We start from the raw sequence: 144,179 nt of genomic DNA on the forward strand, positions 1-144,179 counted from the left end.
CTTGCACCAATAGTAATATGCATTCCTCTTATGCCCCCAAAATCCTTTGGATATTTCAAGGTCCTAATAATGAAGAAAGTGACATTATGGTAGTAACATCCATCTGGAAAGATAAGCACATATAAATAGCAACTCAGAGAAGAATAAATACATATAAAAAGTGCTCACCTTCATCCAACAGTTAGAAAAAAAGTAAACACGTGTAAATTGGTGTTACTGTTTTGGAGAGCAATATGGCAATATTTATCAGAATTTAAGAAGTTTGGGAGGACTCAAAATTCTGCCATGCCTGTTGAAATATCTTACTATGAGGGGAGGGAGATGTACTGCTTGTTTTTAGTGACTCAATATGTGATCAATTTTGAAGTCTCATGAACATTTTAAAAAGACATATTTGACATTCACGGATTCCTAATTCCCTGATACACACGCTGCCTCAGGGTTGCTCCTGACATTGACACCCTGGGCTTGTTGGTCATGCTTGGCCCCATTAGCAGGCTCTTTTCGAGCTGTGCTTGCAACCAAACAGTTCAGGAGTTTGGAAGCTGGAACCCCATCAAGATCATGTGTTCCAGGTTGGATGGGCACCAGGGAGGGAGGGGTATGAAGAAGTGGGGTAGTCCCTAGGTCATCCCCCAATTTTTGTCATGAGTGTGACCTCTTCTTCATAACCACAGTATCTCCTCATCAACCATTCAAAGTGGGTCTGCATGCTCTGAGATGGTGGTGGTGGGGTGTTGGGGGAACACTGAGGTATGGCTTGGTTGACACAACTGTCCATTTTTGAGACCCAGGACCCCTGACTGGATGCAAACAAGGAAGTGTAGTTTCTTAGCAGGATCCGGAGTGTATTTGGGGAGCATTGTAACCAGGAGCAGGGAACCCTGGCTTTCACAGTCCTTGGGAACTCACTCCAATGAATGTGGGCTCCGCGGGAATAGAACTCGGTCTTGTCCAATACTGGTCCCAGCACTTGGAGTAATGCTTGGTGCAAAGTAGGTGCTTAATCAACATTTGTAGAATGAATGGATTCTGTTCGTCAGGAATCAAACTTGGGCAGGCAGTGCTGGTCATACTTAGAGCAAATCCAGTCCCCCCAAGTCTGAATCACTGTATTGAGTTACAACCCTGTGAGTTTTTGATTTTGATGCCTGAAGGGTAGCCACCATTGCCTCCCTCCTTTTTCTTCCTTACGGTGAGAATTTGGGAGGTCTCCTTAGGTTTCTTTAAAAGGTTGAGTTTCTCCAGTATTGTTTTTGCGCTGAATTGCTCCCAACCAAACTGGATTGCTCCAAATCTCACTCCATAGTACCTTGTAGACAGTTTCATGTAGAAGTCTCCAAAATTTTCTTTTCATGTGTGATCAGATCTTGACATATAAGCCCTAGCCACTTGTGTGATTACCACACACCCACTTGAGGACATCTGCCTTTGTCGTATTTGTCTCTTTCAAAAATGCTTACTCACTAGCAAATGATCATACTTTAGATTTAACCAAATTATCAGCATTATTGTTCACCACTTACATATCTTCTGCTTTCTTGAGATGTCCATATTGATTCCATTATTGCTTCTCTGGGTTATTTGTAGCTTTAAAAAAAAAGAGAGAGAATAATTTACTTTCTAAATGCCTATGTGTCAGAAGTCATATTTTGCTTGAACGTCTGACGGCTCATTTGGCTCCACTGGCTTCTATCATTCAGTATTTCAGTAAGTCTGATGTCAGTTCTGATTTTCTTTCAAATTGTAAGTATCCGGGACCTATATTTTTTGTTTTTGTTTTTCATTTACTCTCATAATTCCCCATATTTTCTTAAGTAAGATTGTGGCTTGACCAAAGCCTCCTAGAATTTCTAAAATATTGTTCCATATATTTTGCTGCTAGGTGTGAAAATGTTCAGTCCACTTTCCTTGAATTGGTGGAACAGACCTTTTTTGGTAATCCTCTCTAACACGTGTTGATCTCATGTGTTGGATCTTCCTTCAGCTCGGGGGGGGGGGGAATTCTCATAGTATTTTGGGAGTACTGTTTTCCCAACGCTCAATCCCCACTTTTTTCTCTCCTTCCGGATGCCTGAGTATTGGCTTTCCTGAAACTATAGTGGTTAAGGGCGCAGGCCCTGGGGTCAAATAACCTGGTTTAAATCCCTCCACTTCCAAGTCACCAGCTCTTCGAGCCTTGGTTTCTTCATATAAAATGAAGATAGCGGGAAGTACTGACAAGAGAAGCAAAGACACGTGGTTTTCGTTTTCTTCCCAGAATTTGAAATTTGAAGGCAAAGCATGAGACTTTTAAGAGATTTCTTCTTGTGGCCCTGCACCTGGTAAGCAACGCCTCTCCCAGTAAGTGGCGCATCTCCCAACCAGGGCTGGCTCAGCTGGGGAAATTCAGCCACCTGAAAGCAAAAGGAGCTCCGGGCTGTGTGAGGAGACCCCAGGGCCCTGCATGGTCTACCTGCGTGGCCCCAGAGCTAGTCTGTAAAGGCGACGGGAGAACTTCCAAGGTCTGCTTTAGTTTTGGAGTTTGATTTTGATTTTATTTTTTTAAGGACAAACTCCCTGCTGAGCCTGGAGCCCCAACCCAGGCTCGATCTCATGACCCATGAGATCATGACCTCAGCAGAAACCGAGTTGATTTTCGCAGTCTGTGTTGAGTAAGCAAATAAATAGGTTCCCCTTCAGTGGGTTCTTGGTCAGTGGTCTAATTGTGAAGGAAAAAAGGCAAATTAAAGTTTAAATAAGATCGAAGGAGATTTCAGAGAATTTCTGTTACGAGAACTTATCACAGTACTTGATGAAATACGACCTTAAGAACCCCACCTACTGATGCCTGTTACCTAGTCACTCAGCTTCCAGAAATTTTAAACAGAGCAAAAGATTCCATGGTTAGAGCTTTTGAAGTCCAAATTTATAAGAATTCGAGTTCTCACAGTTTCTTAGTTTTGGTCCTTTGTAGTGAAAGCATTTAGAGTGGTTTACTTCTGAAGAAATCATACGCTATTCTGGAATTTGCTTGTTTTGGTGCAAAAGGGCAGAACAAAACAGAAGTGTGATCACATAATCTTTAGTGTATCAAATAAACTTTTCTATAGAACAAAGGTAACCCAAGTGATAAAATTATTACTTACAAAATTTCCTAGGGTCATATTTTGAAAGAGTCTTTCATTTAAAGAAACGTGTCCTGATTACCAAGACAGTTGACTATCCTTCAGCCAACAAATAAGTGTAATTTGCCATGGGCAGGGAACTGTGTGAACAGGGTTTTGCCCTCAAGTACTTAGAAGAGCTAAAAAAGGGTAAACAGAAGGGGGAATGAACCATGAGAGACTGTGGACTCTGGGAAACAAACTGAGGGCTTCAGAGGGGAGGGGGGTGGGGCATTGGGATAGGCCAGTGATGGGTATTAAGGAGGGCACATATTGCATGGTGCACTGGGTGTTATACACAAATAATGAATCAAGGAACATTACATCAAAAACTAAGGATATACTGTATGGTGGCTAACAAAATAAAAATTATTATTAAAAAAAGAGCTAAAAAAATATACACATCCTTGAGGAGATCTCATATGCTGTAATAAATGTTCAGAGGGGAAATAAGCTACCTTTCAGTGGGTGAGACCAGAGAAGGTATGGAATGGAAAAGCCACCATTAAAAAAGGGGGTGGAAGATGGTGAGATTTTGGCATGTGGATTCATAAGCAGGAGCAGAGAAAGGAAGCATTCCAGGGACAAGTGTAGACAAATGGATGAATAAGCACAGGGAACAGTGAATTAACTTCACATGAAAATCAGAGAAAGAAGAAGAGGAGGCAATGGGCAGACTGCTAAGAATGGACGAGAATTTTCAGGGTCCCTCGGATCACTGACTGGTACTAACTTGATCTCTTAGTCAAGGAAATTTAGAAGTAAATATGGAAATATATGAAAGCATTGACAACAGAAAATATAACAGTAGGTAGCACTTTACTCCGGCAAGGTAACTGAATTTAGAAAATGGGATGAATTGAACTCATCTGCCTGAAATCTTTGAGTATGGTCTTTGAGACCTTTAAAAGGGAGTGTATCTGTGACAGCCATTGAGCACCACTAATTCTGGGGTGGGAAAAGCTGACATACCTTGAAATCTTAAATAGGGCATGGCTTAGGCTATTAACCTACTTACACAATGAACGTTCCCAAGGCATGAAAATCTGGTTACAGGAGCCTTCTTAGAAATGTCATCCGGGGTGTCTGAATGCTAATAACAGATCAATTATGTATTTTTAGAAGCAGGGCAGTTTACCAACATCATTCCAATAAGACTACCAAATGCACAAACAACACTTTGAAAGGGCCCCTCCACTCCCTGGCCATAAAAAGATTAAAGTTCTCTAATTACAAATAGAATAAACCCAAAAGTTAAATCTTTGCAACAATTCTATCATAAAACAGAAAATTCCGTAGCTTATGTGAGGATCCATTATACTTCTGACTTTCATCCCCTCAGAACCCCAAGTCATAAGTGGTATTATTATAAATGGACTGCCTGTTTTCAAAAAAGATTCAATTTACAAACATTTCCACATGTGCATGTATAATAAATGTTGGTCTACATTTCAAGTATGCTTCTACCGAGTAAAGCAAGATTAGCCTGTTCTCATTTTTTAAAAACTTGCTCATTAGTAGAAAACCCTTTTCATCTGCAACAATGGCAGCCAAAATAATGGTACAGAAAAGGAGATTCTGAGGACTCCTTTATGGACACAATCTCCATTGAGTACTGTGCTCTTTTGTGTGTGTGTTTCTTTTTTAAAGCAGTCAGAACCTGGGAGTTTACGTTTTCTGGCATAACAGTGTATCAGAGGAAAATATTTCTATTTCTTTCAAGGTAAGACCAGCACAACTAAAGAATGACAGTTGAAACTGGTCGTATTAAATAGGGTTCTCCAGAGAAACCAAACCAATGGGATGTGTGTATAAGTATATAAATGTGTGTGTGTATATTAAGAAATTGGCTCAGGTAATCATGGAGGTTGACCAAATCCAAAATCTGCAGGGCAGGCCAGCACGCTGAGATCCAGAGAAGAGTTGATGTTGCAGCCTGAGCCCAAAGACAGTCTGGGGGCAGAATTCCGCTTTGCTGGGGAACCTCAGTCTTTTCTTCTTAAGGCCTTCAACTGATTGGATAAGGCCCACCCACACTATGGAGGGTAGTGTTTTAAAGATTTATTTATTTATTTGAGAAAGAGAGAGTGGGGGTAGGGGCAGAGGGTGAGAATTTCCAAGCAGACTCCCCGCTGAGCCTGGAGCCCCAACCCAGGCTCGATCTCATGACCCATGAGATCATGACCTGAGCTGAAACCAAGAGTTGGACACTTAACCGACCGAGGCACCCAGGCGTCCCATAAAGTCAACTGATTATCAATCACATCTAAAAAAATGCCTCCGCAGCAACATCTAGTCTGGCTACCCCGGCCCAGCCAAGTTGACGCATAAAATTAACCATCAAACTAGCCAAACATCTTCAGAGTAGAAAAATTTATTATTGACCTCTGTGTTGAATAGAATGCAGGTGAAGTCAAGACATTCTGGGTTTTGTTTTGTTTTAGTTTTAGGCTGAAACTGCCAGTATTTGACCATTTTTGATCTGCAAAAAAAGGGTAACTGAGTATGGTTCAATACAATATTTAGGCTTTCCAGCAGTTGCAATGACGCGGCCATCGTCACACGAATGCCTGATCAGAAAACAACCTTCTTTTTATAAAGCTGATTTCTTTGGAAATACCCCTAGGACTTAGCACAAAGTGATGCCTTTTGCTGAAGAAATGTCTGATTAAGGAAAAGTGACAGGAAAACTCAAGCGATCTAAAGCCAGACTTGAAATTCCATCTCCCCTCCATGGTAAGCCATTGGTATGAACTTTTTCATTTAACAGGGTCACATATGAAGTTTTTCAGCCCCGTTGGGTCTATGATGCAATAAACAAACTGCATTTCGAATTACTTTTCCATAAGGGAGATTATACTTTAAGTGAATTAATCCCAAACGTTCTTTTTCAAAGTATCGTAACTAAGCATCATGTTTTGATAAGCAGTCCTTGGAATATTTCATACGTATGAATTTAAATAAAAATGTATTTAGTGTTAAGAATTCACAAAGGCATGCTTTTCGATTTTCTGGAAGTAAGCAGGTGAAGAGGGACTGCCGACACTACAAATCGCTGTTCAGTCTTTCTCTCTCTCAAAGTGGGAGAGCCTTAAAACAGGAAAGTCAAAGGTAAAGAAGGAATTTTCCTATCACCGTGAAAGAGGTGCTAGGAGATCCATAAAACATGATTTCTACAATTGATTCCTGCTCAGATTATTAACTGAATCTTCAGACAATGTTGCTGTCTGCATTGCTGTTGCACTGATGAGTTTTGGACGAAGTGGTGTGTGTGTTTTGGTCCAGATAACTGTCAAGGGAGGGTTTTCAGCAAAATTTTAGACCAAGAGCCCAAAGGGAACCTCTCAAAGGATCACAGTACTGGCAGACAGCAAGCGTTAAAGGAATGCTTAATGCCAATCTTCTCTCACACGAACAAGAGACGTTATTGATTTATACATACTAATGGCCTTTCTGGAATTCTTTTTTGGATGCTCACCTGGATTACAGTTTTGATGCAGGATCTTTCAACTTTTTTTTTTTATTTACAGTTTCTATCTTTCCTTTAAAGGTACAAAAGTTTTAAAACAAAACAAAAGAAACCCTGGAACTTTACATTTCGTTTCAACAACAAAGTATTGTCCTCGAGTCAGCTATTAGAATCGTATATTTACCCAATGAGAAAATATTTAAAAATTCAAAGTGAAAAGAAAAAGTTATACCAAATAGAAGTGTATCATCTATTAAAATTTCCGGAAGATCTACATTATCTAAAGCCATTCTATAATTTTATTCGTATAGCTTGTGGAGTTCACATATCTTTTCTTACAGCAAACGTAACACTGGAGGCCACAAGAAGCTGCAGTACTATTGTTTCATTAGCAGCAAAGTAATATTTTATATCCGGGTAACTGGACAATAAATAGCCTGCCTCTTTGGATGTGGGTGATTAAAATGTTGTATCACTGCAGCCTCATAATGTGAGTGCTATCTTACAGAGCTTATACACACACAAAATACGATCTTTGTCTATATTTTATACAAATACAACAGTAGTTTGTGAATACATTTTAAGTACATGATATACAGGATAAGCCACTGGATTTTCCAATATCACAGAATAGCGATTTTAAATGCAATAAAAATATACAAAATTCGGCCTGGAATGCAGATTTTTCTTTTCTATTTTGACTCAAAACTTTATCATTAGAACATTTTTAGAGTACTAGTCCAAACACTTTTCCGTCTGCTAAAAATACAATTTCAGCAGTCCAGCTTATGTTCAGGCGTGATGCAATCCATTTCCTAATGGATTCCCAGTTTTTGTTCAATTCAAAGGGCTGTTAGTAACATACTGCATGTTCTTCACTCCACACCATATTATAAAGCCCACGTTTCATTCTAAGTTATAGTCACCTTGTGGACAAAAGCTGGGTTTGTTCTGATAACATTTGCACGTCCAAGATTTCCTTTTGCAAGTGCACGTGAATACATTGTGGTGGGTGGTGTAAAAGTCTGTTAATGACAGATCAAGTCACAGTATAAAAATATATTGTACACCTTTACGCCTAATGGAGTCCTTTTTTTCCTATGGCTAAAAAAATATGACTGAACGAGACAGCGACGTTTGTAGCACCATGAAGAGTTGTATCCCAAGTTACATTAGCAGCATGATCCAACATAATATTGAAGGAGTGTTTCTGAGAAGATAAACATTCATTCTGGTTCATCTGTACCACTGAAGCTTATACAAGGAAGTGTTTTATACATTAGCAATAGTTCTGTCATTTCTAGAGCTAGATAAACTTATCAAAAGACACTGCCTTTCCATCCTCAAAGGGCTGGTAACGGAGAAGGGCCAAGGGTGATGATCTCAGTGTGCCTTTACCAGTGTAGGTGGTATCAGTTTGTTTCATGTAATCCAAAAGGCGCTCTGTATGGGTTTCTAGCACAAAACTACATCAGGCGACTCCTGGGGATCTATGGAATCACGACGGACTGTGTTGTAGACACGGCTGCTGACACAGTGTGAGAAAAGTAAGACATAAAGTCAACTTAGGCACTATATGTCAGAGATAACAGTCCGCTATTGCTAATGAAGAACAGTCGACATTTAAAGGACCTCCTCCAATGTCACATGGATCTCAGTAGGCTAGAAGCAACTTGGGCGAACTGGTATTTTTTAATTTACATACTGGGAAGACAGTGTGTTTTGAAACACGTAAACCTTGTAAAAAAATAAACCATTGTAAAACCTTATGAAAAGACACACACTGATTCTGTGCAATATAGCAAATTGATAAGAAAACACTGTAAAAATGTACCTGTTTAAAATACCATCTACCATTTTTGAACACAAAGCATTATATATCAAAGGCCTACATATATATCATCTAATGGCACTTGAAACAAATTATAATAAGTCTTAAAATAAAAGGCATAACCTATAAGAAAGTTTCTGTAAAGGTTTAGATTCGTTTTGAAAGTGCTATATCTTGTAATATGTGTAGTATAGAGGTTGACCAAGCTCTATTTTTTAAAAAAATATTGGCCTATATATGTGTATTGCTTACTAGATGAACGATCCTGAAATATGTACTCTTTAACATTCATTATTAGCTTAATAAAGCAATCAGCTCTGGCTCATGTTTCAGTCAGTATATGGTTTTTAAAAACCGCTACTGTCCAAATTAACACAATATATCACTATCTTCCACAAATGACTAAGAATAATAAAGCACAAGTAACAAATAGGCAAAATACATAGCTTGGGAGAAACACTAAGTGAAATTAAAAAGCTGCACAAAGAGTGGTGTGTGATCAGCCAGGACAACTGAAGTTTTTGAAAACTGCACTTGGTAGTACGATTTTAAAATGCGAAATTTAACAGTGACCAATAACTATAAAGATATTTGCATACATCAGTGGATAATATTGCTTACAGTGCCGAGACCCTTCCACACTCATGCTTTTGTGTCTGGTGATTAAATTTGTACACACATGTGGAAGTTCAAACTGAATGAGGTTCAATATCTTGTCTGAGGTCCAAATTCTAAACTGAAATATTTTTACTTAATGATAATCCCATTTTTTTTTTAAACCAAGCAAAGGCACTACTAGAAATTTCAAGGATGATGATTCTGGCCACGGGGAGAATAGAAACAGCATTGGCAATAATTATTTTTAATCACATCCAGTTAACGTAAAAAAAAAATGTCAATTTTTTTTCTAGAAAAAACGAGCCAGTTCTGGGTTACATCCTTGTTAGACCATTGTGCAATTAAATGAGTCTGCCTCATGTTTAACAGAAATTCTCTTGAAAAGGGTTTAGTGACCAGTAGAGTCAATTTGAAAAACACATGAGCTGAATTCCCTCTTCCTTGTAAGTGTTATTTCAAGTCTATGAGGTGGCAACAGGCAAAGAGGTGTTCACATGAAAATTAAGACTCTAGATTTTAACCCTGGTGCCCTGAAAGATGTGCCTCCACGTGTCTGAATTCCATGCAGGGTGAGAATAAGGCTAAAAATATACATACATATATGGCGCCATTCCCCATTTCCAAAATGCTTTATTGAATAAATCCTGGTACTCCCTTTTTAATTGTTTATTAGAGGTGAAATACAGCCTGCTAAGGCCAACGTCTCAGGTCATTAATTTGACTTCTCCTTAAGCAAATTTTAGACAAAGTAAAGTAGTGCTTCCACACTTGTATTTGTGACTTCTACGTAAAAATAGGTTTTCTATTTATTTGTGCTCTGTCACCAATTTCTTTTTCCTTTTTTTTAAATGGTGATTAAAGCAATATTGAACACTAATCATTCAACTAAAGATTTAAGTAAGCAATCTGTTTCATAGAAACTAAAGGAAGCAGTAATAAAGCAGAGCTAAAAGCCTACTTTCAGAGCAAATATTCTCCTAATCAAAAGCTTAGGAGCAGTTTGAAAAATTTTAAATGTATTTCCTTATTAAAACATATATAATTTTAATGCCTTTGGAACACACTTTTTTTTTATAAAATGTAATTTTTTATAATAAAATTTAAATACATAAGTATAAAAACTACTGCTCCTAGAATTAAAAAAAAAATAGGAGCATGATAAAATATCAGGAGCCAAAGCTCCCTTAAGAGAGCAACTCTGATTCTATGAAGTGCGATACGTGTGTGTGTGTGTACGTGTGTATAATATATATAGTGAAACCCCCATTTACATTATTACAATTTACATTTCTCCACAAATTATACTACTCCCAAATATTTTAAATAATGTACTATATTCAGTAATCTGCACTCATTTTTAGAAATTCTTGGTAAACATCGCAATCTGCAGTGATAATTGGCCCTATAAATGAAAAAAGCTTCCGTATAGGGCTAATGAGTGCTCAGAAATATTTTTTTTTTAAGAGATATATACTCTTCTATAAACCTTCCCCTTCATACCCACCCCAACAGACAGGGTCCCAAAATAAGGTGTTAACAAGTGCTTAATAGATATGCTTTGTAGGCTGATGCCCCAACCAATATTTAGAAAAGTATAATTGGACCTTCAAAACAGTTATGGTGGTTGTCTAATATGAGGAAAGCCCACAAAAACTATTTTATTTAGTGAACACAATATTCTTGACTGTTACTTTCACATTAACTAAGATAGTGCTTGTTTTGCTTTAGTTTTTCCCCCTCTACAAATTCAACTGATCTGCAACTCTCCCCCAATTTCCCAGAGACGTGTAAAAGTGGGGTTTTACTGTATATATTTTCAGTTGCTTAAAACTTTGTGGTCATTCCTCAAATAGTTTTCTAATGCATTTAATTTTAAAGTCTCCATCCGAAAATAGCAAGGAAAGATAAATCAACACTGAATAAGAAAGATAGCATGGGGGTAGGGCTGTTTTGTTTTCTGCTTTTGGTTCTTATGGGAAAGAAAACTGTATTAAATTCAGCAAGAAGTGATGTGAGCGATATGCTTTTCCTTTACTCCTAATGAGTCTAGTTTCCAACCCTGGCAACAAGGAACAGGATCCCTAGACAAGTGCCCCAAGCTGAACCAAGTGCTTCACATCTAACTTTCTTTTTAGGAGACTAACACGCCACAGAAGAAGAGACAGTCCACTCAGGGATAAACACCCCTAACATCTGCCGTTCCACAATGGCTCTCGATTCTGGACTAACTGGGGGCTGACAATTAAAACAGAATTGCTGGCTGCACTTGACCCACCCTTTGGCCATGAAAGGTGGGAAAGATTAAAGAGATCTAGGCATACACTGACTGTGAAGACTCTGATGCCGTAACACGATGAGTACTATTAAACTGGAAAGAGAGCAACTTTGCAACATGGAAAAATGTCCTGCGTACTAGTTTAAGGCCAACTACTGAGTAACATGGAATGCCGTGTCACCTCATCAGGAGTCTCTTTTTGCTATAAATACTGGTGCTTTGTAGTTAGGTTTTGTTTTCCTTATGTGTGCATAATATAGACGGCAAATATTTGAGCCAGACAATAGCAAAGTCTTCAAAATATACTGACCTGAAATTACGGTGCATCTAAGAAACATCTATTACCTCCCCAAAGTGGATTCTGAATTCATCTGAAAACATTTGCTTATGAATCCATTTAGAGACTAGTAAAAATTTAAAAACTCTCAAGTTATTCATATACATTTTAGAAAATGTACATTCTATTGCAAAAATCATTTTTAATGAGCCAAATGTCAAAAGGTAGAGCCACTGGTATTGGACAGAACTGATAATTTTAAGATCTCGAAACAATTTGAATGTGGAACTCGTAAGACTTTACTGCTAATAATGGCTTTCCTAGAGGAAAAATCATCTTAAAATACGACAATTGGCAGTGAGTGTGGACAAAATACCCAGGTAAACATAACTGAACGCAAATGGTTCCAAAGCTCATTTATAAAGCTTGGTTCTATTTCATACTGGCTTAACGAAAATTGATACTGTACAAAAGCAGAAGTTTTTATGCTGTTTTAAAGTAGGCACTAAAATAAAAATGGTCATCTAAGGCAGGGCTACACATAGATTTCTGTAATGAATCCACGTCTTGGACTCCTACTGAAAAGCTTGATGGAAACGTGGCAGTGTGGTGCTCGTGCTGAAGCTACTGGTGAACGCTGCTGACAGGGAGTGCAGGGAACCGAGACCTAGAGCGTTTGCAGGATCCTGAAGATCCTGTGTCTGGGGGGGCAGCTGAGACACAGAAGAATGTGCTTCTTCTTGGGAATAGCTCATTCCAAGGCTCCCCACTGAGATAGGATTATAGGGAGGGCCATTGAGGGGTATGAAATTAAACAACTGGGAAAAATCCAAGGCGGGTGTGTTTAGGGGGTCACTGATAGAAATAGAGCTTTTTGACAGGGAGAGGTCCCCTGCACCATCATCGAGGGACCCGACCGGAGGATCCAACCCTAGTTTAGATGATGATGCCTGGGAATCTTGGGATGAGGAGGGCACGCCACCTTGCAGCTCCATCAGATAACTCTCAATCTCCCCCTTTAGTGGCTGTTCTTTTTCAGGAATAGAAATGGCGTATGAGGTAGAACTGAATGGGTATTTGAAAGAAAGGTGGTGAGAAGGATGGACAGCATCCATATCTATCGGGCACGTCATTCCCAAAGGTAAAGTTGTGATCATTTGGTGGGCAGGTCCCGAGCTCTGCATGGACTGAAACGGAGTGTTATAGAGGTTTAACTGCAGAGTGTTTGTGAATGGCTTTGACAACAGTTCGCTGGAAGGTAAGGACATCACCGGAAGGAGCTCATCTTTTATAGGCACAGAAACATTGCAGGTGAACGGATCCAGAAAGTCCACCGGTTCTGTTTTGACCTTCAGAAGTTCTTGATTGTGACTCTTCTTCATGTGTCGAGTCAGGTGATCCTTCCGCCCAAATCTCTGTGCACAGTACTGACAGAGGAAGTCCTTCCTTCCCGTGTGCACCACCATGTGTCTCCGGACGTCCTTCCGGGTGTAGAAGCGGCGATCGCAGTGCTCGCACTGGTGCTTTTTCTCTTTCACCCCGCCAGACGACTTGCCGGCGTGCGACTTAAGGTGCTCCAGCAGCACTCCCGTGCTCTCGAAAGTCTGCAGACAGACCTTGCAGGTGAGGTCGCCGCTCGTAGCGGCATGCAAGGCCAGGTGACGCTTGAACCCGAGCTTGGTGTTGTAGTTCTTGCCACACTCTTCACACTTAAACGTCTCTTTGTTGGGGTCATGCGTATGGAGGTGATTCTTCAGGTGATCTTTCCGGTGAAACATTTTCTCACAATAATTACACTTGTGGGTTTTCTCAGGAGAATGAGTAGCCATGTGCCTTGAAACACAGACATATTCTGTCAGTATCACGACACAAGTGGCATGGAGTCACTTTTCAAATGGAAACTAAACTGCTATGCTAAAACAGAGGCTCCCTGCTACTGGACACGCTTTAACTTAACATGCGCTACAAGGACAGTCAACACCCCTAAACACTGCAGAACTCGAGCCGCTGAAGTTGCCACTTCAGGATTCGCTGGTTCGTAGCTATTACTACAAAAGCCAATGAGCGAGACTGAATATACTCACGTAAACGTCCATACCCTCTCTTTGTAATCTCTTTGTACAAATGGAAATTCTACTCTCATTAAGCATTGCATTTAAAAAAAATCCAAAGATACTAACACATCAAAGTATGTGACTTAGAATACTAAAGCTAGCCAACGTCTAATCTACGTTAACATTTCCTCTCTGCAAAGCAGCTCAAGAATGTGTATACAAATAAATATACGTTTACAACGGCTTCACATGGCCAACATAATAGAAAATATAAGCTGAAAGACAAATAGAGTTTAATACCTTTGTAATTTGTACTTAGAAACAAAGGCCTTGGTGCAGTCTTGTTGTATGCACTTGTAGGGCCTCTCTCCTGTGTGAGAGTAGGAGTGAACCTTTAATTTCTCAACACTGTTAAAGGCCTTGTCACACAGTTGGCAAGGAAAGTTTTTTCTTGGTTTGGTTTCACCACGCTTACGTTTCCCTGAAGGGACTTTCTGGGTATCTCTTACTTCTGACAAATCACCAGGAATGACAGTGGCCATCGCAGCCTAAAGCAGGCCTTCTTGTTGGACACTTGGGAACTGCCCAACTCCACTAAATGATTTAGCTTTAGGTGGCTTCTCAAGTTTCATGTGGTCGTAAAAGAAAGCAAAAAGGGACTGGAAAAAAAAATAAGAAACAACTAGTTTGTAACTAAATTTTTTTAAAAATTTTTATTTGTTATGTGATGCTTTTGAATTCAAAAAGAAACCATAAAATGGATTCAGCTGGTCTAATGTAATATCTGTAGGTTTCTTTACATTTGCCAAAATACATATTAATGCATTGCTCAGAATGAACAGTTCACACACCCCCAGAAACTCCACCTGACAAATGTCGTATGTAGGGAAAGCAGTAGTGATTTCAGGAACTCTCAGGAAGCGTCAAAACATGACACTCAAAGTGGCATTATGAAGCTTCAATTTTGACAAGGGATTAGACAACAGAAATCTGACTAAGAACAGAAAAATGTTTCTGCAAATATTTTAAGGTCGAAAAGCATCTTAAGTTGTGTAAGTCAGACTCAAGTCAGACTCTGTGTTATAGAGAAATGCAGGTAAGTGACTGGAAACTCTTTTAGGCACCCTGTGAACCATTTAGTTAATGGAAGAAGTGCTTAATGCACACACGGGGGGCCTGAAAGAGTTGAAGGCACCACCCAGAGTGGAAATTTGCTCTCGGTACCAGTGTCATCACACGCAGAGGGATTTCCGAGTCAAGAGTGGAAATGACTTCTCTTTGTAACAAATACACATTCTTGAAATGGTAACACCCTGTGAAGTTATTTGAGGTGAGGATCATGGCTCCTTATCATTTGGGGGGAAAAAGATTTGGTCCAGGTAAGTTCCCTCACCTTTTCTCACACCACAGAAAATGACTCTCATTGGGCACACTGAGGTTAGTGGATGAGCCAGAGTCCTCAGCCTCCCCAAGAGCTGAGGGGATCAGTCTTGGGCACACCTGAAACCCATGTGTGGTACACCAGTGCGACTTTTGGCTTGGAGCACAACACCTGTGCAAGGACACATCATTATGGAGGTGTTTCAGGTAAAAGGTGTATCAGTTTCAATTCAATATGGGTGCTGTGAGGAAGAATGACATGTACAGATCATACGGCAAAGAGTATGTCTAGTTAAACAAAAATTTTTAAATTGATTGGAAACTTTGAAAATTCATGGACAAGAGACAGTAAATATTATCAACTGTATTTCTCAGAGTAAAAAAACAAGTCCCCGAAGATCCACCTGATATAAAAGAGTTAAAGGGACTCGAGTTTTATGACTGCCAGTCTGGCAATGTACTTTTAAGAGACACAGAAATGAGGAGACCTACAGCCTCTCTTTAAAAAGATCTGCTTTTTGAAGTGAAAACTGCACATGGCTAAATGACTATTAATCAAACACTACTCGATTGGATTTTTCATCCTATTATGTATTTAGACACAAACAAAAACCAGTTTCTTTACAGCCCTTGTTTTAGCATCAGACTGACCCTAGTTTGCCTTTATGAGCTAGATATGTCCTACTGAGTCCTGCAGATTCCAGTTACACTTTTGCAGGGGCTCTAAATTTAACCTAATTTCTCTAAGACTACGTGTATATTACAGTAGATCCCACTGTGTTTTAATGTAGAGGCTGTCATTAAACAGGCAAAATAGGGCAGTTATCCGCTCACTTGATTAAAATGTAAGGCCCATGTCTGCTTTGTGTACCCTTTCTTCATCAGTAGGTAGATACAGACAAGGCCTTCCCTTCAAGCTGTGCAAATTGTCTAAATCTCCCCTGCAGTTGGAAAGTGATGTTAATATAGTTAACACAACTGACATCACTAATATGCTAACACAATATGCTCCCCTGGTTTGAGATTTCCTGAATGTCAGGGACTTGTTCTTTCCCTGTTTTATTCTCATTCAAGAGACAGCTTCTCTAGGTCCACAAACTATCTACACAGCTATTCTGCTGTGACCGGCAGTGACACTGTAAATTGGTAGAAAGCACTTTGCCAAGGCAGGAAAAAAACACAGTAATTCTGACTCTTTGATTTCCTAACATGAGGCTTTTATGCACCTATTTAGAGCACTGTGGGAAACAAGTTGATAAATCTGTCAACTGAAAAATCAACACGGAATGTAAAGTATCTAAGTCCCTGTATATAACTAGTATCTGAAACTATTTCAAAAACTGGTCATATCTGTCATTGTTGTGTTAAGAGTTCCAACCATAAGGGGCAGAGCATTCCAGTCGAGAAAAAAAATGATAACTTCTAAGTCAATGAATAAAAAGTATTGAAAGTACACCATGAAACAATACATAAATATTTGATTATATTAAATTTGGTGATACTCAATATGGAGTTAACAAGTGAATTCTGTTATCTTTGGATGTACATACTGAGCAATGAAGAACAACAGACTTCAAATATTACACTTTTCTAAGACCAGCTGAAATTTTTTCATGGCTAATAATATCTTTTCATCTCAATATATTACAAAACTCAAATTAGTTATAGGTGCATTTAAAACTATAGGATAATATAAGGTTGTGAGCTCAACATTGAATAAAAGTCCACATTCATAATATGCGTTATTAAATACTTTAAAGATACATGCACAGAACTGTAGTGATTCTTGTTCAATGCATACCTGATGACAGATGGAAAAAGCCTCAGACCTTGATCTTAGCCAGTCCCATTGACTCTTCGTGGAAGAGAGCGGAATCCAGTCCTTCCCATTTTGGCCAATCTGTGAAACAAAAAATAAGAATGGACTATACTCTAAATGGAATCAGTACGTAAATGATGGAAAATAAAGGATAAAAGAATTGCAATTTCATGGCACATGCTTACATTCCATACTCTGCTGACGAGTCATGCATTAATTTTCACCAGTTGCAAATTTTTATTAGTTCTAAGCACACTTACATGACCAAATAAAGGCAGAAACGAAAAGTAAAGTAGTATTACCTATATAAATGGCATTTTGTGATGCTGAATGACTCCCCACTTCTTTCCCAAATTCAATTTTTAATTTTTTTTTAAATCTAACTTGCCTACTGAGAGGAATGGATATTAGGGTTACTACCCGTAGACCAAACTGATCAAAATTTCATTAAGCTTAATAATATTATGGAAGAGACAAACTCAGTGCATCTGGAACCTCACCAAAGAAGAGCAGCCTCTGGAAGAAATCACCTCATCTGCCCACAGCGCACACACACTTGTGCAAGGCGGGCCTCTCTGAGCTGCACTTTTGTCACCTGCAACACCTGCCGATTTATTTCTCAGAAAGCTGCAAGGATTGCTAAACGTAGCAATAACTCTGTGCTCTTTCGATTTCAAAAGCATGCAAGGGAAGTTATATAGGGGTTTGCTGCAGAGGTATCACGAAAAAAGCATCATTGGGTTTAAAAGAATCGGGTTTTAAAAGAAAAATCTTAAAATATCTGTAAAAAATGCCTACTGGCATGATCTCCAATAAACTAAGAACATGCATAGAGAAAAAATCTGTTAACAATTCTTGATTGTACAAGTAAACGTGGAAAGAATGGTCAAAAGTCAGAAAAAACAACTAGGATTATCTATTGTAGAGACTACAGGGCACAAAGAAATTAATAAGCTCTGAATATTTTAAAGATGAACGTTCAGAAATCATGATTGTAAGAACATGAGGGGGATAACGTAAATCAAATTGTTAAAATACAATAATAAAAGGATTCACCAAGGACAAGCTAAATGGAAACAATTTTATGTAACGTTCCAAACACAAATCTAATTAAATTCTCCTGATATAAAATTTTCACATACTTTTAAGAATTTGATGTGTAAATATATTTGCTAGAGAACATTCAAGCATCATTACAAAAATAATAAAGGTATATTTGAAAGCATTATTCTCATAGTTTTAAAAAAAGAAAAATAAAAATTCAGACTAATAAAAGATATTTAAACAGTTAAAGCAAAAGCTCCATTCTTTTGTAAAGCACAGGACATGCATAAATGGAAGAACTGAATTCCGCACATCAAAATTGCAAAATAATAAAATTAACTTTGTAAATACTTACTTGCCCAGGGCACATACTGAGGTTTGGTAGGGTAGTTAAGAACAGGGAAGCCTGTTTTGTGTATTGTGTTATTTAATAATATAAATACCTTGCAAGTGTAGAGTGTTTTCATCTCTATGACCTCCCTGGAAAATTCAATGGACCCGAGAGGTGGATGCACTTATCATCACTGCCATTTTAAGGTGAGAGGCTCACAGAAGCTGAATATGCTGACAGCATGTATGTGGTCAAGAAGGGGCATAAACCTTAAAATTCCTTTTTCACTCTTATATGGCTGCATTCTAGGAGAAGCGTAGGTTGACAAACCAATATGCACGTGGATAAATCCCATCATTACATTTAAAAAACTAGAACAGGGAATAGTGCCTATTTTCTCTATCAGAGCTGCCAATATGATCCCCAAAAGGAAACAAATGTTAAGACTTCACTTCTTTTAATAAAGGCAGTTTGCAAAGTAAATTTTAAGTAATTTACATAACAGTTAAAATAACAACTAGCATACGTATCTGAGTGGACAGTGACTTGGGTAGAAAATGTAAAAGTTGACTAGTAAACAATAAATTTTTGTATTTTTCCTGACTGATATAAATTTTATTATACCTCAAATACATTCATAAAAATTTCATTGATGCTTACTCTTCAATGGCACTTATAATAAAAACTTTAGAGTTGAAGTATTTCAATATAGTTTAAAATTTCGATATTGATGTGAAATATTACTATAATCTACAAATTACCTATTACATATTTTAGCCTGAAATAAAATAATAAATAAAGCCATCATTTTCATTCATTTTATCACAAAACATAATTCCAAAGTCACAGTTAATTTCCCTAACTTCAATCTAACTATTTTGAGTTCTTATGAATGACCCAATAATTTCAAAGGGCTGCTAATTATTTCCCCAAACAAAGGAAACCAGGAGCCAGTTAGAGTTCATTATTATTTGGCTTGATAAAATAAACATTGAAAAATATACCGTTTGCATTTATGTAATCCTAACTAAAATGTCAACTGAAATTATCTGTGGTCTTTTTTTTCAAAAATAAGACAGACTTTTAAAAAGTATTGTTAACTACAATTCTGAAAAGTCTACAACAAAATGTGTACTCCTATCTTTCTTTTTTAATGTGTCAAAGAGCAGTTATTTTGCTTTTCAAAGGATTAAAATTCTTCTTTGCCTTGATTTAAGAATTGTGAAGCAATATACCCATAACAGCCATTTCAACACGCCCTGAGAAAATAACACTTCAGGATGCCCTTCCAGTTTTTGCTGGTACGAGAACACACATTTACGTTCTAGGGCAACTTTGCATACATAAAAACAGTACGTAAACGGAACACTGTGTGTGCGTGCACACACACATGTTCATCGTCCTATGTTTTACATTCTAACCAGTGACTCACACAGAAACATAACAAGCAAAAATGAATCATACATCAGAGGGTCTACTAAAACAAATTCCTATGAGGATGCCGGCATAAGAACAGCCCTGTATTGGAAACTGTTTCTATACTTGCAATTCCACAGCTCTGATTGTCATTTGTCTAACAGCTGTGAATTTTTACAACACTTACCTGCATCAATAATTCTTTCATATTTGAGTTAAAAGTCAAACATACACTTTGATGATTAAAGGCAAATGCCATCGATAATCAACGCTTCATTTATGCTCCCATATGCTAATCATAAAACACCATGAGTAAACAATGCAGAAAAACATTTGCTTAAATCATGTTTTTCATATAAATAGGTAGCTTACAAAAGGAAACTTACCAATAGTTAGTACTTTAATTCACATGTACAAAACACAACAGAGCTTCGAATAATGTGAAAGAAATTAACAAGATAACAAAACTGCGGACCAGTACTGAAGTAAGGGCAAAGGCAGAGTTAGCACATTTTTTTGATCATGAATGTTATGTGGAAATTTTTACAGCATTCAATTTCTGTAGGTCTGTAAAATCCCTTATTAAGGGATAATAAAAGGAGAAGTATATCTTGCAAGACTATTAAAAATAGACTGTAGGCAGCATTGAGGTAGGAGCTGTGTCACTTTTATTTATTCACTGCTGTTTCCCATAAAAGGAAAGATTTTTTTGTACGAATGAATGAAAATAATTAAAGAAGGACAAGTGCTTTCCAGCATCAAAATGAACTATAGGCTTGCTCAATCACCATAACAGACACAGGACAGAATATACATATCTATGTTCAAGTAAAAAATAATATGGTGTGGATACAATTTGGTCCAACAAACTAAGCCACTAGAAAGGTATTTTTGAAACTTACCAGCTATTTGTAAAGTCTTAGATTAAAACAATAGCAATTGTCGTAAAATCTAAAATATTTGTTTTGTTTCAGAAAACAAGCCTTCTCGGATTGATCCATTGTTAAGGAATCAGTACAAGTAGAGAGTATCGATCCAGTTCCCATTCCTAATAAAAACTGCTAAAGTGAAACTATGCCTGGAATCTGCACCCATGCCTGGCACAGAGCAGGATGGCTGGATGGCTACATGGTTAGATGGGGATCAAGTGGACAGAAAGAAGCAGGAGACAGGGCAAAGAGCTGGAATTGTGCTTGACCCACCCAAGCTGTAAGTAGGTACCTGATTAACATATTTTGTACCCCAAATACTGAAAACTACAGTGCTTGTTTTCCTAAAGAAGTTATAGTAAAACTAGTAAAAATAAGGCTGCCTGTTTTGAATGACTGTACTTGATGTTTTCAACTTTTGAGCAGCTCATTAAAATGTAGTTTTAGCACAAGCCTTTTGAAACTTAGCAGAAAATTAAGTCTTACTCATATGTAGAAAGCCTTATTATGTTTAATATACAAAGAATAAAAACCAACAGACAAGTGAAGGGAAAAAGCAGACCTATTTGTTTTTAAGAACCAACAGGAGAAAGTGAACAGATTCCAAAGTGGAACGAACAAATCCCAACATCAGTTCTCTCTCTAAAATTAGGATGTTCCTTTTGGGCCACCTTGAACGTGGGTATGGCTGTTTTATTACATTTTCTAGAGTACCCAGAGAGAAGGAAGAGACAATAAAATTTTATCTTCCAATTCTGAAATATTTTCATTGGTTATTTATTTTATAGAACATAAATGTCATGTTAAAATTTTTTCCTTCTCTCTTAAAAACTCTCTTTCAATGATCCATAACTTAGAAAGTCAGCGTTTCCTTTTAACAACTACCTGGAGGATTCTTCCCCTAAGACTGTATAGTCTCATCAAAATAAAAAGCTAAAAAAATACACATGGGTGGTATACCAGGTATTTCCATTTTTGTCACATGGGGCAATTTTAGTCCGTATTTAAAAATAGGATGTGCGAGGGGAGCTGTGCACCAGGGAAGCAATGGTGCTTGGGAGAGAACAAAGTACCAAGTACCAAATAAGACTGCTCAATCAAAACTTTAACTCTTTTTAGAGGTTTTCCTGGCTTTGTTTTTTGGCACGAAACATTTCCAAAATATCCGTGCTCTGGCTAGGTATAAAGTAGGTGACTCACAGGTCAGCCCAATCTGAAAATTGCCTATTTCCCAAATTGTGAGGGGCTGTTTTTATGACTACTGACTCCTTATATTCCCGAGGTGACAACAAAAATGCCTGCCATCAACTCTAAAAATGTTTACACGGATGGACCCCAAACACCTGGAGAACAAGCCTCCATTCATCTAGGGTTAACTGCCTGATACTACTAAAATGATGAACACAGCATCATCTAGGTTCCATGTTTGAACACTCTAAGCACTCCTAATGAATCTGCCTACAAATCCACATGGGAAGGCAGAAACAGTACATATTCAAACAAAAGTGATGAGGAGAGAAAGTTTTGTGTGGTTACAAAAGCTCATGCAGAGAATTAGTTTGAAGCACCTCAAAGTAAAGTGTGCTTGAAATACAGGCTAGCGCTGTGGTATACGAGGAGATACAAATGTTAAGTGTGTGTGTGTGTGTGTGTGTGTGCGCAAAATCTTGAGCAGCAGTAAACTGTATCATGAAAAAGAGCCCAATCCAGGGAAGGCTCTATATGTGCCATTACTCTGTCCTTAAATTATGCCCATGTGACTGTCCAGATCACAAACACTTCTGGAAACCACCACCTCTATATATTCCTATACAGTTGAGTAAATAGGATCAGTTCTACGCAAAAACGTCAAGTCGGGGCGGCCACTCCCTCCTCCACCTCCAGAGGACATGTACACCGCTCAGGCATCACAAACAAGAAATTTTATAATTACATTCCTTGACTGACTTTTACTTGAACGAGAAAGAACTTCACAACTTTACCCCTCGGGGCACCTTTTACCTCTAATACAGACTGGAGCTCTCCTTGAAATGACCTGTCTCCCCTACCCCCGGCGATTCTAAATTCATCTGCAGGGAGACTATTATTCATCCTTCTATGCTCAGCACCTGGTCAGTGTCCTGGCATGAGTAGACATTTGGTAAATACTTGTTGAACATAACTATAGTCTTGATAAGGGATTTCAGATATCAAAACAGCAGGTAAACATGTTTTGGTGTTTCTGCAATTTCGAATCAGCATAAAGCAAGCTCAGAAGACAAACCCTGTAGGATGAGGCTGTTAGTTTGCTTTGGCGGAAGAAGAGGAACTTAGGGGAGCATCGCAACCACCTGGGGGACTCTCCTGTTTCTGTCAGGGGATGCTGAAAGCTAGGAACACGTGGGCATGTACTACTCAGAGGCCCACAGGTGACCCGACAGGTAGGGAGGCAGAGGCGGGGTGCACCCAGTCGCCCTGGATTTTCAGAACATGTCTGGTTTCAAATGTTCTATTCCACAGCTCCTTAAGTGCATGAAGCCTGCATCCATTACAACTTATTGTTTGGAAATACCAATGAAGTTTTATAGGAAAGAAAAAGGAACAAAGTAACATTCAAAATCTTGAAAGAGGACGTTCTTCATGGGAAATTAAAATGTGAGGATGACGCTGAAAATATCAGAGAAAATGTCTGAGGGATTACTGATACAAGAGAAATTAAAAAGGAGAAAATCTATATAAATGTAGTTGGCGCCATAAAAGGAATGAAAGGCTTTTTTCTTTTTTCCAGCTGCTAAAACAGTTTCATCAAAAAGTAGTTCAAAAACGACAATGAAGTAGAAAAGGAAAAAAATCCATAATCCATAACACTGGAAAACCATTAACATCTTTTAAAAATTGACTACACAAATATGCAAATGATTATAAATTTACGCTAACTAGATTTTAATGCTTAATCTTCAGAGAATACTGCAATTAGGAATTTTAGCCAGATAAGTTTATGTACCTTCTGTTTGATTATAAAGCTCTGTTCATGTATACTGTGGGACCCTGCCTGCCTCTCAGCCTCTGTCCTCCTTTCCCCAGGGCTGGGCCCCTGACTGACCTCAGTGGAATTTATGACCTTAAGCCCATCCTCTGGCAATTGGCACAGCCATCTTTGTTCATACCATTCTGTCTTCCCTAGGGCTGAGGGTCCTGGCCTCTAAACCTCGGTCCTGCGTGTGAAGTCCTGCTGACAGACTTACCTGGTCCCACATCCATGGGTGCCTGGACTTCCAAGTATCGCTACATCTCAATTCTGTGCCACTGAGCTGCACCTACAGTCTGGGAAGTCCAGATGCTGGAGTGTGTCCCCTATCCAACAAGGCTAGCAAACTGCTCTTGTCCCACAGAGCTCCTTATCCTAGCATCTGCCCCATCCCAGCAAGCAGAGCGAGCAGCCCTCCCCACCTGCCCACAGTTCATCAGATCCCTCCCAGTAGACAGGAAGAAGACATAGCAGTAACATGGGATAGTCTGTCACTCTGAGCAAAATTCGGAGAAAGAGCTTAAGAGTTCATCTGTGGGCTATTTGGGGAAAATGAACAAATAAGCTTTTATGGCAGCTATGCATTTTGTCCCCAAAGTAAGGAAGACTGCTCACTGCCAGTATTTCAATCCTTCCATTAGATTATAACTATTAATAAAGTCCTGCTGAACACAATCCATATTGATAGACCTTAAAATAGTAAGTGGCATGCTTATTATGTGGCATGCTTTTCAAAGCTTTTAATATGATATCTTAAATTATTCAGAAGCTGAAATAATGGATCACTTTGAAAGCCATGCCATATAATGATAAAAGCCACCTACCTGAGGCCCTGCTCCAAACTCTACAAGGTAACCTTATTAATAGACCATCACAGAATGAAGCATTCTGGGTGCCAAATACGGCCAATGCAGCACCAAGAGGCAACCTAAAAAGAAAAGAAGAGTTAGTTTGAAATTCCAAAAGTGCAACCCAATCTGGTTAATGGCATATGAGCCAAATTGGTTTTTATTCATTATCATATTTTCATACTTTATCGGAAAATCTATCTCAATTCCCATTAGAAACAAATGTGAAACACAATATTTACAGTACACTGAAAAGTGAAAAGTAAATAAATCGATATCCCTAGATTTATATATTTCCCCCCTTAATCACAACTAATCTAGATTTTTCATATTTTTATTCAAATATTACTCCCAGTTTATTGTCATTCCTCAAAATTGCCGCTTATTTCCTTCATTTATATTTGAAACACATCCACTATTTTCTCTATATAACAGTTTTTGGAAAAACCTTTTGAGGTGTAGATCTTGTTCTAAACAAAAGCCTGGAGAAACCCTACAGGGTTAGTGTTTCCCTGTGATCATGTGTTCACAGGCGAGGGTGCGAACCAGAAATGGCCCAAAGTAGAGGCAGAGTAAGCAGACAGACAACTGCTCAGCTCCTGAGTGTGTCATTATGATGAGACTATTATTCATTTTAAAGTGAGTTCACAGGAGGCAAGTCCATCTTCAGCAATGCACAAAGAAACACCAACATGTACTCCGAAGTACTCAAGGTTTTGGATTATCCACAGCTTCGTTCTGTTGGTACAGGTAAGGAAGACCTGCTACCATGCATATTAATCAAGACAGAAAAGGGATTGCCGAGAGTTCTCTGCAGAAGTCATCTGCTTCATTTCCCCAGACCAGAGTCAACGCTCGATTGCATGTGGCACCCGCTCTATTAAGATAAGTAGCTGACACCGATGTAATAAATATTACCAACACCTATTACATATGGCACCAATCTGAAATTACTGGGGATGCAAACAGGCATGGCCCCTGTTTTCTAGGAGTGTCCAAGACAGCTGCGGCCATGGGATAGATACCCTATGTCAACTGAAGTGATACACCTGTTAATTAAAATAAAAGTTGCCCTCATAAGGTAATATTAGAAGAACAAATCAACAGTAAAGAATACTATTATATGGTATAAATAAATGAGTACCTTAGAAGGTCAGAAAAGGAAAAGAATACAATGGAGTTTGGTGATTTTTACCTTGAAGAAAGTACAATAAAGCAAGGGTGGGCATGGGGGTGTGGGGGGGGCACTCCAGTTAGCCAGAAGAACTCAGAGATGAGCACCACGGATGATTACAGATTCTAAGATGATGCTCTGGCTGGGGTGCCGTGTAGTTTATAGACATAGTAAAGATTCAAATGAGAAAAGTGCACTGAATCCCAAGTGGCTGGGACGTTGTATACTCAGGTACTAATGACAAGAAGTGGGGCAATTATGAAGCACTGAGAACACGCACTTAGGGCAGTGGGAGGGGGCGGGAGGAGGGAAGAAGGTATAGGGCGTGCTTGTTTGAATGAGATACAGAAGTTGGGTGCTGAAGTAGTCTAAAGCAGAGAGCTGAAAACCAGCAAAAATGGGCATTTCCTAGAGGAAAGTGGACAGGTCCTTAAGTGCATGACCACAGTGACAAAGGAGATGAGGAAGAAGGTAGACAGAGCTGTGCGGCTCACTCTTATACAGACAGACTCAAACCAAGTTACTGGTTAACTCAAGTTGGTGTCTAGTGACAGCGACTCTAATTTAAAGAGGGGATGGGCAGAGACAGAGCTTCAAAGAGAAGGAAGAAAAAGATGGTGAGCCCCACAAAAAGACAAAGCTACTATGAATTCTAGAACTACCCTGAAATTCTTGCCTAGAGATTACCACTTAGGCATGAAGACACCACACTTCAGCAAGAAAGACTGTGGGGTGGGGTGGGAGGGAGGGCAAGAATGGGGAAGGAGGAGGAGGGAGAAACACTCCCATGTGAATTGTCAGTTGAGCAAGAAGGAAGTGACTTCCAACAAAAGGATGCTTTCTTCTGAAGAGCTTTGCACTGGAAGAGAAGAAAAAGACAGGCTGGTAGCTGAGGGGGAACTCAGGATGCCAGGTGGGGAATACCTGGGATGGCTTCTGTGCTAAGTGAGGGTAAAGAGGCAGGGAAGAAAAATGGAGCATTCTGAGAAACAGGGCACAATGGGAGCCTGAGAAAAGGGAGAACTTTTCATCTTAGATGAGAAAAGGGGCTTCTTTACTGACCTGGGAGAAATGTATGTTCGACCCATAAATGTTTTGGCAAAAGAGGCAAGATATGCAAGGAGTTTGCTTAACTTTGCCAGTGCCAAGTAGAAGGGTCATATGAGGAGAATGAGGGGGAGCAAGGCACTTGGCCAGAGTGAAGGTTAGAAAGATGCTGTGGAGAACAAGACAGGGTGTCCCCGAGCATCCCTAATGCTTTAAACAACAACAACAACAACAAAATTTGCCATAAGAATTAAAGTTTGTTAGTAGTTGCTGGTGGGAGTGTAAACTGTTAAAACTTTCTGGACTCAATTGTGGAAATATGTAATCAAAGCGTTTTAAATGTTCATGAATGTTGGCCTGATAAATTTCTAAATGTAAGCAAAAAAAAAAAAGGTGAAAAACAAAGATTTAAGTATAAGCATGTTCAAAGTATATTTTAAGAATAAAAACTGGTAATGTCTAATAAAAGGGGTAAAGTATATGTCTATATGACAGAATAACTATGTAGCCATTAAAAACCATGCATTTAAAGAATATTAAATCAGACAGGAAAACACTGATATAATGCTAAAATTTTTAAGAGACAGAATATACTATAATTCCAATTTTGTAAAGTACACACTTAGAACTGCTCCTATAATACCCTTAAATATATCTAGGTAAGTTATTTTTAAAGATCACCAAGATGTAGACTTTATATTCTGTATTTTACAAATGTCCTACTTCTATATTAAAAAAAATTTTACCAATAAGAAAGGTTTTTCAAATAATGTAAGAGTTTGTTGTCCATTAACAACAACAAAAATAACTTGAATCCATACCTCACACAATATACGTATTTAACTCCAAATGGATCAGAGACACAAATATAAAACCTAAAACTATAAAAATTCTAGAAGAAAACAGACAAAAATCTTGTGACATTCAGTTAGTCAAAAATTCCCTGGCTACAACATTGAAAGCACAACCCATAAAATAACAAACTGATAAACTGGATTTCATCAAAACTGAAAACTGCTCTTCAAAGGACCATGTTTAAAAAACGAAAAGACAAGCCACTAGAAGGAAATCTTTGCAAACCATAGATTTGATAAAGAACTTGTACCTAGAATATATTAAGAACTTCCAAAACTCAACTGTAAGAAAACAACTCAGTTGAAAAATGGGAAAATATCTGAATAGACACTTTGCCAATGAAGATATACGGATGGCAAATAAGCACATTAAAAGATGCTCAACATCATAGGTCATTACAGAAATGCAGATGAATACCACAGTGAGATACCGCCATCTACCTACTAGAACGACTAAAATGAAAAACACTGGCCAATCTGACTGGATCAAGTACTGGTGAGGATGTAAAGCAAATGGAACTCCTACCACTGGCAAGAAGGTAAAAATAATAACATCACTTTTTAAAAGTCTGGCAGTTTCTTAAAACATTAAGCATGTGTATACCATATGACACAGCCATTTCACACCTATGTTTACCCAGGAGATATGAACACACGTATCTATACAAAGGCTTGTACATGAATATTCATGCCAGCTTTATTTGTAATAGTAAGAAAATCAGACACAACCCAAATGCCCCTCAATATGTGAATGGGTAAACAAGTTGTAGTAGATTCATGTAATGGACTACTAATCAGCAGTAAAAAGGAATGAACTGTTCACACACAGCAACATGGAAGAACCTCGAAATAATTACTCTGAATTAAAGAAGTCAGACAGAAAAAGAGTAAATATTAAATGATTCCATTTATATAGAATTCTAGGAAATGCAAACTAATCTATAGTGACAGGAAGCAGTTCAGTGGTTATCTGGGGACGGGAAGGGGGTATTGGGAAGGACAGCTCACCAAAGGACATGAGTAAACTTCTGGGAATGATGGTTATGTTCACTATGTTGGTTGTGGTGAAGGTTTTAGGGATGTGGACATATGTCACAACTTGGCAAATTATACCCTTTAAATGTCTGCAGTTTATTAAGTATCAATCGTACCTCAATAAAGCTAGGGGAAAAAAGTCCAAGTTTTCATATTGAGAAAAACAAAATTAATGATGATGACAAATCTTCATACGAATTTCCTGAAGTGTGCCAAAAAACAAAAACAAACCAAAACGAAAAACCCAAACCACTTTCTGTGAACTGATAAACTAAAATCCTTTAAAAGGGCAATGACTCAAAATGACTAAAATCTTTCCTTCACATTCACAGGGGGGAAAAAAAAGAAAAAGAGGAATATTGGCTTAAATGCAAGAGTCACATTCAGTGCTTACTAGAAAGGCTCTGTCTAGGCAGTTTTCAGAGTCACATTCTCAGCTGTTGCCCCTGGAGGAAGCCAGTGCAGCTCACCTGTTGCTTTATAGACTGGCTCCTCACACTAGATGATGTAAAGGCTCCAGGAATACACTCTAGCTGGAACTGAGACCTACAAATAATACAGAGTTCTGGGATAAGTTCCATTTATCAAATACCAAAGGAAGCACCCACTGTAGGGATTCAATGAAGCCTCTGTATGGACCTTTTAAATATGTTAATTAGTAGTAGCCTTAAAAAGAAAGAAGTGCCATGTTAATTGGTAGGTCTGCCTTTGAAAAAATTGAAAAAAAAATAAATGAAGTTACACTACAGCCAAGATAACAAAAGAACAAGTACTAGCCAACCTTGGGCAGGTAGTGGGAGTCAGAAATTGTAGAGTGGGTCGGGGTAACTTGAGGCAATTCGTTATTTTTGGAGCCAGAGCGAAAGACAGACTGCAGCTAAGAGACTGGCGACGGGTGGAGGGGCCTTATATGAGTCATGTTACCAAGGGCTGAAAAATTTTAAATTATACTGATAATTTACAAATTATCCTAAATGTAGGTACCTGTACAATTTGCTCCCCCTACTCCCATCCCCAGCCATGTTTTGAGATAATTCAGAAAACCACCAATCTTTGTGTGCTTTTGTTGCTTTCTGAAACATAATTAAGTGGAGATTCTCCTTTCAGTTTTTATTTAGGGTAATTTTTTTTCACCGAAATTTTACCTTCCGGAATTATAAACTCATTTAGTCCTTTGCAGTGTTTGCTGACAGGTAATTAACAAAAGGGGGTTTAAATCTGTCACTGTGAGGCCTCAGGGTCCTCTTTCTTGAAGCCTCAACCAGAACCTGGCGCAGCCCCTTCTTTACTGCAGGCCACACCCCTGCTAGCTCCCCCTGCCCCACTCTGAGAGGGACACAAATTACAGAAAGGCTGCCGGCCCATAATCCTAACCGGTCCATAATCCTATCCCGTATAGTTCTGGCAACTGTCTTTACACTGCTCCTGTGCGACTCGGACTTGGAGAGGGCCTCACTACACAAACACACCAAATCACAGAGCCTAGAGCACTACAGGTAACAACAATGTGTGGAGGCAAGGCTTGCTTTTTGGGAATCAGAACAGTGTTTGAATCCCGCCTGAGCCTTACCATGAGCGCAACTTTGGTCAATTTAATCCCTGTTCAGCATCCGTGAGCGCAACTTTGGTCAATTTAATCTCTGTTCAGCATCTTGCCCTGCAAGATGGGAATAGATACTTAGCTTGTGGTGAAAAGTAAATGGGGTCATGTATATCCAGTCTCTGGCAGAGTTCTGAGGATTCAAATGCAAAGCTATTATACTCAGTGTGTTACTCAGGCCACCCCCCCCCCACAATGGCCTGATGTCCACTTAAAAATAAGGGGTTTGGACTTTTTTTCCCCTGGCCCAGGCTCCTATAGAATCACACCCAAGAGAATCTTTGAAGGACAAACAATGGCAATATTCCACGTAGAGAAGGCGGTGTGCACGTGTGATACAAGAGGAAGAGGAAGAGTGACGCTTGGTAAGTACTGTACTTTTGATTCTCTCATCTCTGAGACATAGGTGGTGTGTGCACCTTAAATTTTATGGTGGTCAGAGTCACAGATAACCCCAACTCACAGCTAAAACAAAACCCATCCATGTGGAGCCAACAGTCATTTTGTGTGCTGAACTGAATGGTAATTTGGTAATATGTGATTATGACCATCCAGGGATGGACTGACCCCTGCCTACGGCTTAACTGTGGGAGGAGATTATATTGCGCTTCCAAAAATATTAACAATACTAAAAATCAGAGAAAACAGCTATACATTAGGGAAAACATGTACTCCGTTGAAGTACACGAAACGTAAACCAAAATTCCATGCCATGGGCATGTCTTTCACATGGCATCTCGGATTAATCCCCTACCCCATCCTCCTGAAACTAAAGCAAGGGTTGGCAAGAAGAGCATGAAAATGAATCACGTCTTGCAGAGCCAGGCTGGTGGGGGATCAGGTACACAGGGAGGCGATGGAGATCCAATACTGGGAAAAAAATCAGTGCTCAACCACGACACATCACAAACGAGGCTGCTGCAGTACGCAGTACTTCTCACAGTTTTAAAACAAGCAGTGTGTGATTTCTGAGATTTCCAAATGATCATACTTGTATTACTTTTACACTCTTGTTTTCCTCTTGCAGAAGAAATGTTTCTAAACACTAGATGCAATTTGAACTAAATAAATTTACATTGGGTCCACCTTGGCAAACATTTACCTTTGGCAACGACACAGTTTATGTCAAATTTATCTATAGGCACCTGCCATAATACTGGACTTGCTTGTTTTCTCTTGAAGAATTTGACTGGTATTGATCTTGATCATGAGGTAATGAATGATACAGAGACATGAGTATGTATTTTTCCACGTATTTATCCATGCAATATGCATGTTTTGACCTTCCGGAGCCTCAGTATTTCTAACTGCAAAGAGAACACAGTCAATTCTTGATTAACTGGGATACCTTAATCAAGATAGAAGGGCACAGAAAATCATGGCCAAAACCAAACTGGTCACAACAATACACTGACTGGTGGTACTTTTGCATTTTAAACTGAAACTCATTTGGATAACACAAAGCTACAGATCAATCCATGCCACACAAGAGGGGGAAAAGTGATGTCAGGAATAACAAAAAACCAAAAACAAAAACAGCAAGGAAACTCTTGGATCTGTCTCTAATATCGTCCACTGAATCTCAGTGAAGACTACAGAATCAGCTGCATCACAGTGGAGATCTTCCTTTTTACTGTCCATTTCTGTGTCCCTAATATCTAGAACAGTGGTTGCACACAGAGGCACTCAGTTATTTGTTGAAGGAATAGGAGGAGAAAGAGTAAAGAGGGAGGGAGGGAAGGTTTCCATTCTATTGGCCGAATGGATCTGGGGAAGAAAACAGTTGCCCAACCTACTTGATTACCTTTGTGAATGATTAGGAATTGACTGAATACTTTAAATTTGAAAATTCTCCTGGGTTTCCCTTGAGTATCCGGCAATCAAGAACACCTTTTTTTCTTTCCTCTCTTGGCCCACCCTCAACAGATACCAGGACACTGCAGTCACTGTGCCATCTTGTGGTCATGTCTAGCAAGTTCGTCTTCCTCAATATACCATTACGGTCTCCCCACCTGAGCACAGAGGCTCTTGGAATGGGCTCTAAAAATAAATTTTGGATAAATAGCTTTCCATTATTTAATTCAGCTATAATGGAAAACAAAAAGGTGAATCAGACACTGGTCCTACCACCAAAAAGCGTGTAATCTAGAAGGGGAGATATCTCAAAAGAATCTTCACAATTACTGGTAACACAAAATAGAAGGTAGAAAATGCTCTAAAATAAGTGTAGATTAAGAATAATGGGAATTCCTAGAGATGAAAGATTCATTCAAGCTTTGGAGGTGAAAAGTTTGGGAAGGAAGAGCCAAGTAAATGGTGAGTGGAGAGACAGAAGCCATGGTGGTGGGGGGGGGTTGGGGAGGTGAGGTGCAGCCCCCTGAGGAGGAACAGGGATGAGGGCAGGGCTTGTGGAGCATGTGGACTGTGGCAGGTGCAGTTATTTCTTCCTCACCTGGAGCCGATAATGGCTTCAGGAAGGGAGTGGGAAATGAGGTTGCAGAAAGGCAGGCTGAGGGGGAAGGAGGCTGAAGGAAGCAGAGCACCAAGGGAAAAGGCACTTTTGTGGGCGAGGTCAGACTCACTTGCGCCTGTGGAATCAATCCTGTCTGGGGGTTAGGGGGACAAGTGGGCCAGCTGCGATGCTGTGCCTAAGAAATGACTGACCTTTTTGCAGCCTCAGTTTCCTCAGCTGAAAAGGGAGATCATCAAACCCTAGAGGTTGCTACAAGGGATAGATGGCATCTGCTATCACATGCAAAGCACATGCCACAGCCAGTGGCACTCAAGAGTTCTACTAATGTTGAGGAACGCCAATAACACGAAGACCCTGGCAGCGTCTTTAACAGACTAGGGAAAACCAGCACAGGCTTTGAAGAACAGGGGAAGGATGACAGTGGACAGTGGCCTGTGACGGAGACATAGGAGCCAGACCGCTCACGACACACAGGTGTTTAGCTGAAGGAGCGTGGAGATAGGCAAAAGGAGGAACTCTACTACTTTCAGAATGGACAGAGCAGATGGGCCAGTGTAAGGGGAGAAGGAAGGCCATGGAATAGGGGGGAAAAACCAGGCCGCTGTATTGTCAGAAAAGCAAAAGGAAGAGAGAATTTCCTGGAGACAGTGGTTATGATAAGAACTAAATTCTACTCCCTCTTGCTTTGGAGACATGTAGGCTTTTCGTAATCCTGGAAAAACCTATGTCAGGGGATAGAGGAACTAGCATGGAATGCTGAGGTTGAGGAAGGAGCACCATGTGAGAAATCAGAGGCTCAACACTCTTTGGAGAAATGGTATCAGCTGAAGGGGAAGGTATAGAAAAGAGAGAGTTTTCTGTCCCTGTGTTCGTTTCTAAGATGGCAGAGGCTGGCATGTTTACATGCTGATAGGTTCAGGTGGAGAAAGGATAATGGATTAGCAGCAATGGGACCCAGAGCACAAGAGTAGGTACAGGACAGGCAATGTGTGGATGCTGACCAAAGACCATACAACACACAGGCAGAGGACAGAGAAGACAGAAATTAACATTGCCTCACACAGGAGGGGACAGCTGGGCACAATTTTCAAGGATGAACTGGCACTGGCCAAGTGGGCAAAAGGAGGTAAGAACATTGCAACAGACGAAATGGTGTGAGTGAGGGCAGGCATATGAACCCCAGGCTGATGAGCTTGAGGAACATCAGGTTGGTGCTGTGCGGGTGTAAGTGGGAAGGGAGCCAGAGGGTAACCTGGGACCAAATCACGACAGGCCTTGGACTCTAGCTGTCATTTTAGGACCACTTTACACATACTTTCTAAAGCATCTGGTGATGTGGCTGTCCCAGTCACCTGGAAGCCCAAGGAAAGAAAAAGCAAGTATTCTTCCAGGGTTGGGAGTAGTAAGGTGGGAAAGAGGGCAGTTGATGCAGTGGAATATTCTGGAGCACTAGCGAGAGCAAGTTGGGGTGGCAGAGAGCACATGAAGACACGCCAAGAGAAAAGGAGAGGCTGAGAGCATCAACAGTGTGAGGCTAGGACGTCCAGCAGAGCAAGACAGCAAGTGGAGTGGAAGGACACAAGCTGTGGCTGGCAAGACTCAGTTTGGGGTTCAGATGCACAGAGGTGAGCAGCTGAAGTGACGGTGACAATCTGGAAAGCAGAATGCAAACGTGAGGTACTTTAGTTTGTATGATAGTGTCAGAGAATCTTGATTACGACATTTGAACCTTCCTGATTTTTAGATTTCTCAACTGACACCCCCCCCAGTTAATACTTGAAGATACCAAAAGAGGTACTGATTTAAATCCTTATGTTTTAAAAGAATTAGGTAATGTGAATAATTACTTACATAATTTATTTGCTTTGAAAATTCATTAGTTCAGAATGTGACAGGTTTTCCCCTCACCGTAACATGAACTTGTAGTATGATTCTAGAGCAATCTTTCACTTGTCCTGGAACATCAATGTTCTGACACAGGGAGAAAAAACAGAAAGGAGGAACAAGGGTCTGAACAGCTGAAGCAGAGGTTACAAATCCATACACTCCATGCTCTTTATGACAGAGGCAGCGCTGTGCGCCCTCCCTCACCTAGTGCCAAGCTCTCAGGCAGAATGAGGCTGAGTTCTGGCGCAGGGAGGATGAGCTGCCTCAGGTCTCAGAGGTAAATGTCATGATGGCAGCAGGAGGGCACTGCTCAGGAGAGAAAACATACGAAAGAGAAATACGTACAAGAGAAATAAAAAAGCACAGACAGTAGCGAGGGTTCTTTAAGCGGTCGTAGCCCATGTAGGGGAGGTTAAGGAAATGGGCACGCCCACGTATTCCTAGTGACTCAAGTCCTCCAGGGGTCAAAGTGGCCACACAACTGCCAAGCCAGGGAAAGCATTTATCATTCTCTCCACCCATTTTGCACCTAAGAATTTATCTGCAGCAAATAACCCGAGATGCACACACTAGGCCATTCATCACTGCTTATGTAAAGACTGGAGATAAGCTACACACCCAATAATGGGAGAAGGCTAAATAAACCGTGGTGATCATTCACAAGTAGTCCAGCTTTTGAGGAATACGTAGAAGTGACATAAAAGTACATGGGAAAGAACACGGACACAATGTTAGGTTTTCAAAAAGTAGGATACAAAACATAGAAGATCTCAATTTGGTTTACAAAGGTATTACCTAGGTAGTTTATTTTTTAAAATTTAATTGTTTAAATTCAATTAATTCTTAGTGCATTACTAGTTTCAGAGGTAGAGGTCAGTGATTCATCAGTTGCATATAACACCGAGTGTTCATCACATCACGTGCCCTCCTTAGTGCCCATCACCCAGTTACCCCATACCCCCACCCTCCTCCCCTCCGGCAACCCTGTTTATTTCCTATAGAGTGTCTTAAGATTTGTCTCCCTGATTTCATCTTGTTTTATTTTTCCCTCCCTTCCCTTGTGATCCTCTGTTTAGTTTCTTAAATTCCACACGAGTGAAATCATGTAACTGTCTTTCTCTGACTGACTTATTTCACTTAGCATAATACCTTCTAGTTCCATCCATGTCATTGAAATTGGTAAGATTTCATTTTTTTTGATGACTGAGTAATATTCCTTTGGGTGTTGCCTAGGCAGTTTAAAGAAAAAAACACCTGTTTGTATTTAACGTAGTTTTGATGATGTGAACTTTAATATTACACCAGAAACATAATATCATGTATCTATATTTACTATATGCACATCAATGCTATTCTTCTTGCTTACGGTACTTAACTCAATATTTACTTCTTCCACAAATTCAATCTTTCCAACTTTTCTTTCTAGGAGACTCGAACATGTTTGGAGGTAAGCGCAGAGCCCGAATCTTCCATCAAATGAGGGGCCACAAACAATTCTCCAGGGATGCGATCAGCAAGAAACAGACTTCTGGGGAACTCTACAGAACCAAACTAAACCAAACCAAAAAGACCCCACTTCTTAAACGAATTTTAAGGGGGAACAAAGGGAAGAGGTTGCCAGTAGATCAGAAAAGATTTAAGAGATATTATCAACTACCTGTAGATATGGGCCTTATGGGTCCCGCAAACTGTTAAAAAAAACCAAGACAATTTGTAGATATTTGAACATTAACTAAATATTTGGTGATATTAAGACATTATTGTTCTTTTGAGGTGTGACAGTCATATTGTGATTATATCTCTAGAAAGGGTCTGTATGTTTTAGAAATACACATCAAAAATATGTAATGTTATAAAATAATTTTGCATCAAAAATTGTCTGTAGAAGAGATGCACATGGGTAGGGGTACAGACAAAATATGACTGGCTACTGAGGTGATAACTACTGAAACTGGTTACGGGTATATGAAGATCCTTCTAGTATTCTCTGTGCTTTTGTGTATCTCCGAAATATTCTACAACAGAAAGTCCTTTAAAAATCTCTCAAGGCAGCACTACAGGTAACCCCTATTATGTGGTGTATTACAAACCATGGGTGTTTAATAAAAACTGGTGGACAGTGACGAAGTCAGAAATTATTTACATGTAGTTTATGACACAACTTCTGTGAACTAAGGAATATACACGATCATTTCTGAAGCTCCAACCCTGCCACAAAGGTCACAGGCCAATCAACTGATTGACGCTACTCTACCAAAGCCAAGTAGTTCCTTGTACGTGTATGTCAAAGTAACACCATAACAAATATCTATAGTGGTCACGGCCTTTTATAGAATTATATAAATTACTTTTTTGGAAGTAAGTATTCTGGGAGAGGGTTTTTAACATTTAGGCTTTCAAGTAATCACTTAGCATACAAGGACTGGGTAATTGTAAACCCTAGTAAAGGTGGAGAACAGATTGGTCTAGCAGGATCAGAGAACTGTGTCAGGCTGGGGGGTGGATGAATACGGTGGCTCATGGAGGCAATGGCACACCACAGGGGAAGGGCCTGTGTCACAGAGCAGATGGATCAGGCACTGGGGAAAGCATCTGTTGGCCAGGTGTGTGTGTGCGTGTATGTGCATGGAAGCCAGGTCAGCAAGGTCTGGGAAAGGAGGCGAAGGTGTGACGGTCTGAGGAAGAAAGAGGAAGTGAAGACAGAGTGGTAGAGTCAAGTGAGGGCTTCAAGCTGCTTTGGTTTGGACAGCCCAGAACATGTCTACTGGCTGAAGAAAAACAGTCAATGCAGTGTACACATTTCTATATTCCATGGAACAGGAAAAGAGATGGTGGGAGAGCTGAGCTTCCCAGCAGCCAAGAAAAGAAAGGGATAGGATGCCAATAAGGTTTGTGGTCAGGGGACAGACTGTAGATAGGACATATCTGATAGATCCAATTTCCTCAGTGAACTTGGGACACTTACCTGATGTCTACTACAGATTCTAATTAGAATCTCAGACTATTAACTATTAATAGATTAGTGTCAATCATCACAACATAAAATATTAGGTATTTTTATTTTATTAAGTACTAGAATATAAGAAAATATTACTTAAGATTAATATTAGTCTAGTAATAGATTAGATTATTAGAGATCCTAGTTTTATGAGAACTATTATCATCGTCAGCATTATTAGCTTGAATTTCACAGAACAGAGTGGACAGGGTTGCTTAGACAACAAAAGCCATTTGAGCACTTACATGAACCAGGTATTATGCTGAGAATTCTGTTCATGCATCATCTCATTTAATACTTCTCTGAGTCTCATTATCTTCCTCTGTGTATGAGGGATAAGCACAGTACCTCTTACGGGGTTGCTACAAGCATTTAAAAAGTCCCAATGTGTTAAGTGTGCTGGACAGCAAACACAGAGTAAGCACTTCCTAGTGTCAGAGGTTACTGTTGCTCCCAGTGAGCTACCTTCCCAATTCACCAGGTCTGCAGCAGGGCTGCCTGGCTGCCAAAGCATTCCCCACGTAGCTAACCAGCCTGCCGGAGGACACCTGCCACAAGGCAAGAGCAGCACAGCAGTGGGCATGCAAAGGGAGAGAGGGGGCTGGGGGCTGGGGGGCTGGCAGTGGGGCGGTGGCGCAGCCATGATGAGGTCCAGCTTCAGAGTCTAGGGAGGGGTGAAGGGGTTGACAGCTGCAAGGAGGCCCAGAGTCCTTGCCAGCAGCCAGGGAAAGCATGTATAGGCTCCCCGGCCTGCAGCCCTCTCAGCCCAACTCCAAGGAAGCAAGGGGTCCTGAAGTTTGAAGTGCCTGGCTTCCTGTTGGGGGACAAGGGACCGTGCAAGCAGGTGGGCGGGGGGAAGGCAACCCCCAAGAGCTCTGGGTTAGGTGAGAACACAGGATGCAAGACTCCACTTCCAACTGTTACAGCTCAAGTCTCACAAAACTTGCCAAGTGCTTGCTGTATGAAGCTATTTAGAGAAGACAGACCTAGCTCCACGAGCCAGGGAGGAGGCTATCCCAGACACAAAGTCAAAGCCAGCTGTGTGCTAGAGACCAGAACACAAGCACTAACACAGGACTCTGGGCACAGAAGAACCACTGAGTCAGGCTGGAAAGGACATTATTTAATAAGAAGTGGGAAAAGAGAATCCCAAGCTGAAGGACTTGAAGGAGTCGAGTGAGGGTGGGTTCCAGGTAGTGCTTCAGGTAACAATCTACAGTATGGGCTGAACTAAATAATTCTGAAATCTACTGAAGATGGCTGGACTCTTAACAAGCAGTCCTGCGATGGTTGTGATTAACAGGTATATTACACTCAGGAAAAAAAAAAAAAAAGTCTATGAGAATGCCCAATACCTTTTCAGTATTTTAATTGGGTTGAGAGAAATGAGGTGTGACCTTTCCAGAGATGTGTGACCTGAAGGGAACAGACTGGAGTATAGGGTACCCTCAGCAGTCACGTGATTATGCCCATTTACAGACTTGCCCTCTGGGAAAACCCAGTGCAAATGTCGGAACACACTACTCCCCAGGACTGAGAGGCACAGTGAGTACTTCCCAACCCTGAGTCTCTGATGTGGTCGTGCAAACACCAATAGTGTGGGTGAGCTGTGTGTCTCTCTTGACTTCTCGGGCAGTGTGGGGGTCTCCCCTGTCATGTCTCCTCTCACTGCCCTGTGCACCATCCCATGTGTGGACCCCCCTCCCTCCTCCTGCATGTTGGCTTCTCTGTCCTCCTGGTATGTGTATATGTGGCTTCCTCTATGGGTGTGTGTGTGAGGACACGTGCATGTGTGTGCACAAGTGCACCAACTCTCTTCTGAATTTCTCTATTGTTCTGCTTTCCCAGTTCGGGGTATATAGATCTCTCTCTCCTCCCCTGGTATTTGCCCCTACTCCTCTGCACCCCCCCCCCAGGTATGTGTGTTTGCGCATCCCTAGAGGTGTGTGTCTCTTACTCTCCTCTAGGAGTCTGTTTCTCTCTCCTACAGAAGGTATGTGTATGTGGTGTCTCTCCTCTGACTCTGGGGGGTGTCCCTCCTACTCAGTGGATGCCTGTTGTGTGTCTAGCTCCTTCTGGACATGAGGGTGCCTCCCCCTCCCCATCCCAGTATGAGTGTGCCTAGCGGGTGTGCCTTTCACAACCTTCTGGGTATGTGTGTGTGCAAGTGTCTCCCTTCACATCCTGGTATGAGTGTAATTCTCTCTTCCACCTTCTGGAGGTATGTGTGTCTTTCCTGTCCCCCCAAGGTGTCTCTAACCCCATGCTGGTATGAGTGTGTATACTGTCCCCCACCTTTCTAGGTGTGTGTGTCTCTTTCCCCACCCCCGATCCTGGAATCTGTCTCTCCTCACCCCTTCTACCTTCTTTCACCTTCTGGATGTACGCCACTCTCTCCCCCTTACCCAGTTATCGGTGTCCCCAAGGCAGGGGCGAGACAGACACAGAGTTTCTGTATCTCTCCCCTCTCTGGGTATGAACTGAGTGTGCTGCGCTCTCTCTCTCTCTTCCTTCCCTGAAGTGTGAACAATAATTCACACATGTATACATAGATACAGCATCCCTGGGTGTACGGGTCTCCTCTCCCCACTGTGTTCAATTTGTGTGTCTGTGAGTCTCTCTCTCTGGGACTCTGGGTGTGTGTGTCTCCTCTCCCACCATAAGCATGTCTGTCTTTTTTTGGGGTGTGTGTACTTGGCTCCATAGCCCCACTGCAAGGCTTGCTGAGGGCAAGGAAGGGCTTCTACCTGTTGTGGGGAGGGCTCCGGTTGAAAAGGGAGGGGTCTACGGAGTGGGTGGGGGGCAGCAGAGATGAAATAAGCCACCTCCTTACCTCCCAAACTTGCTGTCCTGCACTTCAGTTAACAAGAGACTGGCTGCCACTCTTGAGGGCAACACCCTGGTCTCTTCTTGCTGGCCTTTCTATGGTCCCTGTGCTGCCGCCATTCTTCTCCTCGATGCTGTCCTGGGACACCCTCTGGGAGGACTCTCGTCACATAGTGCCTAGCCACTGCTCCAAGCTTCCTCCAGCTTCCCTCCACCGTAGCGAACCCTTTTTTCTGGCCCTGAGGGCAGAGCGCACCTCCCCAGATATCTGCCGTGTGCCTGGTTCCAGAGAATGAAAGAGGGAGGAGGTCAGGGCTCAGTCTAGTGAGGAAGCTGGACATGTGCAGGATGGGAGGAGTGCCTGAGAGAGGGGAATGGAATCGGCTGTGCAAGCACAGAGGTGTCACCCCAACCGCAAGACAAGTAGGCTGGAGACATGCTCTGGGACACACCCAGCAACCAAGCTTCAGAGGAGCAGGGAAGGGAGGAGGTGAGGAAGGTGTGAGATAGGAGGTCGCTAGTCCCAGGGAGCAGCACTCTCAAGGACACCAGGGAGGGGATGACCGCTGCACCCCAGGCCCTGTGGCTACAAGGAAAGGGAGGTCATGAATGAGGATGAGGCCCGAGGTACTAGCCAGCTGGCAAAGGGCAACCCATGCGGTGCTCAGGAGTTCTAAGCACGGTGTGGGCCAGCTGTCCCAGAGAGGGCACGAGACGGTCCTGCAGAACGGCTCTCTGGCCTCATCCCCTACCTCGCTACCTCTGCCTGGCTGAGCTCCCCCTCTGTCAGTGTCTTCTCTGGAAGTGCCCTGCCCAGGTTGTTCCTGGTTTGCTCCTTCTCATCAGTTAGGCCTCTACACAAAGTTTCCTTTATCAACACGTCCTCTCTAAGCACTGTCTCTATGGGTCCCTTCTCCCACAGGCCCCCAACTCTTCATCCTTGTATTCCTTATCTCCTTCATACCACCTGCCACAAGCTGAGAGAATTCTGTCTACTCTCTCCTTCGTTCAGTCTGGCTTAGCGTCTGGCCCACGGGAGGCCCTCTGTCACATCTTCTCACGGAGTAAGAGACGTGAGGAAAAGTGTCCTGCACACAGACGTGGAGATGTTTGTGTAAAGAGAGAAACAGGCATGGAGGTCCAGGAGGGGGGTAGAGACTGAAGCTTTCTCAGCACAAAGCTGCCAAGCACAGGTATGGGAGGAGTGGAAGCCGGTGCTCAGGAAGGCTGTACACTGAGGGAAGAGGAGGACCCTGGAACCCCAGGAAATGACTAAATGTAGAAGAATGGGCACCATCAGAGGAAAGTGCACAGGACGTGTCAGAGCAGGAGCAGCAGGGCCAGAAGAGCGGGAGACGAGGGAGTTTCCAGAAACCTGACGACTCCTGCAGAAAAGCCCAGTGGAAATAAAATGGGAAGATGCTACTACTGATGGGCTATTGACGGATGTCCTCTTGGAATACAGACCCAAAATAGTGGTGCAGGACCAGGTAAACAGAAAAAGACGAAGGAAACACACTGGACTGAGACTGCTTTTTCAAGGCGTCTTTCACCGATGGGAAGAAAGAAGATACGCAGCGGGGGATGAAGGCAAAGGTCTTCTACAATATTTTGTTTCTGACAGGGGGAGACTGAAGCATCTTTGCTCGTGGACAGGAAGAGATGGGAAATACTAGAATGGGAGGGGTAAGGAGTAACCCAGTCGGCTCCAACCAACTGATCCATGCCTCCCAGGGCCATGAGGCCCAGCCTCCCCTAGACAGACTCCCTAGGCTCCTATGAAGGCTTGTCTGACTCACAAGAGGTGGCCCACTATTCTGGAAGAGCAAGAGGTAATGAGGAGCTGGGGGGGGGGGCTGTGCTGATGCCCTGTGTCTTCTCCATGGACTGGGCAGGCTACTGGGTGAAAGGGTGGGGAATGAGGGTGTGAGGGCTGAGAATCAGTGAGGAGAGAGGACTGAACAAAGCAACGAAGAACAGACACACAGCTAAGACTGGCTCTGTATCACTGAAGACCCAACTGTGAATCTCAGGGGCGCGAATTGGGGAGGGGGTCTCATTTGCAACAGCATAAAAATCCTTCAGTGTGGCATTCAAGATCTGATACATCCTGGTCCCAGTCTCCCTTTCCAGCCTCACCTACCATCATTCTGTTCACCCCTGACACCCTAGACTCCAGTTCCAGGTGAGGTCCCAGCATGTGCCACGGGCCCAGCAGGTGCCACAGGCCCAGAACGGCCACCACCCCCACACACCCGCTGCTCTAGGAGCACCTCCTCTGTGGAGAGAATAACCTACTGCTATCAAACTGCTTCTTCCACTCTATGTCCCCTCTGTTACATGTCTCTACAATGGAAGTACTAGACCCACATCAGAAGTTCCAACTGAATGTAGACAAGGTAGCTTGGTGCCCAGGAGCCTGAAGGAATGGCAGGGCCGTTAATAAAACTACTGAAGTCTGAACTGCCAGATTTAGGGATGTTGAGAGTTTGAGATGCCAGCCTTCCATTCAGGCAACCATGTCAAAAGAGGCCCTTGAAAATGTACATCTAGAACTTGCCAGTAAGGAAGGGACAAGCAGTGATAAGGAATGGAGTCACGTACACGGCAGTGGCCCACTGCCTCAGGTCTGAATTATAGTACAATTTCTGTAACTCTCATCTCATACCCATGGGCTTGATTTATTCCGAATTCTGAGTCTATTTTACTTTCCTAACTCATCCCCCCCTACTCAAAAAGCTGCAGTGCCTTCCACAGCACAGAGTGCAAACTCCTTGGACTGGCAATCAAGGCTGTTCACAGTCAGGCCTCAGCATACCTTTCTAGTCTCACCTTGCGCTGCCCCCAACAAACCCTCCTTTCCAGTCAGACTGGTATTCCTGGTGGCTGAGGACAATAACAACATTTCTGCCTCCTCACCTCTGCTGAAACCATTCATTTCACCTGCAGGCCCTCCCTTCTTTCTGCCCATTCTTAACTCACGCCCGTTCAAAGCCCACCTCAAGTTCCGCTTCTCCCTCCCAGGAATACCTGTCATTTTTACTGTCTGTACCATTTGTTTTGCATTTAATGATACACTGCCTTGTGTTCTCTTTCAAATATGTCAACCGATCATCCACAAGGCATAAAAGACAGACAAGGAGAAGGTAGAAGGCAAATAGGAGTACCCTACAAGGGGTGGGAAGTACTCTTTCTACTTCTGGCTCCCATTTGGAGAATAAAGAAACTTCAAAGAGAAGATGGTTTGCAGTGGGACTTACTGGACAGGTAAGATGTGGACAGGTACGAGAGACAAGCTTTGCAGGGACTGGCCAAAGTAAAAAACATTCACAGTAAATGTGGGGTGTGTCTCTGAATCCCCTAAATCTGTGGAGGTGAGTACACAAATAACAAAATGGGGATCTGGAACTTAACTCAGAACTTTGGAGAACTCGGGATGATATCATATACTGCGTTAAATTCTTTCAATTCTCCTGAGTGCTAAGATCATCAGTGACATTTCTATCTCAGAAGCCGAATATATGAAATTAACTAAACACTATTTTCAATTGTCACAATAAAGAATTACACTGTTTATTGAACGAAGGCCATTCAAAAATTCAAAAAGAGACACTCTGAGGGTGGATGGTTTTGCTGTAAATGTGTTTTGAAGCAAAAACCGACAAAACTACACTTAGTGAGATCATTAAATCCTATAAAACAAAGTTTAGGTTTATACTTTTAAAAATCTCCTTAAACTTAGCAAACATATAATTTTCCCCCAATTCCTAATACATGGCTTAAAAATAAGTAGACACGCAGCGCTTTCTAACTTGAGTCAGTGTCAACTTTATGACTGAAAATTTTATTTTTACAAATTTTTAAAAATAAATACATAAATTCCAATCTGGATATAATTTAGGCGTATGCTAGCAAATTAATGTACCAATGACTATCTTACATGGTCTGCCCGTTTCAAAGACTTACTTATACAAAGTCACCAAATTCTAGTTTCTGAAATCATGATTGTTCCTTGCATACACATAATGCCTGCACTTCCTTTCTCAAAGGACTGTGGTAAGAATGAAATGAGAAAATACAGGTAAGAGCAAAGACTGCTATCCAGCCAAAGTCCTTTATAACGGACGCATGGCATTAATACTCAAAATATTTTGGGTGATATAATTTAAAAGTCATGTTGGCTAATGATTCGGGGAATAATTTAACCAATCAAGTTAAGTTTCTTTTTCTTTTAAACAGAAACAGTCTCTTTTTTGTGCTCATTTTGGTTTTGCTTTTACTAGGAAGAACTTTTCACTAAAACTTGGCTAAAATAAAAAAAATCTAATAGCTCTCATCTTTAAAGGATCAAAACCTCTGCTTTCTTATTTGACCAGTTTCAAGCTCTCTGAAAAACACTAGTACAATCCCACCCTATTTTAGTGAAGTAACTGATGAAACAGATAAAGGTATTTACCTTTAAAAATTCCCAAATTTCATTTTTTGGCAGCTAGATACCATCCTTTTGAACCGTGTAACTTCAAAAATCTAGATTTAGTACAGCCTTAGACACAGAAGCAGGGTATACAAAAAGATCTTTAAAACGTATAGTAATGTGTGTGCTTATTTTTCAGAAGTGGTTTTAGACGTCATGGCTTGACACAAAGCACGGAAAGGGAGTGCGTACAGCACAGAGGCACTGCCATACACAGGGTGGCAGCACTGAGAACGAAATCCAGACCGACGGCAGAACGCCTGAATGGCCAATGCAGCCTCACAAGTGTGCCTGGAATCTGATTATGAAAACACTTCTTAGACACACGGGGATTTTGGTTTTAATTAAGAAATTCCTTTTAATTCTGGCAGAGGTATCCTGCATTTTAGAAAAGCTCTTATGAGTCAGTCTCTGAATGTGATCAATTGCATTTTTCTCAAAACAAACTGCTTTCTCTTCTTCCTGCACTGATAAAAGGTAAACTAAGTAGGATTAAATTTAAGCACCGCATCATACCCAGTGTTTAAGCAGAGCAACTGTATCTTTAAGTGTGTGTGTGTGTGTGTGTGTGTCACACACACACACACATTTTGTTGCTGTTGTGTTGTGAGTCCCCCCTCCCCAATTTATTTAAACTAAAAACAAAAACAGTTCACCTATTTCTCCCACCCTCATCCAACCCTCTGTCTCTGGCAACTACCAATCTGTTCTCTGTATGTGTAAGTTTGGTTTTGTTTTTGTTTTAATATATTTAAATTAATTTAACATAAAAGAGAGATCATGTAGTTTTTGTCTTTCTCTGTCTTACTTCACTTAGCATAATATCGTCAAAGTCCATCCACATTGTCACAAATGGTGAGATTTCATTCTTTTTTATGGGTGAATAATATTCCATTATATATAAAATTTCATAATACTATATAACATATTATAAATAATATTATATATTACACATTTATCCATAACGTATAGTATACTATCCATAAATACCACATTTTATCCATGCATCCATCCAAGGGCACTTAGGTTGTTCCGATATCCTGGTTATTGTAAATAATGTGGCAGTGAATATGGGGGTGCACCTATCCTTTCAAAGTTAGTGTTTTCATTTCTTTTGGATAAATAACCCAGAAGTGAAATAGCTGGATCATATGGTAGTCCTATTTTTAATTATTTGAGGAACCTCCACACTATTTTCCACAGTGGCTGTACCAATTTACATTCGCACCAACAGTGGATTCTCTTTTCACCATACCCTTGCCAACACTTGTTATTTCCAGGCTTTTTGAAATAGCCACCCTAATATGTGTGAGGTGCTTATCTCATGGTAGTTTTGATTTGCATTTATCTGATGACGAATGATGCTGAGCATCTTTTCATGTGTCTGTTGGCCATCTGTACATCTTCGTTGAAAAATGTCCATTCAGATCCTCTACTCATTTTTTTTACTTGTTTTTTTTGCAATTGAGTTGTATGAGTTTATATGTTTTGGACATTAGTCCCTTATCAGATAAATGATTCGCAAATATTTCCTCTCATTCAACAGGTTGTTTTTTCATTTTGTTGATGGTTTTCTTGCTGTGCACAAGCTTTTTAGTTTGATGTAGTCCCACTTATTTTGTGTGTGTGTGTGTGTGTGTGGCTTTTGGTGTCAGATATTAAAAATGTGTGTGTGTGTGTGTGTGTGTGTGTCTTTTGGTGTCAGATTTTAAAAATCATCACCAAAGACCTATGTCAAGGCACTTACTGCCTACGTCTTCTTCTACGAGTTTTGTGGTTTCAAATCTTACATTCAATTCTTTAACCCATTTTTAGTTAATCTTTGCTTGTGGTAGAAGGTAGTGATCCAGTTTCATTCTTTTGCATGTGGCTGCCCAATTTTCCCAGTGCCATTTATTGAAGACAGTGTGTTGTCCTCATTGTATATTCTTGGCTCCTCTGCCATGAATTAATTGGCTATATATGTGTGGGTTTATTTCTGGGCTCTCTATTCTCTTCCATTGATCTAAGTGTGGGTTTTTATGCCAACTCCATACCGTTTTGATTACTAGAGCTTTATATAGCTTGAAATCAGGGAATGTGATGTCTCCAGCTTTGTTCTTCTCAAGACTGTTTTAGCTACCTAGTGTCTTTTGTGGTTCCATACAAACTTTAAGATTGTTCTGTTTCTGTGAGAAATGCCATTGGAAATTTCATGGGGACTGCACTGAATATGAGGATTGCTTTGGGCAGTATGGACATTTGAATGATATTAATTGTTCTAAACCATAAGCATGGAGTATCTTTCTATTTATTTGAATCTTCTTCAATTTCTTTCATGTTTTCTAGTTTTCAATATATAGGTCCTTCACCTCCTTGGTTAAATTTATTGTTAGGTATTCTTGTTTGATGCAATTGTAAACGGCAATGTTTTTTCTCTTCTTGATAGTTCATTATTAGTGTATAGAAATGCAACAGATTTCTGTATATTGACTTTGTATCCTGCAACTTCACTGAATTTGGTTATTAAATTTAACAGCTTTTTGATGGAGTTTTTAGGGTTTCCATATACATAATATCACATCATCTGCAAATAGTTGACAGTTTCACGTCTTCCTTTCCAATTTAGATGCCTTTTATTTCTTTTTCTTGCCTAATTTCTCTGGCTAAAACTTCCAATACTATGTTGCATAAAAGCAGCAAGAACACGTATCCTTGGCTTGTTCCTGATCTTAGAGGAAAAGTTTTCAGCTTTTCACCATTGAGTATGATGTTAGCTGTGGGCTTGTCCTATATGGCCTTTATTATGTTGAAGCATGTTATCTCTATACCCACTTCATTGAGAGTTTTTATCATAAATGGATGCTGATTTTTTTTCAAATGCTTTTTCTGCATCTACTGAGATGATCATATGACTTTTATCCTTCATTTTGTTAATGTGTTTATTATTTTGACTGATTTGTGAATATTGAGCCACTCTTACATCCCTGGAATAAATCCCACTTGATCATAGTATATGATTCTTTTAATGTATTATTGAATTCAGTTTGCTAACATTTTGTTGGGGATTTTTATATTATGTTCATCAAGGCTATTAGCCTGTAATTTTCTTTTTCTGTGGCATCCGATTTGGTTTTGGTATCAGGGTAATGCTGGCTTCATAAAGCGAGCTTGGAAGAATTCCCTCCTCTTCTATTTTTTTTTTTTTTTTTTGGAGAGTTTGAGAAAGATTAGTATTAATTCTTCTTTGAATGTTTGGTAGAATTCACCAGTGGAGCCATCTGGTCCTGAACTTTTGTTTGCTGGAAAATTTTTGATTAGTGACTCAATCCCCTTACAAATAATTGGTCTGTTAGTAATGGGTCTGTTCAGATTTTCTATTTCATCATGAATCAGTTTCGGTAGGTTGCATGTTTCTAGGAATTTATCTGTTTTTTTCTCAGTTATCCAATTTGTTGGTGTATAATTGTTCATGGTTGTCTCTCATGATCCTTTGTATTTCCGTGGTATCAGTTTTAACAACTCCTTTTTTCACTTCTGATTTTATCTGAGTCCTATCTCTTTGTTCCTTGGTGAGTCTAGCAAATGGTTTGTCAATTTTATCTTTTCAAAGACTCAGCTCTTAGTTTCATGGATCTTTCCTCTTGTCTTTTTAATCTCTTTAGTCTCTATTTCATTTATTTCTGCTTTAATATATGCTATTTCCTTCCTTCTACTAACTCTGGGCTTCATTTGTTCCTTTTCTAGCTCCTTGAGGTGTAAAATTAGGTTGTTCATTTGAACAAGAAGGTACAGCATTTGTAAATATTTATGCACCCAAAACAGGCGCACCTAAATATATAAAACAAATATTAACAGACATAAAGGAAGAAATAAACAATAGTACAATAATACGGGACTTTAATACCTCACTAACATTGATGGTGAGATGATCCAGACAGAAAACCAATAAGTTAACATTGGCCTTAAATTATACATTAGAACAGATAGACTTAACATTCACAGAACATTCCATCAAAAGCAACAGCATACACATTCTTCTCAAATGCAAATGGAACATTTTCCAAGATAGATCATATGCTAGACCAGGAAAAAAAGTCTTAAGAGGATTAAAATCATATCAGGCATCTTCTCCAACCACAGTGGTATGAAATTAGAAATTAATAACATGAAGACAACTGGAAAATTCACAAACATGTGGAGATTAAGCAACATGCTACTGAACAACCAACTGGTCAAAGAAGAAATAAAAAGAGAAGTAAAAGAGAAAAATGAAAATGGAAATGTAATCTACCAAAGTTTATGGGATGCAGCAAAAGCAGTTCTAAGAGGGAAGTTCATAGTGATAAATGCCTACCTCGAGAAACAAGAGAAGCCTAGTGCATATTTAAAAAGATCACTTGAGCTATGATTAAAAGTGCTTCAAGGTAGAAACTTCTTTTAAGAAGAATATGATCTTGGGAACAAAACTGATGTTATTAAATACAAGCAGCTAAAGTTTTAAAGTAATTGTCTTAATTATGTTATAATATCCAAAAAGAGAGACTTTTAAGGAAAACATCTGTAATGCTACTTAAAATGAAATAAAATATCCCTAAGATTCTTAAATGCTTAATGATTAAATGTAGTAGATATTCAAGTGACATAGATAAAAACAGCTCTAACCCATTTGTCACCATTCTTCCTTCAAAAATAACTACAATAATCGAATATTAAAATTCTCTAATTAGAGAATTTGTATTTGAAAATGTGAAAAACATATTCTCATTAATTGTGTTAAAAGATAGATGTTTATGAACTTCTACAACCTGTCAGATAATTATATTATTCATTTTGTTTACAAGCTTCCAGGCATATAAAAATAAATTCAGGTACAGAAACCGCTTTCAATTAAAATTCCCTAATTTCAGCAGTACATCAAGTTATCCAAATATTTAAAACCTTCATTCTATGTCTAATTAAATCTGTTACATGATAGTTACTTTCATTTTATTTATGATTATATATTTTTACATATATTACCTTTTAAATGTACTGTATGCCAAATTATTTCTAAGGAATATTTGTCTTATACTTTTTTCTTAAAAAGAAACTAAAACAAATTACCTTAAAAGCTAAGCCTGATCCATATACTTTACACAGGACACACTTAAATCACTTATTTGTTTATATGACAGGAGCTCTGAGGATGCTCAAATTTTATGAAGCATTAAAAGAAAAGCATAAAATATCACGAACTGCTATTAGAAGAATGCCCTGTATTTGTAGGCATTTTCCTTCTTTGAAACATTTTAAACTCTTCCAAATAAGAACTACTAGAGCTGCTTCCACCACTTTTGCTATAAGTTACCTACCTATTTTCTTATGTGTCTAATTCTTTTTTAGAGCTGAAACCCTAAGCATCTGAATAGTGATTTGCAAATAAAATACTACTAGTATTAGAAAAGTAACACAACCAAGGTTGAAATTTTATCTAATTAAATGACCTCAGACAATAACAAATTAGAAAAACACATGAAAAGCATTTTCTCAAATTTACTTAGAAAATAAGTTTAGAAATACAAGGAAAGCAAATTCATGTTTGAGATGTAGGTTCTAATCAGATATACTAGTCATATTAATATTTAAGGTTATAATAGAACTTATTCAGCTATATAAAGACACAATTCTCTCATAAACTGTAAATTTAGAACAAATTCAATTTTAAAGTAAGGGAGCTAATTTCTCTTCTTTGGAACAGAACAGTTATAGAAATTATATTTAGGAAATACAAAAAGCTTAAGAAAGGTAATATATTCTTAAATAAAACCGTATTTTCATTTCATTTACTAAAGTTGATTAAAAAAAACAACAACCCTGTTATTTTCTTTTAGGGTATGATGAAAAGCGATGTGGGGGCTACATAATTTCAGCTTTAAGAAAATACAAGAAAATAAAATTAAAATTACTTAGAAACTATAGCAGACTAAAAATCAACTGGTGTTATTTTTAACCTGAACGTTTGAACTACCTTAATCTTCCAGGTTCAGTTTCTTAAAATTCTCCTGATGGAAAACAATTCAACCAACTTTTTCTAAGATATCTTCAAGTGTACAAAACTGATTAAAACATTTTCTCAGCTTGCCTTTTAGCCAAAGGAGCTAAATCCCTCATTCTCTGATCGATTTCTAGTTTAACAGTCTCCAAAAATGTATCTCAAAATTAAAGGCTCTAATGTCTATTGATTAAAATGATAGAAATTTTTTAAAAAACTGATGACAGCCCTTTAGCTGTAGCATTTAATCTGAGAATTAGTATTCCCATATTCAGAAACCAAAAGATAGCTATCATAAGTAATCAATATGCACATGTGCAATTTCAATATTGGTTTGAGACAATAATTCAAATATCTGATAACTGTAAGGCTAAAATGAGGCTCTTGTTCTCAAAAAAGATAGAGTTCAAGACCCTGCAAGGGCAGATCATCATTCACAATCTGGAGAGGATTCAGTTGCCATTGAGGAAAAGATGCCTCCTCTACCCTCAAAAGATTTTCTCCTACTAAAGGAAACTTCTGCACCAGAATATAACACTACAAGACTAGATCCTCCTTCAGAAAATCAATTGCTAATTAATAAATAGGAAAGAAAATTTTCCTTTAACTGTCAGCATACACCTAAAAACAGTCCAGAAATTAAGAACTTTGTTGACTGTTCTTATCTTTACCTTGTGATAAGCTTTTTAAGTGTTATTAAGTCTGTAGGAATGATATAAATTGCTCTAAAAAAGACCACAAAGTACCTTGTTCTTAGACTAAGTTTTTAAAATCTATTTCATTAACCTAACAGAAAGCTTTAAACTTTCTGATGAAGAATGGAGAAAACAATTTTCAATATTTTCTAAGATTTTTTCCAGAACACTTCACTTAGGTACACATTTAAAATAATCTTTAAAATCTTTTTAAAATAGGAAAAAATCATTTTTCCTTACTTAAAAATAAAGAATTGAAAATAACCACTACAAATTATTCTTAGAATTTAATTTAGTTTAATTCAAATCTAAGAAGATATGGAGGAAAGGCTTTGGGGGAATCTATTTTTAAAAGGTTATCATAAAGTCAGCAATTTGTATTGGAAATACTCTTATAGATTCCCCCAATTATCTCTCCCCTTTAGTGGGGGTAAATTTATTATTTTTGCTTTGTAGGCAGTTATTCTTTATTCACATAAGTCAATTTTTAAATTTACCATGATTTTTATTTTATTCTGAAATTCTCATCTCCCTACTTCTTTCCCATCAATTTTGGACATTTTATTCCATTCTTATGTTCCCATTACACACTTTCATTATTTAAACTCTTATTTTTAAAAGGCATCAAAAAAACTTTCTAACACCTTCATAGTTCTAGGTTTTCTGTTTTTTGATTAGGAAAAAAATTCACTCTAAAAAAAATGCAAGACAACATTTCAGGCAATTGCTTATCCTATTAACCTAGGACCTAATTGCCTAAATTCACTCATTTCACATACGCACACACATTTCTTAGGTAGTCACCTCAAATTCCCAACACACACTGTGGTTAGTTTTAATACCATGATCCTGCAGTAACTCTGTTTACAAGACATCCAGGGACTTTTAAACACTAACAATTTTAATGCAGTATCACACCACTTCACTTTTTTAAAATGAGAAATTATTTGTTTTATAAAAATGGATTTGTTTTCTGATAAGCATTAAAAAAAAAAAGCAAAAGCCTTAACACCCTAAGGACAACAAACAACAATATACACACAAAACAAAAATACCAAACATGTAGAAAACAAAAATACCAAAGCACCTTTGGTAGTTTCCCAACACCCTATCCTTGTCAATACCACTCTGGAAAGAGGAGGCAGGGACAGGTGTACAAACTGGGTAGAATGCAAACCACTGGACAGCAGGCCAAGCGATTTAAAAGTAAAAATGAACCTATGCCTCTGTCATAATTTCTAGAAGGCTTTCATAGATGTATATTTCTTATAACATCAAATGTTAATAACTATACACTGATACTTTTATAAAATATTATGAACTAAACATTTTCATTTAATTTCTCTTAATTAAGCTTAAAAATTAAATTTGCTAATGAAATATAAAAGTTGTCCTGTTACAAATGAAAAGCAGTAATACAGTGGATGTCAGGTTCAGGCATTTCAAAAAAAATAGGCACTGAAATAAATGCAAAAAGTAAAAATCAGCTACCTCCAAAGTGATCTTATCATAAAATGGAAAAGAATTCCCACACATGAATCCTAAAATCATAGTTAACTTTACAGTTTATCAATCCGATGTACCCTGCCCTCACATTTAACTTATTTGTAAATACTTTCACAAGGCTACCTAAACACTTACTAATTGGTTAAATATGCTGCCTACATTAATTCCTGTTAAAATTAAAGAAATTAAAGGTCCACTTTTGTTTTTTCACGGTGGCTGATACATATTCAAAGTATTTGATGTTTCAGCAAAGGTGTTTATCAGGTTCTTAAAACATTTAAAACATGGCCCAAGGGACAATTTATAGCCCTTTTACCTTTAACATATTCACTATCTTGGATTTTGTTGAACACATTCAGTTGTTTTTTCCTTCTTCTGAAACTCTTCCCTTACTCAAATAACTAAAGAATCTAAGATGTTATCAACACAAAGAGAAAAAAATTTATATTTATTCCCTATACATTTGGAAACACATCAAAAAGAACGAGTATTCCAGGCAGTGTAAGTAAACTCATTCAGTAAAACTTTTTTTCTTGGGTTTGTGTGTGTGTGTACATCAATGTGTGTGTAACAGGTAATTTTTTGTATATCTTAATTTTCCAAAGAAGAGAATTCTAAATAAAAAATATTAAAACATTCCTAGAAGGAACCAATATTTTGATTACACAGCTCAAGGGGCAAATGATTATTGAAACAAAACTTAAAAGATGGCTATAGATACATGTTTCAGTTATCTGGCTTTTCAAATATCAAGGACAGGAGGATTACATTGCATTTAGCAAACAACAATTTAATCCTTAGAAAGGAAAATTTCCAGAATACCAACCAAAATGTGTATAGCAACAACCAGGATTATGTTAAAAATGAAGGGAAAAAAATCCCCACCTTTGTAGGATATTAAAATACAAAGAGTACCCTTAAAAATTTTAAACTATACTGATAAAAGCAAATTCACTAATTTATTTAGCTGTAAGATGTCTGTTTATGTCTGTTTATTAAAATATTTTAGTTATAATAAATATACAGATATGGAATTTTATCAGTACTAGCCCATAACTATAAATTATCTTCCACAACAGCTAAACTCCTCACAGAATTTCAAATAGCACAATTAGGCATATAAATTTAGAGTAAGAATCTCAAAGTAGGAGGTTCCACTAATACTAACTGAAATAAGGATTTTGAGTATACAATATCCTTGGATTATTTCTGTAACTTGGTATAATTTAGTAGTAGCTTCAGAAAAAGTATGTTCAACAGACAGTATATCTGAGTCATTAAAAAAGCTCAATACAACCAATTCAAATTAGATATTGTGCTCTGCCCTATCTAAATAAGACTCTCTAAGGAATTGCAGATTTTATACTTTGTGCACTCTCAGTGCATTTTCTAATTCAGATAAGCAGCTAGTTGTGCAAAACCCAAACATGAAGAAACTTTTATACCACCCTTTGTGAGAGAGGAAAAAAATCACAATACCAGCACTTTTATTTAGGTTGACAATATACTAATCATAACTTTAAGTGTCCAAACAAACTGATTAACTCAATGGTCTAATGTAACTGGAAGAGATATTTTTCCTTCACTTCTACAGAAACTGAATTTATTTAATATTAGTATCTAGTCTGTCAAAGTGGCAACTATTCAAGATCTAAAAGTCTCATTTATTTTAAACACAGAGCCTAATTCTGACTACTTACAGATAATGTAGCTTTCTTCAGCCAAAATACAATAAAAATGTAATAGAAATTTTAAAGGTTGTGTAAATATTAATGGCATTCTGAAACCTCTGGACAGATGATTATTTGGGGGAAGGGGAAGTTTCTCTTTCCCATTGATAGTTTAATCACTTTCCAATCAGTTTTGATTTAACAGTGGTTCATGGAATAATTTTTAATGAGTTCTTAGAAAGTTGTAATTGCTTCCAAAATCAGAAACCACGAGATGATGTACTCAAACACTACACCGATGTAATGCTGTTAGGGAGGTATTTACAGAAAGGTGCAGAGAGGAGCTCAGTTGTGAACACATGTTACCATACAATGGGCTTCAAAATAATAATCTGTTTGTACAGTATGGAAAGAAAAAATATTCTGTATAAGATGTCTAAAAATCCAGCTCTAATTTTAATTTCTATAACTCATAAAAAACAAAGGAAAATTGGCATTTATTTCAAAACTCTATACGCCTGTGGCAAACGGAGCACAAGTAAATTCTATTTGAGATGACCCTTAGTCTCAAATAGAATTCAGACCAAAATGGACATATTTTAAATTCTGAAAATATTGTGAAAATGTCAACCACTAGAGTCAACAATACTATATCATCAGTAAACATTTCCTGTTAAATAACGCAAATAAATTCAACTTAAAAGATGCAAACTGAGAGGTCTCAGGATTTTAAAACCTTTTAATTTCAAACTAGCAGAGTTACAGCACATGTATAGGATGGGCTTTAAAAATGAGTATACGTAAACTTTTCCATGGTGTTGGTGTATGTGCTTTTTTTTCCCTTAAAGAAATGCCTACTGCTTACAGTGTAAAAGAATCTCCACCACTCTGTCTGCAATTTTCAACCAGAAGTCCTCAATGTACCTTAAGCCAAACTGAATATTAGGTATTTTACAGCTTTAACAAAATGGCTGTAAAATCACATTATGGGCATACACAGCTCTTTGATCTTACTGCACAGAATTCATAACTGTTCAATAATGCTATACCATTACACCACACACCTTAAACTATTTCCATTTTTCCACAAATCCTTCCAATATCAGCTTCCAAAGCAAAGAAATGTAACATGAAAAGTTCCTGGGAGGCTTGTTACACAAAAGAACAGCTTGGATACAAACTAATCTACACAATATCCATCTTCTGTTGAGCCTGTTTATCCCTCCTTTCCCTCCATCACTCCTAAAGGTGGGTGCACTTGAGTAATGGAAAGAAGAGGCTCTTCCACCACCACACCCTCCCAGCACCTCTGCCTTTGGTCCTCAGACAGTGATTCTGTGCAGGTGATGAAAATCATAAGAAAAGAGAAGCTGTCCCTTTAAAATGCCCTGCACTGTCCCATATCCCACGTGGAACCAACATCAGCAGCACTTTCCCATTAACTTCAATGTGATGCAAGAGGCACCATCCTTTTATATACGTAAAACCAGAAAACTTCAGCTTAATATTCTTTACTGAGGACGAACAGGTGAAGCAAACGGGTCAGGAAGGGAGAAACCAAGCAACTTCCCACCCCTCCCCAAAAGGTGCTCCAGTCCTGCACTCCAGTTTCTCTGTGCAACATCACCTCTCTACCCCTCCTCTGTAGAGCCCAGTTTAAAGAAAGGAGGGAGCCACTAACAAAACCTGAAACATAAATGCGACGAAAATGCAATCTAAAGCCGGAAAGGTTTATTCTTCCAATCACACATATTAACTCTATTAAGAAAATGGCATCACTTTTTTTTTTCCACCAAAAAAAAAACCCACCCCGCAAAGATCATTAAAAGAGAGTTATAAAATAGCAAATATAGTGTTTATCTTATCTCAGATCAGTCCACATTACCAATAAGTTTAGCAGTTTCTGCACTACCACCTCCCCCCTCCCTCCCCCTCCTTCTCTTGCATCGGATTTTCACGTTTTCTCATTGTCGGTTGAGTTATAAAAGGCTTTTGCCCTTCGAAAGTTTTAAAAAATAAATAAATATTAACTCCTTGGTCCCTGCAAAGTCAAAATGGACTTCAGGGGAAAGGCGGTTCATACTTTTACCTTTAGCGAGAAAGGGGGGAGCATCCCGGATTTTTAGGGATTTTTTGCGATTTTTAAAAAATTTTTATTTGGTTATATGCCTGAGTTCTCCCTCCATTTTGGTTGTTTATGATACTGACAACAAGCTGTCCCTGCTCTGTGCAGATCTCCTGCTTTCATTTAGCACCCCCTCCCCCTACCCCCCCCTCGCAGCCACACATCCAGGGCTCACACCTCCCCGCAGACCCCGCACCCCGACCCCGACTCGCCCACCTGAGGAAAGGGCAAAAACAAATTCATTTCTCCAAAAAAGAAAAACCTCTTTTGAAAAAGGGGCAAAGTTACCCCAAGTCACTCAAAGTGCCCCCCAAATATTGCCGACTGCGGGTTTCCGCCAGGCCCTTTGGGAAGCGACCTTCCCCCGGGATGTTTTGGTGGAAAATGCGGAGAGTTTACTCTCAAAACTGAATTTATATTAATTTTTCCCTTATTTTTCGGGTCTCTAATGTCTTCCGCTCTCGCTGCTGCCGCTGCCGCTGTCACAATATTCACAGCACCAGAGAGGAGGAGGAGGAGGAGGAGGAAAACTTTTCAAACTTTCCAGACCCTGAATAAAGGGTTTTTTTTTTTTCCCACCGACCTCACCTTTGGGTCTCCAGCCGCATCGCCCCCTGCCCTGTCAGAAGCGACTTCGGGAGTCCTCACACCCCCGCTTAATTATTTTATTTTATTTTTTATTATTATTTTTCTCTCTGGGGTCCTGAGCAGGGGCTGAGAGTAGCACAAACTTTTCCTCCTCCTGCCGCCGCTGCTGCTCCTCTGCCCCCTCGGCTAGTCCCATAATTTAAATAACCCTGATATTTCTCCCGCTAAACGCCTCTCCGCCGCCCCGGACCCCGGGAGAACTCACCGCGGGGCTTTAACATCCTCCCTCCGGCCCGTCCGCCGCCTTTACACCGCCCGCGGAATTTCTAATAATTTTTTTCTCATATTTCGGGCTGGACGCGGCGGGCCTGGAAATTGTTTCCTTACGCCTCTTTCCAGCAGCCATTGTAGTGTATGCGCTGCCCCTGCAGCCCAACTTGCAGCTCCCGCTGCCGCCGCTGCCGCCGCCGCCGCCGACGTCGCGCCCACCGCCGCCTNCCTCAGCCCTCCCCCCGCCAGCTGGAGGCGGGGAGAGACCCGCCCGCCCCCGCCCGGCAGGGCCCGGAACGGCTGTCAGTCTGGCGACGCCGCGCGTTGATTGGGCCGGCGGCCTCCGGGGAGCGGGGGCAGCAAGTTGGGATGCGCGCTACTTAAGGTCCAGCTGCGTGAGCCATTGACGTGTTTGGAGCTGGAGACGGCCTGGGCGCTGGCGAAGCGGCCGCTCGAGGTGAGTGGGTTCCCCGCCCCTCCCGCGGCGGCTGCGGGGATGCGAGAAGAGAGGGGTGCACCTGGGCCACCGTGGGCCCGAATCCTCTCCTTCGGCGTGAAGCCGCTGTCACCAGGCCCCGCCTCAGCGCAGGCCCTTTCGTGTCGCTCCTTCTCTCCACGACACGGGTTTATTCGAGCTGGAGACGAGGAAGGTGACCCTCGCCCTGCCTGGACACCTCTAATTCATCCTTCACCCTGCTTCTCAGCCTTTGGGGCGTAATTGCCAACCCCCACCCCAATTTCCTGCGTTTTCCTCTCCCCCTGCCCCACTCGGCTCTGTCAAAGGTCAAAGCAAGGTGTGTTCACCTGTGCGGGTTGTCCACCGTTAGACGGGCAGGCAGCATCGCCGAAGGCAGCGAGGCCGCGGGCTCGCATCTCCAGTTTCTCTATTCGACTTTCCCGTCCCTCCCCGCCGTGCCATTCCGACTTCCTGACCCTGCCTTTCTGCACCCAGCAGTGGGTTAAGGGCTTTAGGTTCTCGCATAACGTGTTTCAGCTTCCTGCTAGTTCCATCTGCGTTTTATCAGAACCGAAGATCCTGCCTTGGCTCTGACCAGCATGTGAGCATGGATGTATTCAGTAACGTTCTCTTCCTCTTCCCTTTCAAAGCTTGTTGGAGAGTGGGGATGTGAACTGGATGGGAAATCAAGGCATACTTTTTAAAGCAGTTTGCCTTTTGGAGAAGATTTTAGAGCTATTCCTCTACTGTGCCGTGCTTTTGCGGCCCCTCCCTCAAATCTTTGGGTTTTTTCCTAGCTTTGCAAGTAGAGCTCTGTAGTATTTGTTTAGTGCCTTAAGAAAGTAAGCAGATAAGTCCTCTCCAGCAGAATACTCGATCTTCCCTTTAGCCCCTGTCCTCACTGTAAATTGACATTTCCTCTTTATTTCCAGTTGATACGTGAGGATTCATGCAAAGAAGGTGACATTTAGAAATCCAAACTTACATTGACTTGTATGTAGAATCCAGAAGGAAAAGGAAATGAAATCTGAGTAAATTCATTCTCCAGACCTGATTTGCATATGTGATGTTACCTAGATGTTATTTTTAAAGAATTCTTGACTGATGATAATAAAATGCAGTGAAAGTACACTTTCATGTAAGGCACAGCAACCAGAGTTTTGTCTATGTTTGATCATTGCTGAGATTATATATATAACGAACTTGAACAGTTAAGCAGAGTTCTGTATTCTTACATCATAGAATGGATGTAAAAAAGAAGGGTGTGAGTTTACTTAGTACCATCATCTCTCAGTACGAAGTCAAGCCTGCAAAAGAATTCTGTTAGGAGAGGAAGAAGCTTCTAGATATAATTGAATAGCACCTTGAATTTCTTTTTTTACCTAGATGCTTCTGTTAACTAGGTATATTCATGTATTGTTCAATGGAAATGATGAAATGTAAGGATTACTTAGAGGATTCCTAAAAATTAAAGGATCCTGGACTGACTAAACTTTTCTCCCATCCTTCTTTGCAAAGATTGATCTCCTTTAGCCTGGGCATCCTGGTCTCTGAACTGGGTGACTCTTGATTGCAAATACCTCCACTATTTAGGAGCTTATGGGGTTTGATTGATTTTCCTGAATGTACTTTATTTCTTTTAACATGACTGATATTTTTTGACGGTGTCATCTTGGGAAAGAAAAGTAGAAACCACTTCATACAAAAATTCTGATCTTTGGTTATACTGACTGATGCAGTTTTTTATTGGGTGGTGTTATGTAGGTCATACTGCATTATTACTTGTTTCTCCTTCCATCTTTAGGTGGAGGATGGTTAAGCTAGAACCGAATTCGAGAGTACAAATTAGCTCAGCCCCTTAAACTTAGTGCAGAGCATTTAAAAATATTTGTGGGTGGCTCATCAATAGTATACCGATATACTGAAATGAAAAAAATCACTTTGAAATAATTGACAGTTCGTTGATTATTGTTTTTTTAATCTTCTCTTTTAGTTCCTTTCTATGACATGTCTTCAAAGATAATAGGCATACCAGTTTCGGTTGAACTCCATTATAGAGAGTGGTCGTCCTGGAATATAGTTGACATATATGAGTACTTTGTGACTTGACTTGGAATCACTAGATGGCTCTTAGGGAACTGTGATCATCTTTAATCCGTTAAGACTTATGTGTAAGGCTTGAGTTGGAAGATTAATGGACCACAGTAGCATTCTGCGACTTCCTTTAACCAAGGGAAGTATGTTAAATAGATGTCACTGGAGGTAAAGTTTCAGCTCTTCAGAATGCCAACTAAGAAACAACTTTGTTTTTTTAGTATATTGACCACCCTGGTGCTGGCTACAGAGTACACGGTTTAGTAAACAAATGTTTTTGCTAAAGTTGGGTTGTACTAACTATTCCACTCTTATTTTGTGTGATGATCAAATATATAATAAGGAAGTAATCATTAGAATGCATGCTGTATTTGGGGCACCTAGGTGGCTCAGTCGGTTAAGCGTCCGACTCTTGATTTTGGCTCAGGATCCTGGGATCAAGCCTTGCAGTGGGTTCCCCACTCAGCTGGGAGTCTGCTTGTCTCCCTCTGCACTCCCCACCCCCGCCACCCCCACTTGCACATGCTTGCTCGTTCTCAAATGAGTAAGTAAATAAATAAATAAATAAAATTTTTTAAAATAATGCATGCTGTATTCTTAAGGTTTTTTAGTATATTTAATAGCTTAACCTTTAGAAGTAAAGATAAACTAAAACTGAATTACAACTGAACTATCTTCCTGGACGTTATAATCAGATTTCAGTGGATGAATTTAAATATGGCCCTTGTGCTGAGGCACCATGGCAATGCAAAGGAAAAAAACAAATATTTATTCTCATAATACAGAGGACATGTGAAGATCCTTAGTGGATAATCATTATGCCAAAATTAATTTTTCAAGCACTCATGGGTCTAATGAGATGTGTTGATTTATTTTCTGTCATTCACTGTGTAACTCTTTTCTCCAACATTTGCCTGCAGTAAGAAAACTGTTAAGATGCCCATGGTAGCAAGGAGGCTGAGAGATCCTGACATAAACCCTTGCTTGTCGGTAAGGTGGTTTGCTTTTAATTTTCATGAGTATTAACTTGGAAAAACAGGCTTGTTCTGTTTTTGTGGGCGTCTGTTTTCTGCAGTTCTTGAATAAAGTTATTTCTATACAAGAAATATTCCTGGTCAGTGTATCCTTATTTCACTAGAGTGTTTTTAGGAATTCATAATTTAGCGAACAAAGACCCGTCCCTTCGAAGTTTCCATTTGTATAATGTGCAAGCATTTACTAGCCACTGCCGCACCAGACAGAGGTATATAACATCAAGGAAAATCTGTAGTCCAAAAATGAAAGGATTTTTCAACTACCACTGAAATTTATGTCTTAATAACAATAATTTCATCCTGTCGTTGAGACAGCCTGGCTGTGAATAAGGGGCTATAATAGAATTTGCCTTTTTAAAGCCTAAAGCTTTCCACAAAGGTATCATGTACACAAAATGTTTTGTGGTAATAATAAGGTCTTACTGGAATTTATTTGGTATGACTAGCAATAGTGACTTGTGGGTTTGTCACCCTGGAATAATGCAGTCATCAGACTGGTGCCATTCCCTGAACCTATATGTGTTTTTCAAATATACACATTCATGTTAAATATTTGGCATAGAAATTTAGCTTTGTTTCGTATATTAGATCTGTTTTGAACAGCTTTATTAAGTCTCTTTAGATAGACCATGTTTCTTAGATCTGTGAAGCAAATTACCTACCCCTTTAGTTAAAGCTTTCTTCTAGATGACCTCTCAGAACATATTTTACACTTTGAAGTTTGTTATCCAATCTACTTCCAGTTTAGACAGCTTAATTTTAATTCCCAAATGGCTCCTACCTTCCTTTGAACTCACAGCCCTGTGTTGCTCTCTTAGGTTTTGAAGTGATATTAATGATATCTATTAAAACTGCATACATAATAGTATATGTACTTGCGTAATGGAGGGAATGATAGCCAAAAATACGTTGAGTGAGTGGTGTTAATTTAAGTTGCCTTGATGTAGACTAGTTATTAGCGACTTACTTAGGATCTTGAAACCAGCTTAACATCAAACAGTCAAGTCCAAGTGAGAACTTGGAAAAGCAGGACAGCTGCAGTCCGCATCGGGAGACTGGGTTTTGATTCTCTCTGTGCAGTAGTGATTTTCAGCACCTTGCACCTCGCCTCAGTTTCTTTGTTAAATGGTTACTGGGATAAATGATCTCAGTTCATGCTCCAGTTCAAGTTCCCGCAATCGGGTATTCAGAAAACTGACCCAGACTCTGAAAAGGAAGATGTCTGCCCTGAGCAGAATGAGTGCTGGAATGGTTAGAAAGATAGTTCAGTTTCCGTTCATTATATGTTCATTAAAATGAACAGAAAGGAACGAGTTCATATTACCTGCTTTGGGGGGAAGCAGATTCCGAAGTTTGGGGGGTTTTTTTTAGATCCCATTCCACCCTCTTAAATGATGCCTCTCTTACATATTTAAGGAATCTGATGCTTCTACCAGATGTATGGATGAAAATAACTATGACAGGGAACAGTGTTCCACTTACTTCTTGAAGTACAAAAACTGCCGGAAATTCTGGGTAAGCCTAGCTTGGTTACTTTTGTGTTAAAACTCCTCTCTTAGGCTTGAAACTGAAGCCCAAAATTAGTGAGTACCACAATCCCTTCTTAGTGATGACTGGGGAAACTTATCTTTTTGACTCTTCTCTGTGTGTCCTGAAGGATCCTTGAGAGCCCTTATTGGCTGCCTCCTCCTCCTCCAGGCTGGAAGAATGCAGGTCTCATATAGGTCGGTCTTCCTATGCATATTTAAGAGCCGCAGTCTTAAAACAATAACCTTGTTATAATTTTAGTTCTCCTGGAGATGAACAGCACGGAGAGCTTGCTCTGTCATAACGCATTTTAGGCTTCCATTTCTGCCTTCTTTCCCACTGCCACCCCTGGTTGTTATAATGGTCCCATTTTTCTTGAGACATTGGTATATGATTTCTGTTTCTCTGAGCACTGGATCCAGCTACTTCCTTTCCCTCTTCTAAATTAACTGTCGCTTTCATGTGGCAATTATTTAGTAGATCCTCTTGATGGACTGGACTCCTGTGCTCTGGTACTTAAACAGTATATATTCCCATCCCAATCACCGTCAACATATTCCTAGGGGAATGATCACTTCTGTTTGTTAGTTTGAAAACGTTATCTGAAGTCCTAGAATTAGTTTTTTGGTTCCTCTTAATACTTGGTTTTTAGAATTTCCTTTTTGAGGAAGTAGTGGCCAATAACTGGCAAATGATTAGCATTAATACATGACTGATTTTGGTTTCTTCTTCTTTTTATACCCAATTGCAGAATTCTATCATGGTCCAGAGAAGACAGAATGGAGTGAAGCCATCTATGCCTACAGCAGCAGAAAGAGACGAGATCCTGGGGGCAATGGGAAAGATGCCTTACTGACTGTTTGCATTTAAATTGTTTATTTCATTTAGAAATAGATGAATATTTTTAACGAAGATTACTGTAATCTTTTAACCCCTTTCAGGCCTTACCCAGACAGATCTTAAATTCCACAAGGGGAGATAAAGTTAAGTTAGCCTTGCGTCCTTTGTGTTTGCTCTCACTGCCATGATGATAGTCTGCCAGCACTGGCTGTGCCATGCTGCTGAGTTCTCATGACTTCCTGAAGGTAAGGGAGCAGTAGGAAAGGTGACGTGAGGAGTGGAGCTTTTCCACTGGGTAACAAGAAAAGGTAACAAGTAAACACTTACTGGCGGTGAAAGGTAGGTGGTGTTTCCAAGGATGGGAAATGATGCGAGCAACAGCATGGTGGAAAGAAAGCTTAACCTAACTTTGGTGAGTGGTCTGTAGACTGTTCCGCCTAGAGTTTGAGGTGGTTGGTGGAGTGGCAGAACAGACTGGGAAGGTAAGTTCAGGGTGGATGTGTGGTGGGCCTCAAATTTCAGTCCAAAGTAAGACCTTTGTGCTCATTTCACTCCCTTGTCTTTGTTTAAATAAGGGTAGTACGTTGACTGGGCAGGGAAGCAGGGGTGCAGGAGGGTTGTCTTAAATAAATGGACTGCCAAAGAACTGGTTTTCTTTTTTTTTCTTTCTTTCTTTCGGGAAAGGCTTTAGTTAAAGGATTCTGTGACTAAAATCTGTACATACTGGATAACCTGCAGGCATAGTATTCTTGAAGCACAGTAATGCCATAAAAGGGTGATTCTCTTAGAAGGGGGGATTTCTGTTTGCAAAAAGAGATGGGCTAGGAAGGTTATGAAGGTTCACAGGTGAACACACTGGGATGAGACTAGAGCTCCACTTCATTTTCTGCTATAAACACAGGAATGTTCAATATGGCAATTGGGGTGGGTTGTGTGTCAGCTTTCATACCCACCACTTTTTTAAATCCAATTTATTTCGTTTACAGAACAGTTTTAGAACCTGTTATTTAGTAAAATTTACGTATACTAAAAAATCAATGAAAACAAATAGCTCATGTCCCTTCTCTTTATCTGGTGCTGGATCAAGAGTATTATTTTAAAGGCTGCTGACAACAAACTATCCATCTCATTGGTCTTAGTCCAAAACCCAGGTCAGATGTTTTTAAGCCATATGACCCTGATTGTTAAATGTGATTCCATTTGAATAAAAGGTGGATTGTTTGAGAAATTCCTTGATTTGTATTGATTGATCTAAAAATGATGGATTAAAATAGGACCTGACAAGAAACTAATAGTTACTTCTGTGACAAGCATTTCAGTATTTTAAGCGTGCTGTTTGAGGGTGTGGAATTTTACTGTCACCTCTTTAAATGTACCTACCAATATCAATGTTTATCTGGCAGCTGTTTGTCTTTGCCTAGCTTCTTTTTTAAAAAAACAGCAACTTTATTAAGATACAATTCAGATACCATATAAATCATCCATTTAGAGTGTACAATACAGTGGTTTTTAGTATATTGACAAAGTTGTGCAGCCATCATCACATTTGATTTTAGAACCATTCACTCCAGAAAGAACCATAAGCACACATTCATTTCCTCTTAACACCTCCCTTTCTCCCCACCTGTCCAACACTTGGGCAACTATTTTCTTTCTCTAGAATGGCCTATTCCGATCATTTATATGAATGGAATCATACAGTATGTGGTCTTTTGTGACTGGCTTCTTTTGCTTGGCCTGATGTTTTCAAGACTCACGTTACGTGTATCAGTCCTTCATCCCTTTTTGTTGTTGAATAACATTCCAATGTATGGATCTACCACATTTTATGTATCCATCAGTTGACGGACATTTGGGTTGTTTCCGCTTTGGGGCTATTATGAGTCATGCGGTTTCTTGAACATTTGTGTACAAGTTTTTGTGTGGTCATTCATTTCTTTTTGAATATATCCGTTGGACTTGAATTGCTAGGTCACATGGTAACTATGTTCAAGCTTTGGGAGAACTGACGAGCTATTTTCCAAAGTGGCGGCACCATTTTACCATGTATGAGAGTTCCAATTTTTCCACATTCTCATTAACACTTATTATCTGCCTTTGATTACAGTCATCCTAGTGGGTGTGAGCTGGTACCTCAATGTGGTTTTGCTTTGCATTTCCCTGAAGGCTAGTGATGTTGAGCATCTTTTTATGTGCTTATTGGCCAGTCATATAACTTCCTCGGAGAAGTGTTCATTTAGATCCTTAGCCTATTTTTAAGTTGGGTAGTGTATTTTTATTATTGAATTGTAAGAGTACTTTATATTAACCACAAGTCCCTTATCGGATAGAGGTTTACAAATATTTTCTTCCCGTCTCTGGGTTGTATTTTCACTTTATGGTGTCCTTTGAAACACAAAGGTTTTTAATTTTGATGAAGTCCAATTTATTTTTTCTTTTGTTGCTTTCGCATTGCCTAATTCAAGGTCAAAAAGACTTACATCATGTTTCTTCTAAGAGTTTTGTAGTTTTAGCTCTTACCCTTAAGTCTTTGATCCATTTTGAGTTAATTTTTGTGTATGGTATGAGGTAGGAATCCAACTTTTTTTTTTTTTTTTTTTTTTTTTTTTTTTTTTTTTGCATGTGGTTGTCCAGGTCCCACCAACTTTGGTTGAAAGGCTATGCTTTCTCCTGTTGAATTGTCTTGGCATTCCTACTGCAAATCGATTGCATATTTAGAGTTTATTTCTGGATTTTGAATTTTATTCCACTGATCTATATGTCTGTCTTTAATATATACTGTATTATATACTATACACTGTCTCGATTATTGTAGCTTTGTAGTAATGGCATAGCTCTTTGATGAATGGTTTCTTTAAGTGTGTTTTCTGTGAAGTATTCTTGGTGATGAACTAATTGGGGATTTTTGACCAGTAAATCTTTAATGTGTGTAATCATAATATGGCTCCACTTAGGCAAGGATGTTGAGTTCTAAATTTGTCTTCACTAATTCCCTAATTCCTTGTTTGCCTCTCTACACATACCTTGATCACATCAGGATCCTCTTCTTGTACCCAGATCATGCAAGACCCTGCTGCACCACTTTGGAGAGGCAGGGTCCCATCCCCACTGTCAAATTTGCCACTATTGTCCTTCTCTTTCCAAGACACTATGGGAGAAGTGAAGCTAACCTGATAAATCAATTGTATCAGGATGTGTGTTGGTACAATGAGAAAATTTTCAGGCAAGCCTTTGATATCAACTATCAACTAACAAAATGTGTAGAAGGCATTTTATTGTGTTCACATGCATCTCTCAGAGGAAGCGTCTCATTGCAGATTCTCCACACAGTGGGAGAGAGTGGAACGCTGTTGCAGTATGTAGAAACAATCCTTTTAAGAATCACTACCTACTTGAAAGCTCCCAGTGGATATAAACAATATCATTCATGGTTATATCCCTAATACCTGGTAAGCTTCTAGTGTGTGTAATTGATCAACAAATGTGTATGTATGGGGGCTGAGGGGTGGCTTTTTAAAATTGACACATTGAAAAACACGCTCAAACAACACAAAAGGGTATGCAATGTTCAAAGATCCAAATAATGCAAAAGGGTATACAGTGTCAATAAATCCGCCCAGAAGCAGCCCGTGTCAAAAAGTTTTCAAGGTTTTTATGCATATAAAGGATATCTGTATATTGTTTCTTTTGTACAAAAGGAACAGCATAGTGTGTAAGCTGGAGGTACCTTGTTTTTTTCTCTTAGTGATAGAATTGGGAATAATTCTCTACCAGTGATTATAGATTTACTCCATTTCTTTCAACGGTTGCAGTTTTCCCTTCTGTGGTTATACTGTCATTGAACCAGCTTCCCACTGATGGGTTCGCTATTAGAGACAAGGTTGCAACAAGCATAATTGTGTATGGCTCTTTGCCTGTTCTGTTTTCATCTCTATAATACATTGCTAAGAATAGAATTTCTAGTTTAAAGGCTCCTGCATTTTAAATATTGTAAGTACTGACAAACCACCCTCCCTGGAGGGACACACAAGTTTCTACTCCAATGAACAAAGCCTGTGAGTGTTTTTTTCCTCGCCCCCCCTCAGTCCCACTGGGTACTTCAATTTTTTAAAAAAGATTTATTTATTTATCTATCTATTTATTTATTTATTTGGGGGGGGCAGAGGGAGAGGGGGAGAGAAACTTAAGTAGACTCCACGCTGATGGAGTGCAGAGCCCAGCACAGGGCTGGATCTCAAGACTCTATGCCAAAACCAAAAGTCTGACTCTTAATGGACTGCACCACCCAGGTGCCCCCCCCCACTGGGTCCTTTAAAACCCTTTCATCCTTAGAATTGTTGAATGGGTATACTTATTTCCTTTGTCCTCTTTTTTGGATTGTTGATGTGAATGATTTGGGGAACTCTTGATATTGTAAGGAAACTACGTCTCTGTCATTGGTATTCTGTATCTTTTGTCTCTTAAAATTTCTGTGCAGTGATTTACATTTTAATGTAATTAAATCGACCAATCTTTTTGTTTATGGTTTCTGGTGGTCAATAAATATTAAATGAATCCAAGTACAAGTACTGCTATTACAGTTCAATTCTACTCCACAAATATTTGCCAAGTGTCTATAATGTGCAAAGTGCTAGGCTAAACAGAGTGGAGGAGCATGCATGAATAAGTCACCATCTGGCCCTCAAAGAACTTCACTATGCTGTGTGGGAGGAGGAAGTGAGTACCACAGTGGGAGCAAGAGTAAACTTCTAAGAGGGTAAATACCTTAATAAACACAAAGGGACACGTGCATGTAGGGTATTGAGGATTAGCCTCTACTGACAGAGACCAGAGTATGTGAAGGAAGAAATGTAGACGGGTAGAGTGGGTTCACATTATGAGGGGCCTTAAATGCTATGCTTGGGACTTTAAACCTTATTCTGTATCTAAAGGAAAGCTACAAAGTGTTTTGTGATGGGGAGGGTCAAATCTGGTTTGTGTTTAGAAGAATAATTCAGGAGGTGCCGAGACAGGGTTTTACAACGATCCTAGATCACTGCAACTGTCTCAACTGTTTTCCTCCATAAATTCTTGCCTGACTCCAATTCCTTCACTATGCTGCATCCTGGAGAGTCTTTCCAAAATGCAAATACAGTAATTCCTGCTTAAAATTCCAAGACTTATCCATTGCATCAGGACACATGTCCAAATTCCTTCTCTTGGTTCGCAAAGTCCTTTAAGATCTGGGGACATTCGTGAAGGGCACAGGCTTGAGGAAGTGAGGAACGGGTCTGCTTTTGGACACACAAGATCAAGCCCGTGTCTTCAAGGACCTTCCATCTCAGCGAGGGAGGCAGACATGGAAATATCCCACTGTATCCTTGCCCTGTGGGGTGTCTTGCTGCCACCTTCTCCATTGCCCGAATACACCCAATTTTCTCAACTCGAGTGGCCATCTCTCAAGTGCTGCAGTTAAGTGCTCTCTCAGGTTTAGTTTACGTGGATCATCTCTAGTCCTAGCACCGCCGGTCAGAGTTAATGTCACTTCTTCATTCCCTGCTCATCTCTATGGTGACAGTGTGTATTCCCTGGGTAGCTGAGGACATGGTAACATTAGGCAAATAAAGTCACCTAGGCGTTCTTTTAATTTCTCACTTTCTGTTTTTATTTTGTAGAATAAGGAAACGAGAAATGTTGCTTAAGTGTCATATGCTTTATTCTGAAAAGGAGCTATAAAGAGGTGGGCTTGGTTTGCTTTTCAGTTGCAAACACAAGAAAGAACAATTTTCCTTGACAGGTTTAAGATTACAAGCAGTTTCTATTGTCGGTGGTTGAGCGTGCAGTGGTCAGTGTGAGGTCTGCCCCCCTCCCGCCTTCAGACTCCGCAAGCCTGCTGGACGTCTCTCAGGGTGCTGGGCTCTGCCTCTGTCTACTGGGTGGAGCTCTTGCACACTGAATGCAACGTTTGTTTCACAGCACCTGCTTTCTTCCAGGAAAGCTTGTAAATTTACATTTAAAAATCCGTTTGTCTACAAACACTGTCACCCGTCTATACGACAACCTCACCTACATGCAGGGACTCAACTTTTCGGTTTCTTTTATCACTATGTTTAGAGTCCACAAATAAATCGGCTTGGGACCAACTCCGATTCCCCCACCAACACTGATAGCCCTCCAGAGAAATGAAAAGAAAGCAAAGGTCATTTCACAGAGTCATACTCCAGTATTGGCGGGAGGAGGGCAAAGAAGGCAGGTTGCAGGGACGTTTAGGCAGGGGGAGGAGAGGGCCTGACGGGACTGATGAGGGGCTAAGAGAAGATGGGAGTGATTTAATGGGTGCAGGGCACTGGCTCTGGATGGCAATGAGCACTGAAGAATAAAAAATAAAAGATTAGTAATGATGAAAATAAAGCTTCCAATGCCAGAACTTACACCAGAAAGTCCTGCTTAATACACAGAAGTAAAACATGACATTATTGGAAATGGCATTGCGTTTGGAGTCAAAATATCTGGGTCTGAGTTCTGGCTCTGCCACTTGTTGCCTGTACAGTAAATTGCTTCAGTTTTTAGAGCATTTCCTATTATGAATATGTATTTTTTAAAGATTTTATTTATTTGTCAGAGAGAGAGAGCACAAGCAGGGGGAGCGGCAGAGGAAGAAACAGGCTCCCTGCTGGGCGGGGAGCCCCATGTGGGACTCGATCCCACAACCCTGGTATCATGACCTGAGCTGAAGGGAGACGCATAACTGACTGAGCCACCCAGGCACCCCATGAATATGTATTTTTAAAATGCCCTATTTTATAGGTCTTGTGAAACCCAAAGAAGATTTCACATGTGTTGTGCAAGTAGATGTTAACACCTGAAATGAATTTATAAGAAATAGATACACTGAATTTATTTGTAGTAAGTGAAAGCCTAGCTAATTTTTGGTCTACTTTGGTAAAGCTGTAATCTCAATTACTATAACCTTGTCAACTTGATCCCTTCTCTCAAAATCCCCCCTAGAATAACACCCAAACAACTCCATGTGTGCTAGAAGCCAAACTGATTGTTATTTTATTTCACTCCTTCACTTTTATAGTTTCACAATATAATTTGGCCCAGGATGTTCTCTCCTTATAATTTTTTCTTCTCACGCCCATGCACTACCCTGCATGCTTCATATACACCCGAAGCCTCCAATAAGCAAGAACAGGAAAATTCATTTTGGAAGAAGGAGATTATAAAAAGAACTGGAAACACTTACCAAGTCACTCAGAAGAAAATATTATCCACAATGTTCACGGCATGACGTGCATGAATAAAATGGACTACCGGCTAGATCGTCCCTCTACTCGTGCACAAGAGTGCTCTCCTTTCTCTTCCCTTCAAAAACTCTCCTCCATTCCCTTTAGGGACCACCTCTAGCTCTAATGACACCCTGAAGTCTTCCAGTGTGTCATCTGTACCCCACACTCCTCCTAGTCCCCAGGTAACTCTCCAACCTAACACGCAGCTTTCCCTCTTTGTCCCTTCCCTGTCCCTTGGCGCTCTGTACAGCTCTGACTCTGTCCCCAATTATATGTTGGGGCCTGTCATTTTGTCCCAGCATCGTACACATAGGTTGTATCAGTCACGTCCTGCCCCGAATTGCAAAAGCAGAGACCGTTATGGTCCTTCACTCTTGCACAGCACCCTGCGGTTTACAAGGTATTGTCAGAAACACGATCGATCAGATTTAAAACCCACCCCAACCCTGTGAAATCGGTGCTCTCCTTGGCTTGCAGATGGGAGATTGAGACCCTTGTAGTTTAAGGAGCCTGAGACCCTTGTAGTTTAAGACCCTTGTAGTTTAAGGAGCCAGATTTAAGGCTGTCCCGTTGCCTGCCCCACGCACACACTCCCGTTTTCCTTGTGGTGGACACTGCCTCCTCAGTGACTTTCCGTTTCTTTGCGGCTCCTGACTGTGGCTATTATTCAGATTACTATTCATTTTGCCAATTAGCACTTACTGAGTCTGCACACAGATAAAAGGCTTCTGTAGGGGATGTAAAAGTGAATGAGAAAATTTATATTCTAGGAGGAAATTTACAAATTAATCAGCACCATTGACTCTATAGTGGATTCTCTACCAAACCTTTCATTGATGAGTTCTTTCAAAATGTTTGATTCTGTGCACCCTGTCAACTCTGTCTCTGCGTCTGCTCTTGAAGTGATAGTGAGATGTGACGTTAGTGAGAGAGGACAGTGCTTTTCTTCATGAAATATCACGGGAGAGGAACACAAAAGGTCCGGGTAATCTGCAGGGTGGATTTTTTTTTTCTGGATAAAGAGGCTGGTTTTGTCATTTTGTTATACTGAAGAGCTTCCTGACACACACGTAGGCTTCTTAAAGACTCGTAGAATTGTGGATGGGGGTGGGGGTGTTTTCCATTTATAGTTCGTATACTTGGCAACTGGACTGTCATCTTGTCTCTCTGTTTCTTTCATTTCAGATGTATATGTCATCTTGTAGAACAGCATTCCAAACCCTTGACAGCTTCTGTATATAATTTCCACTTTTGGAGACTGTCTTGCACAACCTCAGTAGACTACATTTCTTTACCACTTGGGAAAACAAAACCGAACAATGAGGACACGACAACAAAACCTGGACTGGTTACTTTCTTCTGCAGTCCTGTCAGCCATAGGGTCCATGGTTCCAGCCCTTCACAGCCTTTGACCCCTAATATCTAGCATAGGATTGTTTAGAGTAGTGTTAGGGTCACTTACCTCTATCTCTTTGAAAAAAAATCCTTTATTTATAATTTTGGTAAGGGGGAGTGGAGAGAAGATGTGACAAGCTACAGAAACGAGGTATAGTATAGGACATGCACAGCTGGTCGTTGAAGGTGTGTGCTTTGCTTTGTACTGACTAGATTCATACCCCCACTTCTTTCTAACTATCCTAAGCTATCCTAAGCCATGAGCTTTGGACAAACTGCTCAATGTAAAGGTATCTAGGTCTAAAACTGTAAAGTACCAACCTCAGAGGGTGGTTGAATTGAATCAGACGATATCTGTAAAAAGCTTTGGCACGGTGACTGACACGTAGGAAGCCCCATAAAGAATTATTTATTTTTATTCTCTATTACCACCTTTTCAAGAGAAGGAAAAGTAAAAAAAAAAAAAAAAATTACGAAATCTCCATTCAAATAATGGGGTTTAAATTTTGAAAATCAAGGCTCTTATACTTTTTTATTTGCTGGAATAGTAGATCCATACTATCTACTTCCATGTTGTTGAACTCCTCATGTTCTCGAATAGAACGCTTGCATAAGAGTTTTTTAGTGCTGAGTGATTACCAAATCAATTATAGTAATTTTACTATCTGGATATCTCTTAGGGAGAGGGTCAGATGCATAAGATTGTATGGTTTGGCAACTCAATAATCTTCAATCAGACAACAGCATATTTACAAAGATAGAGCATTATGCTAATCTGAATAGAGACCTTCCTCCTGGAATGTTTATGACTCTGAGGTTCTGAATATTTCCCTAAACAAGAAAACAAAAGATGGGATGGATTTACTTAGAAGGGGTGAATAACCATGAGTGAATAAATTATATATTGAAACATAAGCTACTTTGAAGAATATGGGTCAGAATGGATCAAAGAAATGGGTGTGTTTCGATTAGGTAAAAGTTCTGGGCCACAGGGGACTGTAGAAGAAAAAGATGAACAGCGCTTAAAATTTTGTCAGAGTTCAGCACCCTGAGATGAGGAAGGTAAGCAAGGGAAAGATTGAGCAGTCAGTAAGGGGGGCTTTACGACCTGAGTGTTAGAGAAGTACCTATCTTTGGCATCTGTTCATTTGTACAGCAAATATTTATTGAATTCCTACTATAGGTACTACATTGTCCTTAAAGAGATTTAAAGCAAATGAGATTTATTAATGCACAAAATAGGCAAAGACCCCTGCTCTCCTGGAACTGCTCTGGTTAGAGAGAAAGAGAGAAAGAGAATTAGCAATAAACACAATAAATGAACTAGATAGCATATTAGAAAATTATAAGTGCTGTGAACAAAAGGACCCTGAAGGCAAGAGAAGGGGGAGGAGCAAGGAGATGTCGGTGGGCAGGGGATGTATTGGATATGGCAAGGGGCTCGGGCAACAGAGCTCAGTCCTCTCTGGTGATGGTTCAGGCTACCACCCAAATGGTTGACTGCTTTTCTAATGAATGTCTCCTGGGTTTTAGGATGTGGAAGTAAAAGAGGTCATGCGAATGTCCCGGTGAGAGCAGGAATAGGCATATAAAGAACTTGAAAATCATGTTGATTGAGGAAATGAAAATGTACCAGTGAAAATTAGTGTCAAAGCTTCCCAGGATCCAGGCAGCAAAGGACAACAGCGGGGGCAGGACCATGGGTAAGTGCAATGAACTTTAAAACTATGAACATATTTGCAAACCAGTAAGAAGAAATTGCTTAGAAATCACTAAGAAAGGCACAATTACCCAAAAAGGAAAATAAACAAAGTACAAGAAGGACAATCAATGAAAGAAGAAAAACAAATAGCTTACATATGTTAAAAAAGTTTTTCTTATAAAAAATTACATATAATAAAAAAAATTGGAATAAACATTTTACCTAAAAGCTTGGGAAAATGATCCCATTGTTAATAGATATAGAAAATGGATATAGAAACAGAATGGTGAAATCTTTTCAGAGGGCAGCATCCAAATATACGTGTGTGTGTGTTGTGTGTACATTATGTGTGTGTGTGTGTATAAGGATATACTCTCTATTAATATTTTTATTTACTTGGATTCAGCAATTCCTCGTATGGGACTACATAGTGAGTCCAAGTCATAATCACTTCATTGTTACAACAAATAAACACCAAAAAACGAATAACCCAGAAACTCACTTGACCCAACAGAAGGGAGGCTTATTACTACAGAATCCAAACCTAAGAGAGATCTATGAGATTGTGTATAAGATAGATGGGGGAATGGGAGGCTCAATGGGGACACATACGGGACTCTGTCCATTCCTTTCTTTACCTTGAGATCCCCTAGAGCAAACTCTTAAGAAGAGGAATATAGGGGTACTGGGAAGCTTTTATAGTAAACTAAAGAACTAATCAGAAATTGTGCAAAAATATGTCAAAAAAATTTGTTTGTGAAAACTGTGTATCGTGCTTGCTTCAATAGCACATACACGAAAATTGGAACGATTCTGAGAAGATTTGCTCAGCCCTGCCCAAGGATGACACACAAATTTGTGAAGTGTTCCATATTTTTGAATACTTGCCATTTACATCAACGTGGGTGGAACTGCAGAGTATTATGCTGAGTGAAGGACGTCAATCCGAGAAAGACAATTATCATATGTTTCACTCCTATGTGGGATATAAGGAATAGTGCAGAGGACCACAGGGGAAGGGAGGGAAAACTGGGAAGAAATCAGACAGGGAGAGAAACCATGAGAGACTCTTAACTATGGGAAATAAACTGAGGGTTGATGGTGGGGAGGGGGGTGGGGAGGTAAATGGGTGACGGGCATTAAGGAGGGCACATGATGTGATGAGCACTGGGTGTTACATACAACTGATGAATCACTGAACTGTACATCTGAAACTAATGATGTACTATATGTTGGCTAATTAAGCCTAAATAAAAAAATTATATATCATAAAAAAATAAAACTATGAACAGCAAGGGGTGATGAGGTGCTGTTGTCATACATAAAATGAGCAAAGACTTCATATCAAATCAATGTCCCATTATAAGCTCTTTGGATACTCATATTGATTAATGTATAATTTTGTTTTTGTTTAGAGTCAAATTCTAGAAAATGGATTTTTGTTTCACAGCATGGAAAAAGAAAAAAACCACATGAAGTTAAAAAAATAAAATAAGCAAAGACCGTGCAAGAAGTTTTTGAATTCAGAAACACTTTCAATTTTGAATCTATAGAATGCTAAACACCTCTGAAGAAAATTTCTTCCCACAGGGCGTCCTAAGATCCTAGGTGAAAAATTCAGTTAGTTGTCCATGGCCATCTTGTCAAGTATCTAGATGATTGACTCAGTTTCTCACTCTTCTTCAGGACATTTCTCTGTGTACTCATAGTCAAGCTTGGAATTGTGATCAGAAGGCGAGTATAAAATAATTAAGATACTAAATTGAGATTGGAGTAATGTAACCTCAGGTATAAGGAAGAAACACCTTTCCCTCTTTTTGGAAGCGGGCTGTTCATTGTGTGTTGGACCTGCGTCTCTGACAGAGGTGAGCAAACCTGATGAATCCCCATCTCAATATGTGGAGGGGCCCTGTAAGCCACAGGGAGCATTTGACAACTGATCTACTGCTATACATTCAGGCCATAGTGGGGTACTCCTCTTCAATTCCCACCTCCGGACCAGAGAACCAGTTGGGGAGAAGTGGAAGAGCCAAGGCCCTTGTAGCAAATTCTGAGACTTTCTCAGGGTCATCTGCAGTATGAACGTCTTTGAATTGGAGGACGTGATAGGAGCAAGAGTTCTCTGAACTACTTTTCTACTTAAACAGGGGTTCTCTCCTCTGATGCTTCAAGCTGGTGCTTGAAATCTCACAAAATAATAAAATAATATATCACTTCTTAGAATATGCTGGAGGCAGAGTTGTTTCCCTGAATGAACTGAAGGAATGACACAAAAATCACCTGTACCCGTCAGAACACCCGAAACATCCCACCCACACAAGAAGTTGCTCAAGTCATAATATTTCACAATAGTCCGGTCAAATTAAAACAATGGAGACAATTAGCATATGATCTCACTGATATGTGGAATTTGAGAAACAAGGCAGAGGATCATAGGAGAAGAGAGGAAAAAACGAAACAAGACAAAACCAGAGAGGGAGACAAACCATAAGAGACTCTTAATCTCAGGAAACAAACTGAAGGTTGCTGGAGGGGAAGGGCGGGGATGGAGTGGCTGGTGATGGACATTGGGGAGGGTATGTGTCATGGTGAGGGCTGTGTGTTGTGTAAGACTGATGAATCACAGACCTGTACCCCTGAAACAAATAATACATTATATGTCAATAATAAAATAAATAAAATAAATAAATAAATAAAAAGATTGCCATGTCACAAACAAGGAAACTGAGGTACGGAGAGGCTAGGTAATGGGTCCAAGACTCAAAGCAGGCCAACTTCTAACCCCAACTCCACCTCCCCCCAAAAATAAAAATAAATAAAAATAAAACAATGGAGACAACTGGAACGTGTAATAGGAACTGTATATACCAAAGGAAAAGAAAAGAGTCTGGATGCCTCCATTTTTAATGCCAAGAAGCAAACACAGAACACAGAGGTGAAAAATACGCACCTGATGTTTTCAGCAAATTTTTTTTCAAGTTTGGGGGATTCCTCTGTAGCAAATTTTCTGGACATCAGAAAGGGGAGAACAGGAGGCATCAGGGACAAGTGTGAGACAGAAGTAAGCAGACAGAGCCAGGGGCACGGGAAGCATATTTAATTTTAATTTGAACTTAAACATTTTTACAGAGATGTCAGCGTTTGTTGGCTTAGCTGTGAAACTCTGCTACGAGTTGCAATTGTTCCATAATGTAGCAACGAGGAAACGTTTCATGGAATTGTGTTTTTCACCTTTGGTTTTCCCTGCGTCTGTGCAAAATGTCGAGAAGAAGTTTACTCTGTGGTTTATGCTAAACAAATTCAATTCAGCATCCAGGTATGATTGCTCCATCAGCCAACTTAAGTACTTATTTTTAACAGTGTATTTTTGACTTTAAACACTTAAATCCATTGTGGTTTATCATGTCAATATATGTTTTGGCGCGTGCACAGCTCTGAGAAGGCCTGGTAAAATTCCTTAAAGGAGTCTTTGAAAAGCTGTTGGGGCCGGAGCAGGCCTCCCTGTTCCCAGAGAAGATAGATGTACATCTGAATACCTGAAAGCATATTCCGCAGCTGCCTGTCCCTCCTTTTCCAGAGCCAAATCCAGGCCCCAACGATGGGGTAAATGTACCAACCAAATAAGTTGTTTTTCAGTGAGTACAAACAAAATCCAAGAATTCGTGTTTGTGTGGGTGAGCTCACATTTTGAAATAAGAACAAATTAAATTTGTACCAGGACTTCAGTTACAATCCCAACCAAGTTTTCCCTCATCTGATCTCCAATAACAACCTGAGAAGACAGGCAGGGCAGCTCCTAAGGTTCCTATTTTCATAGATGAGGAAATAGATTAAAAAAATATTCAGCAACAGTCCAGGACCACGGTATTCTGTCCAAGACGGTGGATGGAGGGGCAGTTAATATACGATGTGTCTGGTTTTGTTTCAACTTCAAATCCAGTGCACATCTATTATATAACAGTGCTTCTTGACAACCAATCGACTGCAGGTAAATACTTAAAATATTGGTAACATGAGACCAGTGAATATTGTTATATTAGAGCTATTGGCAGAAATTGTTACTGTTTTTATCAGTGTCCTATTAAAGTGGCATAAGAAAGATTTTTAATAAAATAAGAACAAACAGATCGGCTCAGGAAGGAAAAATGTGTCCTTGTCTAGAATATTACTGGATAATGCGTTCTTTCAGTTCCTCTAGAACGTTCTTTCAAAGGTCCTTGCACCATTCAAAGAAGATGGGTGTTTGTGATGAGCACTAGTTAAAGATGGAAACACTCATTCTGCCAAGAACATTTTTGGGGGAGATATTCACTGTTAATAACTACGAGTTGTCTCCATAATAAAGCAATATTATTACCACTGCTGCCGCTGTTGCTACATTTCCATTAGTAATCACAATAACTAATATTTTTAAATGCTTACTGTGCACCACGCACTGTGCTGTGCACTTTCTATGGATACGTTGCTTTTCTTTCTCACTTATTCTTCATGGCAACCTTCAACCTTACATTATAGAAGAAACACCTATGACTTGGGGTTAAATGACTTGCACATATTCACCTAATTAGTATGGGATGGAGGCAGAATTTTAAAGTGGGCAATGTAATTTCAGAGCCCACAGCTTAAATGCTATGTGATATTGCTTTCTCAGCAGCTGCTAATAACAATAATAATAATAACTGGAATGTGTTGTTTATTATCCAACTTGTTATCAAACTTGTTTTTACCAATGACCTAAATGAGATTTGAAGAGGTGAAGTGATTTGCCCACGCTCCGTGGCTAGTAAATTAAGGGATATGTATTTAGATGCAAATAATCCGATTTCCAACAAGGAGAAATTGAATCCTCTGATTCTACTACTCCCCCTTCCTGTGAACGATCTCACAAATTAAATGGTGTGTCTAGATTCTCTAGAACAAGGGACTCAGAACTTCTGTCCTTCTAAATCCAAATTCCTGGGTTAGAAATTCTCAAACTTTTGAATTGACGAGGAATCACTTTCATTCTTCTGGAATGCTGTGGATTACAAAAGAGCTTGAGAGACCTGGCAAAGTGTAGAGTCACAATTAAAAAAAAAAAAAACCCAAACCTAGATGACTGGAAAGGTTTTTATTAAGTGTCAAGACCTGAGACCTTGAGATGCAAGGAATTACATTCTTGTTTGTTTTGAAGATGCTTCCTACCTGATTAAAAAAAAAAAAGTTATATTTGCTTTTGTGAAAAAATATTGCAAGGGGATACATGATAGCAGGTTCTGCTGGATCCTAGGGTTTTGGAGGAAGTGGTCCCTGAACAGAGCAGGGAGAGCTGCAAAGGCATAGCTCTCATCTAGCCTTGGCAGTGTCTAGGGATTAACCCAAGAGGTGCTGGAGAAGGCTCACTACAGAGCCAGCACGAAACATGATGCCTATTTGTTCTGTTTTCTCACATGGTAAAATGGAAGTGACCATCACCATATCAGGTAACGAAAGCCATCTTTATTATTGCCAATAGCTGTAATGAAGGGAATTGTCTTCTCTCACGGAATTCCCTTAACTTGATCTTCTCTTTCCAGACAAATCCAGGGAAGAGATGTTGAGGATTCCTCTAAGTGAATTGGCTTTTTTCTTTGACATGCTGGTGTGAATTCAGCATATGCACAATGTACTCTAGTGCAATGGCTTTCCAACATTACAAATTCCTAGAGGCATTTTGATGGAGAGATAAGCCCCTGGGGCAATAAGTAGCCCTAGTGTCTTACTGCTGTTGCGAAAAAGAAAACGCCTGGGTGGTTGCAGCTGAAGAACTGCCTGTGATCATATTGTCTGGATCCACTTCAGAGAGGGACCCACGGCAGGGAGGCAGGAGGTGTGCACGTCAGACCCCATCCCGGAGGGTGAAATGACCCCAACACTGCAAAAGATGGCCTCATACATGATGTACCTAGGCTGACAATGCAGTCCCAGAGGCTTGGACAGCGCTGAAATGTGTGAATCAACGCCGGAAATCGATCATGGCCTTCGCTTCAGTAAGATCATCGAGAGCAGTCAACACGGACCGGTGAGAAGCGTTTCATGGATGAGGACATATGGCAGTGAGACACCCCATCAGGCATTCTGGGAGTGAGCCACCATTCTGTGTGACCTTTGACAAGTCTTTCAACCAGTCTGGTCTTTACTTTCCTCATCTGCTTAATAAAAAATTAGACTTGCTGTTCATCAACACTTCCCTCCTCACCGAAGTGCTCTGATCTCCAGTCTAGACTCGTAGACCATGCTTTGAGAACCACTGATCTAAGTAACCTAAAAAAAACTGTACTTCTCAAGCTGCTGAAAGTATAAAGAAAGAAAAGCTTACTCACTGCTAGAATTTGGTTTCAGAGAGAGTTAATTATAGCATTTGGAGATGTGTCATTCATCCATCGCTGGTCAGAGTGAGGGTCAACCGTTTTTACTAAGTCATTTATTATCTCATTCTATAATTACTAGTCTCTAATCACCTAATTCTGTTCTACCAGCTTGTGTGAGCGGCGTGTTACTCTTCTATCCTCTGCATCGAAGCCCTAAAATAAACCTATAATGCTCGCGATCATCTTTCATTCTGTTGCATTTCAAAATTCTTCTGCTCCTGATTTTCTGATTATTTCTGTTTTTCCTGGCTATAGAATCATAGAATTACAGTCTTTCAGAACTAAAAGTGATTTTAGGAATTATTTAATCCTCTGTTTTACTTAATTGAAACTTGAGAACAGGAAAGATTATACAATTTGCCAAAGGCCTGCAACAGGTTAGTGGCAGAATTACACTCAGCCTCGGGGGCCTAACCCTTGACCTGCAGATTTCAGGGAGACCCAGGAGGCTCTGGCTTTACCAGAGGGCAGAACCCAATCTCACCTGATCTGAGAGATTAAGATACAGCTGCCTGGCTTCAGAAATGCCCCAGCAGAGGGAGCCACAGTGTAAGGTAGAATTTGGGCAGCCCACTCAAGACAGGGTGGAGAGAGGAGGATGAAATTAGAGTTGAGGGCATTTGGCAGAAGGTGAACTCTAGGGTTGAGCGAGAGTAGAAGGAGTTTACTGATCATAAACAAAGGTGGATGTCTTCAAACACCAAAATACTTATCCAGACACTCAATTATGTATTTTGCCAAAATCTCTACTTTGGTGAGTTTTATTTGTTTGTTTTTGGTGACTGTGTCCAACTTTGCCGAAAGTGCCGAACACAAAAGGACACATGTTGGCTGCTCTGGTGAGAATGGATGGGGAGGGGACAGGTGGAGGCAGGGAGCCCAATCTCCAGTCAAGAGGTGATGGAGGCTTAGGTGGACACTTGCAGCAACCACAGAGAGGATACAAAAGGCGCGTGGCAGCAAAAATGGAGGAGGAACCCTGGAGAGAGGGGAGCACCTGCCGGATAGGGATGTGGGTTGTGGGTGATCTTGTTTTCTTTTAAAATTTTCCTTTTTGCCCCCTTGGTACATGTTGTTTTATTAAAAAAAGAGTAAAGTCAAAATTGCTTTACTGGATCTGAGTCTGGAATGACTTTCTGGCTACTTTTAAAAAATGGATTACCTTTTATTTGAAACAATTTCAAATTTATAGAAAAGTTGCAGAAATAGTGCAAAGGACTTTGACACACTCTTCACTCAGGTTCACCAATTGTTAACATTTGCTATGTTTGCACTTTCTCTTATGTGTATTTTATATACATAAAAATTATATATTCTTTCTGAGTCATTCGAGAGCTCATAGCCTTTTACTCCTAAATGCTTTAAGTGTGTATTTCCCAAGAACAGGACATCCATTTATACAACCATGTGCGAATCTCAAAATCAAGGAACTTTACATCAATACATGGTTAATATCCAATTTATAGACCTTGTGTGAATTTCACATTTTGGTCCCAGGAATGTCCTAGACTGCAATTTTTTTCTTCTGATCTGAGATCCAATCCAGAATCACATGTTGCATTTTGTTTTCATGTCTCTTTGGTTTTCTTTGATCTGGATCAGTTTTTGCCTTCCACGAGTAACATTTTTAAAGGATACAGCCCGATTATTTGTAGAATGTTTCTCAATTGGGGTTTACCCACGATTTCCTCATGACTGCTTTTTTCAAGGAGTCCTTCCTGAGAACAACTGCAGCCTTCTCAGGGCATTCTATTAAGAGACGCATTTTGTGGTTTGTTACAATAGTTGAAAAAGTTGATTACTGGTGATATTAACTTTAGGGTAATAACATGTATTTCAAATCAAATAGTGGATTTTTTTTTTTTGTCTTCAGCTCAGTGTAGTGTCATTACTGAAAAATAGTTTTGGAATTTTTTTTTAAATGACATGTGCTCCCATTTAATCCATATTCAAGTTGGGCATATCTACAGAAATGGGATGTGAATATGCTGCAGTACCAGGCTGAGTCTTACCATGGCGAAAATTCAGATGAGGGAAATGTTTCAGGTATAAGGGAATGTTGACCTAAGCAGGAATGTTGTTAGCTTCTGCAAGTGTATAGTTTCTAGGGAATGATTTGGATACAAATATTTTTCACATCTGTTGACTAAATCCAAGCACCAAATATAAATTATAGCATTCAGGGGATATTATATATACCTGTGAACTTCTCCTTGAATGACTTCCTTGGTTCAATTAAAAGTGAACAGATTTAGATTGATGGCCCTACAATATTTTCATCTATGGTGGGTAGATCACATTGTTATTCCTAATTGTGGCTATAAAGGAAAAGGACCTGTTTCTCTGGATCAACAAAGAAAATTCATAAAGACTTTGGGTTTGGGGATGAAATAGGCTTTATTTGTAGGAATCCATTTAGAAGCTACTCAGTATTGGAAAATTGGTCTTAAAAGATGTTGATGGAATAATGCTTGACTTTTCTTTTTTTTTTTTTTAAGATTTTATTTATTTATTTGACAGAGAGAGAGACAGCCAGCGAGAGAAGGAACACAAGCAGGGGGAGTGGGAGAGGAAGAGGAAGAAGCAGGCTTCCCAGCGGAGCAGGGAGCCCGATGTGGGGCTCCATCCCAGGACTCTGGGATCACGCCCTGAGCCAAAGGCAGACACTTAAAGACTGAGCCACCCAGGCACCCCTAATGCTTGACTTTTCTACAAAAAAAGCAATTTTGTTTCTGTGTTTCTGGTTTCTGTGTTTCTGGTTTCTGTGGCATCTTTGCTTTTGAACGGCTCTTGTCAGAATGTGGGTTGCCTGTTACTCGTGGTTCTGTTAAGCACGGCAAAGGGTGGTTTGTTTTAACAAAAGTTTTAGCCATAGCTGAAGTACTATGGGTTTAGAAAGAACAGCTAAAATGCTTAGTGGAGAGTGGACCCTGCAATTCTTTACTTTGGGTGTAGACTGATTCTTGTTCAAGTAAATCAGATTTACTAGTCATTCTCTATTCCCAAGAACAGCAAGAAGAAAAGGTGGAGGGAGGGAACGTGGATGGAAATAGGATCTCCGGAACACTAGGACTCAGGGCTTAGATTGTGCATTAGAGAGTCTGGCTGAGATAATTACCGATTTGCACTACTGCGAACCCAATTCTTTAGAACGTCATATAGAGCTCAGCAGGATGAAACTGCAATGCTGCCTGAGGGTGAAAATGGTAGCGGCTCTATGCTGCCATCTGGTGGTGGATTGCTGCACTGACTCCTCCAGTGAGTCCTAGACTCCACTGCCCATGAGCCCTTCGCGGGCCCACCCACCGAAGTGCAAAAATCGGGAAGATTGGCCTGTTTGTCCAATATGTGTCACAGGAACTTCTCTATTCTTCTGGTGTTCTTTTCTCCTTTGTGGAAATATATCCCTTTTCCCATTAGATACCTTGGTGCCCTTTGTAGCGTCTCTCCTTTTCCCATCAGTTCAGGAACAAGAGCATGAACAGCTAACATTTATGGAGTCCTTCCTAGCTACCAGGCTCACTAAGTACTTTGTAAATATTATTTTATTTAATCGTGGAAAAAGAACACACGAGGTACAGAGAATTATCATCCCGTTTTACAGATGAGAAAACATAATAATGGCTGAGCTCATGTTGGATCATTGTCCTGTCTAGAGACTGAAACCTTCATCTGTGCATAGCCTTCACACCTGTGTGTGAAATTGAGTAGAATATTACCTGTCCTGTGGAAATTTTGCTTGGTCTTCTTTCTAATTGTGGAATGAAAGATTTATCTCTTATGAAAATATGTCAAGCATTAGAGAGCAGTTTGCAAAAATATTTGGGGGAGGTAGGGAGCCATTAACTAGTGCTCCTTAAATTTGGAGCCATGTTTCTGAGGTGGCTGGCTGATCCAGTCTGGAGAAAATGGAGTGACTTAATAATTGTGAAAGTCAAATGGGATAATGCATATGAATTGAATTAGAATCTTCTATACCAAAATTTATTATTATGTTATAGTGTTAGATTCCCAGTGTCACATGTGACCAAAGCAATGTATTTAGTAGAGGTGTAAATATTTATTTTGTGATGCATTTGAATTGAGTACAACTTCTTTGATTTAGAGAATAAGAACGCTATCTGATTGATTTGAAGGCAGATTATTTTTTAGAATATGAATGAATATTACATATTTTGTATTTTTTTAGTATAGACTTTAATAAAACATATTAGTTAACCAACCAACCCTTCATCCACCCTCTCATCACAGACTCTTATTAAATTTAAGAAGATGACATTGTACTAGTCACCATGTTTCCAAGAATTTCTGTCTGGTCTGGTTTTTAAAAAGGCAAAATATCCATAATTTAAATATAGACTTTAATATTTTACATTATATTAAATATTCAACATTTTCTCATTAAAATGTAGACCTTAAACTTGTGCAAATGGTAGGTATTTCATAAATACTCCCTCCCATAGCCTCACCTAAGCCCTGAGCACTCTGGTGTTCCTGAACCTATTTCCATCTACTTTTGATTTATGAGGATACAGAAGGGGATCCAGAGCTGTATACAAGCTGCAAATTCAGCCTTGTTTGGCGATACCTGGCAGACCTTCCAGAGATGAACTAACACGAGATGCTAAGGAGGACATCAGAAAGAGTTTTCTTGGAGACACCTGGTACACATACAAGATTCTTTCAAGCTTTAGAGAGAGAAAGGAGGGGAGATAATGGCAAAGTCAAGGCCAATGGCAAACACAAGACCACAAACTGGAGTGGGAGGCATTGTCTTTGCTTGGACCAACAATGGTGAAAACGTGTTGGAGAATGGAACAAAGCAAAGGCACCGAGCCAGATACTGTAGTTTGGGTACTTGCAAAGCCATTCCCAGTGTCCTTTCCCTTCCTCTACTATATGGCTTGAAAATCTTACACACTCATCTTTCCAGATTTCCCTGAAGGAAGAGGTTCCCACGTGAGCTATCCTGAGTCATGAGGTGTTAGTGGAAGCCATTAGATTGGGCTACCAGGAAAGACTTTGAAAAAGACAATTCGGGCAGGAGTGCTCCCTCAGCCCTTTGCCATTCTTCCTCCTTTCTCTTTCCTGGTTGGAACCAGCCCTTGATGCTTATGGCTATATATATTTTTGAATGTAGAGACACCTATTTGTGTGTGTGTGTGTGTGTGTGTGTGTGTGTGTGTGTGTATTTTGACATCTCTGTATAGAAGGAATCTCCTATTTGCCCCTGAAACATTCCGAACTGATCGACGCTCCAGGAAGCACAAAGGTGTTGTTGGTTAGTGGCTACCTGGGCCAGCCTGCTAGGCGGAGTGGGAACCAGGGATATGAGGGGCAGTGGCAAGAATGATGGTGGGAGAGCTGGCGAATGCCAAGTGTACATAAGCCTTGGTAGGTATGTGCTGGGCTGGGGTTCCGGAGTTTCTGCAAGCAGGGTGGGAGGCGGGACAGAGAACTCCACTTTGAATTTCTTCGTGGTGATTCCTTTGTTCTCATCAGCTGGTGTAGCCTGAGGAAATATGTTGCAAATGTATCGGTATTCAGATTCTTGGATTTCAATGTATCAATTTGCTGATTTTTTACAAACATCTCCAATGTGCTTCACAGTTCATTGGCTCAAAGTTTCACAAACTTTTCTGTTAAGGGGCACATAGTAAATTTTTTTAAAGGTTTTTTATTTATTTATGAGATAGAGACAGCCAGCGAGAGAGGGAACACAAGCAGGGGGAGTGGGAGAGGAAGAAGCAGGCTCCCAGTGGAGGAGCCTGATGTGGGGCTCGATCTCATAACGCCGGGATCACGCCCTGAGCCGAAGGCAGACGCTTAACTGCTGTGCCACCCAGGCGCCCCACATAATAAATGTTTTAAACTCTGCAGGCCATTCAGTCTCTGGGACACCTACTCAGTGCTCCCATTGGTGCACGAAAGTGACCACTGACAATATGTACGCAGAGGAGTACAGCTATGTTCCAATAAACTTTATTTACAAAAATAGGCGGTGGGCTGGATTTGATCTGAAAGCTCTAGTTTGTCGACCCTTTGCTCTAGATCTCAGAGTGGCAGAGAAGATCAGGGTTCTCTTCAGATACATTTACATGTCACTTTAAATTATTTTACACCATTAACTTATACTGCAAAATTCATGCTTCAACGAGATTTTTCTAGAGGATTTCCCCTGTAAAAGTTGAATGATGTAGAGCAGATTTTCTGGGCCAGTCGCCTTTCTGAGCCATAAGCCTCTCCTGGCCGTGTTTCTGAAAGTATGTGCTGCAGGACATCAGTTCCATTCGATACCAAAGAAAGAAAGAAAGGAAGAAAGAGAGGAAGGGAGGAAGTGAGGGAGGGAGGAAAGAGGAAGGGAAGGAAGGAAGGAAGGAAAAAAAGAAAAGAAATAGATTAGATTTAAACACATTTGGAAATCACTGAATTTAAAATGTTAAACAATTTTTCTCTCTCTTATGCTATAACTTCTACTCAGCCCCTTAAGTTAGAAATCTGCAGATTATTTCACTATTTATTACTTTAAAATCAAATCTTTCTCCAAGTCCTATTGATTTTACTTCCTAAATATTTTTCCATTCTCTCTCTCTCTCCCTATTCCCACAGATATTTTATTTCAGGTTGTGGCTGCTTTTCATAATCAGTCCCTCCCTAGTCCCAAACCCACCTGCCAGAGTCCTGTGTCAGAATGCAAATCCGGCCACGTCAATGTCCTGCTTAAAACCCAATAAGGACTCCTCACAATGACTGGCTAGGGCAACACTTTCTAACTCCTTTCCCCAGGTGTTAGATGTGCTACAAGAAAAATTCTGCATGAAGCCTTAGATAAATCAATTTAAACAGAGTTCTTTACCTCTCAGAGCTCTTACTATAAAATGAACATTTTGACTCTTCAAGAAAGAATACGGGTTGCTGCAGTCCCAAATCCAACTGAACGTGCAGCATCCTTTTTTCCTGAGGACGCTGAGAATGGTGACTTTTTCCATCAAGCCATTTGAGAAACACTTCCCCACAGATATTATAAAGAATTCCCATTAATGGGGGTTTGCTCAACTCTATATCCCCAGTCTATGAATTAGTTTCTCTTTGATGCTGTCCACAACTATTTTTTCTTAGGGAGACTGTCTCCTTTACCCTTGCGATGCAGGCTCAGCATGTGGGGAAAAGTTAGGTCCGAGGGTCAGAGAGACTGGCCTTGGAATTTCAGCTACTCCCTGGATGTATGAGTTCAGGTAAGTTTCTTCTGTTTCTCTGAGTCTCTTTTTCTTCCTCATTAAACTCGAAATCAACCCTACCTCCTATGAACATTTTGATTAAATGATACACCATCTATAAGGTAAAAATCTTAGGGACTGTACTGGTCAATAAATGTGGTTGCTGCTTGCGCTTAGACTGTCGGGATCACAGCAGGAACGCCACGGAATTCACTGGTTCAGCCTCCCATTTGAATAATAACTAAGTCTCCTGGGAACAAGGAAGGAACTAACAGAGCATGAGCCATACTCTGCCCCTCGGAACTAAAAAGCAGGTTTCAGGTGGCGCTTCCTTCAAGAGTGGTCCACTTGATTCCCTCTGTTGTATGCCTGTGCTCTACAATGTCACAGATGCCCTCTTGTAAAGGCTCCAATGATGCATTTAGTTGAGCATCCTTTGCCTTTTGTATTAAATAATGTGAACATACGTGGTCCTTGCCTTGTGTCAAAAATGCTTCCCCTCCCCTGAATTTATTCACAGAACAAGTGGCAGTGTGTTCTGTTTATGAATGAATAGCATCCTGGACGTTGGAAGTGTGCTATCCACTAATTCTTATTCTTTAAAATCTTAATTAAAGGTATTTAGGAAAAAACACTGTAAGTTTTAAGGAAAATATGAACAAAGTGTGATTTTTTAAAAGGATTTTATTTCTTTATTTTTGAGAGATAGAGAGCGAGCAGCAGTGGGGGAGAGAGGCAGAGGCTGAGGGAGAAGCAGACTCCCCGCTGAGCAGGGAGCCCGATGCAGAGCTTGATCCCAGGACCCTGAGATCATGACCTGAGCCGAGGACAGACGCTTAACTGACTGAGCCACCCAGGTGCCCACAGTGTGGTGTATTTAAAAATGGGCATGGAGGGGCGCCTGGGGGGCTCCATCAGTTAAGCATCTGTATTCAGCTCAGGCCTTGATCCCCAGGTCCTAGGATGGAGCCCTGCATCGGGCTGCCTGCTCAGTGGGGAGTCAGCTTCTCCCTCTGCCTGCTGCTCCCCCTGCTCCTGCTCACTCTCTCTCTCTCTCTCAAATAAAGAAATAAATCGTTTTCAAAAAACGAGCATGGAATATTTATTGAGGATATATGAAGTTTTCCTAAATATGAATCTGTTTAAAATTACCTAGAAAAATACTTGATAAAATATGTGATGGACAACGCAAGAAATTACGTAGGACAATTTCTAGGAACAATTTTAAAATGAGAAATCTCTGAAGCTTTCACGTCTCTGTTATGCTCCATTTTCTCAGTAGATGGCACCCTTCTACCTTCAAAGCTTTTATTTACACTAAGGTGTAAAGGGCTGACCATCCATTACAATAATAACTAAATCTTCTTTGGGTCTTTCCTAATCACATTCATACAGCCTTGTGGTACCTGCAGCACCTTACACATACAGAGGATTGCATGGTTAAGCCATGTTTTAAATACAGTAAGGAATTTATTCCCACACTTTTATATATTTGCAAAGTTCCATTTTTCCACTCATCTCCTGGTAATTTACAGCTACACTCTCAAATATTGTCCTCTTCCCAATATTGTAACTTCACGCTAGGATGCTTACTCTAGGCAGGTGACCCAAGCACGATTTTATCAAGAAGAGTAAGCCATTCCTTTTCTCATTCACTCATTTATTCAGTCAACAATTATTTATTCAATACCCACTACATTCCAGACACTACTAAGTTCAAAGGAGGCAAAGATACATGAATGACTGTCTTTGCCTTTAAAGAGCCCAAACTTATTTGGAGGAGATAGAGAGAAACAATTATATTGTGTACACAGTGATAAATATTACAATGTTCGAGAAATGCATTTAGTATTATAGGATCCCAAAGAAAGCGGATCAAACCTACTCTGCAGGAGGGAGTCTGAGAGAGCTCCCTGGGATTATTAACATTAGCTAAGCCAAGTCTTTTTTCTTTTTAATTTATTTATTTGAGAGAGAGCACGCTAGAGAGAGAGAGCTCACAAGCAGGGGGAGCAGCAGGCAGAAGGAGAAACAGGCAGAGGGAGAAGCAAACTCCTCACTGAGCAGGGAGCCCGATGCGGGTCTTTATCCCAGGACCCTGGGATCATGACCTGGGCTGAAGGCAGACTATCAACCAACTGAGCCACCCAGGTGCCCCTAGCTAAGCCAAGTCTTAAGGGGCGTTAGCTCAGCAAATACCAGGGCAGAGCTATGTTCTAGGTAGGGAGAATTATAGAATGGAGGTAAGGCGCAGCACGTGTGTGTGTGTGTGTGTGTGTGTGTGTGTGTGTGTGTGTGTACTTGTCAGAGCAGCTCAACCTTAAATACTGCCAGTGGGTCATCATCTTCCTTGCACATTAGATGCACTTGGGCTTTAAAAATACCAGTTTTGGGACACCTGGGTGGTCCAGTCCGTTAAGCATATGCCTTCGACTCAGGTCATGAACCCAGGGTCCTAGGATTGAGCCCCACTTTGGGGGGGGGGTCCTTGCTCAGCGGGGAGTCTGCTTTTCTTTCTGCCTGCCGCTCCCCCTCCTTGTTCTCTCTCTCTCTGACAAATAAATAAATAAATAAATAAATAAATAAATAAATAAATAGAATCTTAAAAAAAGGAAATCCTGATCTTCATTCCCACATAATCTTTAATTTGTCTGGAGATGCCTGGGTACTCCTGCTAAAAAAAAAAAAAAAAAAAAAAAAAAAAAAAAAAAAAAACATGTCCGAGATGATTTTCACAAGCCTCAGGCTGGGAAACAGTTTTTGTTGGTGAGTGAGTGAGTAACAAGAATTGAGCTTGGTGGTAGACAAAGGTTTTCACATTTTACACTAGGGAAACTTGATAAGTATGTAGGTCCTGGGCCCCCTTCCAGGAAATTCAACAGTTTCCAAATGGATCTGATAAAACTGGTCAGAAAGTCACATTTGAGAACCACCGGAACACACCAGGTAAACTACTGAGAGTCACGCTAAGGTGCTCCTGTTGTCCATGTGGTACCCACTAATGAAGTTTTATTTTGCTTTGTTCTGTCTTGTTAGTTTGTTTGTTGCAAGAGACTGAGATGGTTTTGGAATTGCTTTTGAGAGGAGCCAGTCCAGCGGTCCTGTGGGAAGGATGGTATGATCCAGACAGGGAGATAATTAGGAACACTCTTGGACAACTGAGTCAGGTGAGTGGACGGGAGTCCGATCTAGGGCGGTGGCAGTTAAGGACAGGGGTGTGGGCAGTGTGGGTGACAGTGGGGTTGCCAGGGATACTTAGGATGTCATACTGTCATGACCCGAAGATTAGTAGGGGCTAAAGAAAAGGACAGGACTAGATTAAGATCTTTAGGGGCCCTAAGTATTAAAAACTATTACATTGCCTCACTGTACATATTGTTAGAAAATCCATAATGAACCATATAATGAGCACAAGAAAATTCAGCAAAGTTCTGCTTTTAAATTTTTCCTATAGTAAGTTTTTTTGTTTTGTGCAATTTCAAATACTGAATTCTTTCCAATTTTTTTTTTTTTCCTGGTGTTCCTCAGTTGTTGACACCTCGAACACTTAGTAGATCTGACTATTGGGAAATTCAGCAAGTGCTACTGGGGAGAGAGGGGGAAATAAGGATGGGAAACAGGTAAAGAGAGGGAGAGAGTGCTCTTCCTCTTCTTTTTTTTCTTTTTTAGACTTTGTTTATTTATCAGAGAAAGAAAGAGAGAGAGAATAAACAGGGGTAGTGTCAGGCAGAGGGAGAAGCAGGCTCCCCACCAAGCAGGAAGCCCAACTAGGGACTCAATCCCAGAACCCTGGGATCATGACCTAAGCCAAAGTCAGACGCCTAACTGACTGAGCCACCCAGGTGCCCTCTTTCTCTTCTTATAAGGAAACCAGTCCTATCATGGGGGCTCGGCCCTTGAGACCTACTTAACTCCCAGAAGCCCCACCTCCAAATACTATAACAACGGGGGTTAGGATTTCAACATATGAATTTTGGAAGGACTCACACATATGTCCAAATGGCCCGAGTAGTAGGGCTGCTAATGTCACAGCTTATAGAGCTCTGTTGCAGAGCCCTTCCTTTATTCTGTGCCACTGAAAATTCCCAGCCTTCCACAGCACTCAATAAATGGGTTGGTTGCTAAAACGCTGCAAGGCAGTGAGAGAAGCTTTGTAGGGAAGAGGAAAGGGCTAAGTGAGGCTGTAGGCAGGTAAAGCCTTGCCTTGCCTGGATCCAAGTCGGTGGAGGGGGCACTCTGGAGCTTAAACTCTAACACTGCATTGTCTCCCCTGTACTCTGAATCAAACACACACAAGCCCTGAGGTGGGCGATTCCCTCTGTCCCATCAGGTAGGGAGTAGTCTGGGGAGAAAGTCACAGGTTCAAGCCGTTAGTAATCACTTGCAGCAGCTGGGATGGCCTGTGGGGAGTAAGGGAGATTTGAGTGTCACCCATGGCATCTGTGACGTTCTCATTACAATTTGAAAGACACAGGAAAGAGAAGTAAAAAACAAGAACAACAAAAAACACCCTCAGTCACATTACCCGTGGAGGCAACACCTAAGATATTTTTTGGTACATGTCCATCCATAAGGTCTTCTCCAAACGATTTTAAATTGTTTTAAATTTTATTTTATATAGTTTGGATTATGCACGATTTGTTATCCTATTTTTGAAAGCCTTTTATCAGTTGTTAGGAGCACTTCTCACTAATCATCATAAGAGTTTTAGAGACACAATTTTTAATGCAATACATTTAGACATTTCTTATCACAATGAAAAGTTAAATTCAAGAGCAAGTAGCAAGCTCTGATTTTATAGGATATTTTCAAAACCCAGGGTCTGGCTAGGGCGTGTTATGGGTTGATAACTACCACTGGTCAGGTGTGAGCAGAGAACATGGATGCTGTGCTGGTGGGTGGGCGCATAAATGGCAGGACGTGGTGGGTCTGTGCACAGAAAACCTTATGTTCTCTGGTGATGAGTCTATAATGATTGCAAAGGGACCATATAATACCAGGACCCAAAAATTCAAATGCTTACCTAAGATGGCAGATAACACAAATAGATGAGCAGCGAGCCAAGAGAAACGGACATGCTCGAGGAGGGAATACTGCTAACGCTCATTGCCACACAACACCTTCTGATTAATTTAGCTAAAATCCAGAATTGGGTATGTGTGCATGTAAAATCTGAGTTTTAAAGATGGGCCCATTTTCATAAGACAGAATTTAGGGCAAAATCAGCAATGAGCGATGGCTGTCCTTTTCCTGTTTGCACTAAGTTTTGTGCCGCTTGGGAGTAGGCAGAGACAGGATGTGCTTCTCATACTCAGAGGCCAGCCTCAGGTGACGTTACATCTGACACATTAAGTGATAAAATTGTACAATAACAACCTCTAGCTGCCTGATCTCTTAATCTCACTCCTCCTTTCTGCATTTCAAATCGTTCTTACTCTGGTTTCTACCCTCACCTCAGTTTCAAACAAGCATCGTGGCCTGGCCATGCAACTTGCCTTGGGAGCCTCAACAAGGAAAATCTCTATTAAAAAGACAGCCTCTTTGGCCAATCCCAAGCTCTATTGATTTCTTCTAAAAAAAAAATGTAGATGTTAAAATAAATACAAGAGAATCAACTCCTAATAAAGGTAATATAGGTGTAGAAGAAAGAGCTGGATTCAGTATCCTTTATAATACAGAAGAAGGAAAAACAATCATAGAAATGAGGAGATTTAGAATTAAGAAAAGAATATTATCAATGATATGTGCTTTATGAGAACGGAAAACTTGAATGAAATGGTTGCATTCCTAGAAAGAAATGCAAGGACAAAATTGATGCAAGAGGAAATGGGGAACTTGGATCAACCAATAAGAACTAAATATATGAAAATGATGGCCAAAGATCCTCCCACTCAAAACCTGCCAGCCCGTGCAATTTTATGAGTACAGTTCATAGAATTTTCGAGGAAAAGCTAATTCTGGTTTTATGCAAGTTATATTAGAAAATTGAGAAACACATTTATGATCTTAGTAAAAGTAACTTTTGGAAAACTAGGAAAGCAAGGAAACTTTCTTCACTTGATAAATTTTATATGCCAAAGGATTTCACATTTATTGAACTTTAAGTATTTAAGTATATGAAATTTATACTTATCAAAGAAGCTTTATACACATTCCTTTTAAAAGGAATATAAATCTTTTTTTTTCTGCTATAAGGAAGGTTTTTATATTTATCTATGTGGATTCGTTGGCCTTTTACTTTTAATTAGATTTTAATCTTAATTGGAATGGCTTTCCTTTCTCTAAGGCTCTATTTGAATTTTCGCATGTTTTCTTCTAGTACTTTAATGTGTTTTTAATTAAATTTTCTTATCTTTTCCTTAAGAATTGAATTTTCTCATATTTTTCTTCTGGTACATTCAAATCTTTTATTTATTTGCAGTTTATTCTACTGTAATGTAAGGTATTCTCTTTGTTTTCCTGTTGTTCCAATGCCATTCATTAAGATTCATTAAGAGCTCTGCTGGAGAGCTCTTTCTTATTTTGGACCACTTAAAATTCCTAGCCTTCACACCACTCAATAAATGGGTTGGTTGCTCAATATAAAAATAAAATCCAGTTAGATTTTTAAATGAGCTTTTATAAACTGGCTCTAAAACTTTTGTGGAGGAAGTAAGGTCTAAGTTCCATGAGAATCTGCCAACCTTAAAAAGAATGCATCAAGGACTTATCTACCAGATATGAGGGCAACTACAGACTTAACCACTTTTGCTGATTTCTTTTACTTTCTTTTCTGGTTGCAAGCATTTTATGGTTCCATTTTATCTTCTTTAAGCTTTAGGTTTAAACTGTTCTTCTCTTTTTTGGTTTCATAAGGTGGAAGCTCAGGTTATTGACTTGAGAGCTTTCTCCTTTTTCTGATGGATACATGTAAGGATGTAAATTTCCCTTTAAGCACTACTTTTGCTGCATTCCATACATTTTGATAAGCTGTATTTTCATTTTCACTTAGTTAAAAATATTTTTAAGTTTCTCTTGAGACTTCTTTGACTAGTGGCTTATTTAGAAATGTGTTGTTTAATTTTCAAATATTTGGGGACTTTGCAGATATTTTTCTGTTATTGAGTTCTAGTTTAATTCCATTTTGGTCAGAGTACATACTTTATATGTTTTTCATTTTTGTAAATTCATTATGATGTGTGTGATAGTCCAATATGTGGTCTATCTTGGTGGATGTTCCAAGATAGAGATGGGCTTGAGAAGAAAATATATTCTGCTGTTGTTGGATGGTATATTCTATAAATGCCAGTTAGATCAATTGATAGTGCTATCTGGATGATCTCTAACCTTACTGATTTTCTGTATGCTTTATCTATGCACTTACTGATGAAAGGCTATTGAAGCCCTAACTCTAATAGCAGATTTGTCTATTTCTCCTCTCAGCTCTATCAGTTTTTGCCTTACGTATTTTGATTCTCTGTTGTTAGATGCGTACATATTTAAGACTGTTTGTTACATCTTCAAAGAGAATTGACCCTTTTATCATTAAGTAGTGTTTCTTTTTATCCCTGATAAACCTCCTTGTTCTGAAGTCTGCATTGTCTGAAATTAACATAGCTACTCCGCTTTCTTTTGATTGGTGTTAGTATGATATATCTTTCTCTATCCCTTTACTTTTATCCTGAGTCTTTAGAGTTGAAGTGTATTTATTGTAATATATAGTTGAATGCTGTGTTGTTGTTTTTTTAATCCACCTTGACAATCTCTGTCTTTTAATTGGTGTATTTAACCACTCACATTTAAAGTGATTATTTATGTAGATGAATAAATCATTTTCTACTTGTTGCATCTGTCATTTGTTTTTTGTTTCTTCCATCTTCTTTCTGCCTTCTCTGGTTTAGTTGAACATTTTATATAATCCTATTTTATCATCTCGTAGTGAGTCAATTATACTTCTTAAAACATTTTAATGGTTGCTCTAGAGTTCACAATATATAGTTTTGATTAATCTGAGTCGACACTTAAATAACACCACATAGTTTTAGGTGGCATGCAACCCCTCCCAACTCTCTTCCTTTCTCACCTCTTCTTTGATTTCCAGACTTGCCTCTGGTTTGCCATAGCTTGCACGTCCTGGATTGCAATTCCTTTGTTATTCCCAAACAAACACATTTGGCTGGTAAAATAATGGGCTGTTCTACTTTTAAGGTTGACATTACTTGTTGTCAGAGAAATAGGATCCAGAAAAGACCTCAACAGCTCCAAGGCTGGTGATCAAACACTTTCCAGTAACCCACTGAGGCCATTGAGCTCACTGCTTTGTCCCTGACCCTGGAGTTTGAGGGTATGTTTTCAAGCTCTCCTCTCTTTGTGTTTTGAGCTCTCTAGGCTATATTTAGGGATCTGTTCAAAGGCTTTGTCCTTTTTGTTTTCATGAAGGCTTTGTCCCTTCTGGGGAGTAATTGTTTGTTTTTGTGAACCTCTGGTTTTGAGTAATGGCAACTTAACTAGAGATAATTTAAATTTTCAATGGCCATTATGGGGGACTTCCTATTTTTTTTTTAAAGATTTTATTTATTTGAGAGAGACAGCCTGCAAGAGAAAGCAAAGCAAGAGCACAAGGGAGGAGCAGAGGGAGAAGCAGAAGCGGGCTCCCTGCTCAAGCAGGCTCCCTGCTGCGCAGGGAGCCTGAAGAGAGCCTGAAGCAGGACTCATTCCAGGAGCCTGGGATCATGACCTGAGTCAATGGGAAGCACTTAAGCAACTAAGCCACCAAGGCACCCTGGGAACTTTCTATCTTGCCAAACTTGTTTTTCTCAAAACAAATTAGAAAGCTACATCTCCAAAATTGCAAGACAAAGAGAATGGGATACCTATTTTAAATGGGATACCAGGTATTTCATGCCAATTAAATAGGTGCTTTCATTGAAATAGTTTCATTGAAAGATTCATGGCAAAAGGCCCATGAAAAAGTAAAGAGATAAAAGGTATCTCACACAAAAAATTGTAAGACTGACCTATAAGACTGATGTAATTCCCCTTTACTTTCTTTGAGTACTCAGTCTAGTAGTGAATATTATCTAGAATTGCCTTTCCATTCTGAAGAGACTATTAAATGGTTACCTTTTGAAATAAGACCACCCAACGCAATGGGTGATTCTCTTCAGGTATTTTTCAATCCTTGGTCAAAGGGCAAACTAGGAGCCATAGTTAAAGAATTTCTAAGCCAAGCAAGATCCTTGCAAGTTTTTGTAAACCAATTACCTACTGAGCCTAGTCCTGAGAAGAAAATAAAATTTCACATTGTTCCTTCCTTTCCAAATCCAGGACAATTTATTATTGATACTCTCTCTCCCAGGGATAACAATGACTTTCTTGCTTTCATTTTACAAACATGGCTTGGCTTTCTGCCTGCCTGGGATGTGCAGGTTGTCAGTCCTTTTGGCCATGTTTGGGAGTGACTCTCAATTGAAGATAATGTCTTTTATATCCTCCTTGAGGATGTTTCTTGGGTACATAGAGTTGTTTAATGTTGCCAGAAATGTGTATTGTTTGTCCCAGTCACAACCTGGCAAGACATTTGGAAGGATTTAATGATCAGAAATTTGGTCAGATTGGAAACTGGTATTCAGAGCCTGATAGAATTTTGATTTTACGTTTTATTCTCTAAGCTAAATGTACTCAGAGGGAAAGTAAAGCATATTAACAGGTGAATGGTGGATGGGTGTGCCAATCCTTTGATATCATTTAGATAGCAACTGAATTCTTCCATGAATTAAAAATGGCTGTACTTGTACAAATTTAGTCTTTGCAAGACCAGAGGTGTGGCTCCAGAAACAATTTGAAGTCCACTAATCCTGTTTACCAATCCCCACACCTCTACCATTCATCCCAAAAGGCTTGTACATATTGTCTTAAGGGGACCAAAATCTTGCATTTTTTCCCCATGTGCCTTTTAGGTGTCAAGATTCTACCCAGGGTTATCTCCAGAACTCTTATCTGGACCATCTCTTTGACATGCAAATTTCAAGGAGGTAATTTTTATCAGAAGGAGAAGAAAAGGAGGAAAGGTTATTTGAATAGGCCCAATTTCTTTTATAACTAGTGAACTTTGTATTATTATAACTAATTCATAGCAGTAATTTTAACATGGGAGCTTTAAGATCTCTGTTTGCGTCTGTCTGTCTGTTCATGTGAGTCTCCATATAGGTGGATGTGTAGATGTGCGGTATTTTTTACCTCCAGATGGTATTGCCAAAATTAATTTTTAAAACAGATCTATTTAATTGGCATAAAGAACACTAAGCACTGAAATAAATTCTTAGAAATATAATAGAAACTTAATCCAAATGAATTTCAGGTTCACGTGATTTAGGGAAAAAATTCAGTATTAAAGCTACTTTAAGCTTGTTGGTTTAATTAAAACAGGCATGCTTTTAGAGTTTTCAGCAGTAAATATAATACTTTTATTCTACGCAGGCTTACTAAAGGTTAAATGAGTTCATGTTATCTCTTAGAAATTTGTCAGCAAAAAAGATAATTTAAGATGATGGTTAGCTGTTTAATATCTCATGATATTTTCATGACTAATCTAAACACAATTATTAAGAACATTTATTATTAAATAGATGCAAGATAAAAGTTTATAAATGAACTTTTCAGCATTACTAATGTCTACTTAAATAGTTCATCCAAATCTTTTTGGTAACTTAAAACCTCAGAATTTTGGTAAGTTAAATTAGATGATGGATAGTCATTAAATATCTAGATCGTTTCCAAATAAAATAAAATACTGAAACATTAATTATGAACAGAGTTTTATCTACTTTTGGCTTCTTATGACAGAGAAACTAAAAGATAATTTGGATGTGTTAGTGCTACATTATAAAATTGAAAAAAGCATACACTCTAAGAAATTATAAAATGTGTTAATAAATTTGCCAATTTAAAAAAGGCTGATGTAACAGGAAGTTTACCATTGTTTACTTCTTAGTTTTCACTGGAAATTAAGGTTTCAAAGGATTAAGAATTCTAATAAATGATGCACACTTGGTGACCTTTCTAAGTCATTGGCAGTGCAGGTTGGGGGAGCCTGAGCAGGGGGTTCTGGGTTGAGATGCTTCAAAGTCTTGTTTAAAAAGTTTGGATCCCCATGAAGCCGTACTATACTCAAATTTACAAGATTTGGGTAGGAATGGGGTTGATGGACTTCATCATTTATAAAATTGGAAGTGCTGATAAAAGAAGTAAAGCTTTGAAAGCCTTGAGTCCTGCACCGGCTCATGGTCATCATTAACCAGCTATACTTGTAGTGTGCACCAGATGGACCATCAGTTTGGCTGTACATCTCAGCAAGCTCTGTTAGATGGCAATATGGAGCATCGCTGTACACTTGTAGACATGTTGTTTCCTTTCTGGCATGAATAAATGCGCCTGTGAGGTGCAAAAAAAAAAACCACCAAACTCTAATAAATGTAATTAAGTCTCCTGGAAATAATAGGGGAAACATCTTATGCAAGGAAAGCAGGATGTGTGTTTTCAGTAAGACAAGGTATGATGACTAGAGATGCATTCTTATTGAGGGAAAAGAAAGTAATGTTGTCCTAACGTGGGACTGTTTAGAGAAGAAAAACACAGGACAAAATCTGAGTGTAAAAAAACAAAACAAAACAAAAAACACCAAAAAAAAAAAAAAGAAAGAAAGAAAAGAAAAAACTCATAGAAGTTTTGTGGAAAGGGGCGCCTGGGTGGCTCAGTCCTTAAGCGTCTGCCTTTGGCTCAGGGCGTGATCCCAGTGTTCTGGGATCGAAGCCCGCATCGGGTTCCTCCACTGGGAGCCTGCTTCTTCCTCTCTCACTCCCCCTGCTTGTGTTCCCTCTCTCGCTGGCTGTCTCTCTCTCTCTCTGTCAAATAAATAAATAAAATCAAAAAAAAACAACTTTAAAAAAAAGAATTTTTGTGGAAAGAAGTCTTGGGAAAGAAATTTCATGCGTGGTCAAGCTAAATGAACTTCAAGGTTTAAAAAAACAACAACAACCTTTGACATCGATAGCGTACTTATGTAAAACCAAAACTTAATTTTCTTTCACCTAATGAAAGCACAAGTTTTCTTGAATTGTTGGTCACCTTTTAATAAGAAGTTGTAAACAGGGTTTTCCTTCCCTTTTAAGTGAAGTTTTTATCAAAAGAGTTTTCTCTATTTGTTGCCTGAATCGGGTCTTTGATTGCCTTAAAACTAGTAGAACTTACAATATTGAAAGCAAAGTTTTGCTCAGAACTATGTAATCTTCTATATTTGCCCATGAAGTCTTTAGTTGTCACTATGGTTAAATGGAAAACTAAGTATTGTTTTGCAGTGACCTATGATGCTATTTGACCAAGTGTTTTAAAACTTTTTGACATTTTGGATAAACTTCCCCCAAATCAAATTCTAAATACAGTCTTTTCTAGTCAAACTGAAGTTTGGATATTCCAGAGGGTCCCTGGAGCATCTCAAAAGATTTGTTCTCTCTTTTTATAAAAAGGGAGATGTTAAACAAATTAGACTATTTTGCTATGTCAAATCATATGGGAAGCACTGTCGAATAAGAAGTCGAATACTAAGCCTTCTTTATGTTTTATTTGTGTAGGTATATGTTATAAGCATTCCAGAAATTGTGTGAAATTTTTGGAAATCTGATATGTCTTAGTATAATGTTATCAGTCATAACTAATTATTATCCTCAAATGTTGCATGTTACAGAAATAAGCAAATTTTCTTGTCAATTCCATTACACTGAACTCTCATCAGATGTTTAAAAATAAGCATCTTTAAGTCTTTTCACATGTAGTTACTGCTTTACTCTGAAGCTTTTACATGTGTTCCTGCAAAAGTATCTGATCTTTGAAGAGATTCATGGAGATGACTTTTTTTGACAAATACAGGTTTCTGATAACTTTAAGTTCATAAAACTGGACTGGGTAAGAATTTCCAGAACTAGTGGACAAACTAGATTCAAGCTGAACAAGTACTAATTATAGAGGACTAAAAGAACTAAGGAGGGTGATTATAATTACTATGACCCTTTGAAATACTGTTGCTTCCTTGATGTTTTTTTTTTTTTTCAGATTAAGGAATCCTTTTTCTTAAGTTATCTATGACTTACAGCAATTCGATAAAGTATATCTTTATAAAGAAAGATGAAAGCATTTATTTTTTCTCCCTACCTGATCCTTCTGGAATTTGGAAACTCTCGAGTGTTCTTTTCATGACATTATAGTTATTTTGCATAAGTTCAATAAAAATCTGTTTTCCTTAGAACACAATTGGAGACTCTGGCTATATTGCTAAGGCTTTGACTGGAATGGTGTTGCAGGTTAATCTGATGGTCAGTCCTTGGTGTGACTTCTGGGTCTCAGAGCCTATGACAATTCAGTCTGAGACTCCTTATGAAAAGTTCCAGCAAAACAGTCTTAAAAAGAACCTCATGGTCAGTCATTATTTTTGCTACACACATGTGAATAACCAGGGCAAGTTTGATGCAAATAAATTAGTTTTACTGTGATTATCTTCGGTAAAATATGGGGATCCTTAGAGAAAAAATGTGTTTGCACCTTTGTCTATATTAGATTCTAATCCTGTTAATTATATTTGAGGTTTTGTTATACACTTGTAAACTGGACTGGATCCAGAATTCTTCTAGTTTCTTCAAATAGCTGGTTATGACTCTTTAAACTAACGTTTCCAGGTTTGTCCCACGCTTCTGATTTGGAATCACTAAGAACAAAGACTGCTCCTAAATCTCCTTGGAGGGGACTAGTCCAGGTCTTTCTCATTACTGAGATGGCAGCCAAACTTCAGGGACTTGAGCCTTGACTACACATCTCACACCCAAAGAAGGATCTGACTGACATTCACTCTTGTGCAAATGCCAGTGGCCTCCAAATCAAATTGACGAGGAAGACAATAATTTGACATCAAGTTAGACTGCTTCCTCCCAATTTGAAGGATCAGGACTTCCTACTTTAACTAAACATAAATCCTCTATTCTCTTCTTTATACCCTTACTCTGGCATTGGCCTGGGAAGTGAACATCATTATCTGTATCTCCCAGGCCATGTTAAGGGGGTTAACCTTTCTGACTGTTGGACTTGTCACCAGAAACTCTTATCTGTTCATGATGCCAAAGATCCCTTGGCCTTACCTGTAACCAATTTCTCCTATGACCTGCTCCCCTGCACTCAAGGGAAATACAAAAGGGCTAACTTCTCATCACAAGGTTTTTCAAAAAGACGCCTTTCTGGTGGAATGGTACCTCCCTCACGGAGTATCATCCAAATGCCTCTGATCCATGGCTTGAAAAGGTCAATCAGGAAATTCCAGCTAACGGATCTATCAATAACCGACCTTAGCTGGAGTCCTCTGGACTCCACCTGGTTTCAGTTTTTGTCTGTGGTGGACAGCACTACCTGTGGGCATAAGAATGTTTAGATAACTGGTGAATTGAAGGTCAGTATTTATTGGGATGTTTAACTGTCCTTGTCAACATCCATAATAAATCAGAAGCCTCCAACTGGTTTCCCTCATTAAACCTTCATAACTGTCTTAAACAGGAAGTTCCAGGAAGTATGGATGACTGTGGGTTTGCCTCCACCGGGAGAGCCTTTCTCCCCTAGCTTGGAGTAAGTGTCAATGAAAGATGATCAGAAAACTCTCCCTAACGTTAAGAGTGCTAGCTGATTCCACAGCCAAAGCAGTAGCAGCTGAAAAGTGATCACTTGACTCATTGGCTAAAGTGTCTTAGACAACTGTATAGTCCTCGATTACCTCGATTATAGTCTACTTGCTAGATAAGAAAGTGTGTAATAGCAAATCCTACCTGTTGCACCTGGACAAATGCCTCTGGAGAGGTAGAAATTCAATTACACAAAATCAGGGAACAAATCCATTGGTCCTAATAAATTTCACCTAATGACACCTTGTTTTTTTGTTTTTTGGGGTTTTTTTTTAACCTATTTAGCTAGTTACCTTCAGGTTTGGGCTCCTAGCTAGAACCATCATACAAGCTGCATTTGTCATAATACTTTTGATTCTGCTTTACATAAATTTTAAAATCTTGTACCTGCTGCCTGCCAAACCTTTGAAGAAATGACATACCCAATAGGGTGATGCTTCCAGATGATCTCTAACATTTATTACCTTGATAAGATATAGCCTTTATATAAGAAGTACCTGAAAGAGGGAGCCTGGGTGGCTCAGTTGGTTAAGTGTCTGCCTTCAGCTCAGGTCATAATCCTGGGGTCCTGGGATCGAGTCCCACCCTGAGTGGGGCTCCCTGCATGTGGGGCTCCCTGCTCAGCAGGGAGCATGCTTCTCCCTCCCCTTCCCCGTTCCCCCCATTTGTGCTCTCTCTCTCACTAACCCTCTCTTTCTCTTATGAATAAAATCTTAAAAAAAAAGAAGTACCTGAAAGTTCTCTTCCTAACCTTCCTTTTTACTCAAATGTGGCCTTATGTGTTTTCCAACTGCTATGTACTTTCCCTCCAACATGGGACATGACAACAAAGAAATGTCCTTCCTGGCACAGAGGGGAAGAGAACTAAATATGGAAAAACTGACTCTTAATCAAGGATGCTTTCAGAGAATCATCTTGATCAAAAGGGAGAAATGTGAAACTCATTAAAGGAAACCTCATTTAAAATGGAGGCAGGAGGCCAGAAAAGGGAGCTCTTATGCCCTACCACTTGTCAATCACACATCCCAATGGGAAAAGATGTACCTTGCATTACTAGCAGAAAGGAGCCCACTTTACTACTCCAGCCAGAAGACTCCTGACCCAGCAACAAGCTCAGCCAGTAAGAAAATACCACAACTGAGCCAATGAGAAACCACCAGAGCCTAGAACTCTCACTTGCCTCCAATGGATTTCATTCAAAGCAGTCCCTTCCAACTTTCCCCTTTTTTATAGAAAGTAACCTTATTCTCTTTGAACTCTGGACTTTATGGTTTGCCATACCATGTCCTGAATTGCAGTTTCTCTGCTATTCCTGAATAAGCCCATTTTTCTGGTAAAATAACTGGCTGTTTCACTTTTAAGGATGACAGGTCTTAGTCACACAAGACTTCCCCCACTTTAGAAGGCAATTTTAAGTCCAGGTTGTTACCTGTGCTTCTGAGCCACTGGCTATAAATTAGAGGTTCCCAAGACCCTTTCCTCCAGTTTGATTAATATGCATGAATGGCTCAAAGAACTCAGAGAATTGCTTACTCATGCTTGTCAGTTTATTATAAACGATATGGACGAATAGCGAGGTAAAGAAGTACATAAAGCCCAGAAGTCTCCCAAGTGCAGGAGCTTCTGTCCTCATGGAACTGGAGTGCGCTATCCTCCAAGCAGGTAGAAGCATTCACCAACATGGAAAATCTCTGAGGCCCGTCCTCTTGTGTTTTAAAGGAGGCTTCATTATACAGGCATGATTGATTACATCATTGGCCATTGGCAATTGATTAAACCCCCTTCCCTCTTCATTCCCTGGATGTTGGGGTGTGGGTCTGAAAGTTCCGACCCTCTAGTCATGGTTGGTTCCCCTGGCAACCAGCCCCCATTCCTAGGGGCTTCCCAAAAGTCCCTTTATTAACATGACCCAGGTGTGGTAGAAAGAGGGAAAAGGACTGTTAGATGGATAACAAGCATCTTCTCTACTTTTCCCATCAGAGCCCTTAATATAGGAATCATAGTTATTTTAAATTCTCTGCCTGATAATTTGAACATCTCTGTTATATCTGAGTGTGAGTCTAATGGTACTTTCTCTTCAGACTGTGTTTTTTCTTGATATCTGGCATGCTCCGTAAGTTTTTGTTGAAAGCTGAGCACATTTTACTGGGTCATAGAAACTGGGGTAAATAGGCTTTTGGTGTGAGGGTTGATGTTAATCTGGCTAGGAGCTGGGCTGTGTTCAATGTCCTCTGTGGCTGTAAGCGCCAAAGGCTTCAAATCCCGCTAGGGTCTTTGTTTCTGTCTCCACTGTAATCTTTGGGTTTCCCTAAGTATTTAGGGAAATACTTAGGAGAGAGAGACTGTGTCTTGCAGCCCTGTAATCTGTTGTTATGCTGGGTCTCTGTTTGTGTGTTGTACGGAGTAGGGAGAAGGGCAGCATTCTATAAACTTCTGATTAGACCTCAGCCTTCTAGTAGACTTATTTCTCAATGCTGTAACCTTCACGAATGTTCATCCAACGGTAACAATTCCACTTCTCACAGTGAAATACTAAAATACCTTTCATATACAGGTTAGAAAATGTCAATATAAATGTAAGATAAAGAAATCTCAAGTTCCCACACACATTGCCACAAACTGGAAGTTCAAGGTCAGAATTTAGTTAGGGGACATAGTAGAGACAGGTATTTATTTTATTATTATTATTATCATTTTTTAAGATTTTATTTGTCAGAGAGAGAGAGAGAAAGAGTGCACACGAGAAGGAGGAGGGGAAGACAGAGGGAGAAGCAGGTTCCCTGCTGAGCAAGGAGCCTGATGTGGGACTTGATCGCAGGACTCTGGGATCATGACATGAGCTGAAGGCAGACACTTAATCAACTGAGCCACCCAGGCATCTCTAGAGACAGGTGTTTATTGAGTATATAACAAACCCTACATTAGGCATTTTATAACTTCCACCTCAATCCCTACAGCAGTCATATAAGGATTTATAGTCATTGGCAGAATTGGAAAAGGGTTTCAGAAAGTTCAAATCACTTGACCTAAGTTGCATAGCTAAACTGATTTGAATCCCCAGCTGTGACTTGGGAGAGCCTGTGACCATGATGACGAATGCCCATTTTCCCACTCTTACAGTTATTAGATGGAGTCATGGCTGCTGTAGGAAAGACTACAATCCCCAGTCTCGCTTGGATCTGACCCATAATGTTTGAAGAGAGTGTTGTGTGGCTGCTTCTAGAAATATTCTTAAAAGGCAAACTGGTGCTTTTGTTTCTTTTGTCTTTGTCCCTTCCTACATCTGCTGCTTAGAAAGTGGCCATGACGGTGGCCATCTTGATGATAATAATGGTGGCCACACTCCTGGGCTCAGCTGGGTGAGGGCTATCAGTAGCCCAGGTCCCGGGAACTTCACAGAGCAGAACCAACATAGAAGACATGGTTCACCTACCTCTGGACTTCCACACAACAGAAAGTACAAATTTATAGTTCTTGAACCACTGTTCTTAAATCTAGTCCATGATACACACCGAAATCTGGCAATTCCTGTTTGGCAGTGGAAACATTTGGTTCAAATGACCTTATTTTACCTTAAAACTTTATCGCCCACTGAATAAGATTGTAGCATGAGGGGAAAAGGTTAAGACAAATTCAGAGTTTTGCTGTGGCTTGGATGTATCTGCTGCTTTAAACAGAATCTCATGGATTTGAACTCAGGTTGGAGAGTGCCCATGTGCAAGCAAGCAGAGGTGGTGGGAGGCCCTCCCCACCTGTAAGCTTGACTGACTGAGAGGGTGGCAGTCTGGAGCCTTGGATGGTTGGAACGCCAACACCCTCTATGATAGGAAGCCCTTGACAGTGTGGGTTAAAGGCAATGGCTTCAGCAGAAGTAACGTTGTGGTCCCAAGTCTTTTCCAGCACTTGCTTTCCATTAAGGGTTGTCTGCCAGCCATGGGATCCAGCACAACAGCAAATGAGGAATGGTGGGTGTGGCCTCTCCTCTAAACCTTTGTTTCAGATGGTTCCAAGAAAGTCTCCCCTAAATGGAGAAAGAGAAAGAAAAAGGCAGGCATGGGAAGAGCATAGATACCAGTAACGGAACATTCTTCAGTCTTGAACCTTTATCCAGGCAAGATTGTTGAAAGTGGTTTAAATGCCCAGTGAGCAGGATGAGACACATGTGCCAGAAGCCCACTGAGTTATTGAGTGAATTGTATTATCAAAACAAACAGGCTGGGTTTGAAACAGTCTGTAATTCTCCACACCTCCAGTTTGAGGCTATATAATCTGTCCAGTCTTGAGAAAAGGGTATTGTCTGCAAAGTTTACCTCAGATGTGGCCTGGGAAAAAGTTAAATAACGAAGAGTCCTCCCGGGCCTTGCAGGGCAAGGAGACACTTCACAGAGTAGAACCAGGCAGCACCACCTGATAAAAGGAGCTCTGCTGATTCCTGTTCAGCAGGATTCCGCCACTAGGAGCCGCTGCCATGTTTCCTCTGCCCCCTGCTGTTTTTAAATGGAAGATTCTTTTTTTCTCTTTTTTCTTTGTTTTGTTTCCTTTCTTTTCTCTCCCTCTTATTCTAATCATGGCTATACTGCTTCTCCTGTACCACTGTATATTGAGTGTGATGGGGGTAAATGGCTTGCGTTTTACTGCCTTGGTCATCTGGCCATCAAGAGGAAATTCTGAACTTTACCAGGCACGCAGTGACCGAGCAGGGATTTGAGGGGGCCTTGTCTGTGGGTCCTGTCTGCTAAGAAGAGTATACATAGAAATTTGGGAAGGTACTACTGCAGAAACTGTAAGTTGACACCCACCATCTGTTTTTATCTTTTTTACAATAATAGAACCCTTGATCTTTGGCTGGCTTGTGGCAGTGCAAAACAGAGACCACGCTCAGCATCCTTTGCAGGTGGGTCTAGTCATGTGACTAATTCTGGCTAATAGGACGTGGTGTTTGTGAGGTGTGCAATGTCTGTGGATGGTTTCTAAGAGATGTAGAGGTAGCTTCTGTCCTCTGGATTCTTGCAGGCTGGAATCTGGGCATAATGGCTGAGGTTTCAGTGGTCACTGTAGACTGTGCTCATTACTGACATTTGGGCTGTAAGCCAGGCCTAGCAAATGCACCCAGGAGCTTGGGTCCCTGATACATGGAGCACCCTATTAACCTGAACCTTAAACATCAGAGAGAAATACACCTGCCACTTTCAGTCCTCCTTACATTGGGTTTACCCCAACTGAATGCAATCCTTACTAACAGACTGAACAAGCCTTGATCCACATAAAGTGGTAAGAGCCAGAACTAACTCATCAGCAGTGGGGACTGGGAGGAAAACCTGCTGGTGATGGTGGGGAAGCAGAGTAGCCTGGATCTGATTACTAATCGGATGGGGAGGTGAGAGATGAAGGTGAACAGAAGGAGAGCATTGCGCCTGGGGTTTCTGGTCTGGATGGCTTGGCCGGAGCCCAGGAGGAGGAGCCATGAACATGGTTAGAGGTCCCAGGGGTGGGGGGTGATCTACACATTGAGGAATCCAAGGACAGAAACTTGAAGAACATTAATAATTTGAGGAGTGGGCAGCAGAAGAGGCCGGTAGGCAGATGATACCAAGAACAAGAACAGAGAGGTTGATAATATCAATCCTAAGAAGTAAAATAAGATGTGGAGTGAAATCCCCAGGGATCTTTTCGGAGAACTCGATGTGACCTGTTGGAGGTAGAAGCTGGGTGGCCTAGGAACCAATGTGAGGAGAGGAGATGGGCAAATTCCTCTAGGCTGCGTTTTAGATGATGTTACTAATGAAAAGAGAGTAACTGCCACAGAGGGATGGAGGTTTTTGTAAAGTTAATTTATGTTGGTTAGTTTTCAGTTTCGCACAGTGTTTAGTGTACTTATAGGATGCAGGGAGCAACTCGAGGTGGAGGGGTTGAGGAGTGGGAGAGGGTGCCTCTAAGAAAGCCCTGGAGGGCCCTGGGAGGAGGGCACAGCCCACAGGGTCAGCCAGAGCAGGGAGGTGCAGGCAGAAAGAAATGCCTCTGAAGATATTGGTTTGGGTTGCTGAGGGAGTTTGTCCTTGTCAGCTTCAATTTTCTTGGTGACGTAAGAGAGGTTACCCGTGGGAAAGAGTCGGTGATGGGATGGGTTGTGGTGAACTTGAGAAGAAAGAAGCACCGAAAGGGCACCATGGGGAAGAAAAGGAGCCAAGGGGGACAGTTCTGCCTGGCTTCGAGTGGAGGCCCCATGGGCTATCAAGGCTAACCTCTGGAAACTGCAAGGATGAAGACAATGTGAGGCCAACCAGTGAAGCTCAAGCCTTGAAGCCAGAACTGAGGACACTGAGCGGAGGGGTCTAACCTCCACCATCACTGCTTTAGTTCACGCTGGCCCACAGGAAAGGGGTCCAGGTGTGGGCATGCTCACAGTTACCATCCTACGAGCAGCCTCCCCAAGGGCTGAACACCAATGATTGGTGCGCTTGTTACTGGTTTGGTCTTGAAGTTAATAGCAAATTTAAGAGGGGAAAAAAAAAAAGGAATCCAGGCCACAAATGGGTTATCTCTGGCTCAGCCATGCCCTACTCGCTGACAGCAAAGGGAAATTGTTCAGCAGCTGGGGAGGGAAATGAGCTGGGGTTGTTTGAATAAACCCCAGACAGGCCACTATACACTATACTACTGGCCTCTTCCGCTGCCCACTCCTCAAATTATTAATGTTCTTTAAGTTTCTGTCCTTGGATTCCTCAATGTGTAGATCACCCCCCATCCCTGGGACTTCTAACCATGTCCATGAAGGTGCCTACACCACCATAAGAGCTCTTCACAGAACAGCTCTGCGTGGGACATCTTGCCTCACATCAGCTCTTGTTTGCTGGCCCAAATTCTTGGTCATGTTTCAAGTGCTGACTCTCAGAGGTTGGAAATAGGGGTTTTTGCATTTTTGTTTGTTTGTTTGTTTCCAAGCATCTAATTCACTCTAACCTCTAAGATTCCAGATGATTTCATTTCACAAATCATGACCACCTCAACAGTAGGACCTGAGGAGTGTAAAGACCATGTATGGGCCGGATTTCCTTTTCTATCTTGGACTGTTTATATCTCCCCAAATTCGTGAAGCCCTAAACCCACAGTGTGGTGGTGTTTGGAGATGGGGCTTTGGCGAGGAAATTACGGATATATCTAATTATGTGAGTGCGGCCCTCATGATAGGATTAGTGACCTTACAGGAAGAGGAAGAGGGAGACCTCCCTCTCTGCGCCACACACAGAAGAAGGGCCCAGTGAGAAGACACAGTGAAAAGAGGTTGTCTGTAAGCCAGGGAGAAAGCTCTTACCAGACACCAAATTAGCTGGCATCTTGATTTTGGACTTTCCAGCCTCCAAAACTGTGAGGCAATACATTTCTGTTTTCTCAGCTCCCCAGTCTGTGGTATTTTGTCGAGGCAGCCTGAGTTAATACCACAATACCATGTAAACACCAAACAAATAGAACAAGGGCATTGCCACACATTTGTACCCAGCCAAACTCCTAATGCCAAGAATTCTTCTCAGTTCTTGAGCAGCGGGGTGACTCCTGGAGTCCAGATCATGTCATCCAGGACAGCAGAGGGACCAGTCCAGAGGTATAGCTCTCGTCCTAGGCTTTCCACGTCTCAAGGCTTGCTTAGGTGTCAGGCTCTTGATCGTGGGTTCATTAGGATGAAATTTCAAATGGAAACTGGTATGAAACAGATGTGGAGAGCACTTGCTCCCCTTGTATGAAGTCACCTTGTTGTAGATCATCCCCTAGAACCCTGTAATTTACATGTGGTCTCTTCTCATAGGAGCTTTTCAAGTACATCCGAATTTGTTTAGACAATTTCACGGGTACTGTAAAACCACAATTGAATTTCAGGCCTTTGTAGCCATCCAGCCAAGATGCACTCCAATTAGGAAAAAATTGCTGTTAATGTTGTTATGACGTGGTGGCTGCCTACTGCGCCCCAGACCTTTGTTCTCCGAAATCCCTCGAGTCTCTTCTTTATTCTTCAGCTAAATAGACAGGCCCCTAGAATCTACGCTTTTGGAATTGTAATAGAGGAGCAATATTGTGCCTCTCTCTTAATTAACCTTGTTAACCAAGGATTTGGAACATTAGCTGGTTAGGCTAAGAGGGCCTTTTGAGCTGCTCGGTACACGTCTGCAGTTGAGTAGGATGTCACTCTTATGAAGTAAAATGCCTTTTATTCTTCCTCATACACCAAATACCTTTATTATTCTTTGAGTAATGGTGTGATATTCTTGTTTAGTGAAATAAGGTGTGTAAAGGGCATAGCTTCGTGTCAGGCACAATAAAACCTCAGCTATTGCTTTTTTTTTTATAATAATATTTTTTTATTATATTATGTTAGTCACCATACAGTACATCCCTGGTTTTTGATGTAAAGTTCCATGATTCATTACTTGCATATAACACCCAGTGCACCATGCAATACGTGCCCTCCTTACCACCCATCACCAGCCTATCCCATTCCCCCACCCCCTCCCCTCTGAAGCCCTCAGTTTGTTTCTCAGAGTCCATGTCTCTCATGTTTCATGCATCAGCTATTGCTTTTATTATTGTAAAACAAGTTGTTCGTTTTTTTTTTCTCCCTCTTTTTTGGAGGCTTTCTGCATGGAAAGGAAATACAGGGACAGAGTTGTCAGAATCATTCAGGTAGCTCAAGATAAATCAGTCCACAGTGGATTCCAGATTCCACATTCCCTGAGACCATTGCCTTTCTAAGAGCATCTTACCCCCAAGATATTCACGACTTGTTTTTTTTGACTCTCACAGAGTCTTCTGAGGTACTTCTCATCCTTTCCTGCTTCCCACACAAAAGAAGGTAAGAGACAAAGGCTGCTGTTTTTCTCACAAGGCAGATGCCCCTCCCATCCTGGGAAGGAGTTCCAGGGATATGGTAATTAACATATTTTTCTTAATCTTCCTTTTATAGTTAATCTCCAAATCATGAAAGCAGTTGGCCAGTTCATTAAACTGTAAGAATACAATAGATCTGAAATGAAGGCAGCACAGATGAATGCCAATGCATAGAAATTCCGTGGAAAAATACAACACGAATCCCAACCTGAAATATTAAATTAAACATCTGAAATTAACCGCATGAATATGTTTTCTGGCCCAATAAGCAGCAGTTCATCTAACTCAGTAGAATGTCATTTTCCAAGTAAGAAGCAACAATTCTTTGATCTCTTCTAGGAAAAAAAAAATATCCTCCTATACAGAATTTGGTCTAAAATCACTGCCTACTAAATTCATTCAGGGAATGTGCAGGACACAGTGGCCCCCGATGTACCCTGAGCAGGACTGGTATTTAGTCTGTGAGTGCCCATGGCATGTAGAATGGAGCATTTGTATGGCTGGCTTTTGAAAGAAGGACATGGGATGCTGGTGTGTCTTACATCAGGTGGCCCAGTTTCAAAAAGGCCAAGGCTGAGAGCAAGGTGATAGGGAACCCTGACCTCTGTGTCATCTGTATAGAAGGCATTCAAGCAAAATACGCATCCATCCTCTTCACCTCTCACTGTGCCCTGATGCAGGTTCAGGCAAAGCCCCGTGTTCCATTTGAGCCATGTCCCCAATGACCAAAGTGAACGTCAGTTCATGAGAGACAGGATTCTTTTTCTTACACATGGCTGCACACAGAGATGACAAAAACGGGCTATTTTTTTTTAATTAAAAAAAAAACCAACCAAAAAGCAGATAGGAACATTATTTTCAAAGGCAGTGTTTGAAAATACTAGTCCAGAGAGCAGAAAAAGAATGATACGTGTAGTTTCCAGATACATGTTGGACAAAAATGTTTTTCTTCATTGAAATCAGGATTATGGAATGTTGGGTATCAGATGCTCTCAGCCATTGAGTTGGTCTTTAGTTTTTCTTGTTCTTGCCAACAAAGCCATCCATTACATTAAAGACGCCCATATAGTCAGCCAGAAGCATTGACACCTTGACAGGCAAGATACTAAAGAGAACACAGGAGGGGTTTTCTTGGTTAGTATCATGAAAGCACATTTACCAACTCAGCCGAAATGCAGCGTCACTGCCTCGTTGCAGATGGAAGTCATTGGCATACACACACATTAGTGTGCATGCTTCAGGGTCACTTGGGGCTTGTCTGCTATGTGGGAGGACACTGGCCTGGACTCTCTTCTTGCTTTATTTACCTTTACTCTACTCACTTATCACCTCAGTTTCCAAAGGTTCACTGCACTATGTAATGATTGGTAGGAAGCAGTGAAGTCTTGTGGAGTTCGATGAGAATGGCTTGAATCCTAGCTTTGTTGCTCACAGTGCCATCCCAGGTCCATTACTTAGCCCTTGAGCCTGTTTCTTCCGGTATCAAATGAAGTCATCAATCCCTCTTTCTGGGACTCCTGTGGGGATTAGATAGTACCCCAGACCTTTGGCAAGACCCAATTGGGACTGCTCATCTTCTCTATCCCTGCTCACGCTTCCCAACAGAGCACAGACTGTGTCAATCCTGTCATTGACATTGCAGAGGAAGGGGAGGCACAGTAAACCTAAGATTTGTCCTCAGGGTTGGGTAAAGGAAAGGACACTGAGCTCACTGTCCAGCTGTGGGCACCCCAGGATGTCATATGTTACCTTTTGCCATGACCCCTCCCCTGAACAACACACTGAACATTGGAGCTCAATTTGCCTCCCATTCTGGGATTTCTCTTTCTTGCTTTATGCTTCTTCCTAGCTCTTATGACTACCCAGGATGCCTTTTCTTTTACTTAATTTTTTTGTCTGTTTGTTCCCTACCACCCACCCCATAAGAAAAAAAATTTCCATGAGGGCAGGGACTCTTGTCTCTCTCCTTCTTTGCTATAGCCCCAGATCCCAGGACGATCAGCAATTCGTGGCGCACTTTAGGCACTCTCTGATGCTTACTAATGAATATTTGAGGGAATGTGTGACATCATTCCCTTTACTGAACTTCTTCATGTTTCCAAATGCTTCTCAGGAACTACGTAGATCTGTCGGGGTCCAGAACTAATATCTTATAAAAGTAAATATAACCTCTATGATCATTCAAAAACATTAGAAATATTAAGCCCTATGTTCTTTACAGTTGGCATTACTATACCACATACTTCCATCGATTAGTCAACAGATAGCCACTGTCCTGTGAACACCCACGCTGTCCTATAAATTTCATGCTGCTCACTAATCTATAAGCTCTAATGAGCATTGACTTCTAAGTTGTAAACTAGAAAACTGGCTGGGAGAATAAAGGGCATTCTCAGAGTCACAGACTTAGTAAACAGCAGGATCATAACCCCAGATTTCAAAGTGCTTGTCAGAAATCCTTTGCCCTGCCTCACACAGCCTGTCGGCCATATCACTCCCGTGCTAGGTGAAGCCTGGTCAGTGAAAGGACATAAGAATGATTTCAGTGTGTTGCACAAAGTAGATACAATTAACTGAAAAGGGCATTTCCTTACACAAGAAGGACAGTGGCTGCCAGCTGTACTTTCTATGTTCAAATAAGTGAAGAACTGTTGTCAAGAAGAATAGAATTAGTCATAGTGCTAGAGGGCAAAGTTAGAGCCAGCGAAAGTCAAAACGAGACAGATTTCAACGCCACTGAGGGAAGTGGTTCAATAATGGAATGTACTTCCTTGCAAAGCAGAAACCTTGGGGAGGGGGATGTGGTATAATTAGATGACCTGTTACAGCCCAGAAAACGAATGGAGATAGTGGGAATCTGCAGCTGCTCAGTGATTTGGCATCACCATTCCTAGAACTGGGTCCCATGTTCACAGACTGCAGCTGATGGTCTCAGCACTAAAATCCAATGGGGAGCAGAGAGGGTAAGCAAAAGTGCTCTAGGGTGCTTTCAAGAGGTGGTTGGTTATCTTTTCAGTCCTGCGCCCCCAACTTTTTTAACCCTCTTATACTTCAAATTCATCCCCTATTGCCAGTTTTACCCATACCACAACTTTCTGAAATGTCTCGCTTACTCTCTGCCCTTGACTCTGGGGATCTGTACTCGAGCAAGCGTGGACACAATATCTGTTCCAATGTAATTATTCTAGGATGCCCACAAGAAAGACCATCTGTCCTAAAACAAAAATCACTTCAATCTGTCCACAGATCATTCAGTAAATCCACTTCTCTCTGACAATAATGCAATACTAAGGTGGCTGGAGGGATCCAATTCCATCTTCCAGAGTCATAGGAAGCCCTGCAACTATGAGAATTTGAGATCATGTCAGCAAACAGGCACAAGGAAGGGATCAAAGTGCATTCACTTAACAGGTATTTTTAAAGTGACTCCTCCTGGTAGGAGAATAAGTTGTGGACTGGCTCATTAGAGAAGTAACAGGAAGCTGATATTGTTACCTTTTCAATAACATCACAAAGGATATAAACCTTGGCACATTTAGGTATACTTTCTCTTGCAGGATGGCATCTACTATCTTGTCAGCTACATATTCTGGTTCCAGAATCGGTAACAGAAAAGGACGGCTAAGGAGTAAAAACAAAAAAAGCAAAAAAACNTCTTGTCAGCTACATATTCTGGTTCCAGAATCGGTAACAGAAAAGGACGGCTAAGGAGTAAAAACAAAAAAAAACAAAAAAAACCCCAAGTTAATAAATAACTAAAAAAAAATCTTACTAATTAGGGATAAAAAAGGCTNCAAAAAAACCCCCAAGTTAATAAATAACTAAAAAAAAATCTTACTAATTAGGGATAAAAAAGGCTGTGAGACATTATCATTTATTTGCTTCTTTCCCTTCCAGATTTGATCTATTTCTATATTTACTCCTTTATTATCAACATGCTAGTAACAACTTTAATTTGAAATGGCAAATGATGATTCTAATTAATACACCGATGTTACATTATATGCATCTATGTGAAACCATATTAAACAACTTCCTGTCATCTCTGCAAGAAGCAGAATTGGGCATTTGTGCCCATTCCCACCCCCCAAGTGATTTTCAGTCCTGCCCTGGAGTCAGTCAGGGAGGGGGAAGAATGGAGTTTGGTGGCAGAGAGAGACTGTGGCCAGGAGTACTGGGGAGATGGCTAGCAGATCTGGCTACGCTGTTGTATGAGTTGTTTCCAGCCTTGATAAGCCATGCCTGTTAAACTCAATATCTTAAACACAAACACTTTTGAAGAAAGAAACAATTCTGAAATCACTTATAAATCAGGCTGAATCCTAAGAAATACCTTTTTAAACAACGTTAACGAATAGAACAAAATGAAACAGGTGGTCATTTTAAAAAATGTAGTTTCTTTGAAATCAAAAGACATACTTACGCAGTAGAACAACCTTCAAACATTCCAGTTTTGATAAAAAATGGGCACACAATAGTGGTTTTGATCCCCTCTAGTTTCTGGACTAGTGTTTCTACAAACACAGATTCAGCAAATCCAAAGGCCGCAAATTTACTTGCACAGTAATCTGAAAAAGGCAAACAATGCTAATATATATTCTAGAGTTTTTAAGAAACTAAAAGGAAGTGGCATCCATGTCAGTTTTAAGCTCTCTGTCTACAATCACACTCACTCCAAGTGAACACTTGAATCTTGAATTCGAAGAATGGAAACATTTGGAGAAGAAATGGCATTTAGGTAAACTCTGACTCTCCTTTTCCTCATGAAAGAGGCAAATGGCCATCCTTGCTCTGGGGAGAAGCAGCCACAACCACTGGCAAGAGTCAGGTCCCTAGATTGTGGTGGATGAGTAAAGGAAGGGAAAGGGAGAGGGGAGTCCTGAGCAGCTTCTAGGATCCTCTGAGTCATGGGGTATGAATGCAGCTCACTGAGCCCCACATCTCTGAAATTCAGATGAGTAGATACAGCTCAGGACTCAGGCAATCTGCATTCTATATAGCACGCCCACTGATTCTGATGCAGGGGAGCCAAGATCCACACCATAGGAATTACAAAAGTCTGAGACATGTTGCTAAGGTGAACAGGGTATGGGAGAATCTTGTATCCTAAGGAAGCATAGGAACTGCAAATAGACCTGTAGTTCAGAGACCCGTGAAGTCACAATAAAACCCGGCGAATTCTAAGGATGGAGAAAGGAGAGTCCCACTTATGGGGAGATGTGTATAGATGGGTAACGTTTGGGGTGACTGGTGGTTATGCAAACCCTATTCCCGTAAGTGAGATCAACCGTGCTAAGATCACTGCTGGGCATCTTGAGCTGCAAGTCTTCAACCAGTGGAAAAGCAGAGAGGTTAATTTTAGATTTCTTGGGCTGGAGAAACTTTCTCTAAACCTCTAGCAGAAGGAGACCACTTAATGGAAATTTCAGAAGACAGAGTGTTCCTCCTTACCATCCTGATAACAGTGCCAGGGATCTCCCAGGCGGTGACTATGCTAATCACTTGGATAAGAAGAATTTATCAGTAAGGTCTCTCTCTTTCTCTTTTTTTTAAGCCCAGGAGATTGCACTAACCTAATGATTCCAAAGTGCATAGTTCAGCTGCATGTAAGCAAATCTGATAGGCAGTTTTGCTGAACCATGTTCTCAACCACTTACCGTATTGAATATGTCTTTTTTTTTTAAAGATTTTATTTATTTATTCAACAGAGATAGAGACAGCCAGCGAGAGAGGGAACACAAGCAGGGGGAGTGGGAGAGGAAGAAGCAGGCCTCATAGCGGAGGAGCCTGATATGGGGCTCGATCCCATAACGCCGGGATCACGCCCTGAGCCGAAGGCAGACGCTTAACCGCCGCGCCACCCAGGCGCCCCTGAATATGTCTCTTAATTTATAACCCTTTATCATTGGCACATCAAATCAATGGTGATTGTTCAGAGCTAAGTAAGATAAAGTTATAACACTTTTTGCAACTGTTTAATATTACACTTCTCTTACCTGCCAGTTTATTTACTCCAACTAATCCAGCTGAACTTGAAATGCAAACCAAATGTCCACGCTTGTTAGCGATCATAGCAGGTAGAAAGGATTTATAAGTCTAAGAAGAGCAAGGAAGAGCTGTTAACATTTTACACTTTTCTCAGATGTTTATGTGATCATTATGATGAAAAGTGTCTTTTAAGTTCATGAAAATACCTGAAGGCACTGGGGTATAAAAATGTAAACATCTGGCAAGTAAGCCTCTTTGTTCAACCTGGTAAATCAGTATTTTCCCACTAGCAGTTCCAATATTATTAAAAATAATTTATTTAGACTTATATTTTGCTCATATGTGACTTTGAAAAACAATATTCAGACAATAATTTAAGTGGTATCAGAGAATCTTAACTGTGGTAGGCAAAATCCACAAACCAGGAAGAGTACTCGTGGAGATACGATTATTTAGATTTATATTGCCTTTATTCCCCCCTTGGATCAAATTTGATTTCAAATATTTCTGAACATTATTCACAGGACATGCCACTATTGGCTTCAGTTTAAAAATATCACTTTGCTTTGAAATTCATCTCTACTTCTTTGAATAATGGTTTTTAATTTCAAGCCATGTGAGTAGAGAGTATATGTTAGAAAGAAAGGCTGTGTGCTGTGTCTCAGTAGTGTTGAGCACCTTCACCTTTGATGTGGGACCTGGAAAAAGGAGGGAAAGGAGAGAGAAATGAGCTTCGATAGACGATATGTTCTACAACACAGGAATAATTCATTAAACAGGAATACTTGTAAATTTATATGAATTCACATTTCATGCTTATTTTCAAATTTGAATCATATGAATAAATATGAGAAAAGGGATCTCTTATCAAAGTCAAACAAGGCCGTTGGTGCATCACAATGAATTTCCGAGAGAAACTAACAGTCAGAGAAAGGTGGAAAATCAAACTGAGCCAACAGCACAACATAATAAAAAGCTCCCTGAGTTCTGATGGTCTAAGGTGAGTCTCTTTACTTCTCCCTGGGGACACATCCCTTGGGAGCACGGTCACCAGGAGTCCTCTGACCCATTAGCAGTTAAGTGCCTATTCCATGCAGGGCCTCAAAGAACGTATGCGGACTTGCCCAGAAAGAGTGTCCAGAGTGAGAATGATGGGGGCCAGGGACACACCAGCATTCTGGGGACAACTAGAGGAAGAGAGAGAGAAAGAGGAGACCCAGGAGAAAAAAGAATACAGCAGAAGGGGAGATTATTAATGAGATGATGGTTTTATCTTCATTCTGGCTGAAGAATCTAACTTCATTCTAATGAAGGGGAGCGATATTTGGGACAAGACAACATAAATCACTTGCAGTAGCTCCTGAAGGGAACTGGTGGTCACTTAGTTCCGAATCTTCCCATCTTACTCCTGGAAACAATACAGAACACCAACAAAACCACCAGTGCCAGGACACTTCGGTGAAACTAGGGGACAGAAACCAACAAAGTCCAAATAGCATTTGAAGGCTCCCATATGAGAGTTGGGTGGGGAGTCTGGGTGGGGAGGTGTAAAGAGGATGGAGGGGAGCTCAGAAGTCTCCAGCAAATACTCCCTCCCAGCAGAGAGCCGCCCAGGGCAGCAGAAGCAGAGAGAGGCAAGGGAGGGCAAGTGCGTGGGTGGGGAGGTGAGGCAAGACTGGTTTCGGCAAAAGCTAGGAAAACCCAACTTCTGCAAGGGGTGCATCACGTTGGAGGTTGGGGCTGTGCCCCTTAATGTCCATGGCACCTGTCCTGTGCCCTTTAATGTCACCCAGGCTACTGGCAGAGACTCTCTTTTCCCTGGTTAGATACTGAGTGAGATGACTGTACATCTTCATTTGCCCAGAATAGACCTGATTAATGCTTGTTTATGAATAATGCCCTCCTCACTTTCTTTATTATTTTATTTATGTATGTATGTATTTATTTATTTACCCTTATCCACTTTCAAAAGAGTTCCAGCTTAGGCAAATTGTAAGGTCACCCTGGTCAGGCCTACGTGCTGTCATTTCTGTGTAGCCTTGAGCAAATCTTTTAACTCCTCTGATCCCTTATTTCATTGAGGTGTTTCAAGGATTATACAGGAGGTGCCCAGAATAGCACCCAACATAGGTCGGCAATCAATAAATGACAGTAAAACCATGGGACAGCTGTGTCTTTGCAGGATTCCTGAGCAGAGGCTCAGGCAGGTACATAAGTTGGATCGGGAGGACATCTGGATAGCCCTGGACAAATCTAAAATTGAGAAGTCCCTGCTTTACTTAGAGGTGAATAAAATTGTAGGAGAACAAGAGGAAGGTACTTCTAAATTCAGAGCAACTTTAGGTTTATTATGAGAAGAAAAAATAATTACCCACAAATGTGCTTTGAAATTCACATCTAAAGCCTTTTCCATCAGGTCATCTGGGCAATCGAGGAAACTTTTGCCTGTCACGATTCCGGCATTGTTGATTAGGATGGAGACATCGCCAACTTCTTTTTTAACCTGAATTGAATAACAAGAGCAACACTGCCAATGGAGCGATTCTTTACATAATCTAAGTTTAAATTCCTCATAGTTTAAATGCTGCTTATCCTAGTTAACTCAGACAGAGCTTACGCGCTCTGCGAACAAAGTATGCTTTATTTCCTTTGCTGAGTTTACAGTGCGTCAGAGATCCACATCTGATGCTTTTCTTCTGATTTCGTCCCCCCATCTTAGGATGGTTCCAACATTGCAGGGCTACTTTCCTTAACAGTTAGAGCAGTTGGAACTATTCTTATACTCCGTGGCTAGTCACTTTGTTTCAGGCTCTGTGTAAGTAGTAATTTATTTCAATCATTGCAATAGGACATAAGGCATTATAGCCGTGTCATATAAATCAAGACCCAGCACACACTGAGATGGGGTGGAGTAGGAAGACACGGAGGAAGCACGAGATTCCTAAACAGGTTTTATGCACATGGCACAACTCAGAACCTGTCTGTCCTGCTTGTACCAACTAGCTGGTTTTCTTCTCCCTACCACAGGCTTTTAGGTATTAAGATATGTGAAGGGAGGATCAGAGTAAAGCCCCATTCGCTGCTGAAACACTGGCCAGAGAGTCCTCCATAAGTTGTATTTAAGAAATAAAACCTGGGTGGGGGGCGCCTGGGTGGCACGGCGGTTAAGCGTCTGCCTTCGGCTCAGGGCGTGATCCCGGCATTATGGGATCGAGCCCCACATCGCTCCTCCGCTATGAGCCTGCTTCTTCCTCTCCCACTCCCCCTGCTTGTGTTCCCTCTCTCGCTGGCTGTCTCTATCTCTGTTGAATAAATAAATAAAATCTTTAAAAAAAAAAGAAAAAAAAAGAAAAGAAATAAAACCTGGGTGGGACCTTGGAGCCTTTTACTTATAGTAAATCTTCAGCTTTGTAATCTTGGCTCTTATGGCAGAAATGAGTGCAGGATTTTGCAGGATTGGCGAAAGGAGACGGTGGGGTCCCTTTGCTCCTTCCTGTGTTTGAATTTCTTTACTGTAATTTGTATCTTACAGCAGGGGCTCTGTCCCCAGATCAGAGAGAACCTCTGGTTGCAGCTGCCCTGTGCTGAACAAGGAGCTCACGGCAGTTACATCTCTCACTGTGTGTGTACCCCCCTACATGGATGGCACATTCTGGTACAGAGCAGGATGTCTTACTGAAGCCAGGTGGGAGCTACCACCTCATCCACTGCTGTGGAAGCAATGGGGCTGACGTGTTAGGGATTTATAAGCCAACTAGAGCAGTAGTCTAGGGAAAATTTAGGATGAAATAGAGACCAAGGAAACCTCACATTTTGTGGTAGCATTTTCGGATAAAAGCACTGGAAACAAATCTGACTTAAAGTTTTATTTGGAGAATGACTAAAATATTTAGTCAAATTCAAGCTGAACAGCAGTCAAGGCTAGAAACAACTAGCCCTACCTGAGGCAAAACCAGGTACAGGCTTCCAGTTACGGGATGAAGAAATCACGGGAATAAAGGGCACAACATGAGGAACATAGTCAGGGGTAGTACTGTAATTGTGTTGCATGGTGACAGAGGGGAGCTACACCTGTGATGAGCGTAGCCTGGCACACAGAGCTGTTGAATCACCACGATGTACACCTGAAGCTAATAGAACATTGTGTGTCAACTATACTCAAAAAAAAAAAAGAAAAGAAAAGCTGGACAGGGCTGTGGACTGGAAGACAGTAGGACAGTAGCATCAGAGGCTAATGTCCTTGCTCAGAGTCAGGGATGGCAAAGCCAGAAGTTATACCTCAGAGACATAAACAGGTGTATGTATCCACTGCTGCCTCTCACCTTAATAAAGCATGTTATCATATACTTGACAAAATAAACATCAGACTTTAATTTCAAAATGGCCCCTGGTTTCATTATTTGTGGCTTCTTTCTTTGCCGTATATCGATATTGTATCTTTATATATCATACCTTAAATGTACTGGGCTAAGCATTTTTGATAAGATTTTTCATGTGAATAATCTTCCCTCCTATTGCTTTATCTGTTTTGTATAAAGGCTTATCTTTTCCTTTTTTTTTTTCTTTAAAGGATTATCTTGCTCCAAAGTCTGCTTTTGCCATTTAAATTAAGCTTGAAAGACATTATGAGTATTCAGGCTCTGACACAATAGGGAAAAAAGGGATCAGGTTTAACTGTACATGACTTATATATTTAACTATTACTGACCAATGATAACACAGTAAAATGTTTATGAGATGGGAATGAGCTTTTTTGCATTGTGTTGTTTTATAAGAGACACAGGGTAGCATCTATGGGAAAATTCAACAGACTAGTTTTTAACTAGTTTTCTTTTTTTGCATTCATTATTCTCCTCCTTATAAGAATGTGTCAGTAGTGTGCTCAACGCTGGATGACAGGTCCAGAGAGACACCCACACAAGCTGGGACTACCTGCTCAGGGGGGATTTCTCTACAAACATCCAACCTATAAGAAAAGCCAGAAGACCATGCAAGTCAGTGTCAAACTTTAAACTGTCCAAGATGCCTGACTTGAAGTCCCCAATGACTACTCAGTGGTGGTGGTGGGCAACAAAGAAAGGTCTGCTTCTAATAATGACCACTGGTTTAAAAGACAAAACGATCCTGAAATTTGATCTTGAACATCAGGAAACAGAAATAATAAACCTCAAGGAATTCTCCTAGATGTCACAACTAGGCATTTCCCCCCCACTGTTGAACCAACACAGTCAATTGGAGGGATGCCAAGTAAAATTGATTCTGATTTGGCCTAAGGGATCAGTCATTAAATGTAGTCAGGACACTTCTACATGCCATGGCATAGCCCTACTGTGGTCATGTGTTTATTGCTTAAAATAATCACTTATCTCGGATGCCAAGTAGCAAGACTAGACTTTCTGAACTTAGTGCCAAACTATGATCTGGGGACACGAGCTTTCCAAGTTCTTGGGGTCTATGGAGATGACACACCGTCATACCACTCTGAAAACTTTCGCCTTGATCACTGTTTTCTGGAATACTTTGAAAAAACCCTCTGGTACCTTCCCTCTCTCCAGAAGAAGTTTATGAGTGGAGAGTAGTTTGCTTCCCCTGAATTCCAAAGAGCAAATAATCAATTCTTTTCAAGACCCATAAGTAAGAAAAGCTAAATAATAAACTGGTAATATGTACTGTTTGACCATTTCTGAGCTAAACACGTTGGTCAGAACTAAGCCGCAGATATGGAGAAGAGGTTATTATTTATAAAGTGCCTCATTTTAGCTTGCTTGATGTTGGATGGTTCAGCATTTGAATACGAACCAATTATTGCCTAACAGTGGCTAGAGAAGTTGTTTGCAGTCAGCAAGTCAGAACATGCCAGGTGATCAGCACTTTAAGTGCCCAGAGATTCATCTGTGAGGATGGCCGTAGCAGAGACACACTTACACATTGAGGAAGGCGCTAGGTTGTCAGGTTGGGGTCTCCAGATTGTACCAGGCTGCCTGTGACTGGAGATGGTAGTCACAGATGTATAGAATTTAAAGAGAAATTTCAACAGAAGCTACACACTCACCTGCCAATGACCTGCCAACCTTACCACTAGGAAGTGAGGTGGGAAGCAGCAAAGGGATTCGAGGTGGGGCCTAGAAGCTGTGCGAGAACTTTCCAATGGGGTTGGGCTGCTCTTTGCAGGTCTGTCTGTTTCCTTCCTTCTCAGTAAATTGGGGAATTCTGGGGGCCGCCAAAAAAGTGGCCCAGGAGTGATGTACAGAGTACTCATGGCGATGGGGGGATAGAGAAAAGCTTTATGAGGGAAAAAGAGGCAGCAAACAAGTATATGCCTCGATGAACCAAAAAAACTCTTACCCCGCATACTGGGGTTTTGATTTCCTGAAAGCCTTTTTAAACGTGCAACTGTATCATCACCAAAGGAGCAACTGTGATTAAGCATCTTTAGGATTAATGAAATATTCTGATTTTCTTATGATTAAGAGAAATACACATTCAAATGAAAGGCACTGTGGAATGGTAGAAATAGCTGGATTTCAGTTCAGACCGGATACAGGTTCAAGCCCAGGCTTAGTCGTGTGTTAGCTCTGGGACTCCTGAGCAGATTATTCAATATCTCTATGTCTTCTTTCCCCTCCAAGAAGGGGGCCACCCTCTACCTCCTATACCTTAACGGGGGCCGGCACTGTCGATACTGCCTGGTCGGGGGGCTGAGTGTGTACGATGGAGTCTACAGACTCAAGGCTGAGCTGGATCTTTCCTACCTAGGAGCTGTTTCTTAGGGGAGCTACTTACCTCCTTAAGCCTTGGTTTCCTTATTTGTGAAATGGAGATAGTCATGGACCTCACTTTATAGGATTAGGATATAATAGAGATGGGGTGCTTTGTGAGGTGTATAGTATACAGTGACAACTCAAAAATCCTAATTCCCAGTCCCCAATTCTTTCTAAATTAAAGGAATATGGGAGTAGGCAAATCTGCACTGAGCAAAGCAAAGAGACCGAGAAACGGATGCCCAAGAGTGTATCCGCATACAGTGTTTACTACCCGCAGGGAACAGGTGGACGCAAGATCTACCTGTTTGGCCACTCTGTATATGTCTTCCCTTTGGCTGCAGTCGCAAGTGTAGGCATAGACCCTTGTGGCTCCAGCTTCCCGCGCCATCCTGTACGTGTCCTCATTCCCCTCCTTGTTGATATCCCAGAGAACCAGCACAGAGCCAAGGCGGGCAAATCTGATGGCCAAGAGCCTTCCCAGTCCACTCCCGGCGCCAGTGATGAGCACGATTTCACCAGCGACATTTTTCCGTGGTTTGGGGATGATGGTGAACATTGTAGCCTCCAGAAAAGCAATCCCTGATTTTCCTAAGAAAACAATCAATTCCTTGGCTGACTTCAGTTTGGAAGCCATGTTGTGGCTGAGACCTATAAAGGAAGGAGACCCACATAAAGACTCCATGATCCATTCTCTCTGCATCTGTGGACTACGTGGAGCTCATGTTTTCTGAGATGGTAGCAGAAACTGGGATGTGTTATTTGAGCTTCTCTCCTGGTAGCAGATTCTGAACTTAGACCCAGAGACTGTGTCTTGGCCAGCTTTCATTCACAGAACCAAGCTGGGCCCACATCTGAGTGTTGTACAGGACAGAAATGTTCCCTAACCAGGAACTGTAACCAACATTTAACCCGAAGGAGAAGTTAATTATTTCTCACAGTTAACCTTTCTTCATAATAATCCCAAGTCTCATTGACTGCTTTTATGTTCAAAGTCATAATTATATAATAATGTTTATGTGGTAACTGCTACCTCTCTGGTTTTACTTTTGTCTCCTTTTGGGTTTGTGGGTTGTTGTTGTTGCTGCTGTTTTATAAAAAAATTTATTTATTTGTGAGAGAGACAGACAGACGAGTGTGGGCAGGGGCAGATAGGGAGGGAGAGGGAGAGAAGAAGATTCTCTGCTAAGAACGGAGCCCTACACAGGGATCGATCTCATGACCCTGAGATCATGACCTGAGCTGAAACCAAGAGTCAGATACTTAACCAACTGGCTACCCACGTGCCCCTGGATTTGTGTATTTTAATTTGCACAGTCATGCTTTTATTTTGTGTCATCATTTAAAATCTGATATTCAATGGATAAGGAAGATGTAGCGTACACACACACCCCACACACAGAAGAATATTACGCAGCCTTGAAAAAAATGAGATCATGCCATTTGCAACAACATGGATGGACCTAGAGAATATAATGCTAACTAAAATGAGTCAAACTGAGAAAAACAAATACCATATGATTTCACTCATACATGGAGTCTAAAAAAAAGAATAAACAAACAAACAAAAAGTAGAATCAGACCTATAAATACGGGGAACAAACTAGTGGTTGCCAGAGGGGAGAGGGGTAGGAGGATGGGGGAAATGGGTGAAGAGTAAGAGAATTACTCAATAGAATGAGTAAGCCATGGGAATAAAAGGCACAGTACAGGGAATATAGCCAATGATACTGTAATAGTGTTGTGTGGTGATTGTAGCTACACTTGTGTGCATGGCATAACATATAGACTTGTTAAATCACTGTGCTGTACACCTAAAACTAATGTGACACTGTGTGTCAACTATACTCAAGTAAAAAGCTTTAAAAAAGTGGGGTTCAAGAAAAAAATGTAAAATCTTATTTGTGGAACATATTTGAAAAGGAGTAATTGATGTTCTAACCCTTTTCCAACAGATTCACTGTGCCCATGGGATACCCCTTCCCCAGACTCTGAGACCTGCATCCCACGTCACTGACTGCAAGATTACAGCCTTGGGATTGTAGAATATAGATGAGAGACAGACCGGATTGCTGTCCTGCCCTGCCCCTGCCTACCTGTGAAATCTGGGGCAGGCTACTTAGCCACTCTGGGCCTCTGTCTCCACATATCTACTGGTCCTGTGGCACAGAGTGATTTTGCAGATGAAACGAGAATGAATGTTATGTGCAGGACTGCAATGCTAGCTCCCAGTAAGTGCTTTATGAATGTTATTTCTCAGATTTGGAGTACTGCTCATGGAGAAATCACCCAATAGGTTTGCTGAATGAATAAAAGGCCTCCCCTTGACAAACTCATACAGGGCTATAGCTTACATCCTGTTATCGGTTACTCACACTTTAGTGAGAATGAGTTTCTAAGATGCTGAGAAAGAAGGGAAGGTCTTATTTCCTACAGGATGCGAAGACAAGTTTAGCAGGGGCATCCTATGCTGGGGGGTGGGAGGCTTCCCTGAATGGGCTGTCCAATTGAGAGGCACAGATGAGGGCAGGAGATGAGGGCAGGAGATGTCTCTCATTAAAGATCAGCAGTGTCACTTACTTTGCAGTTTGGCTGAGGACAGACTAGTGACTATTCATGACAATGGGTGGATAGATTCATCAACAGAAGGGCTTGGAGCCTGGCCAGACCCTTGGGAAATTGTTGTGACCTAAATTGTTGTTTCTTGGCTCATTGGAGAGATGGGACTGAAGATCAGAAAGAGTATGCATGTAGTTTACCCAAGGTCCTGGTGCTAGTTAGTGCAGGGCCGGCTGAGTTCATTTATTATATTTACTGAGCCCTGATGTTGTGCAGGTCTGATGCTGGGCATTGGGGCTGAGGTGGTAGGCAGCCTTCTGCAATCACTGCCTTCATGAGCCAAGGCTCTAGTTGAAGAAACAGGCATTGAGCCAATAAATACATCATGACAAGCCGTTGTATTACAAAGAAAATTACAGGATGTTATAGACAGTATATGGGAGATGTGATTTAGATTGGGTGCTGGAGAAGAAGCAACAGGAAAGATTTGCTGGAAGGTAACACTTGAGCCAGTAGCCAAATGATGAACGGGTAGAGGTAGAGAGATCTGGGAGTAACTTGACCAACAGAGGGATGGAAGAGTTCGAGGCTCGAGGTTGTTTTGGTTGTGTGTCTAACATTGTCCGTCCAGAGAATTAGAGCTGGTGGTAGGGGGCATGGATGTTTTGGTCAAAGGGAGTTTTTGTGGTGGAGCCCTGGGTTTCACCATGCTTTGGATGAAATGGCCCTCAAACTCTTTGCCATCTTTGCTTGGATTTATTTTCACATAGTAGATTTGGATGATTGATCTGGACGATGTAATGAATAAATAAAAGGCCACCCCCTTTTATAAAAGGGCTTCTCAGGCTCTGCAGAATTTGGAAGGAAGGTGTCCTGAAGGGCAAACGGTGATTTTCAGACTCTCATTTTAAGCTCAGTCTTGGGGTATGTGTCTTCAGACCTGCTAGGATGAGGGTCAGACTTCCTACATTAATGGGGCACCCTGGGCACCCTTCCCAGGCAGCAGCCTGGGCGCTGCCAACATTCCTTCCACGAGAAGACCCACACCAGCTCATCCACGCCCCCTTTCAGACATATCACTATGAGAGTCCATGCCAGAGGGACAGAGGTCTATTTCTCTCCTTAGTGGGTTCCAGCACCATGTGGGTGGCTAGAAATCTCACCACTGACCTGGAGGAAGGTTCTTAATGCCAGAGAGCCCAGACTTCAGCACTCCACTGTCTCAGTGTTGGCACGATGTTAGACCTAGAACAAGATCTTACACTTATTGCTGTCTCGGCGGATGCTTACTAGGTTCTTAAGAGCTTGACATCCTGAGGTTTCCCTCATTTGGGGTTTAGGGTGTCTGTTGGGTATTGGCACAGGTAGTGAGGTGTAGAGATTAAAGTTTGGGTTGGAATTCTGGATCTGCCACTGGCTTTTCTGCAACCTTGGTTAAAATTGTTTTATCTTTTGTGCCTCAGTTTTCTTCTTCTAAATAAGGGGATTCCGCAGTATGCACCAGTGGGGGAGCTGTGGAAGTTAAAAGACTTAATACAGGTAAATTATTAACGTGTGTAATACCATCCCTATGATCCCTTATGAAATTTCTGAGCAAATTGGGGGGGGGGAATTGACCGGCACACAGCTCCTCCCTCCACAATGCGTAGGGTGGGGGTGGGAGTGGGGCAAGGAGTTGGGCTGGATTTCAGTACGTGCCAGGTTTCACATCATCTCCACCTCCACTCCTAATGCCCATAATGTGGAGGCCTTCCTAGAACAATGCCAGGCCCATAACAACAGCAAAATGACTGCATTAGCTAGAGTTATGATTGGTGTTCCTGCTAGTATACGAATTCTGATCTCTGCCCATAGCAACGAAAGATGGTGATAGTAAGTATACTTAGAAACAAAAGTAAAGGTAAGGTTCTGTTTTAGTGTAAAGACTCTGTCTTAGGAAGTTACAGAGCATATTAAATTTAATAGGATTATACACTTTCTTGGTGTTCCAATCCCACGGCCTGACTACTTAGTTCAAAAGCTGAACTAACTTGGGGCACCTGGCTGGCTCAGTAGGGAGAGCAGCAACTCTCGATCTGAGTCGTGAGTTCAAGACCCACGTTGGGCATAGAGCTTACTTTGGGGGGAAAAAAAAAGCTGAACTAACTAACGTGATGCAATGTAAACAGCTGTCTTCTGCTTCCCAAGCCAGAACGCAGCAAGTTGCCCTGGTAAGAGGTGCCTGACGAATTGGGGGCGGCAGGGAGGGAGAGGGAGACGCGCCGGGAAGCGCTCTTGCCGGCTCACCCCCAGCGGTCGGACCAGGGCTCCGGGCCCGCGCCCTCTCTCGGACACCCTGCCCCCATGCCACCCCGCCACAGCTTTACTACCGGCAGGCGGGTGGACTGGCGGGGCGCCGAGCCAGGGGCCCTTCGGAGCGGGCCAGTGCCACCTCCTCGCCGAGCTCTTGCCCGGCCCCGGGTCCGGACCTGGGAAACTCACCCGGGACACGCAGTCCTCGCTGTCGACCGAGAAGGGGCACCGCGTCGCTGACTCTTGGCTGGGCAAGATTCAGGAGTTTAACTTCGAGCCTTCCCGAGGCCAAGTTCAAGGTGGGAAGGCTCCGCCTGTGCAGTGGGTGGAGCCGCCTCGGGCCCCGCCTGGGCCTGCGCCTGCTTGCTTTTTCTTTCTTTCTTTCTTTCTTTCTTTCTTTCTTTCTTTCTTTCTTTCTTTCTTTCTTTCTTTCTTTCTTTCTTTCTTTCTTTCTTTCTTCTTTCTTTCTTTCTTTCTTTCTTTCTTTTCTTTTCTTTTCTTTTCTTTTCTTTTCTTTCTTTCCTCTCTCTTTCTCCCTCCCTCCCTTCCTTCTCTCTTTCTCTCTCTCTCTTTCTCTCTTTTTCCCTTCCCTCCCCTCCCCTCCCTTCTCCTTTCCTTTCTCCCTTTTCCCCTTTCCCTTCCCTTCCCTGGAGTCCTTGGATGGGGAATGGGGAGCACGCTGGGAGCCAGGTCAGTTCTCTGCAGCTTGCAGAGCAGGGCACAGATGCTGGAGCTCCTCAGCAGAATCAGATTCCTGCAGATGGGGGCAGAGTCAACAGCTTCCCTGGCCCTGTGGCTGTAAGGAGTGTGGGTGTGCGAGAGCCGCTTGGGAGGCGGGTGGGGTGCTTGGCAGGAGTGGGTGCAGCACTGGAAGGAGGCCAAGAAGTAGGAGAGGCCGAAGTTTGTTCTAAGGAGATGAAGTTGAGAAAGAGTCAACAATATACTCTTGTCCAACCAATGTTCATTGAACACCTCTGTGTACAAAGATCTAGAAGATGTAGCAATGTTATATCTGTCAAGAAAAAAAATGTTCAGTTAACATTAGCTAATCCTCTAATATAGAATAAATCACTGCTGAAATGCTTATCATATAGGATGGAGTTTGTTGGGTGGCATAAAAAGCTGGAATATCAATAAATTATGTAGTGTTGAAGGAAAACTGGGAACTCAGAACAAGACTGTGTTTGGAAGTGACTCAGGGTTGTGTTAGACAGATGCAAGTGGTAAAGGCTCAAAGGAGAGCAGGTAGCCAATTGGTGTGTGAGGAACTGCCCATTTGTTCTTTATTTGGCTATGAGAAGGAGCAGGTAGTTTGTAAAAGCCTGGGAAGGTGGGTGGAGGTCAGAGCCTTGAAGGTCTTTTCAGTGTATTATGGGTGTTCTGTAGGCTGTGGTGAGTTGTGCAAAGTGCACAGTTGTACCGTCTGAAGGTGAATGGGGCAGGTGAATGTGTCCTATGGGCCTGTGCTGTGCAGGTCTCGGTGTTTGGCTCTGGGGAGCTGCAGAGCTTTGGGGAGCGAGGGGGAGACTCATTCATGAACTGCATGTGTGTGGATGTTAGTGTCAAAAGTTCAGAAATAATAGACAGAAGACCAATGAATCACCGAACTAGTAATTAGTAAAAGTTTATGGCGCACACACCAAAAAGTTTGCAGACTGGAGGCACTCAAACCAAAACGTGGAATGAGTCTCATCTTAAAGCAGCTTATTCAGTGAGACGGAAGTGACTGCTCTTCACTGTGATTGGTTATCATATTAGAATTTTCTTCAATGACAGGAAATTAGTCAGTGGTTACCGCATATCAACCTTGGGAAATAGTTGAAGTTTTGTCAGAGGTATAAGCAAGAAGCAACCAAGGTCAAGTTAGTATTATAAAATAAGCTAAATTAAATGTTGCTCTTATGATTCAACTGGCTTTGTCCGCTCAGGGAAGTTTCAAGGCTGGTCCCTGTGGGTTTTTTTTAATTTTCACAATAGATGTGCACCCCTGGGATGCATAGAATAGGGGCCCCTAGACAGCCTGCATGAGGAGAGGTAGCTGGAAGGGCCTTCTAGACTTTGGAGGCAGAATGGGCCAAGACAGCGAGGTGAGCAACACCTAGGCGTGCTAGTGGATTCTAGCACAGACGGGTCAGTCCTGGGCTCCAACTCACATGGCCTGCCTGCAAGAGGTCCCATGGGCGGCCAATGGAAAGCTCCCTCCCGTGAACTCTTCATGTTTCCTCGGAGTGAAATTCTGAGCTGTCACTTTTCTTTCTGATGAGAAGTCGGAGTAGACTCAGAAAAGAAATCTCAAGCGTTACTAGAAATCCCATTAGGGGCGCCTGGGTGGCACAGCGGTTGGGCGTCTGCCTTCGGCTCAGGGCATGATCCTGGCCTGATGGGATCGAGCTTCACATCAGGCTCCTCTGCTGTGAGCCTGCTTCTTCCTCTCCCACTCCCCCTGCTTGTGTTCCCTCCCTCACTGGCTGTCTCTATCTCTGTCAAATAAATAAATAAAATCTTTAAAAAAAAAAAAAGAAATCCCATTAAAACAAAATATGAATGTAAAGCAGTGGCAATTTCATTAATGATGTCATTAAGGGAAATATAAGCCTTTGTGTTTGGAGAAGACTGCAATTTGACTTGAAGTAGGGGAAACTTAGCGGATTGACCATAATCTTGAAAGATAAGAAAGTATTTTTTTTGAAGATTTTATTTATTTATTTATTTATATGAGAGAGCGAGAGCACACACGAGCAAAGAGGGAGAAACAGACTCCCTGTTGAGCAGGGACCCTGACTCGGAACTTGATCCCAGGACCCCAGGATTATGACCTGAACCGAACCACCCAGGCGCCCCAAGAAATTATTTTTACAAGGTCCTTTGTGGCAAAGGCTAGAAAAAGACCATGTAATGATTGAAGATGTAGACTAGGCTAATGAACACAGGAAAACATGCTCTAACTTCATTCTTAGAGACACGCGTAGTAAAGTGTTTCTTGCCTTCCAAAGTGAGAAATATTATTTTTTAAAAAAAGCATATCTTCATAAGGGGTGGTGTAATTTATACATTGCTGGCGAGCAAGTATGTATCAAGAGGTAGAAAAATTTTATACCCTCTCACCCACTTCCACTAATGGGACTTCATCTTTACAAAGTAATCAGGTCTTATTTGTTGACTCCAGGAAGGGAAACTGGTCAATGGGAGTCATGGGTTAGAAGGGAGACTTTTGACTGTAGTGAATCATGTATTACTCTTTCCAGAAATAAGTAGGTTAATAAAAAACAAATTGATCATTACTTTCTAACAAATATGCACAGATGGAGTGCTCTACAACCATTTTTTAAATAAAATCATGTTTTTTAAGGATATAGGAAAATACTCCTTACATAATGTTAGTTTAAAAGGCATAGTATAAGACTGGGGCGCCTGGGTGGCTCAGTTGGTTAAGTGTCAGCCTTTGGCTCAGGTCATGATCCTGGGTCCCTGGGATTGAGCCCCATGTTGGGCTCCCTGCTCAGAGGGGAATCTGCTTCTCTCTCTCTCCCTCTGCCCCTTCCCCTGCTCCTTCTCTCTCTCTCACTCTCTCTCTGTCAAATGAATAAATAAAACCTTTAAAAATAAATAAATAAATAGAAGCGTAGTATAAAACTAAATATGTATGATCCAGTTTTTCTGACAATTTCATTATAATGCAGTAGAAGTTCTGAAAGTGAATTCACCAACACCTTAGCATTATTTTCCAATAGTGGGGATTTTTCTTTTTGTGTCTTTTTGTATTTTCCAAACTTTCCATTATGTACATATTTGTATTTCCCAATAAAAATGCTTCTTAGAACATGCAGACATACAGACATCTCCATGTAAGATGGTAGACTGAGTATACCCATTTATATCCTATTTTCTTCCAAAATTCTATTGCAGTGAAAGGGAAGATATAAAAATGTGAATAAAAACATAGTAGTACTTAGAGAGAGAAGGGGACTACCAGTGGGGACTAACTAGAGGTTAGTAAGCAGATGGGTCCCATTTCTAAAAACCAGAGCAAAAGACACCTTAACCTAAAACACACTTGGGGAAGGTGTAACAGAAAAGAGTCATTCTTCCTACCAGAAACCCTGTGTAACTCCAATTCAGTAAACAGACAGTGGAAATAGGACATGGGGCATTCAGATGGATGAAGAATCTTGATGCAAAAACAAAACAATAACAGCATTGAAATGAAATATAGGACAACTATGTTGTAATTTGGAGCTAGACAAGGGAACCCCACCAATTATTCACTTGACTACATAAAAAATGTAAACTTCTGTACAGCAAAGTAAAACGACACACAATAGGAGAAAATATTTTCATATAATGAATTGATAATGAGCCATAGTTTATAGCATTTCTATAAACCTAGTTGAGTAAGGCAATAGGAAGAATGGGTAAAGAAATGCAGAGGGAATATATATAATGGAGTATTACTCAGCCTTAAAAAAGAATGAAATCTTGTCATTTGCAATGACCTGGATGGATCTAGAGACTACTATGCTAAGTGAAATAAGACAGTCAGAGAAAGACAAATACCATATGATTTCACTCATATGTGGACTTTAAGAAACAAAACAATGAGCAAAGGGGGAAAAAGAGACGGAGAGACAAATCAAGAGACAAACTCTTTTTTAAAAGATTTTATTTATTTATTATTTATTTATTTATTTATTTATTTATTTATTTATTTATTTAGAGTGCACATGCGTGAGTGGGAGGAGGGGCAGAGAGAGAGGGAGATAGAGAACCTCAAGCTGACTCCTACCAGAGTATGAAGCCCATTGCAAGGCTCTGTCTCAGAAACCCAAGATCATAACCTGAGCTGAAACCAAGAGTCAGAAGCTCAACCAACTGAGCACCCAGGTGCCCCAGGTTCTTAATTATAGAGAATAAACAGTTACCAGAGGGGAAGCTGGTATGGGGGTGGGTTAAACAGGTGATGGGGATTAAGGAGGGCACTTGCTATCATGAGCACCAAGTGATATAAGGAATTGTTGGATCACTATATTGTACTCCTAAAACTAATATTACCCTATGTGTTAACTAACTGGAATTAAAATAAAAAAGAAATGCACAGGCAATTTATAGACAAATAAATAGAAATGACAGAAAACCTCTGAAAAGATCCTAAATTTCCCTGATATTCAGGAAAACGCAAATTGAATAGGAATATTCTTTTTATTCATCCATTAATACTGTGACATTAAAAAGTTAAATTAAAATCCAGGAACGGTGAACACATGAGAACATAAGCATTCTCATGTATTGTGTGCGTGGGACCATAAACTGGCACATCCTTTATGGAAGACAACCGGGCAGTAACGATCCTGCCTTGTGATGCTTCTCCTACAAGTCTTAGAATCACTGAATCTTGTTCGCAATAGCAAAAAATTAGAAACTACTTAAATGCCCATGTATTCCATTAATCATGGTGTAGTCACATAATAGAATTCTAGGAAGTAGACAAAATGAATGAAGTTAGAACTATATTTACTGGCAGGAGAAGATCTCCAGGGTGTGTTAAGTGAACAAAAAAGTACAGAGCTACTCCACTGAAGTTAAATTTATGAGTACATTATGAGTGTGTGACTCTGTGTGTGTGTCTCTATGTATGTGTGTGTGTGTGTGTGTGTGTGTGTAAATATGGATGCAGCCATTTCCAGTGGTTACCTCAGTGGGAAACAGAATTGAGAGGCATGAAGGGAGGTTTCCTGTTTTATGATGTATGTTTTTGTATTATTAGATTTTTTACAAATGTTGTATATTATTTTATTATATCAAAAGCCCAAATGATGATTAAAATGTATATACCTGCTGCTTTAAAAGGACTCTATTTTAAGAACATATTGTCTTTGGGGATTTCTTTGCCAAATAGTGGAAGAAATCTAGTCACCAGATGACACATTCAAAATATAGTAGTTTTACCAAAACGTATTATTTGGGGAGACTGTCTTGATTTTCGTAGAAGGAGGTTCTAAAATTTTCAGAACAGCATAGAATTCATTGAAAGGTAGATCTGTATTTTCCATGACAAGAAGAAAGCTGTGTAAGCTGGACTGGAAGTAGGAAACAAGATACATTGGACTCATGTGAAAGAGTAGGAAGAACAACACAAAGGCATAAGTAATCCAAGGGTTGAAAGAGACAGGGGACACTTTTACTGCCACCTTATTGGGAAAGTAACCATATTCCAAAGAAACTAAGAAGTTTCAGAAAACTAAGGCTCAGGGGAGACAGTGATGGGACTGGGCATATGACTAGAATTCCCTGTGTATTCCAGTGTTCTGGAGAGCCTGGCACACAGCCAAACCTCCCGATTCTGCCTGTCCTAGAAAAATACAAAAGGAAGTGATGTTATAGGTTTATTTTTGCTCCTCTATTTATTCCAAGATCATTATCACCTCTAACGAGATTTTTAAAACAATTTTCTGAGCAATCATGAATTTATGGTAATGGACATACACAGATTTGACCTGGTTTACTCTGCCTAGCTTATGAAATCATGCTGCAAAATGATTCAAACACATCTGGTGTCTCATGGTACAGATAAGTTTTCTCCTCTTTTATTTTGTCTTTCTCTTCTTGAATTTCTTTTTCCTTTTGATTTTGCCTTTGATCAGTGGAAATACTACTACCGGAGGGCATTAATTGCTTGTAAGCTCTAGCAACAGTTGCTGGTGGATCGATCCGTGATCAGGATGAGGAGCAAGACAGGCAATCTGCCTTCCTCTTCAACTGCCAACCTATAAAGTTCTACTGAGGTGTAATTTGCATGCTAGAAAGTTCACTTACTCTCAGTGTACAGTCTGATTTTAGTAAATTTACATATTTGTACAGTTGTGCATTATTGGGGTGCATTCCATCACCCCAATATATTCTGGTAGGAGCACTTTAAAACCTACTGTTTGGCTTAGATTTATCAGGGAATGGAGGTAACACAGATGGTATAAATTCTGGCCCCAACACACTGTCTCTAGGGTGCCCCCTTTCCTCCCAAGTTCAACACCCTCAGCAGTGTAAATTTTCTGGGATTCTGGGAGCATATGGATGGTTCCCAGCCAATCCTCTTGTCTATTATAGGCTTCTTATTTTTGTCTCTACTCCCCAGTATATGAGCACCCAGGATGGACAGATATACCCCTCTTCCCTACCTCCTGCCAAACACCAGCACAACATAGCCTTAACCCTCAGGAATTATACTTTCTTATTACCTAGCTCCTTTTCTGAACTGATGATTTTAAAAGATGAAAAAAAAATTTACCCAGAATTTTTCAAATCCAAGTTAAATTTTTTTCTAATAGTTAAGTGTAATTTTGCTTTACATTCATCTGACCCTGAGGACTGGCTATGTCATTTATATGGCTGACATCACTCTACAGTTTCAAAGTTATCATGAAAAATGTACCTTAAGTATATAAAGTACACAGTACATAAGAAATTGCATCTTTTTAATTACTTACATTTATAATTTTTAAAAATATAAAAAATTATGGATGCCAAATTAAAATGTATGAGAAGATATATCATTGCAAAAGTTGTTTTAGGAGCTCTTCAGACAAGTTAGAAGACCATTGACATAGAGTAAGTTTTCTTTCTTTAATATTTTTGTATTGCCTTTATTATTGCCTTTACAATGACCATTTTAGTAATTTATCATGTTAGTAATAGATTTTTGTAATTAATAGTTACTAATTTGTAAAACTTTTGAAACTTGCTTCATCTAGCCAGAAGCAATATAATAAAGAAAACAGAATATCCAATTATGAAATATAAATTGCTAGGGTTAGAAATTAGTTTTCAGTTGAAAGAGCCCTTAGTGACTGAGGTTAAACTCATTCTAATGACATATACAAAGTGCTTATTTTAGCATTATTTATAATGGCCCAAATATCCAGACCACTGGTGGCCTATTCATATGGGAGAATATTATATGATAATGAAAAGAAGTGAGGTAATGCTGAACACAATTTGTGGAGGAAGCTCAGGATATGATGTCAAGCAAAAGACTGACACACACAAGTAGATCTGGGCAGAGGTGACACTCGTGTGTTCCCTACAGAGAAACCGATCAAGCTGTATACACTTGGTGTACTTGCCTGAATATATGTTGTAGTTCAACAAGAAGTTTACTTAAACAAAAAGACATTGTGCTTCTTTCACCAACTTAAAATCATGGCAACTATTTTATGTTAAGTATTCTCTGTTTTACCAAGCTTTTATTGTTGCCGATAATGGTGATGATATTCAGGTGAATAGTTTGTCATGTAGAATATTTTTCAGCCTGAGCGGGAGCAGAAAATGCAGCTTGGTTGGGCCACTGAGCGTTCATTGTCAGCTCCGCTTTGTTAAGACTTCAGCCCTTTTGGCCAGGGCAATCCCTGCCAAGCGGGTGTAAATTGTGAGTCCAGTCGTATGTAACAAGCTTTCACTGGGGCTGGGTTTCTTGCACCACCTCTCATTCTGGCAGAGCCAAAGTGGGATTTTAAAATTCCAAGTCCCTGGAAGGATTTTCTTGTCATATTGCAAAGGCTCATGCTGGGTGAAGACCTTGTGAAGTTTCCAGAGGCTTGCGTGGGTGCAGTGCACAGAATCCCCAGGTGGAGGCTCAGGGGGCTCCCAGCCCCAGCACGTGGTGCCTTTTCCTGCACCCACCCCAGGCCACACACCTGGGAACACGCCCACTACCACTCTTCCCTCCCTACCCCCACATGTCCTTCTGCCCACCTGATGCACTCCTGCAGCGGTCCCAGGTGAGCCCCGCACGTGCAGCAGGAGCCTCCTGCACCAAGACAGGCAGTCTCTTTCGGATTCCTCAAAAGTTTAACAGTAGGGGTGCCTAGGTGGCTCAGGTCATGATCCCCGGGTTCTGGGGTCCAGCCCCCCTCGCCCCCGGGGCTCCCTGTTCAGCTGGGAGTCATCTTCTTCTTCTCCCTCTGCAGGTCTCCCTGCTTGTGCTCTCTTGTTTGCTCACTCTCTCACTCTCTCTCTCAAATAAATAAATAAAATCTTAAAAAAAAAACCCAAGTTTGACTGTAGCTCATATTCTTTAAGAGATTAATTCACAAAGAGCTTCCATATTATCAAATTCATAATTACGGGTTTTGCACATCCTATGCCACTATCTTATCTTTACAGTTTGAAGGGTGACAGTAGTAAAACCTGGAGAAGCAGCTCTTTCGGTTTGCCTGTGGGCAGCAATCTCCTGCAGGAAGGGTTTGGAAATCAGTTACACCCAGAAGTTTTCTGCTTTGGTTTTGCAGAAGTAACTCGGGCGTGTGGGACCCTCATTGCCCAGTCAGCTACAGCAGTTCTGCTTTGAATTTTGGGGAAGAGCGAGTGGTTATGAGTCTAGGCTCTGGGGCTGGATGTGGTGGAGAAGCGCGTGTTTGAGAACTGAACCTACCCCTTATTGTCTGTGTGACGCTAGATAAGCTGCTACTTGACCTCTCCGAGCTTTGGTTTCTTATCTGTCAAGTGAGCTTCACAACACACACCCGTTCTGGTTGTTGTGCGAATACATTATGATACTGACAAATACGAATAGCCAGTATCAAGTGCTTGCTATGTGCCAGGCACTTTTCTAAGTCCTTTGCCTGTATTCATCAATGATTTTTTTTACAGTTGAGAAACCCGAGGCACAGACAGATCGACTTGCCCAGAGTCCCAGTTGGCAATTGGTGGCACCAGGACTGGACTCGAATCAGGGCCACGATCTTGACCGCAGTGCTCCCCTGCTTCTCATCACCGCCAATAAGATATCTAGAGCTCTAATTTATCGAGCATTTGCTGTATGCCAGGCATGGTTCTAAGAGCTTTACATGGATTACTGTAAAGCTGTCCTTCCACCCCCAATCCCACCCCATGTCCATCACCTCCTCACTTCTCCGAGTTGTGCCATGTTATCGCTCTCATTTTGCAGGTTAAATAAACCAGGGCTCAGCAACCTTGGTGAAGGTCAGCTGGTGGGTGAGTTGGGGGTTGAATTTGAACCAGCCCTCAAGTGGTCTCGCAGGAGATCCAGCACAGTGTGTGACACACCGGGGCAGGACCCACTTAAAGGATCTTTGACATGTAAGGCTGCTCAAAGTCTTGTGCTCAGGGAGGGCCTTATATTCAGTGTAGTGTCTGCCTTTGCTGTCTTAAAATTTGTCACCATTTGTCTTTGAACTTGGTTTTTGTAAATTGAGTTTGATAGCCCGATGTAGCATGTGCGTGAGTACAGACAGTAAGCTGTGGGCAGTGTGCACATGGGATTGGGGTCCAGCTGCTGCCCACGTGTGGGGCTCACAGTGCACATCAAACAATTGGCTCTGCGTGTATGCAGGTGCCTTGGCATGGTTTAGGGTACCACAAAGACCCCAGGAGGTGGCTCACCTGAACCTGTGCCCCAATCAGTGGTGGCAGCGGCGGAAGTAGAGTTGACAGTGGTAGTGGCTGCAAGAGACAGAAAGTCCCACGTGGGGGGCAGTCTTGCTCATTGTCTCCATAGCCTGGTCCTGAGGCATCTGCACAAACATTAAATCTCCCATCTGAACACGAGAACAGAAAGGGCCAGTTCTCAGCCAGTAAACTATGTCGGTAAATCATTACAAAATCAAAGTGTACATGACATTGTAATAAAGCACATCAAAGAGTTATTAGAATTCCTCAAAGATTTAGAATTTCTGGTTGTGAAAACTCTATATGTTGCAAAGCAAACATTCACAGGCTTAGAAATAGAAATTAAATTTATTTTTTTAAAAGATTTTTCTTGTTTATTTGACAGAGAGAGAGTGCGTGCACAAGCAGGGGGAGCAGCAGGCAGAGGGAGAGGGAGAAGCAGGTTCCCCGCTGAGCAGGGAGTCCCACTTGGGGCTTGATTCCAGGACCCTGGGATCATGACCTGAGCCTAAGGGAAATGCGTAACCTACTGAGCCACCCAGGCACCCCTGGAAATTAAATTTAAAGATTGTTGCATGGGATGGAAAAAACACGTTTCAGTTGCAGTTGCACATGAACCAATTATTAGTAAGGAAAACAACTTAAAAATTAACTTTCCCCATGTAATTGAAAATACAGTGACAAAATGCATCAGCAGGCATTTTGAATTATGAACAAATCATGAAGTACCTCTTGATTCCTTGTACAACATCCACAAGTTATAGGAAATGTCAGAGAAAACATTAAAATGCCATTGTACACATTTGCATTTAAAATTAAATATAGAATTACATGCATCTGGATTGTATTAGGAGTTAATATTTTTAGAAAAGTTGTTCCATGAGATTTATCAGCTCTAGATGCACTAAAATTTATGTTTCAAAATAATTTATCAGAAATGTATCTTAATAAAAAAATACATCGTAGGGTTGTTATAGTCTATGATATACCTTACAAGTTCCAGCAACAATTGCAGTAGCAGGAAGTTCCTTTTCAAAGTTAAAAATATTATCATCTACAGTCTTTTATTTGCCTACAGTGACAGATGTCACTTTCAATTATACTGATTGAAAATGAAGTTGCTAAAATATGGATTTTGGTGGCTTAGGAAAAGAGTCTGCAAAAAAGTGAATCAAGAAAATCTTAAGATCAATAAAGTTATCATAACAAAAAGTATTATTTATTGTATTGTATAAATTTTGAAACAATTTTTTAAAAGATTTTATTTATTTATTTGTCAGAGAAAGAGAGAACACAAGCAGGGGGAGAGGCAGGCAGAGGGAGAGGCAGGCTCTTGCTGAGCAAGGAGCCCAATGTGGGACTCAATCCCGGGACCGTGAGATCATGACCTGAGCCAAAGGCAGACACTTAACCAACTGAGCCACGCAGGTGTCCCGAAACAAACTTTTGAAAAAAATTTATAGGTTTGCCCGTGTATCAGAATTATCACTTTCCCCTGCTTTTGGAAGAGAGCCCACATTTTTATTTTGCAGTGGGCCTTGCACCTCTGTTCCAGGCTTGCACAGCTGGATGTTCCTCACACTTGGGCCCCTCTTCACGGAAGCATCTTGACACTACTGGGACCATAGTAATCCAGAAGCTTACTTCCTACTCGAGTCTGGGATAATTGCTGAACACATCTTTTCATTTTAAGAGGGAATGGTGTATTTTCCTCACTGTTTTCTATGATTCACCTCATATATACATATATATTTTTTTCTTGTTATCCCAGTGACCCAAGTATGGTAGTCTTTCCTGGGCCAATTCTGCTTCCACCCTGAATGCACTTGAAGACCATACTCAGCATTTTATGTTAACAGTGTTATCTAAGACAGATCCAGCTTCTCAGGGGCTAAGTGAAGCATGTGTGAATGGATGGGAAAGATAAGCCTTATCACGTAACCTACAGGAGAAGCAAAATAAAATTCTCCATTTCAGTTTGTCCCCGCCCTGAAAGTTCCTCCACTCTCTAGTAAGCTTATCACAATTTTCTTTCTCCACATCATTTCTCAAGAACCCTAATGTCCTAGATAATTCAGACCTAAACCAAAGCTTGTATACCCAAGTGACCCAACAGCAAGTCCAGTTGGGAGCCTTGCTTAAAGAACCTGCTATTCTGCTATTCTCTGTCTTGCCTCTTGGTTTGTGGTGGGGCTCATTCCTCATCCTAAGAAGTTTCTAATACTCCTTCCAGAAAAATCATGTTCCATCCTAAGGTATAATTCTTCTAAAAAAAGATATTCTCTATTTTATTTTTGGCTTTTTCACTTACTTTACATTGTTCTAGCAAATTCTGCAAAGTTACCCCAGACTCTCCTATTTCCTTTTTCTCTTACTGAGTTCTGTCCATGAGTCAAAAGTATACTCAATAATTCCACAAGTATTTATGCTTTACATGTAGGTCTTCAATAAGGATTTATTGCAAGAATGAGCCCTAAATAAAGATTTTGAGGATAGGAAGGGATCTAGATAATTTATTTTTTATTTTTATTTTTTATATATTTTTTGTTTTATGATAATATTTTATTATGGTATGTTAGTCACCATACAGTATATCCCTAGTTTTTGATGTAATGTTCCATGATTCATTACTTGCGTATAACACCCAGTGCACCATGCAATACGTGCCCTCCTTAATACCCATCACTGGCCTATCCCAATCCCCCACCCCCCTCCCCTCTGAAGCCCTCAGTTTGTTTCCCAGAGTCCATAGTCTCTCAAGGAATCCACATAATTTAGTCATTAACTCTTGATTTTTAGAAATGGAAAAGTCCGTTTTCAAGAGTCAAACTCAAGAGTCACTTGATCTCAGGCAGCTGTTGGTATCTTTCTTATGTTAAGCCAAAATCTGTGTCTTTTCCAGTATCAAGGAAAGGAAGGCTTACTTTAGAAAATGAACTTTTGCAAGAGAAATTACTCTTACTTCCTAAAGCCCATGGAAGATTCTAGTTGTATCTTTCAGAGTCAAACATCAAAAACTTTTCTCCTCAGCCTTTAAATTTTTTCCCCAAGTATTTAGTTTAAAAATGGTTAATTCATTATTAAATATTGTCTCTACATGTTAACATTTTTGACTATTCTTTATTGTATTAGTTTAGGAAAACCTGTGGGAGGAGAGTAACTACCAAATTATAATACTATTCTGTTGGAAAAATCAATCTTCGTTCCCAAAGGCTGACAAGCCCAAATGAATCTTCACTTCCCCAAAACGACATGCCTATGCTTTAAGTATGGTAATCACACAAGGTGAGATCTCACATGGAAAGTGAGTAGTAACCGGGCTGCTTTTTGGAAACTTGGTGGAAGAAAAGAATAGAAGTGACCAAATTTTATTTATTTATTTATTTATTTATTTATTTATTAAAGATTTTATTTATTTATTTGACAGATATAGAGACAGTTAGCGAGGGAGGGAACACAGGCAGGGGGAGTGGGAGAGGAAGAAGCAGGCTCATAGCAGAGGAGCCTGATGTGGGGCTCGATCCCATAACGCTGGGATCACGCCCTGAGCCGAAGGCAGACGCTTAACCGCTGTGCCACCCGGGCGCCCCAGAAGCGACCAAATTTTAGACACAATCAGTTCAGTTTTGTAGCTTTGATTGCGCAGATTTCATGAGTGTATGTCAAGATGTGGAAGAGTTACATGGACTATTACATATTCTAAGTTGCTGAAATAGGATGGAAAAGTGCCATGCCCTCTAGGGAGTCTTTTTAGGCTTGGTTCAACGTTCAGACTCAGAAGACAGGCATGGCAAGAATTTACTCACGGGGTATGAGAGGAGCTTCAGGGGCCAAGAGGCAGCAGCAGGCACTCTGGTTTGCATGGGAGGTAGAACTTACAGCATTCAACACACATGTCCAGGAAAGTTCTCCTCAAATGCCAGCACTGGTGTAAGGAGATTCACACAGGGTAAGTGCAGGATCTGCTCAGGCATTAAAGTCTCATGCTCCATAGACCCATAGCTTCATGGGCATAGAATCTGTGAACCCTGTTACTGAATCCCGGAACTCCAGGAAGCCCAGAGAATGGCACCCTTCCCCATCAAGTATTTATAATGCATTTATAATTCTTTTCGGTCTGATGCAAGTTACCAATTGGTGATTTTTTTTTAATCATAAGCAGCATTGCTTAGAAACATATTTGACATTTGGCTTTTACCAGGTTAGTAGGGGAGCAGAGCTAGGAAGTAAAACTAAGAGAAAATTCTCTTGCAGGAAAGCAAAAGGTTTTGCTAACCCTTTACCCATGATACAATAACACAAATGAAAGATAACTGAGGAGTGGACTACGCAGTTTCTAAATACTATAAATCTGATAAATAAGCAGAGTGAACTTCCAACATGAATAGGGAAATAGCAAAACCCAACCAAACCAAAGCCTCTGTGTGGCCAACAGCTATCACGAAGGTCTTGTACCTTAATATTTAGTGACTATCTTATTTGCCACCATTTCTAGTACCATACATGGTAGATACACAGGAAATATGTGTTGAGTGGATGTAGAAGTGAATGAATAAAAGACTCTCCTTAAGCCCAACTTAGAAGCAGAAGGATACATTCTTGGTTGAATGAAGTCAAAGTTGAGAGGACAGGTTGTCTGATACCTGAGTGAGGAGGTGTGGACCAGTTTACTTAGAAATAAATGGCGCCTCAAAAGTCACTGCTGGGTGTCAACCCAGTTAGATAAAAATATGTGAATGTCCCTGAGGCATTAAAGAAAGGTTAAATAATTCTTTGAATTCTTGGTTTAAGAAGGCAGAGAGGTGTCAAAACTGTAAAAGGTAACTAAAAGATAATTATAAGTTAAAAGATAGTTAAAAGCAAATTCATTCTCTTAAAAATATTGCATTTTAGAATGTTTTATTCCTCTGTTAGTCCCCCAATTTTTCTCTAGTTTGTTCATATCAAGTTAAACTGCTTTCTTTGAATAAATGTAGAAATATTATTTCTCATATAATGGGATAAAT

The 144,179-nt window shown here is 40.5% G+C and overlaps 3 protein-coding genes, 1 non-coding gene and 1 pseudogene across 10 annotated transcripts; 3 read left to right on the top strand and 2 right to left on the bottom strand.

Moving 5' to 3' along the window:
- Positions 1-5,504: 5,504 nt before the first annotated feature.
- On the bottom strand, positions 5,505-57,903 carry PLAG1 (PLAG1 zinc finger). Of its 6 annotated transcripts, none has more exons than XM_034668086.1 (5): positions 57,675-57,903; positions 24,421-24,524; positions 16,852-16,950; positions 13,971-14,329; positions 5,505-13,449 (listed from the first exon to the last, which is right to left on the bottom strand). In XM_034668086.1, the coding sequence occupies exons 4-5, from the start codon at positions 14,210-14,212 to the stop codon at positions 12,192-12,194; spliced, it is 1,500 nt and encodes a 499-aa protein (XP_034523977.1). In that variant the 5' UTR covers positions 14,213-14,329; positions 16,852-16,950; positions 24,421-24,524; positions 57,675-57,903; the 3' UTR covers positions 5,505-12,191. The 6 variants fall into 6 exon arrangements, with proteins under 6 accessions (XP_034523977.1, XP_034523978.1, XP_034523981.1 ...); XM_034668087.1 differs by lacking the exon at positions 57,675-57,903 and adding an exon at positions 34,479-35,294; XM_034668090.1 differs by lacking the exon at positions 24,421-24,524 and having other exon boundaries at positions 14,180-14,329.
- A 79-nt stretch (positions 57,904-57,982) lies between these two features.
- On the top strand, positions 57,983-64,859 carry CHCHD7 (coiled-coil-helix-coiled-coil-helix domain containing 7). The gene is made up of 4 exons (XM_011223781.3): positions 57,983-58,136; positions 61,151-61,220; positions 62,681-62,779; positions 63,543-64,859. The coding sequence occupies exons 2-4, from the start codon at positions 61,167-61,169 to the stop codon at positions 63,645-63,647; spliced, it is 258 nt and encodes an 85-aa protein (XP_011222083.1). The 5' UTR covers positions 57,983-58,136; positions 61,151-61,166; the 3' UTR covers positions 63,648-64,859.
- Positions 64,860-74,771: 9,912 nt separating this feature from the next.
- LOC117803933 lies at positions 74,772-74,877 on the top strand. Its single transcript, XR_004628048.1, has one exon. It is a non-coding gene; the product is annotated as a U6 spliceosomal RNA (small nuclear RNA).
- Positions 74,878-98,700: 23,823 nt separating this feature from the next.
- LOC100483752 lies at positions 98,701-98,880 on the top strand (annotated as a pseudogene).
- Positions 98,881-110,830: 11,950 nt separating this feature from the next.
- Positions 110,831-129,170, bottom strand: SDR16C5 (short chain dehydrogenase/reductase family 16C member 5). 2 transcript variants are annotated; one of them, XM_019798678.2, is made up of 8 exons: positions 128,965-129,170; positions 127,654-127,728; positions 124,229-124,575; positions 119,535-119,666; positions 117,172-117,271; positions 115,599-115,743; positions 114,671-114,796; positions 110,831-112,280 (listed from the first exon to the last, which is right to left on the bottom strand). In XM_019798678.2, exons 3-8 carry the CDS (start codon positions 124,559-124,561, stop codon positions 112,187-112,189), a joined length of 930 nt encoding a protein of 309 aa, XP_019654237.1. In that variant the 5' UTR covers positions 124,562-124,575; positions 127,654-127,728; positions 128,965-129,170; the 3' UTR covers positions 110,831-112,186. The 2 variants fall into 2 exon arrangements, with proteins under 2 accessions (XP_019654237.1, XP_002918385.1); XM_002918339.4 differs by lacking the exon at positions 127,654-127,728.
- Between the last annotated feature and the right edge of the window lie 15,009 nt (positions 129,171-144,179).

Source organism: Ailuropoda melanoleuca, chromosome 9 (assembly GCF_002007445.2).
Source record: "Ailuropoda melanoleuca isolate Jingjing chromosome 9, ASM200744v2, whole genome shotgun sequence".
NCBI lineage: Eukaryota > Metazoa > Chordata > Mammalia > Carnivora > Ursidae > Ailuropoda > Ailuropoda melanoleuca.

What these genes read in the sequence shown, in the direction of transcription:
- PLAG1 (XM_034668085.1), bottom strand. Translation starts at nt 14,212, where the DNA reads ATGGCCACTGTCATTCCTGGTGATTTGTCAGAAGTAAGAGATACCCAG. An exon ending in TCTAAGTACAAATTACAAAG is followed by an intron (nt 13,450 to 13,970) that starts GTATTAAACTCT and finishes CTGTGTTTCAAG; the next exon opens with GCACATGGCTACTCATTCTC.
- CHCHD7 (XM_011223781.3), top strand. Translation starts at nt 61,167, where the DNA reads ATGCCCATGGTAGCAAGGAGGCTGAGAGATCCTGACATAAACCCTTGC. An exon ending in ACATAAACCCTTGCTTGTCG is followed by an intron (nt 61,221 to 62,680) that starts GTAAGGTGGTTT and finishes TACATATTTAAG; the next exon opens with GAATCTGATGCTTCTACCAG. An exon ending in AAAACTGCCGGAAATTCTGG is followed by an intron (nt 62,780 to 63,542) that starts GTAAGCCTAGCT and finishes ACCCAATTGCAG; the next exon opens with AATTCTATCATGGTCCAGAG.
- SDR16C5 (XM_002918339.4), bottom strand. Translation starts at nt 124,561, where the DNA reads ATGGCTTCCAAACTGAAGTCAGCCAAGGAATTGATTGTTTTCTTAGGA. An exon ending in TGGAGTAAATAAACTGGCAG is followed by an intron (nt 115,744 to 117,171) that starts GTAAGAGAAGTG and finishes TGCCTTTTTCAG; the next exon opens with ATTACTGTGCAAGTAAATTT. An exon ending in TTTGAAGGTTGTTCTACTGC is followed by an intron (nt 114,797 to 115,598) that starts GTAAGTATGTCT and finishes TTTACTCCTTAG; the next exon opens with CCGTCCTTTTCTGTTACCGA.